Here is a 121,334-nt window from a genome sequence, read left to right on the forward strand (position 1 = left end):
TGAATTTTTGAACATGGGTGCGAGGTTTATACTTAAAACTGATTGGTGAGAATCTAATGACTCCAAACAGTTTTGAACCTAGATTCTATCATCTGTTATATCCCTCATCCTTCTTAATATTGTTTCATCTGAATCTCATCAGTATGCCTTCCCTGTCCATCTCTCCAAGTCGTCGATAAGAATATTGAGAGCATGCATTGTCAAAGAGGGTGACATCATCCCCAATGGGGCAAAAAACATCTACTCTTTGTGTGTATAAAGCATAGATATGGATATAGTATTTAATCAGGTATACAGTCTATCATCTGTGGTGTGAAAATTTCATAAGAGGGATGGGTATTTGGGGAAAAAAATCTAATAAGGCTCCTTAAGTGGACAATAATGAAACCATGGTTAAGAAACACCAGTCTAGAGGATAAGGCTCAGAGCAAAACATCGCATGCGTCCACTGGAGGTCTCCCCAGGGCTGCTGACACCCATCAGTATGATTAAGACATGGCAGCAGAGACCCTCCACCTCCCTCAGGGCCAGCTGGCCATTTTCAGATAGGCAAGAATTCATAAATGTTTTCATATATTCTAATATATTGTGTGACAATACTTTCAACAACTTACAAAGAGTTCACATAGATTAACAAATACTCAGCTCTAAATGGCCATTAAATCATTCATCAATTCATTCATTCAACATATATCTGTTGAGTGCCTACAATATGGTGGGCAATAGTCTAGGAGCTGGGCATACAACGAGGAACAAAATATACAAAAATCTCCACCTTGGGGCTGGCCCAGTGGTGCAGCCGTTAAGTTCACACATTCCTCTTCGGCAGCTTGGGGTTTGCCACTTTGGATCCTGGGTGTGGACCTACACACCAATTATCAAGCCATGCTGCAGCAGGAGTCCGACATATAAAGTAGAGGAAGATGGGCACAGATGTTAGCTCAGGGCCAGTCTTCCTCAGCAAAAAGAGGAGGATTGACAGTTGGTCTTAGCTCAGGGCTAATCTTCCTAAAAAAAAAAAAACTCCACCTCCACGGAGCTTACAATCTAGAAAGGGTTGGGGTAAGGAGAAGACAGAAAATAAACAAAGAGATAATTAAACCGTAGAGTATTGTCAGATGGAGATGAAGTGCCATGGAGAGAAAAAGCCTTGGAAAAGCTGTGGTCTGAGGGGATTATTAGGGTGGTGAAACTATTCTGTATGAAACTGTAATAATGGATACATGTCATACTGTATTTGTCAAAATCTGTAGACATGTATAACACAAAGAGTGAACTATGGGCTATAGGTAATAATGTATCAGTATTCGTTCATTAATTGTAACAATGTATCACACTAATGCAAGATGTTGATAATAGAGGAAAGTAGAAGGGTGGAGGTGGGGTGGGTACTGAATTCTATGTACTATCTGCTCAGTTATTCTGTAAATTTAACACTGTACTAAATAAATAAAGTCTACTAATTTTTTTTTAAAAGCTGTGGTCTGAACCCATGCAAAAATACAGGGAAAAGGAAGAAGGCATTTCCAGTATGCTTGGAATTGGAAAGTTTGGCAAGGAGAAAGAGTTGAAAGGAATGTGAATATGAGTGAGGTTGACTTCAGTCAGTTGAAATGAATCCATATGCCGATAGGAATCAGGTGAAATAGTGCAACCAGGAAGAAGCTGGAGGGGAATTGATTCCAAGAGCTGATGTGGAACAATGAGAGCCGAGGAGCTCAAAGAGGCCGCTCACGGCAGTTTTGAAAAGAGTTTTAATTATAAAATAGAAAAGCCACAGCTATACAAGGAAGAGAAGGAAAGGAAGCCAAGTTGTGATCAATTTTAAAAGAATTTCAGAGCCAGAAACAAGGAGCATGGTAACCAAGGCACACAGCAGAATTTAGGTATTAGGAGTTTAGAGGAAATTACGCACAATGTTTAATACCATTCTCCCAGACACAATTTCTAGCTTACAACTAATTAGAATTAGTTTTATGAGTTTTCCCAGCTACCTTGAACTATGAGAAAGAATAAGGAAGAAAAGGAACATTTTATTACACCTAGATTAATTTATCACAGGACTCCAAACAGCTGATAAATTTCTCATGTGGGGACTTTAAAGCCGCGAGCTTGCAGTACGCAGACTTGTAGGAAGGGAATCAGACCTCGTGGGTAAGCCGACAGTGAGAGTGACTTCATCAACCCATGAGCTGCACAGGGTATGCTGAGTCTCTCTATCATGGATGGGTCCAGAAAAGCACTAGGGACAGTCAGATATGCAAACAAGGTGTACAACCCCTGCCCCTGCCTTTAGGGGAATTATAGTCTGATCAGAAAGGCTAGACTTGCTCACTTGAAATAAAAAGCCATAAAGGTGAATAAAATAGTGTTTCATTGAACAGAATAGAGAATGAGTGTTACAGACTGAGTGTTTGTGTCCCCCCTAAATTCCTATGTTGAAGCCCTAATCCCCAATTTGATGGTATTTGCAAGTAGAGCCTTTGAGAGGTAATTAGGTGTAGATGAGATCACGAGGGTAAAGCCCCCAGGTTGGGATTAGTACCCTTATAAAAAGAGGAAAAGACTAGAGCTTCCTCTTTACACCAGGTGAGAACAAAAGAAGGGGCCTGCAAACCAGGAAGACGGCCCTCACCACATCGGCTGGCACCTCGATCTCGGACTTAAAGCCTTCAGAACTGTGAGGACTAAACGTCTGTTGTTTAAGCCACCCAGTCTATGAGATTTTTGTTATAGCAGCCCAAAGTGACTAATATAGTGAGTAAAAAAGGGAAGTCAGATTATGTGGGCTCAGCTAGGCTCTAGCTTTCTCTTCAACAAGAGGAAGTTTGTATACTGAGCTGGGAATGGAGACTTCTGTAGCAGCAATCAAGGGACGCAGGGAGGTCACTGAGGTAAGGACACTAACCGGATCAGCAGTTCTCAAATGAGAGAGGGGACTTCACATCGCACACCTGCAAACACAATCATTAGTCTGTATTCTCCTCTCTCTACCGTTAGCCAAGTCTTCCCTTCTGCCCAGGGGCAGTCAGCCTTCCGCTGCCCTTTAAGGCCAAGTTCAAGTTCCATCTCTGCTGAGAAGCCTCATATTGATCTCATCTTTCTTAGCATGCCATGGATACACATGACCTATACCATTTACTAAGTATCCTCATGTGAAACAAGGTTTGGTGAAAAACACTGAATTTGCAGTAACATCCGGGTTTCAGCAGAGAGTCATCCCTCACTAGCTATTTTATCTTGAGTGGATTATTTAGCATCTCCGAGCCTCAGTTTCCTGATTTTTAAAATTGGGGAAATGAGGGAATTCAAAGCGCTTATCCTTGAGGATGTGGAGCAATGGGAATTCCCATTCATTGTGGGTTGGGTGCAAATTGATCCAAGCCCTTTGGAAAACTGTTGGCTAATGTCCCAAAGTTAAATCTATGCCTGCTTTCTCAACTGGCAATCTTGCAGCAGATTGTTGTGTAAAAAAAAAAAAAAAAAAATTAAGATGATAAAGTGGACAATATTAAGAGACATTTTAAGCAAATGCCTAGTGGATTTGATAAGAAGTTTTCTTTCAATGGTCAAAAAAAAAAATCAGTGAAATTAGTTGCCTAAAAAGAGAATTAAATGTTCAAGAAAAAATTTTAATTATTTTTTAACTAAAAAAATTTTTTTTAATTTTTTAAATATACTTAAGATTGGCACTTATAAATTTGGCCAACTATAAAAGAGATTGGATTCTTGCACACAAAACAGAAATGCTTTTAGATGGACAAATGGTAAATAAAATTATTTTTAAGTAGTGACAATATTCTTAGAAAATTCTAAGGAAAAGACTTTAAAAGATATTTTACAAAAAGTGACTGTTCTTCAATAAAGTCACCAAATAATTCCCCATAAAATATAAGACTTTTATAACAAGGACAAAGACCAATCAATAAATGTGAAAAATTACAGGTTATTTTTCCTGATCTTTAAATGAGGTATGAGATATAATGGACACTGACCAATAAATACTTTGGGTACATTTTGTCTCAAGACTTCCAGTTTATGAAGAAATGTTGTAAATTCACAGCCTAAAAAAATCTAACATATGGCATAGATATTTTTTAATCTTTTACACCTGTCAAAGGAGAATTCCAACTAGACAAGAAAAATTAATTTTTATCACCACATTGTAGTTCCACTATGCTAGATCAAAAATTTGGATTTATAGGAATTTTCAAATAAGAAACTGATATTTGTCTTATTGCTTGTTCCATTATACAATACATATTGAAAATATTTGTGCTTACAGGAGTGACATCAGCATCATGGCAGAATGAGTTGTTCCCTTTATCTCTCCCCTCTAAGTTACAACTAAACAGATATTCATTAACCAACAGAGGATTCCCTACACAGCACAATAAGACATCTGAGAGATCCATGCAGCCATACATCTGAAGGTGGGGGGACTGGATTCCTGGGAAGCAGTGGAATTAGGTGAGTGGACCCCCCCCCCACCCCCACCGAGTGGCACCAATATAGGTTGCAGGTCCTCACACAGCAGCCAGTGCGACTGTAAAAGGAGGCAGGGGCAGCCTGGTCTGTGCACAAATACTTTCAGAGTTGTAGCCCAGCATGTGGGAGTGCCCACCATGCTGCTGTGGCCCTGCCTATGGCAACATTCCCCAGTGAGTGGCACAGCTCAGCCCCCATGAATGACTCCCCACCAAATGCAGCAGGTCAGCTGAACCACCCGTGATCGCAGAGCCAGCCCACATACATGAAAGAAAGCACCCCTCCCCTCGCCTAGCACACCAGTTTGACCAGTCCTTTGTGGAGCACAGCAGTACTGCACAAGAGCAACCCACTGGTGGAACACAGAGGCCCCACATGTGCATGCATACATGATCTGCCATGTGGCTGCAGCCAGCATGCAAATGCAGAGAAGCCCTTCCAACACAACTTCCAGCAGAGAGTGCAGGATCAAAAAACACAGCTCCTACCCCCTACCAAGTAGTGGCAAGTAGAATCTATGACCTGATACTACCACAAATTTTCTGGCAAAGGATCAACTCATCAAACACCATGAAGAACTACACTAACACTTCAGAGCAGAAGGAAAATGATGAGTCTCCAGACACCAATCCTGAAGTCACAGCAATTTACAATCTAAATGACAGAGAATTCAAAATACTTGTCATAAAGAAACTCAATGAATTATAAGAAAACTCAGAAAGTTCAATGAGCTCAGGAATAAAATAATGAGCAGAAAGAATACTTCACCAAGGAGATTGAAACTCTAAGGAAAAAACAAGCAGAAATTCTGGATATGAAGAACACAATTAATGAGATAAAAAATAATGTAGAATGCATAAAGAATAGAGCTGATGTTATGGAGGACACAATTAGTGATTTAGAGACTAGAAATGTAGAAATGCTTCAGATGGAGGAGGAGAGAGAACTAAGATTTTTTTTAATGAAGAAATTCTTCAAGAAATATTTGACTCAATTAGGAAAAGCAACATAAGGATTATAGGTATTCCAGAGAGAAGCGAGGGAGAAAGAAGCAGAGAGCTTGTTCAAAGAAATAATAGTTAACTTCCCAAACCTGGGGAAGAAACTGGCCTGACAAGTACATAAAGTCAATAGAACTCCTAATTACATCAATGCCAAAAGCCTTTCTCCAAGACATATAATAGTAAAACTGGCAAAAGTCAATAACAAAGAAAAAATATTAAGGGAAGCAAGGCAGAAGAAAATAACCTAAAAAGTAACCCCTATCAGGCTTTCAGTAGATTTCTCAGCAGATACTTTACAGGCTAGGAGAGAATGGAATGATATATTCAACAAACTGAAAGACAAAAACTTGCAGCCAAGAAGACTCTATCCAGTGAAACTATTCTTCAGCTACAATGGAGAAATAAAAGTTTCCCAGATAAACAAAAGCTGAGGGAGTTCATCACCACTTGGCCAGCCTTACAAGAAATGTTGAAAGGAGCTCTCCCATTTGAAACTAGAAAACAGAGGTTTACAAAACCTGGAGAAAGGAAATAAACAGACAGAAAGAATCAGAAAATTGCAGCTGTATATCAGAATAGGTTAGTAAACACTTAATTATAACATAAAAGCCAAAGGAAAGGAAAGCATCAAAAATAACTATGAACACTTCAGCTTAGTCACAAACTCACAACACAGAAAAAAATAATTTGTGACAACAATAACTCAGAATGGGAAGAGGAAAGGGACGGAACCTAATTAGGCTAATGGAGATAAGAGGCTATCAGAAAACAGACTATGCATCTATGAGATCGTTTATACTAACCACTAAACAAAAAATCAGAGCAGAGACTTAAATGATAAAGAGAAAACCATCAGAGAAAACCACCAAACTGAAATGGCAGTCAGAAATAGAAGAGAAAAAAAAAATAATGGAAATATAGAAAAACTGGAAAACAAGAGATAAAATGGCAGTATTAAGCCATCATATATCAATAATCATTCTAAATGCTAATGGACTGAATTGTCCAATCAAAAGACACAGACTGGGGGGCTGGCCCTGTGGCCGAGTGGTTAAGTTCGCGCACTCCGCAGCAGGCGGCCCAGTGTTTCGTTGGTTCGAATCCTGGGTGCGGACATGGCACTGCTCGTCAGACCACGCTGAGGCGGCGTCCCACATGCCACAACTAGAAGAACCCACAATGAAGAATACACAACTATGTACCGGGGGGCTTTGGGGAGAAAAAGAAAAAATAAAATCTTTAAAAAAAAAAAAAAAAAAGACACAGACTGGCAGGATGGATTAAAGAAGAAGACCCAACAATATGCTGCCTCCAGGAAACACATCTCAGCTCTAAAAGACAAACACAGACTCAGGGTGAAGGGATGGAAGATGATACTCCAAAAAATGGCAAGCAAAAGAAAGCAGGTGTTGTCATACTTATATCAGACAAAGCAGACTTCAAGATAAAAAAGACAAGAGACCAAGAGGGGCAGTATACAATGATAAAAGGGACATTCCAACAAGAGGACATAACACTTATGACTTTACATGCACCTAGCACAGGAGCACCAAAGTATATAAACCTACTACGAATAGACCTAAAGAGAGAAATTGACAGCAACACAATAATAGTCGGGGACTTCAACATCCCACATACACCAATGGATAGACAATTCAGACAGAAAGTCAAGAAGGAAACAGTGGCCTTAAATGAAATGCTAGACCAGATGGACTTAATAGATATATATATAAACATTCCATCCAAAAACAGCAGAATACACATTCTTCTCAAGTGCACATGAAACAGTCTCAAAGATAGACAATATCTTTGGAAACAAGGCAAGCCTCAATAAATTTGAGAAGATGGAAATCATATCAAGCATCTTTTCCAACCATAATGCTATGAAACTAGAAATCAACTATCAGAAGAAGGCTGGGAAAGTCACAAATATGTGGAGACTAAACAACATGCTACTGAACAACAATTGAATCGAAGAAATCAAAGGAGAAATCAAAAATACCTGGAGACAAATGAAAACACAATATGCCAATGCTTATGGGATGCAGCAAAAGTGGTACTAAGAGGGAAATTTATATCAGTACATGCCCACACCAATAAACAAGAAAAATCTCAAATAAGTAACCTTAAACTACACCTAACAAAACGAGAAAAAGAAGAACAAACAAAGCTCAAAGTCAGCAGAATGAGGGAAATAATAAAAATTAGAGCAGAAATAAATGAAATAGAGACTTAAAAAACAGTAGAAATGATCAATGAAACTAAGAGCTGTTTCTTTGAAAAAATAAACAATACTGACAAACCCTCAGCTAGACTAAGAAAAAAAGAGAGAAGCCTGAAATAAATAAAATTAGAAATGAAAGAGGAAACATTACAATGGATACCACAGAAATACAAATGATTACAAAGAATACTATGAAAAATAAATGCCAACAAATTGGACAACCTAGAAGAAATGGACAAATTGTTAGACTCATACAACCTCCCAAAACTGAATCAAGAAGAAACAAAGAATCTGAATAGACCAATCAGAAGTAAAGAGATTGAAACACTAATCAAAAACCTCCCAAAAAACAAAAGTCCAGGACCAGATGGCTTCTCTGAAGAATTCTACCAGACATACAAAGATTTAATATCTGTCCTTCTCAAACTATTCCAAAAAATCAAAGAAGACAGAATGCTTCCTAAGTCATGAGGTCAACATTACCCTGATACCAAAACCAGACAAAGAGAAAACAAAGAAGGAAAATTATAGGCCAATATCACTGATGAACACAGATGCAAAAAATCCTCAAACCAAATACAGCAACACATTAAAAGGATCATACACCATGATCAAGTGGGATTTATATCAGGGCCAGGGATGGTTCAACATCCACAAATCCATCAATGCGATACGCCACATTAATAAAATGAGGAATGAAAATCACATGATCATCTCAATAGATGCAGAGAAAGCATTTGACAAAATCCAACATCCGTTTATGATAAAAACTCTCAATAGAATTGGTATGGAAGGAAAGTAACTCACCATAATAAAAGACATATATGACAAATCCACAGCCAACATCATACTTAATGGTGAAAAACTAAAAGCCATCCCTCTGAGAACAGGAACAAGACAAGAGTGCTCACTCTCACAACTCCTATTCAACATAGTACTGGAGGTTTTGGCCAGAGCAATTAGGTAAGAAAAAGAAATAAAATGGATCCAAATTGGAAAGGAAGAAGTAAAACTCTCACTGTTTGAATCACCAAAACACTATTGTAGAATCCACCAGAAAACTATTAGAAATAATCAATAACTATAGCAAAGTTGCAGGGTACAAAATCGACTTGCAAAAATCAGCTGCATTTATATATGCTAATAATGAACTAGCAGAAAGAGAAGTCAAGAATATAATCCCATTTTCAATTGTAACAAAAAGAATAAAATATCTAGGAATAAACTTAACCAAGGTGGTAATAGACCTATACACTGAAAACTATAAGACATTACAGAAAGAAATTGAAGAAGACATAAAGAAATGGAATGATATTCTATGCACATGTCCTGGAAGAATAAACAACATTAAAATGTCCATCTTACCTAAAGCAATCTATCAATTCAGTGCAATCCCAATCAGAATCCCATTGACATTCTTCACAGAAATGGAATAAAATTTTTATGGAACAACAAAAGATTCTGAATAGCCAAAACAATCTTGAGAAAAAAGAACAAAGCTGGAGGCATCACAAGTCATGCCTTCAAAATATGCTACAAAGCTATAGTAATCAAAACAGCATGGTACTAGTGCAAAAACAGACACATAGATCAATGGAACAGAATTGAAAGCCCAGAAATAAAACCACACATCTACAGATAGCTAATCTTCAACAAAGGAGCCAAGAACATACAATGGAGAATGGAAAGTCTCTTCCACAAATGGTGTTGGGAAAACCTGGCAGCCACATGCAAAGAATGAAAGTAGACCACTATCTTATACCATACACAAAAATATGTGTTATCATAACAAATGTGTATCAAATCAATATGTGTAATCAAAATGGATTAAAGACTTGAAGGTAAGACCTGAAACCATAAAACATCTAGAAGAAAATATAAGCAGTAAACTCTTTGACATCGGTCTTAGTAGCATCTTTTCAAACACTGTGTCTACTCAGGCAAGGAAGACAAAAGAAAAAATAAACAAATGGGACTACATCAGACTACAAAGCTTTTGCAAGGCAAAGGAAACCAGGAACAAAATGAAAAGACAACACACTAACTGGGAGAAAATATTTGCAAATCATGTATCCGACAAGGGGTTAATCTCCAAATATATAAAGAACACATACATGTCAACAACAAAAAAACAAACTACCCAATCAAAAAATGGGCAGAGGACATAAACATTTTTCCAAAGAAGATACAAAAATGGCCAACAGACACATGAAAAGATGTTCAACATCATCAATCGTCGCGGAAAGACAAATCAAAATTACAATGAAATATCACCTCACACCCATCAGAATAGCTATAATTAACAAGACAAGAAATAATAAGTGTTGAAGAGGATGTGGAGAAAAGGGACCTCATGCACTGCTGGTGGGAATGCAAACTGGTGCAGCCACTATGGAAAACAGTATGGAGATTTCTCAAAAAATTAAAAATAGAAATACCATATGATCCAGCTGTCCCACTACTGGGTATTTATCCAAAGAACATGAAATGAGCAATACAAAGAGATCTATACACCCCGCTGTTCATTGCGGCACTGTTCACAATAACCAAGATATGGAAGCAATCTAAGTGCCCATCAACTGATGAATAGATGAAGATGTGGTGTATATATATATATATATATATATATATATATAGTGGAATACTACTCAGCCATAAAAAAGACAAAATTGTCCCATTTGCAACAACATGGATGGACCTTGAGGATATTATGTTAAGCAAAATAAGCCGGACAGAGAAAGACAAACACCATATGACTACACGCATATGTGGAGGATAAACAAACACATGGATAAAGAGAACAGATTAGTGGTTACCAGAGGGGAAGGAGCCAGGGCGGGGGGCGGGGGTGCGAAAGGGGTTAAGGGGCACATATATATGGTGACGGATAAAAATCAGACTATCAGTGGTGAGCACGATGCAGTCTATATAGAAACTGATATACAATAATGTACACCTGAAATTACACAACATTATAAACCAATATGACCTCAATAAAATAATTTTTAAAAAGAGAAAATATTTGTATTTAGTTTTCTGCAGCATATTCTATGAAAGGCATCATGGATATAGTTGTTTAAATTGTTCATTACTTACATTTAAACACTATGAATCATCTCCAGTTTCTGGAACAGTTGAAAGAAAAAGAAGATGATGAATGGAATTACCTTGTGTTCTTTGCCGATGCTCTTTGTTTGACTCATGGAAAGGTTTTACAAAAGCTTACTGCATTCTTAACTCCAATAGAAGGTTTTACGGAAACAAAGGGAATGCTTTGCAAATTATCAATTATCAAAGACAGAAAATGGCAGTGTGATTTATGTCTTGTTATCAAAATCATATAGTGTACAAATGAGCTAAATTTGAAACTCCAGGGTAAGAAAAACTATAGACAAGTATGAGAAGTTATGTTGAAACTAAAACTTTTATAATACAAATCAATGATAATGATTTTGCACCTTTTTCTAACATGAATCAATATGTAAATTATTTTCATTGTAATTGACAGGCGTTATGTAAATTGGCTGTAAAGACCCCCCAAAAAAGTAAGGAAAACTTCATTGTCATTGATAAATTTTAAGCAGCTTTTCAATTTATGCAATATGCTTCAGAATTGACCCAAGAGTTGAATTCACTTAACCTGGACAGATGTAGTTTTGAAATTGGTAAGCTTTCGCTCCAAAGTAAAATCAATTCTCCTAGAAAGCATGAACAAGTTTTGTCAAAAGGGATGCAAATATTAGAGAAAAATTATTTTTTGGTTAGTCAAAAACTTTTATGTATGGGATATATTTGGTATGTGAAACTACTTTTTCAACTGTAAAATTCATGAAATGTAATATAGATCAAGTACATCCAATGAAAATTTTGTGTTTGAAACAAGATGTGCTGTAAGTAAAACCAAACACTAAATTTCCAAGACTTAGTATGAGAAAAGTATATAAAATATCTCATTAATAACTGTTTATATTAATCACATGTTGAAATGATAATATTTTGGATATGTTAGGTTAAATAAAATATATTCTTAAAGTTAACTTCACCTATTTCTTTCTACTCTTTTAAAATGTGGATACAAGAACATTTTTTTTGGTGGGGAGGGGAGACCTTATAAAAGCCTAATTGTGAGAGAATCAATTTCTCAAAGTATTAAAATTTTCTAAAATAAAGGCTGAATTATACATACAAGAATTGGATAGTTTGGAGAAAGGTTGGTTTACCTTTACAATATTATATAACCAGAAGTTCTCTGAGCCTGGGTTATAGGAATAGACATAAGCACTGTTTGTTTTCTTTACAGTATGCTGTTCAGTTTGTTTTTGAGCCTCTAAATTTTTTAAAAACTCATGTTAACTCTGTGCTCCAGTACCTAGAAAAATTGGGAAGGCTGATAGTCTAGGTTCTGGGACACATGCCTAGAGGAACACACAGGCAATTCACTGCCATCATTCAGTTGATGGAATTATGCTTACTTCTTTTAAATGTGGGTACCGGGAATTTTAAAACTACGCTGTAGAGTGGTTTAAAAATTTAAAACTATAACGTAGCTCACATTATATTTCTATTGGATAGCTCTGATCTAGAATGTAATTGGCCTAATAATATGACAAAGGTGAAAGACCTTGTCTTATTCATTGCTGTATTCCCAGAGCTGAAAACCAGTCCTAGCATATCATAGGTGCTCAGAAAATCCTGACTAAATAAATGAATCTGGCCGTGCCTCAGTAATACCAGTAAGGGCTCAATAGCGGAAAATGGAAACCATTCCAACTATTTCAAGCAGAAAGGGATTTAATCTGGGGAATTCAGAATTTAGGACAATCACTGGAAGAGCTGAAGCAGCAGGCTCTATATCAGGCCCCCAAGAATGGTGCCAAAACAACACTGCAGAACCAGCCTGCCGGGGAGCTGCCACCACTGCCACCATCAGGAAGGCAGGACCAAGGCAGCCACTCCTAGAGCTGCTACTCCAGGAACACACCTCTTCAAGCATCTAGTGCTAGATTTAGCATCAAGTGTTAGATTTAGAGCTACACCACACCTGAGAGAGCTAATCTAGTGAAAAACAGATGGCCTGCGTCCAGCCTATAGACTCCTGAGAAACTGGTGCCTGGATGCTGGAACACACTGCAGAAAAACCAGCAATGCTATACTGTGCATAGCACCATGCAGATTCTGTCCAGTTCTCATGCAAGTGCATCTAATTTATGAAGCCTAAATGACATCCAAAGGTCGCTAAAAGAAGTCTCTCCCATCTTCCCACTCTCCTTACCGGGTAAATGCCTTCAAATTAAACATCTCGTCCTCCAGGAAGCCTTCCTGACTTCCCCAAGATTATGTTAAGTCGGCTCTCTGGGTACTTTACATGCATTCTTGGCTCACTTCATTAAATTTATTTATTCTAAATGTTTAATTGTCTTTCTCCCCTGATAGGCCATTAGCTCCATAGTTGAGGCTATGTCAGTTTATTCACCATCATATTCTCCCCACCTAGTATTAGATGCTAAATTCACGTGTTGAATGAATGAATGAATGAGCACATGCACAAAGCAATAGGGGCGGTATCTGAACCCATCTTTCCCCATGCCCTCTCATAACACATCCCTGTGCCCCCCACAGATGTCTAGCACCTGCCAGAGGAAGACTGTGGTTGGCACACACAACATAAGGATGAAAACTTGCCCTCTTAAGGATGGCTTGGGGCTATTTCTAAGAAACAGAGAGGGACTGTTGTCTGTGCAATGGCTTTCAAGAAAACCCCATAGGCTCTGGGATGCTGGGCCCTGAGCCTAGTCTGCAGACCGGCCAAGAGAAGACAGCGCCAAGGGGTTATGTTGGGCACCATACAAAACACATCCAGTGACACTCCTGTCATCAAGGAAGACGTGGACACTTAAGTGAGGGACCCAGAAGAAGATCAGGATTGTTGAGGTCACGCAAACAAGGACACTTTACACAGGAGCAATTTCACAACTTTCGAAACTCCTTCACGTGCATTGGCTCATTCATCATCACTCCCTCCCTCCTTTTTATAGATGAGGAAACTGAAGCATAGCAAGATTGTCAGCTTTTTCGAGGGCAAGTGTCAAATTTGATTGCAAACCCAAACAGCGTAGCCCTGTGGTTGCAATGCATGCTGTAGCATCAGACAGAGCCAAGTCCGAAGTCACCTTTTGCCACACACCCGCCAGTGCCCTTGGGCAGGTCACTCTCCGAGTCTCCGATTTCTCATATATACAGTAAAGATGATACCATCTAACCAGGGTTGTTGTGAAAATTAAATGAAACACTTACCCAGAAAACATAGGTCAGCACCTTGTGCAGGGTAAGAATTCAGTAGTTAGTACCTGTTTATTGTCATTATTATTATTACTATTCCAAGTTTAAGACCTTTTCTAATATCCCAGATTGCCTTCTAATTGTATAAATCTTATTGTGATATTAATAATTTACTTTAAAATGCTTTAGCAAAGCCAGTGTGAGATGACTGAGGGAGGGGTGTTAATGGGCCTTAACCAGGGCATTTAGTCGCCTTGATTGGGTGCGCACACTCCAGGCCTGGTGAGCTACCACTAAACCCAAAGGCCCCCCCACCCCAGAGGACACTATAGGCACTTCCTTTGTTCTTACGCCCAGTCATGACACTCAGGGGCTTTGCTAATCCATGTAGTGAATGTTAGAAATGAGTTTCTATTCGGGTTACTTAGTGGCATTAATCAGCATCACGATGTACCAAATGGGCTCCACTGATAAAATTAGTGGTATCCAAGATACAAAGTGAAATTCAAGATCAAATGTTTTGCAGACACTTCCTGCTCTGACTTGATCCTTCATCCTTAACCCTTAAGGATGGCACCAGAAGCTTAACCCCTAAAACAGCCTGTGTCCCACCACTGGCACAGAGTGTTGTGGTCTCCTCAAGTGAATTTTTTATGAAGATGTTTTGGGACCATCAAAAGGGACCAAGGACTGGCACTTCATACAGACCCACTGTAAGGCTATTCTGTAGGGCTCTTCTCAGCCCATAGGCTAATAAATATCTACCTGTGTAGCAACTTTTGATCTGATGCTTTGTTCCCTTTTAGGGAAGTTGTAGGGAATAGTTAACGCTCCTTGACCTCTAACTCGTGAGGGCTCCATGATTTTCCAAAAGAACCTAGTATCTGTGCATGACCAAATTGCCTTATGCCAATTTGCAACAAAGGTTCTACTGAGCATCTCACAGATGCTCACATTGTCACAAAGCCCAAATAAAAAAATACATGTCAAAGTCCCTAGTGAATTTTGAAGAGCTATAGAGATGATAATAACAACAGGAGTCCATGTGTCTGTCTGGTCAGTTTCCTTTGCCAGTTCCTCTCTAGCACCAGTCTTCAACCCTTTTTTCTCTTTTGATAATCTCATCTAGTCCCCTGGCCCTAAATATCCATTACGTGCTGAGGACTTACAAATCTTTGTCTCCAGGCTTGACCTCTTGACTGTGCTCCAGATTATGCATATCCAGCTGTCCACTAGACGTCTCCAACTGAAGAAGTCCAACAGGCATCCTAAACTCGCCATAGCCAAAACACAACTCTTGATCCCTTCTCTCTCAAGCCCCCCCCCCCCCCCCACTACCACCTTGAGTCTTACCCATCTCAGAAGGAGGTGCTGCTCAGGCCAAAGATCTAAGAGTCATCTTTGGTTCCTCTCTTTCTCTCACTGCCTCATCCCCTCTACCATCCTAATTAATCAATGTCCTTCTGTCCACCTCTGATGATACCACCCTAATCACCATCATCTCACATACTCGCTCCTGTAGGCTCCTAACTGACCTTGCTGACCCTCCCTTCCCCCGCCCTGGACAGAATGATCTTTTTAAAGTGTGATCAGACCGTGACTCCCTGTTTCAAGCCTCCAATGGCCTTCCATTGCTCCAAGAATAAAACCCAAACTCCTTCCCCACAACACCTGCTTCCGCCCTCCTCTCTGGCTCCATCTCCTACCACCTCCGCTCCTGTTCACTTTATTCCAAGTCACACTGGCTTGTTCCCAATCCTTTAACAGCAATGTGTCTCTTTCAGTCCCACCTTATGGCCTTTTAGCCAGTTACTCCCAGGCAGGAAGAACACTCCTCTTCTGGGTCTTCACCTGGTTGCCACCTTTGTATCAGCCCAATGTCAGCCAAGTCACCTCCTCAGAGAGGCTTTTCCTGGCCACCCAATCTGAAGAAGACCCCACGTCCTTACAAGCCACTATCATGCCATCACTCAGATTTAACATGTTCATGGCACTTCTCCCTGCTGTCTTGTTCATTTTGTCGATTGCTTGCATATTGTTTCTCTCTCCCACTAGAACAAAAGCCCTATGAGGTCAGGGGCTTTGTTTTGTTCACCAAGGTCTTCCAGCACCTCCAACAGTACCTGGTCCAGAGAAAGTTCTGGAAAAACATTTGCCCAATGAATCAATGAGTGACTTCTTTATTATCACCTCTACCTGACTTGTAGCATGCATAAACCGTGGCACATTCATCTAACAGAATACTATTCAGCAACAAAAAAGAATAAACTGCTGATAGACCACAACAACCCGATTGGATCTTGAAAACATTATGTTGAGCAAAAGAAGCCAGGCAGAAAAGAGAAGGTACTGTATGATTCTACTCGTACGAAACACCAAGGACAGGCAAAATTAACCTCTGATGTTAGAAATCAGAACAGTGGTTAGTTATCTCTGAGGATGGGGACTGACTAGGAGGGGCATGAGGACACTTTCCGTAGTGACTAAGCTACTCTGTCTTCATTAAAGTATAAGATACACAGGTTTATACATTTACCAAAACACACCAAATTGTGAGTGATTTCAGATTTGTGCATTTATTTCCCTGCATGGAAATTTTTCCTCAAATGAAAAACAAAATCTATTCTTGTCAATAGAATGGCCAACTTCTTAGTATCAATCAATTCAGAACAAATCATAAATGTGATTTAGCTCCAGTTCAGATACTATTTGAAAATCCTAGATTTCAATTGTTTTAGAATCTCTACTGAAGCTTCTTTGGGTTGCTTTGATAGGAGGAAAGAGTTTGGCGCTATTTATCACACTATGAAGATTACTAATAATATTCCACGTGGTTCTGCTCAGGGACCATCTCCTTTTAGTTTTGGTTTTATGCTTCGCTTATTTCTTTCTTTCTTTCTTTTTTTTTTTTTTTGAGGAAGATTAGCCCTGAGCTAACTGCTGCCAATCCTCCTCATTTTCCCTGAGGAAGACTGGCCCTGAGCTGACATCCATGCCCATCTTCCTCCACTTTTTTATATCTGGGACGCCTGCCTTTTATATGTGGGAAGCCTACAGCATGGCTTGCCAAGCAGTGCCATGTCCGCACCCGGGATCCAAACTGGCAAATTCCAGGCTGCCGAAGCAGAACGTGGGCACTTAATCACTGCGCCACCAGGCCAGCCCCTTGCTTGTTTCTTTGTTTGCAAAGTAGCCTTGGCCTTACATCACTGCTCCCAGGGAGTTTTCTCAGGCAGGTAACAAGTAACGCCAAAGATATGCTGATTGCCCCAGACTTCTAACCAACACTCCTAAAAATCTACAGGAAGTGATTATCTTGAAAGTGTCCATCAGTTTGGGCCAAAGAAATGAATCTTTGTGTCAGGCCTCATGGCCGAGTGTTAAAGTTCCATGTGCTCCTCTTCAGTGGCCATGGTTTGCAGGTTCAGATCCTAGGCATGGACCTACTCCACTCACCAACCACACTGTGGAGGTGTTCCATGTACAGAAAAATAGAGGAAGATTGTCACAGATGCTAGCTCAGGGCTAATCTTCCTCAAGCAAAAAAAAAAAAAAAAGAAGAGGAGGATTGGCAATGATGTTACCTCAGGGCAAAACTTCCTCAGCAAAAAACAAGAAATGAATCTTTGTTAGCCAACAGTAAACATATTTCATCCTTATTGGGGTCACCTTTATCCAAGCTCAGTTTAACACTTCCATTGGTTACCCCCTCACCACCACCCATGGGAGGTAAACACCTCCTGCCCAGCAGCCAGCTGTATAGACTGGCAAAGAGCAGCTCAGGGGAGCTGGTGGCTGGTGTGAATGAGGCAGCCACCAAACAGGGTTCTGGGACTGGTTCATGTTCTAGTCCTGGAAGATGTGCTGAGTGGAGGTGAAATAGATTTTCCAAAAAGGAATGCACTCTGAAGCTAAAGTCCACAGTCTAACATCCTCATTCTCAGCGGCAAACGGTACCTTCTACTGATTTCCCTGTGCCTGGCATTAAGCTCTGAGTTTCAGATCACCTCCTCATCTCACATTAAGTTAAAAAGAACCTGCTTCTGCCCTCTTACAGCTTCACCTAAAAGATGAACCATCTCAGTTACCTCAAGGCAGGCTGTTGGGGAGGATGGGTGACTGGAATGGCATGGTTTTTGTGGGTGACAGCCTTATGTGCCTCTCAACCCATTTCAGGGAAGCTTGTCTCCGGGCAAGCGGGCTGGGCGTGGAGAAGGAGTATCTGTCTCAGAAGTCTCATAGGGCCGCCCAGCACGGCAGGCTCCAGACTGGAAGTGTTCTTGCCCTGGTGGCTGAAGCTTGGCTGCTCCAAAGCCGGGACGGCTCTTTCTCAATGAGGCCAATCCCCGAGCCACTAGGCAAGGAAACGAGTGGGCGGTGACCTCAATTTATCTGGGAGAACAAAGAGAGAACAGGAAGGGATTCTATACTTGTCTCCCTCCAAGCCTACCAGGAGCTCGAGTTGGGAAACTCAACCTTTCAAGGGAGGGAGGGAGCAGGACGTGGAGTGGGGGAGAGGTACAGTTTTCTCTGAAAGAATTTCAAAGCTCTTCTGTGACTCTGATGAGGATTAGGGAAACTTTGGGTGTCTCCAGTATGTTCAGAGCATCTAGCTCTCGCCAGAATAGGGAATGTTGCAAAGGCAAAGGGAGATAAGTCAATAAACAGGAGGAACCAGCCATGCTGTAAGTGCTTCCTTTTCTCTATTACATAAACCGCCCCCTCAGGAGGACATGCCACAGTCATGCATCTGAGGGGCTTCGAGTCAGCCAGATCTGAGCCCAAATCCCACTGTGCCGCGTGCTGGCTGCATGAACTGGGGCACTTTCTTGACCTCTCTGGGCCTCAGTTTCCTCCTCTGTAAAATAGGAATAATACTAGCACTTATCTTCCAGGGTTTATTATAAGAAATAAATGCCTGCAGATTGCTTAGTACAGTACCTGGCGCAGAAAAAGGACTCCATAAAAGTTATGGTTTTACTAAGAAAATATTTTAGTAAGTAGCTCCCATAGCATGGTGATTAATTTAGTTAAGCAATTTACTTAATTAGAGGAAATGGCTCTTCCTGAATTACTAACCCTGGAACCCCCCTCCCTGGCTTTGCTGGAATGTAGCCATGCCTATGGTAATTTCTGAGACTATTGCTTATTCATAAAGGAACCTTCTCAGTAGGCAGTGTATTGAGAAGCCTAGAGTTGAGGTGTGAAGTAGGAAAAAAGGGTATGATTATCTTAAATTATTCAAAGGGCTGGTCTACAGATTAGGGGTTAAATTTAATCCACGGGCCCCCAAAACAGAGGAATTAAATCCAATAGGAGGATGTTGCAGGGAATAGACTTCTGCTCAGAGTAAAGAAGGACTTCTTGTCTCTCAGAGCTTCCCAAAGAAAAAGGGTCTGTCTCTGGAAGTAGTGAACTCCCCGTCGCTGGAGGTGACCAACCCTAAGCCACATGAGCCCCTGGCTTGAGCCCTTAAATCCCATGTCTGTGTAGCATTTTACAGGTTCACAGGCACATGTGAGCCAAGAAGGGAGTTTATTGTCCTTATTCCCTGTTTGCGGATGAAGAAACCGAGGTTCAGAGAGAATACATCCCTTGCCCAATGCCACACAGGTGGGAGGTGGCACCACCAGGGCTGGACCTCTGGTCTTTTAGCTCCAATCCCAGTGCTCAGGCCACTCAGGCAGCCTCAGTGATAGCAGGTGTCCACCAATTCTGGCTCATCGTTGGAGGCATTTGGGGAACTTTTGAAAAATACAGATTCCTAAGCGTCATCCCAGACCTATTGGACCCAAATCTTCAGAGATGGTTTTTATTTTTTAAATTTTCCCTAATTGAAATGATAATCACCAAAGTCAGGATAAGGTTACCTCTGGGTTGGGGGCAGAGGGAGATCCCACCGGGGAGGGGCATCCAGGGATTTCAGCGGCCCCAGGAGAGCGTGATTTCTTACCCCGGGGGAAATGTACAAAGCTGTGGTTATGCTAGCCTTGCACTGCTTTACCTGTCTGAACTAATTCGTCACAAACATTGTAAAGCTCCCTGTTGACACTGCAAGCAGCCAGGTTTGGAGTCCACTAGCTGGTCTCTAGGGTCTCTAATTCAACTCTAAAATTATCTGACCTAAAGCAGTTGGAATTTGGAGGCAATTTCTGCAGATCCACTGAGATCTCTTGTCAGTAACTAGACCCTGTTCCCACTGGGCTACAGGTCACAGTTGTTCATGCTGTGCCTACCAGCCCTTCCCCGGACAGAGTCAAATGTTTAATTCACACTCCCAATGTGTCAATCACTCAACCGGTCCTGAAGAAGCCAGCTTTCAGCATTTCCAGGGCCATCAGTTCCCTGGCTGCTGGAGCATCTGAGGGACCCTCCAAAGTCTCCAGTTGGCCTCATGTCAAGAAGAGCAGCTGCTGGCAGCAGGGGACTCGGGCGGTGTGAGTATGTCACAAACCTGTCTTTAGGAAGTTCTGCTTTAATTGGCTGTTATCACATTTGCTTAAGATGATGAGTGATTTCACAGCACAAACTGGCATGCAGCTGTCCCCACAGGCCACTGTCTCTCTGGCTTCAAGCTGGGTGGGAGTTGCTCAAGCCTAGGGTGGCATATGCAAAGCAAGGAGCAAAGCCCAGGACTGCCCCATCCTGAGAAATGATTGGGCAAGACTGGCCGGGAAGCCAAGGACTCACCGGCCTCGTGTGCGGCCTGACCTGATTACTGTTTACAAGCAGCAACGCCAGGAGGTTTGTGTAAAAATGAGCGTGCACATACTCCAGGTGCGGAGAAGTCCACCCACAGTCTTGCGAGCTCTCCAAGGTACCACAAGAATGAGAATACTTAGGGATACGGTATGTTCCCGACATTGCCAAAGCCAGCAGTCTCCACAGTGGGGATGAACGTACCCCAGGGTTCACAAGATAATCCACGAGTGTTAAGGGACACTTCTGTTTCTATTTCTGTTTTCTTTATATTTTAACATATAGCTATTTTATTGAACAGTGGTCATAACAGATAATGATATTGAGTTCTCAGTCCATGCCAGGCAATATTCTAAGAGCTGACACATATCGTTTCCCTTACCCTGTACAACTACCCTATGAGGCATGTAGTATTATTTCTACTTTACAGGCACGAACTAGTCAAGTGATCCCTCCAATGTCACATAGCTGACAAGTGGCAGAGCTGGGATTCGAAACCCACAGTCTGGCTACAGAGTTTACATTTATAATTATCACACTATTCTGTCTCTCATCTATAAAGATAATTTACAAATTTTAAGCAAACCTATATTGGGGTTGCAAGCTCAAGCTTTTTTTTGTTTTTTTTTTTTTAACTGAAGAAGATATTCAATCAAAAGAAAATACTACCTTTGGAGAATGTTGATTAGTTCAGATAAACAATTAAACTACTTCCCTGGGAGCTTCTGGGTAAGGAGGGATAATTGTCAGGCCCTTCAGAGTCTGAGGACCACTATGAGCTCAAGACCTACTAGAGCGGCCAGCCCAGTGGTGTAGTGGTTAAGTTTGCAGGCTCCCCTTCAGCAGCTTGGGGTTCACTGGTTCGAATCCTGGGCATGGACCTACACACTGCTTGTTGGGCCGTGCTGTGGCAGTGACCCACAGACAAAATGGAGGAATACTGCCACAGATTTTAGCTCAGCAACAATCTTCCTCAAGCAAAAAGAGGAAGATTGGCAGGGCTGGCCCGGTGGCACAGCAATTAAGTTCACATGTTTCTTTTCAGTGGCCCGGGGTTCACCACTTCAGATCCTAGGTGCAGACCTATCCACTGCTCGTCAAGCCATGCTGTGGCAGGCGTCCCACATATAAAGTAGAGTAAGATGGGCACAGATGTTAGCACAGGGCCAGTCTTCCTCAGCAGAAAGAGGAGGATTGGTGGCAGATGTTAGCTCAGAGCTAATCTTCCTCAAAAATAAAATAAAGAAAAAGAGGAAGATTGGCAACAGACATTAGCTCAGGGCCAATCTTCCTCATCAAAAAAACAAAATTTAAAAAAAAGACCTACTAGATCTGTGTCTTCCAAGACCAATCATTGTGTGCCACCTTCACAATTTTTGCCATGTTTCCCAGCACTTTTGTCTAATTCATATTTTTCTTTGTCAACTCATTTTTTAAACTTAAATAATGAATTTTTGAAACAAACACTGTATCACTGCTAGAAATGGAAAACTAGTGCCCCTTGCAGAGATACCACCATCTCATTATAAAGTATTATAAAAATTCTACCCCAAAGGTCTTCTTTTTATAAAAATAATAATAGCTAATATTTTACAGTGCCCGGTACTAACTCCAAGTGTCGGAAATAAATTGAGCTTACAATAGCCCTACTAGGCGGGTGTTAATATTATCCCCATTCTATAAATGATGGACAGGGATTTTCAGCAACTTGTGCAAATCGACACAACTATTGAGGCAAAGGTAGGATTTGAACACAGGCTGCCCAGCAGGAGTGATATTGCCTACAGAACTTGGCGCACCAAGTGAGAGGGCTGGGAGGGAGAGCCCTCCTGCCCTCAGCCTAGTAAGGGAATGTCTGTGGGACCTGAAGCAGAGCCTCCATAGACTGGCCTGACTCCCTATGGCCAAGGCAGGCAAGTCACTGCACTCTCCTCCAACAGCGAGTCAAAAGTGGGTCAAGACTCACCTCTAACACCAGGACCAGCAGGACCCTGCAATAAGAACGTTGACCTGGGTCGGTTGAGAAGGGCTCCTCCCAAGATGGTAGCCTATAGAAAGAGAGGACCCCAGTGGTAAGAGGCTGTGGCTGAGCCACTGGAGGTAGAAACTGAGGCTGAGTGGGGAACAGCAAACCTCAGAAGAAGCACTTCCTGCCACTGCAAGTTGCTGTTGGGCAGACCTAGCACAGGAGTCCTGGAGAACGCACAGGAGTGCCCACAAGAGACAACCAGTTTCAAAAATCTCCCAGGTCGGGGGGCCGGCCTGTGACCGAGTGGTTAAAGTTCTGCACGCTCTGTTCAGTGGCCCAGGGGTTTGCTGGTTCGGATCCAGTGCAGAACTGCTCCACTCATCAGCCATGCTGTGGGGGCTCCCACGTACAAAGCAGAGGGAGATTGGCACAGATGTTAGCTCGGGGGGGATCTTTCTCGCAAAAGTCTCCCTGGTCTGGAGAGCCCAGGGTCAGATTATTCCAGCACCAGCTAAGTAAGTACTCTCCACCCCTTAGCTCTCCTCCCACCCCCTGCTTCCACCCCTGAGAGGGGAGCCTTACAGAGAGAAGCTGGCCACCACCACCCACTCCCATTTCAGAGGTCTGGAGACAGGGAGAAATGTCCGCCTTCTTCTTCATTCAGAGGACAGGGGAAGGAAAATCCTACAAGACTTGTTTAAAGAGACTTTTATAATTATATCCAAAAAGTTCTGCCTGTTCCATTTCCAGGCATCCTTACTCAGCTACATCCTTTGGGGTGGGAGGGAAGGAGCTCCGAAATCCAGCCGCGTAACCAGGTTTAGGGAAGCTGCAACACTCCCCAGTGGACAGAAAGCGTGCCTTCCTCACACAGTCCTTCCATTGTATGGTATTTCCAACAGAGCGTGATTCAGGAGCCCAGGTGACAGATGGACCAAGTGGGGCCCTGGAGACAATCAGCGTATCAGATATGTATTACCAAAGCTGAATTTCTGTCTTAGTTTTGGATTAAGAATAAATATAAATAGAATGTCTAATATTTCCTTCCTGGTGCCCAATATAACATTGGTGAACCCTATTTTGAAAATTCAATGGTTAACTATTACGGGTTCTTAAGCAAGAGAGAAATATGATAAAATCTGTGCTTTTGAAAGTTGAACTTGACCTTGTTGTGGCCCATGACTCAGAGTAAGAAGGCCCAGGAAGGTGTGATGGGGAGAGAAAGGGATCATGGTAGAGATGGACAGGGTTCGCTAAATCCCTGATCCGGCTCTCTTAGGGGCCGAGGTGAGGCTTACTAACAAGCGATCAGCCTTTCCAGGACTTTCTAAATAATGACTGTCCTCTCACAGCAACACGGGACAGCCCCTATCTACCAGTCAGAAAAGGAGTGAGCCAAAGGAGGGAGGGGAAGAAAGAAGGAAATGATGGAGCAGGTCAAGCCAGTCAAGATGAGCCCCGGCCCAGCCCACCCACAGCACAAAGAAATAAGTTCCAGAGGGTTCACCCAAAGTCTGCTCTTCCTCTCTGTTATGAGGAAATGAGAAAGGGGAAGAGGGCAGGTGTGGCAGGACGAGAGTGAGGCGACCCAGCCCAGCTCTCCCTGGCTGAGCCCTGGGCTGATCACAAAAGCACCCCAGGAATCTCAAAAACCAAGGAAGAAGGTAGCATTTGCCCCACAAGAGCTCATGAGAAGCCATGTGACAGACTCATGATACATCATCAATCCTCACTTGAGGACCCCTTCCCACTGAAAAGACACTTACAGACCAGCTGTCCAGAGGTAAACAAATCAAAACCATTAAGAATAATTCAAGTGACTCTTGGAGATGAGGAATCATGACAGCTCCTGGGGAGAGAAACAGTGGCGGCGGGTGGGAGTCAGGCTAGGTCTGGGATTCGAGTCCCAGTTCACTTCCAAGCCATGAAGTTTGGGCAAAATGCTTAAATTCTCCTGTTCTCAGCTTCTTCACTTGTAAGATGGGGTCAGTCACCGCTACCTCAGAGACTTGATTTAAAGGTTAAATGAGATGCCAGAAGTCAAAGTGTGCAGCACAGGGTCGCACACATAATAGGTTCTCAAGGGCTTAACTACTATTATCCAGGGTCCATAACGTAATACAAATATCTTCTCCTCATCTGCCACTTGTCTTTACATTTTGTTTGTACCTCATACAAAAGTTTTAAATGTACTCAGATCCGTCAGTCTTTCCTTTATGGTTTTGGGATTATGTGTCTTGCTTTAAAACATGCTTCCCAAATCCATATTATGAAATTATTCTCCTGTATTTTCAAATATTTTTTATATCTCATGTGTGTGTGTGTATTTGTTTTGCTGCATGTTATAAAATACTGATCTAACTGTTTTTTCCAATAGATTGCCAGTTGTCCCAACATCATTAATGAAATAGTTCAGCCATTTCCCACTGACTTAAATTGCACTTTTATTTATATATGTCTCCATACATGCCTAGAGGTATCGGCTTCTCTATTCAGGTCCAGTTCATCTATTTGATCACGCCCGTAACCATACCACAATGTTATCATTACAATAACCTTGAAGAAGCTTTTGATATGCTAGGGCAAGTTCTCGACTCCCTCATTGTACTTCTTTTCCAATAATTTCCTAGGATTCTTCTGCATGTTCTCGTCTAGATAAATTTTTGAATGCACTTACTGAGTTCCATGACAAATTGCATTGCTTTTTTGTTGAGATGACAGCGAGCGATCTCACTGTCCTTTTCAGATGTGGCTGGATTCAGTTTGCTGGTATTTTGCTGAGGATTTTTGTGTCTATGTTCATGACAGACATTGATCTATAGTTTTCTTTTCTTGTGATGTCTTTGTCTGGTTTTGGTGTTGGCATAATACTGGCCTCAGAATGGGTTGAGAAGTATTTCCTCCTCTTCTATTTTTTTGGAAGAGCGTGTGAAAAGTTGGTATTAATTATTCTTTACAATTTGGTCAAATTCACTAGCGAAGTTATGTGGACCTGCGCTTTTGTTTTGTTTTGGTTTGGTTTGGTTTTTGTTTTCCGCTGAGGAAGATTCACCCTGAGCTAACATCCACTGCCAATCTTCCTCTTTTTTTTTTTCTATGTGAGCCACCACAACAGCATGGCCACTGACATAGGAGTGGTGTAGGTCTGCACCCGGGAACCAAACCCAGGCCACTGAAGTGGAGCATGCTGAACTTAATCGCTAGGCCAGGAGGGCTGGCCTTGGGAAGTTTTAAGATTATTGATTCAGTCTCTACTTATTACAGGTCCATTCAGATTGTCTATTCTTCAGTCAGTTTCAGCAGTGCATATCTTTCTAAGACTTTGTTCATTTTATCTAAATGATCTACTCTGTTGACATATGGTTGTCAATTATTTCATTTTGATTTTCAGTTGTAAGGATCAAGTTTTTCAAAAATTCTCAGTTTTCAAATTCCTTTTTAATGTTTTAAAATCCTTTTCTTTGAAAAGATCTGTATCCTTTAATTCATTTTATATTTGGAACTAATCCTGCCACCCTATTTTATATGCTGCAATTTTTATGTTTTCTTGTTGTTTCTTTTCTTTTTGTATTTCTACTTTTTCTTCAGTTAGATTAATTAAGTTTTTAATATTCTACTCCACCCCCCTTTCTGGTTAGGAAGTTATATATTCTATATCTACTCTCTAATTATTACCCCCAAATGTTTAACACATAGTTTTCCATAAATATCTAAAAATAATCTCCACATCTTCACTTTGAACAGGATGGTGGACTTGACAGTTTCATGTTCTCCCACTTCTGCCCACATTATAATCACTTCCCATTAGTTCTAGAATGTTAACGCTTTCATTTTTTACATTAGGCATTCCATTTAGATTTAACACTAACTTTACAAGTTTCTTGGTTTGCTACTGTTTCTCATAACCCTCTTCTTGTTTCTTGAATTTACTTTTTTTTTTAAAGATTTTGTTTTTTCCTTTTTCTCCCCAAAGCCCCCTGGTACATAGTTGTATATTCTTCGTTGTGGGTTCTTCTAGTTGTGGCATGTGGGACACTGCCTCAGCGTGGTTTGATGAGAAGTGCCATGTACGCGCCCAGGATTCGAACCAACGAAACACTGGGCTGCCTGCAGCAGAGCGTGCGAACTTAACCACTCGGCCACAGGGCCAGCCCCTTGAATTTACTTTTCACTTTACTGAAATATATCCCCAAATAGTCGTTCCAAAGAGAGTCTGTAGGTGTTAAATTTTCTATTCTTATATGTCTCAAAATATCTGCTTTGCCTTCCTAACTGAAAGCTGTTTTACCTAAGTATAGAATTCTAGGCTCAAAATATTTTTTCTCAGAATTTTGAAAATATTTCACTCTTGCCTTCCAGCCCTTAGGGTCACCATAAAGAAAGCTGATGCCAATCAGATTCTTGCTTACTTGTAGGAAGGTTGCATCTCACTCTCAACTTGAAGAATTTTCCTCTTACTCTTTGGAATTTTGAAATCCACCAGGCTATTAACCCATTTGTGCTTATATATTTCCCCTCATCACCAGCTCAGATACTGCTACATGCACATGAGTTTTTAAAAGATAACTGTAAGTTCTCTACCCTCCCCTCATATTACCCTACTTTCTTTCAGTTTTAAGATGTAAATTCCTCCCAAAGGAAGGTATTCTGTCTTTATGAAAGCAATGAGAAGATTAATCTATGTTCTGGCCATCTGCTCGCTACCCTTCACTAACAGGATACCAGGCACTAAGCAGATATGAACGAATGTTTAAAGAATTAATGAATGGGCTGTGTTGCTGCAGGCTGGATATCTTGAAGCATCCTCTTACTTCAAAGAGAAAAATAAACTTTAAATACTAGATAATTTTTTCAAGATATTTTAAAATACATGACTGAGATGGAAAGAAAGGAAAGGAGATACTCAGAAGCCAAGGATGAGATGGGAACCAGAGGGCACATAAGTCAGCAAGAGCTGGAACCAGAGGCATCTCCCGCTCCCCTGTGACCTTGAGCGAGAGTTTTAGCTGGTGTCATGAGGGAGAGAAGGGAGAGAGTAGGGGCTTGGCAAGGTGAGGGTCAGATAGGAGACCACTGCACAAAGCTCAGGTCCCCAACATCTGTGTTCTCAGTAAAAGGATGATCTATAAAAATACATCCTCTGCTAAGTAAGAGAGGTAATATACTTATCTGTCATCAGTGGATAGAGAAAGTCTCCTCTGACAATGAATATTCACAACCCAGACTTTACCTATGTTTTTACAGAACAGTTTGGACCACCTGTAGTTTAAGAGGAAAAGAAAAAAGTTACCTTGCAAACAAAAGTCAATTCTCTTAGGGAGAACCCAGGCTTCAAAGAATCCCAACAGACAAAGTTCCATCAAACGAAAAAATCACAATATACACACAAAAAAACAAGGTGCCAAGGATAGCGACAACACAGTTGAAGAGAAAGTGAGCTAGCAGATAAATCTGAGAACAGAACCTAGAGATAAAGACGGAAAAATCAGAGATTATAAGCTTGGGGGATGGGCTGAGAAGGTTTAAAACACATTAAATTGGAGTTCCACGAGGAAAGAATAGAGAGAACGAGGAGACACAATGTTTGAAGAGATGACATCTGAGGAGTTTCTGAGAAAAAAAAAAAAATTCTCAAGCAGATAAATGAAAAAAAGAGAACACAGTAACAAAATGAGAAAACACCAAAACAAAAAGAGTGTTTTAGAAACAGCCAGAGAGAAAAACGAGATTACCCTCTACATAGGCAGAAAATTAACAACATTTTCAAAATTCTTACAGACAATAACGGCAAACCTAGAATTACAGGTCACCTCTCAATGATGAGGGAAAATAAAGACATTTTCAGATTAAAAAACAAACTTCTTGCAGAGTCTGCCATGAGACCCTCACTAAAAGAACTTCTAGATTGAACATCAGATGCAAAAGGGAATGGTGAGCCAAAAATTAGTGAAAAAATGACTGGATTGGGTGAGGGAGGAGACAACTGATTGCCGTGAATTCCAATGTCCTCTCCAAGGTCCCTTCCTAGCCCTTCCTTCTCTCTTCCTAGTAATGCTTTACTTTTACTGGGGGCTTCACTAACCACGAGACCCTGTGCTAAGCCCTTGGTACAAATCATCGTACTAAGTTTTAAACAAATCTATGAGGGAAAGACTATTGTCCCCACTTTACAGACAAGGAAATGGGGCTGATTTTGCCTATGGTCAGAGTCTATCTGGCTGATCTATAACCAGTCCAGAGGGAAAATCAAGGCATGGAAGCTTGGGCTTAAGTTCTAACCTAGTTCAAATTCACTTGGAATCAAAGCCAATAAGATTTAATCCCAAAATACAAAGAAAATCCTTTATTTAAGAATTTTTATGAGAAGAGGAACTGAGACAGAATAGTAGAGGATCAGGAAAAGTAACATAAAATACCAGACCTGGGGCTGGCCCAGTGGCATACTGGTTAAGTTTGTACACTCTGCTTCAGTACAAACCAGGGTTCAAGGGTTCAGATCCCAGGCACAGACCTCTGCACTCCTCATCAAGCCATGCTGAGACAGCGTCCCACATACAAAACAGAGGAAGATTGGCAAAGATGTTAGCTCAGGGCCAATCTTCCTCACCAGAAAAAAAAAAAAAAACAGACCAGACAAGATTTCCATTTCTGAATATAATGGGGTAGACTGCACCAGACCAACCTTCCTATAAAGAACAACTAGAAAAGCCAAATAAAATATTAAAAAAAAATCTGCTTGAGGTTTGGAAAGATGTTGAGGCACTAGGACTTAATGGGCAAAAGTTCTGGAAAAAAGGAGCTGCAGAAAGATGAGTTGACATCCTGCAGCCCCTTTTTTCTTCAGAGAATTTACCAGTTCTAGTTACAGGGCAGGAGGTGAAGAACCCAGGTGACACCAGTCAGGGGACTTCTCTTAAGAAGCAAAGAAAGCAGCAAATCTTTTGGCAGTCTGTGGGGCTAGAGGGAGAAAATTAGAGGCTTAGGGGCCAGGACTCCAGTGAGGAAGCATGAGCAGAGAACGGAGCCCAACACTATCAGTTTTCCCAGAAGACATTTGCCACATTCTGAAACTAACTGGGCAGGAGGCTAAGAAGACAAATAAAGACTCAGAAACTAAAAGCAGGGTTTTGGCAGTCTCACAGTGGCAAGGATAAGAGTTTAAGACCTATTAAAAGTGAGAATCCCGGGGCTGGCCCCGTGGCTTAATGGTTAAGTTCAGCGCGCTCCACTTTGGCAGCCTGGATTCACAGGTTTGGATACCAGGCACAGACTTACACCACTCGTCAGCCATGCTGTGGTGGCAACCCATATGTATAAAGTGGAGGAAGACTGGCGCAGATGTTAGCTCCCAGCTAATCTTCCTCAGCAAAAGAAAAAAGAAAAGAGAGGATCCCTGCTTAATACCCTAGATTCACAGTTGGTATCCCTAGAGGGATCTCCCCTAAAAGTGGGGGAAATAGAACTAGACAGAGGCTTGCCACAACTGCAACCCAGCTTAAACTGGGTTAGGGCTGTCTGAAGATATCAGTCTGACTGTCGCACTGTCTTAAGAGGATCAGTCCCCATTCTCGCTGACTAGCTAGGAAAGAGCTCCTCCTGAAGGAAGACAACATCATTTACAGTCTCAGTATTTTTTTCGTATACAATGTCTATCATTCATTGAAAAATTACCAGCATGCTAAAAGACAAGTGCAAATAGGCAAAAACCAAGAGGAGAAAAAAGAAAGTAGAAAAAGACCTATGGATGACTCAGCTATTGGAGTTAATTTAAACAGCTAATGTTTTCATTTCAAATAGCCAAAACAATGGATAAACAGATGAAGAAAGATAATTCCACCAGATAATCAGAATCTATAAAAAATAATAAAATAAAAATGGTAGGACTGGAAAATACAATAAGTGAAAATTTGAAATTCAATAGATGGGTTTAAGAGCAGATTTAGACCCAGAAAGGATAGATTAGTGAACTGGAAGACAATATAAAATATCCAGAAAAAAGACAAAGAGAAAAAAGGATGAAAAATATAGAAAAGAGCATAGGAGACAAATGGGACACAGTGAAAGGGGATAATATAAGTATAATTGGAGACACAGAAAGAGACAATCCAGCAGAAGAAATACTTCAAAAGATAACAGATAAGAATTTTCTGAAACTGATGAAATATGTTATAACTCAGATTCAAGAAGCTCCCTGAATTCAATCATGATGAAAACAAAGAAAACAACTTGAGGCATATCATAGGAAAACTGCCTTCAAACTACTGAAAGTCAAAGATAAAGAGAGAAGCTTAAAAGTAGAGAGAATCTTCAATGGAACCACATTAAGACTGAGAGGCAAATTTCAAGAGAAGCAATAAAACTCAGAAGACAAGGTGCTGAAAGAAAATGACTGCCCACCTTGGATCATACACTCAATGAAATTATCCTCCAAAACTAAAAGTCAAAAGACAAGCAAAACTGAGAGAATCCTCAGCCAGGAGAACTGCACTAAAAGAATTTCTGAAGTGAGTTCTTCAGATAAAAGGAAAATTATTCCCAACAGAAATATAGAAATGCAGAAAGGAAGGGAAAACCTACAGAAAGGGTAAATAAAAATGCAGAGTGACTTATAAAACAATACTGAAAATGCATCTGCCTTTGAGCCAGCAATTCCATTTCCAGAAATTGCAATATGTATGCTGAACATGTGCTCCACTCCCACCCCAGACCCATTTTCTGCTCTTCTATGCCCACTTCTGTGCCAGGAGGGTGACCACTATGGTCACCTGGGTCCCTTGCCAACTGGCCTCTGTGGCTGGGTTTGGCTAATGGAAGGCCCAGGCAGGAGTTTTCAGGGCAGGAAGAGAGAGGGGTGGAGGTACTTTTTCCCTGCTTCCTCTATCCTTGGATGCTGTGTTTCTGGAAGTATACAGCTCCTGGTGGGTGGTCCTTCCTCAGTGCTCCTGCTCTCCAGAGGCTCCAATGGCACCATATTCCCCTTCAGGCCTGGGGGTAGTAACAGCTTCCTGCTATTGTCAGCTCCAGGGTGCCTCAACATCCATCCCTGGTTCCCTCAAGCCTCCCACACCTCTGTAAAGTGGTCCCTATCATAAGTCTCTTAGTTTGAACTTCTGAGTTTCAGTGCTGATTCCTTCCAGAACCCTGATTAAGGCAGATTCAAACTTCATTGATTTCATGGAAGCAATGTTTGTAATAACAAAGCACTGGAAACAGCCTAATATCCATCAGTTGGGAAGTTGGATACATAGATGATGTTGCCCACATAAGGGAAAACCATTTCACATTTTTAAAAAATAAAGTAGCTTAATAGGAACTCAGAGAATGTTCTCCAAGATTTGTTAAGTGAAAAAAAGCAAGGGAAGAATTTGTATCAAAAATTCTCATTTATATAAAGAAAGTACTTATGTATGTGTATAAATACGAATATCTCTGCAAGAATATACAAAAATGTGGCAGCATTGGTTGATTCTTTTTTGCCCTATTTGAGTTTTGTTTTACCAGGTGGATCTATTACTTTTTCAAAAATCCTTTTACCAGTAAACATCTTTTAAAGATGAAAATCCTTTACTAGAGTCAAAACTACCTTTTAATCGTTTGAGAAATCAGCTTCTTCTCCCCTTCTCACCTGGTTTCTCTCTCTTAAAAACACACCATCAGCCAAACCAAACCTCTCACTTAAGTGGTACTTCATAGGAACTTGAATAAATCAAAGGAAGAGAGACAAATAGAGGATGCAAACTTCATTGACCTTTGCCAGATTTCTCTGTAACTTTCCTCTTTATCAATGGAGATAAGACTTGGAGATGGATAAAGGTTCTGGAGAGGGTAGAAGGACAGGAACCAACTGTTTACATTCCTCTCCCCACCCAATCCTGCCCTTGAGTGAGTATCACTTAACCAGTCACTAGCTGATTCTGGTTTGGAAATTTCTGGTGACCTCTTATAGTGAATGAGTGAGGCTGCACACAAGACTAAGCTCCTCCAAAATAGTTAAGGGGTTACCAAGTAGTCACCTCACCAAACAGCATGAAGGCTAAAGCAGATGGTTTCAGTGTCATTTCTATCCATGAAAAAGAATCAGGGCTTCTACTGAGAAAAATGACATGTTTTCACCCAATGAAGGCTGTGGGTCTCATAACTGGCCATGTTCCCCTCTTTGCCTTGGCTGTCAGGAAGCTCAGACATGAATTTGCTTCCCACCTTGAAAATTTTAGTGCAGCCCTTGTGGCACTCACATCTGCATACTGATTCTCTGTGATTTATCATCTTATTCCCTTCTTTTTCCTCTAGATCTAATTTATTCCTCTTCTGTTTAAATCATTCTGTAGTGTATATATTTCTGGAGCCACCTCAAATGCTTCTTAGAATGAAGTAAGTTTAATCTATAAAAACCTGAGTGTATTGCCCAGTTGACTTACATAGTCTGTGGGTTGGACCTCAAACTTATTTTATTGATTTACTTTTAAATTAGTAAATATGTATTGAGGACCCACTGTATACCAGGCACTGTCCTGACAACAAAGATATAGCAAAGAATGAAACAAAAGCCCTGCCCTCACGGAACTTCCATTCTAGTAGGGGAAAGATATAATAAACACATAAAAAGTAAATGTATAACATGGCAGGTGGTACTAATGCTAAGGAGAAAAATATTGCAAGTTAAGGAAGGCAAGTGAGGTGGGAGATGGGAATAGAGTGGTCAAGCCAGGTCTCTCCAATAAGGGGACATTATTGATGAGGAGGACACTTCGATCTCCCTTCTCCTCTCCCTTCCACTTGCCACTGTCCTCATTTATTCTACCCAGATCTTCCCTGGGTGAACACAAGAAACTTCAATAACTGGTCTCCCCATGTCCTGTTCCTTTTAAAGTCTATTCCATCCTCCATACTGAAGCCAGAAGGCTCTGACTAGGTCAAATCACTGAGAAAGTTCACATTTTTCAGTTTGGCACTTAAGATCCTTCAAGGTCTAGCTCCATCCTGCCTCACTCCGGATACACAGTTCCCCATACAGGCCCTAGCCTTCCCCCCTCCATGTCCCTGCTCATGCCATTTTCTCTGTCATCCTTCAGGATCCAATTCAAGCATCACCTCCTCCGGGCAGCCTTCCAGACTGCCCCAAGCAGAGTTAATCAGCCTATCCTTTGAAGTCCTAGAACCTTGTTCAGATAACTATCACAGCACTACAGACATCCTCTAGCGGTCAGTTATGTAGAAACATAACACACATGTTATGTATCTGCTCCAGAAACTCTGTTATGAGTTTCTGGAAGGTCTTGCATGGAGCAGTCATCCAATAAGTTGTAACTAAACTAATTGTTAAAAATTAGTAACTTTGCAGCTCACATGTGTTATCTCTTTTCAACCTCGTATTAACCCTATGAAATAGCAAAGGCGCTTATTTTCCCTATTTGCTGGGTAAGGAAACTGAGGGTCAGGTAGGCTAAGGGATTCACGGCTAATAAATGCTACACTTGGTCTAGAAATCTGATTCCACTTCTTGGACCACACAGGCTGATTCAGTGTCAGCAAAAACGTTGCCAAGACGCAGGAGCTGCAAACCACAAAAGAATTCCAAACGTTGTTATTCCAAATAACAACGAAAAGTTCAAAGGTACTGGAATAGTTCAACTAGACTGGTCTTAGAAACGAGCCAACAAACAAGCAAAGAAGCCTGTGGTAACACACACACCAAAACCAGTGCTGTCCTTCAGGAGTTGTGCGAGGAGCCGGTACCCATGGGAAGTAAGCTCGGGTGAGAGACCCTTGGATTCTTGTGGTCACAGGGGCAAGGTCAAAGTCTTGTCACCTGGAGGAATGTGCCTGCCTCCCAGTAGGACAACCAACCGTCCTGGTCTGCCCAGCACTGCATATTTGCAGTGCTAAAACAGAAAAAGTCCTGGGCAAACAGGATAGGTTGGTCACTACGAAGCAGATTCTCTTCGTTTCTGGGAAGAAATTAACGTTCACCATGGAAAGCGTGCTTTCGAGTTCTTCTGTTAAATTTGCTTTCCAAGCCGGTTTATGATCCAGAAAAGAAAAATAGCCTTGTTATCTTAGTGACACCTTGGTTTTGAACAAAATGGCATTAGCTCAATGAAATCTGAATGCCTTTCATGTCTTTTCAAAATCTCATATCCCCTTTAAAGAGAGATTTTTCACACAATAAGGATATCTGAGAGAATGTGCCAAGAACTAGGGAGGCAATCCCCAAAAAGGTATTCCGAAGTGTTCGGAGCGTCACCAAGACATCAAAGTGGCTCTTTCAAATGGCTTATCCATTTGAATGCCTGTCTCTGGAATATTTTTTATTAAAATTTTAAAAAATTTGCTTCACTAACTTATAGCCAATCCTCACAAATATTTAGTAGATATGAGAAGACCTTCCAGTTACATTCAATTATTAAAGCAATAAGCAGAGATGGCAGACCGCCCCAGGCTCAGTTGCTTTGATGGTGTCCTCTGAATGCCAATATTTTAATATGCACACGTATCCATTTACAATTGAGAAGGATCAGAGCCCCGGTTGAGGCATCCTTAGAAAGGAAGAGCTGTGGCCAAATTCATTCATCGTGACTGGTTTATCCGACCACAGTCAAAACCCACAGTTTGTGTGTGTTTTTACAAGGGGAGTACTGGATCATACTTGTAGCCATGAGTCACAGGTAAAGGAAAATGTTGGAAGTATTTGCATTTCCATTGGCATGCTTCAGTTTCACAGATTTTGCATTTCAAATCAGGGACTCCTGGATTTGGGCAAGACTTTCATGTACCGAAACCTGTAATTAATGCCAGAGATCTTAAGTCAATGAAAGACTGTCCTTCATAAAGGAGCCTTCATGCCTTTGAATGCTAACTTACTTTCCATGATATTACATAAGCCTACGTTTGGTGTTTGTTTGTAAACTATATGTGGACTAATAGCAAGCCAAATAAATAAATAAAGGAAAGCTACTCTAGTGAGCCCCTAAATAGAGAAACCCTTGAGATTCACCTTCCAATTTTAAGAATAGCCATTTATTGAGTGCTTACTGTGCGCCAGGCACAATTCTAACAGTTTCGTGCTTATGGCTTCTTGCACTCTCCACGACAACCCAATAAAGTAGATTCTATTTTTTTATCCCCATTTTTACAGATGAGAAAAGCGAGAACAGAGAGATGAAGCAACATGCCCAAGGTGAATGAATTAGGGGCCAGGCAGGCTGCCTGCAGAGCCCACGTGCTCCAGCGCTGCACTCAAGGCTCTGGCTCTCAAGGTGTGGGTCTGCCCTCTCTTTCTCAGGGATTCCAGTCACTCCTTCAACTCCAGGTGTCACCAGCACCTCCTGCCCCGCTCTAATTACTCCCCGAGGTTTTCCCTGTGTCCATCTCCCTGACTGACATGTCAAGACACCTTCAATTCAACACAGCCCCAAATGAACACATCGCTTTCACCTCCAGACCTACTGTTCTTCTTTGTTCCATGTGTCTGGCGTTGTAGTTTATAATTCCCATCACCCACCTCGAAACCTGCAGTAACTGTGCTGTCTTCTCTCATTCCATGTGATGACAGATTGCACGGACTCTCCTTCTATTGCGACCGCATTCTTACCCATCCCTCCTTCTGCCTGTGGCCCTGTCCTCCTCCACAGCCCTTGTCCGCAGTCACAGCCATCACCTGCCAACATTTGCCCTGGTCCTCCTGTGTCCAACTCAGCTTACAATCCTTTGCCTGGTTGATCTTTCCAAAAAGGAATCTGATGGGTGAGAGTACGAAAAACTGTCTTGTGGTTTACAAAGTACCCCAGCGCATGGGACCTGCCGACTTTCCCAAATACAGCTTGTAAAAGATGCATTACTCCTGTTCCACAAAGAAGCCTGGTGTCCTAGCAGAGGCCACACAGACAATGAGATCCCAAACTCCTTCCACTGCAATCGTGCTGCCTTCTGCTCAGAAAAATCCCATGTTTTTCCATTACATACGTAATTAGGGAGAAAGTCACTTGGCATTTTTTGTCCTTGCACAGCTTGGTCCCAAGCAACGTTTCCAATGTCATTTCCCACTTAACCTCTGCTTATTGCCCCGAAAACATTCTAAGTAAAGAAAAAAGGGTGGAGAGAGAAGAGGAAGGTCAAAAAGACATTAGTGGGTAGGCTATTTCACCCCAACATAAGGACATTCTGAGTCAAAATTCAGTAATATTTTTCCTCCTAGAGAAGAAATAGATCTTAAAGGCTATTTTCTCTGGCTCTAAAAGCAGGCTAAGAAAATGAATACTTCAGCTGTTTCTCTCCTTCAGCCTTGTTTTTCCTAGAATGATTCCTTAATCAGTCTATTAAGACATCTGCAGAATTCTTATAAGAAAATGCACAAAAGCTCTCCTAAAGGGACCCCACAACGGAAGACTCCTTGCGTGAGTATGAGGTTTAACCAGCTACTTCCGAGCCCCAGAGCCACTGTACATTCCCTCCAAGGTCGGGGATGGGATTCAGCTTGTGTCAGGTGAACAAAGCTCTAAGCTCCTGGGGGTAGATTCCTAGTCAAGGTTGTGTTTCTTCTTCATTAGAGGGAGAAAATATTCATTAGCTTTTTAAATGGGTGTACATTCTGCTATTCCTAGAACATAAATTTCAAATGCTTAAGTGGGGGAATTATTGCACTCCACGCTCAGCCAAAGCAAGCTAGCTGCTGTTCCTAAATCGAACAGCTCCACCTTTGGGGGATCCCTACTTTCCTTTCTTAGTGCCGCAAAGCACCTGCTCAATAATCTTTTCTAGAGTTTTGCTGGGCATTTGGCAAAGTTTTCTCCATGCATGTTTTTTGTTATTGATAATAATAAAGCCACGGATCTCATCTCACTTAATTCCATAACAATCCAAGGAGGGCTACTAGATTCCCATTTTGTGGTTGAGGAAACTGAGACTCAAAGATGGGAGGCAGTTTGCCCAAAATTCCACAGCTGCTGAGTGCCGGAGCTGGGATGGTCTGACTCCAAGCCCTTTAAGGCCTAAGTACTCTTGTTGAAGGGATGCTTTTTTTTAAGCCCAAAAACTTTAACAAGAAGTGCCTCCTATTCACATGAATGAATATCTTGTCGTTCATCCCAGCACCCAAGATGGACATAGTTTGTTAAATGATAAACTAGGGTTCTCTATGATTGTGTCTAAAATACCTTAAATTCTGCTTTATTCAGAACCCATACTTGAGTCTTATATCATGCACCTTTAACAATGTTGAAGATGCTTGGGTTGATTTAAAATATCTGCCATAGACTGAGTTGTGCCCCCTAAAGTTCCTACGTTGAAACTCCAACCCCCAGTGTGACTGTATTTAGAGTGAGAAAGTAATTAAGGTTAAAGGAGGTCATGAGGGTGGAGCTGTGATCTGATGGAATTAGTGTCCCTGTGAGAAGAGACACCAGGGAGCTCACTCTTGCTCTCTCCCTCTCTCTCCCTCCATCAGGACAGGACGCAGGAGGAAGGTGGCCATCTGCAAGCCAGGAAGAGAGCCCTCACCAGGAACTGAATCAGCAGGCATCTTGACCTTGGACTTCCCAGCCTCCACAACTGTGAGAGAGAAGTTTCTATTGTCTAAGCCACCCAGTCTATGGTATTTTGTTATGACAGCCCAAGCAGACTAAGACAATATCCAAACACCATTTCTTAGTCATTCTTCTTAAAATGCTATGTCTCAAATCCTGAGATGTGAGCTCATCGTATTTACAGCAAAGACCATCTGAGACTCTCTTAGAAATGATGGACAGAAACTTCACCATTTTACATGACACAAACTCAGCATAAATCTAGTTAGCTGATCCCCTTGTTAACAGAATTTGAGCCCATTCAACTGTCTCTTTATGCTTGATCTGTGTTGAATGTATTTTCGTTCACTCCCAGCTCTCTTCTTCCTCTAAGATGGGTAAATAGTGCTGAGACGCATGATGGCTTCAGTTAAACTGTCCCTCTCGTTTACAGAATGGATTTCCATTGTATTTCAGCTTCATTACTTACTTAACCTAGAAATTCTAACTTTTAAAAGAATTATTATTGTTTGCAAACACAAACTTTATTTCACAAGAGTTCTATTTTATTATTTATTTTTGAATAGTGTAGTGGATTGAATAGTGTCCTCCAAAAATTCATGTCCACCCAGAACCTCACAATATGATGCTATTTGGAAATAGAGTCTTTGAAGCTGTAATTAGCTAAAGATCTCAAGATGCTATCAGCCTGGATTTAGGGTGAGCCCTAAATCCAGCGACTGATATCCTTGTAAGAGGAGGGGACAAAGAAGTATGGAGGAGACGACAATGTGAAGAAACATCAGAGACTGGAGTGATGCCGTCTACCACCCAGTGACCACCAGGAGCCGCCAGAAGCTGGAAGAGGCAAGGAAAGATTCTCCCCTAGCTCCTTCAGGAGTAGCACAGCCTTGCCAGCAGCTGGCCTCCAGAACTGTGAGAGAATACATTTCAGTTGTTTTAAAGCAGGAGTTTGTGGTAATTTGTTACAGCAGCCTTAGGAAATGAATACAAATAGGTAAGACATGCACATGGTTAAATTATGTATAAAGCTATAGAGTGAAAAGTGTCCATCCTACTTCCTGCCCCCTCCACTCCTAAGAAACCAATGTTAGTTTCTTGTGTGTCCTTCCAGAATTTCCCTCTCTCTATGTATAATATGTATATGTATATGTGTAATATATACACATGCAAATATATGCACACATATACATATGTATGTTCATATTTGCATATGTATATACGAATATATGCATACATATGCGATTGTGAACATACATTCTTGTTTCTCCCATTTCCTTAGCCAAAAAGTAGCATTTTCCAAAAGATACTCTTCTGTATGTTGTTTTTTCACTTACCAATACATTTTTAGAATTTTTTAATATCATTACATAATGTCCTCATTCTCTTTTTCAGCCAGAGAACATTCACTTGTATGAATGAACCATTATTTATTTAACCAGACTCTAAGTGACAATTTTGTTGTTCCCATCTCTTGAAGTTTAAACACTGTTACAATGAATGACTCTGTATGTACGTCATGCTACATGTTCACGGTATGTGCAGCACAGATTCCCGGAAGTAGAAGTGGTGAGTCAAACGGTGCAAGTATTGTATCTCCACACATGCCCCCTCAAGAACTGAACCCATTCACCTTCCCAACAGCAATGCACGGAAGAGTGTCTCCCCCCAGCCTTGTCAACAGAATGTGTTACCAAACTTGTGTGGTTTTGTCAATCTGAGAGAGGAAAATGGTAGCACAAAGTCATTCTCATTTATTTTTCTTATTATAAGTGGGGTTGAGCATCTCTCCATCGATTCAAGAACCATCTGTACTTCCTTTGCTCTAAACTACCTGTTCTTTTATATATTTGGTTAGTTTTTTGCCCTTTTTTTTCTAATGAACTTGTTCTTTTTATTCATTTTCTGGGGGATGTATATCCATTAGGGAGATTAGTCCTTTATCTATGCTAAAATTTCACCCAGTTCATTATCTGTCTTTGTTAATAATGTCAATAACTTTTTAAAATTAGAAATAAATAAATCCATATTTTCTTCTATATTTGTATGGCTTTATTTTATGCAATAAAATCTTTGACCTCTTTGGAATTTATCTTGGTATATGGTTCTCTGGTAAATACTCTTCACCTATTAGCAAATTTTGCTCCTCTTTTCTAGATTTTTCCTTATATAAGCTTTGTATAAATGCGGTGAAAGTTCCTTTAAAAAAAGTAGTAGTCATTTCATGGGTTGAATTTTCCTGGACCTTCCACCAGGGAAGGCCAAGAAGGGGTCAGGATAGCTCTCCAGGCTTCAAAAGATCTCTGTTGCCACAAAGACAGACTGCTTCCTGCGAAAATGGCTTCCCAGCGAATTTCTGTAACACTGCCTCCTCTGCTTCTCTGAATGTGACTGCGTCTAGGACAGCTTCTACTCCCCACCTGCATATTACAGTTCCCTCATGGGTGGTTGCAAACAAAGGCTATAGCTTTCATACTTTAGGATGAGCCTCTTACCCCTAGGAAGCATATTTTGACAGCACTTTCTAAGATGTGCCACCACTGGCCCATCCACTATTCTGGGGCTTCTCTTGTACTTCCTTCCAGGAAACTTCTTGCTTCAGATGTTTTGGGCAGCCCTTACAGATATTTTAGAGTTTGTGGATATTTTCTAGATCTTATTTTTTGTGGGGTTTTCTGGTGAGGAAGGTGAGACCCGAGCTAACGTCTATGCCAATCTTCCTCTATTTTGTATGTGGGACACAGCCACAGCATGGCTTGATGAGTGGTGTGTATGTCCACACCCGGGATCCAAACCTGCGAACACGAGGCCGCAGAGGCAGAGCACACGAACTTGACCATTAAGCCACTAGGCCAGCCCCCTCTTAGTTTTTCTGAAGATATAAATTATAAGAGGGATTAGAGATAAAGACAGGGGTTTTTATTGGTCTTCTTGCTTTTATGTAATTTCCAGGAGGAGAAAGGAAAAGATTTTGGCTTACATAACCAATGGTTGTAATGGAAGTCTTCCAAATTATTCTTCCTTTTCAGCCATCAAAGGAGCCTTTCTCCTTTTTCTTCTTTTTTAAAGATTTTATTTTTCCTTTTTCTCCCAAAGTGCCCTAGTACATAGTTGTGTATTTTTAGTTGTGGGTCCTTCCAGTTGTGGCGTGTGGGATGTGGCCTCAGCATGGCTTGATGAGTGGTGCCATGTCCACGCCCAAGATTCGAACCAGCAAAACCCCAGGCTGCTGAAGCAGAGCATGCGAACTTAACCACTGGGCCACGAGGACTTTCTCCTTTACAGCCCCACAATCTGGGCTGGGACGGCACTGCTGGAGCCCAAGACAAAAGCTCCTTGTATCAGACAAGGAGAGAGAATGGCCGAGTAGAAACATTTTGGGGTCCAGCTCCAGTGCTTGGGTTCAAATCTCTCCTCTATGTGGCCTTGAACAAGTCAATTCGCCTTTCTGAGTCTCAGATTTTTTCATATGTCAAATGGGGATGAAAATGTCCATATTATATAGTTGCATGTGGGAGTAAATCACATGATGGGTACAATATAGTGATTATTTAACGAATGCTAATGCCCTGGGACTCAATGGTGTTAGCATAATTGGTAGCCTCTGAGGATGTGAGCATCTAGGTCCCTTTCTAAAGAAAGGAAGGTGAAGACAGGTTGTAATAATAACAGTACTGTGCACCACAGGTCTACTACTCATCAGATACTATGTGAAGTATTTTACACACTTTGCCTTATCACAATAGACCATTTGATCATCCAAAGCCAAAATCAATAACAAAAGGAAATTGGTCCTGAGATGATCAAACACTGAAAAACCACATTGTACTAAGCTTCCTACACCCAGCATTACCACGGGATCTGCCTTCACACCTTGTGAAACTGCCTGAGGACAAAGCCACATGGACCATCCCTCACAGCATAAGTGCCACCCACTGCTGGGACTGCTTGGCTAAAGAATGAGGAAGGAAGACAGACAGTAAAAACAATGCCCAGCTCACAGCAACTCAGGCTGGTTTTATGGGAGGTTTCCAAGCTGAGGAAGGGAAGGTGCGGAAATGGAGGCCAGGCTACTGGAGGAGGAAGCCTACAGGAAAGGAGCCTGAGCCTCCTGGAGCTTCAGGTGAACCAAATCAGCACCCAACCCCAGCCCAGGGCCCATGGGTCGTTGTTGTGTGCCAAACAACGTCCCACCAAACATTTTTATGTTGAAGTGCTAACCCCCCATACCTCAGAATGTAGCAATATTTGGAGATATGGCCTTCAAAGAGGCAACTAAATTAAAGTGAAGTCATTAGGGTGAACCCAATCCAATATGACAGGTGGCCTTATAAGAAGAGGAGATTCGGACACAGACACTCACAGAGGGAAAATGATGTGAAGACACAGGGAGAAGACAACCATCTACAAGCCAAGGAGAGAGGTCTCGGAGCTATCCTTCCTTCACAGCCCACAGAAGGAATCAACCCTGCCAGCACCTTGATCTCAGACTTCCAACCACCAGAACTGTGACACAATATATTTCTGGGGTTTTTGGGGGGTTTTTTTTGCAGGGGAAGATAAGCCCCGAGCTAACATACATGCCAATCTTCCTCCACTTTATAAGTGGATTGCCACTACAGCATGGCTGATGAGTAGTGTAGGTCCACACTCAGGATCCAAACCCATGAACCTAGGCTGCCAAAGTGGAGCACACCAAACTTAATCACTACGCCATGGGGTTGGCCCCCTATTTCTGTGTTTTGAGCCAGCTAGTCTGCGGCACTTTGTTACAGCAGGTTTAGCCAATGAATACAGTCATCTCTTTGGAGGAGGCTCAAGAAGAAGGTGACCTCCAAGGAGGGTCACAGAGTCACAGGAGAGAAATTGGCTCAGACAACAGGGGCAAAGCATCTGAGACTGGGGTTTGCATTTATACAACCTCAGTGACCTGTGACAGCCAACCCGACCCACCCCCATCACCAACAAAGTGACACCATCCCTGGCCAGCCCAACCCAGAGCCATCCATTCCGCTGTGACCACTCAAGACGCTTGCCTGAGCTGAATTTCCACCTCTCTCACCTGGTCCCGGCCACCAGGAACCCCATGGGGACCACTACCTCCTAACTGGCCCTTCTGCTTTCACTCTCATCCACCAGCCCCACCCTGCATCCTGCCTACTCTCCATGCAGCAGCTGGAATGAGCAGCCAAAAACCCTCCAGTGGCTCCCATCTTACTTAGAACAAATCTCAAATTCTTCCAATAGTTAAAAGGTGTAATGAGATCTGAGCCTCACCCCTGCTGCTCTTGCCCTCTCTCCCAGCCGTCCTGGCACGCCATCTTCCCTGCTGCTCCTTGAACATATCAAGAAAATTCTCATTTCACGGCTTTTGCACTTGTTCTTCTCCCTGCCCAGGAATGAGCTTCCCCCAGATATCTACATGGCTCCACCATTTCACTCCATCATTCTTCCTCCTTGTCTGATACAAGAAGCTCATTTCTTGGGTACCTGGAGATGCTCACATCCTCAGAGGCTATCAATTACCCTAATACCATTGAGTCCCAGGGCACTAGCATTTGTTGAATAATCGCTGCTATAGAAATGACCTGATTTCCCCCCATATGTAACTGTATGAGGGGGCATCCACATGGCTCCCTCCCGATTCAGGTCACTGCTCCAATGTCACCTGCTTGGAGGAGACTTCCCTAACCATCCTAGCAGCACACGCTTTGCTTTTTACTTCTCTCCTCCTCCATTTTCTTCAGGGCACTTCTCACCATCTGCAAGGTTTTTTGTTTCTGTCTATTTTCTGTCTCTTCTTCTAGAAAACCAGCTCCTTGTGGGCAAGGGTCTGAATGCCCAGGTCAGTGCTCAGCCCATAGTTGATATCCTGCAGTGAGTGGGTTTCCCAGGGGCATGTGGACTTACTCACTGACCTATAATATGCAATGACCTTTAGCCAAAGTGTTCCCATGTGTGAACATTTACTAACCTAAAGTTATGCTACACTATGGCTTATTATAAAACTTGAGGCACAAAATTTAATGGGTTGTTAAATGGCTAATTAATTAATTGGCATTTTTCTGGTTAAGTTGTTTTTTAATAGTAAAAGTATCACATGTAAATAGATATAGGATGAATGAATGAACTTGTAAATAAATGAGGCTGGGGGTGAGAGAGATCGCCAGCCTGGTACCCACCAGCTCCCCAGACCTGCTTTAACAGAGGACATGCCTTGCTGTAGCCAGGTTTTGCAGCCTGGCCGTGAAGACGCCCCAGCCATCACAGTGCACCAGCCCTTGGCCTCTGAACACCAGTGACAGCTTACTGAGCGAGACTCATGCGCTGCACTGCGGTAAGAGCTTGACACATGTGTTGCATTTAACCCATCCCACAACCCAAGGGGTATTGTTGCCCCTGTATTTTTCGATGAAGAAGCTGACGCTCAGAGAAGTGGAGTCCAGCACCCAAGAACATAAAGCTCATAACAGGCTCGGATCCCAGCCCCTGACTCCAAACTCATGCCCTGCATCAGGGCACTCTCCTGCCTTCGACCAGCCTGTCTTAACTCCAGGCATTTCTCGTCTGTTCTGCTCCTCAGACACTTTGAGTTCCCAGGTATCTTCCAGTGATTGTGGGTGGTCTTCTCTCTCTGCAGGTGGACCCAGCTCCTCAAGTGCATGCCCTCGCCTTCCCTCTGTGTGGAATGGGCAGCCAGCACGGCTGTCTTCAGGAGGCCTCAGCAAATCTCCACGCGCTCACTGATTGACAGTCCAGCTGTTGTCAGGGTGCTGGTCCTTCACAAGCCACAACCTAACTCATCAACAAACTGCCCCATTTGACAGCAAAACTCAAAAATCACCTGATTCCAGTAGAACATCAGCTCCTGGCAGCAGGGACTTTGTCTGCCCTGTGCCCTCCTGCAGCCCGACCCCCCTGAAAAGCATCTATGGACATCTTAGTGCTGACGACGTGCAGCCCAGTGGTCAGTCTACAGGAATCTCCAGCCTGTCAGTGGTTCTTCCCTTATTGCATCCACTGCTAACGGCTGCCTGACCCATTCAGTGGTGAGGTTCTTGAGGTGAAGACTAAGCTTATTCACCTTCGTATCCCCAAAGCCTAGCATTCGTTCCTTCAATTCATTGATTCATTCAACAAATACTTATGATATCCCTGCTTACATGCCAGGCACCATTCCAGGCATGGGATACAGCAAGAAAACAAAAGAGGCAAAAATCCCTGCCTTCCAGGTTTACGAGAGGTGTTCTGTGTGCCAGGAACCATACGCGGCCGGGGACACAGCAAGGAACGAGGGAAAGAGCTCTCAGGAGCATTGTATTCCAGAAGGAAAAAGACAATAAGCAGGCAAACAAATAAGTAAGTGAAATAATTACCGACTATAAGAGATGCAGGCCCAGCGCAGAACAGAGGCTCAGCTGGTGTCTGCAAGGGAGACGACTGCTAAGAGAACAGACTCCAGAAAGAAAAAGGCCAAGGCTTAAAACTTATTCACTGGTCTCATTGCCTCTCCAAGGCCAAGTTTCCTTGTCTGTTGTGCTTACTGCACAGGGCGGCTATGATGATGACTTCAGACAAGTATGGGGAAGGAGGCAGAGAGAGAGGGAAAGCCCCTAAGGAAACAGGCCAGCCAGTCTCGAGCCAAGGTGGAGGGGAAGCCAGGTTAGAGGCTCACGAGGAGGCCAAGCTGACAGTAGTTACTTGTAACCTACATTCACGTCGCCTCCTGGGCCTGACACCAGTCAAAGGCAACATGTCTACAATGCCTCACCCACCCCACTCCACCCCAGGCTTCATAAAGCACTTGGGACTGGTTTTGCAGGAATTTTTCCTCCAACATTCAGATGTCAATTAAATCAATGTTTGGCTGAAGAAGTTTGGCCAAGCCCTTCCTGCCCCAGATTCAGCTACGCCCGGGCCACCCCAATGTCTCCCTGGATCAGCTGAGCTCACCCAGAGCCCACTCCAACAACATGGAATGCAGAACAACTCAAGCAGCAGAAAAGACCTTGCCTGGACGGGGTGGGGGGGGCGGTCAGTCTTCAGACAAAATCAAATTTGTATTTGGTCATTTATCCATTCAACAAATATTTATCCCAAACCTCTTTGTACAGTGTGTTGTTGACCTAAGGTACAAAACTGACAACAGGCCACGGTGTTTTTGCACACACTATTTCCTTTTCCTGGAATGTCCTTACTGCTCCCACTGCCATCACCTTTTCCCCACCTGCCTGCCCTCACACTCTCTTCATCTGGCTAATTTCATCCCTCAGGGCTAAGTTCAGGTACATCTCTTGGCCACCTCCCCTGGTCCAGGGGGAGTCCAGATTAGCTCTGTCCTGCACTTGTGGGGTAACCAACTGCTTCCTGGCTTTCCTCTCTTCTCAGACTGTGACCTTCTTGAGGGCAGGCATTGGCCTTTCTCTCTATATACAGAGTGCCACCCCAATGTCTCGAAATGTAGTGGAAGCTTGATAAATGTGATGAATGAGTCTTTTCCACCCAATTTCTCCATTACAAACTTTAAAAAGTGCTAAATCTGAAAACTTGCCCCACAATGTAGAGAAAAGAACCTCTGCTATGGATCAGTCTAGAAAATATTCAGCCAAATTGCTTGTAAAGGCCATGAGTGGCAGAAACTGAGTAAACAGTAGCTCTTATGGTGTCATTGCTGTTATCGCTTTGATGATGTTAGCAATAATGGTGATAAAAAGATAATTTAAACTTGGTTGGAGGAGTGGCTGGGGGTCAAAAGACCAGACTTTCAACCATGATTTCAAACCAGCACTGTGGCCTTGGACAAGTCCTGTTGACTCCAGCTGTATCATCATCTGTAAATAGGGAGCCGAGCTCTAGTTAGCTTCTGAAGTCCTTTCCAAGTCCTTCTGAGTTTGTGTCAAGTGACACAGTCTAAGGCTGAAGCTCTCATCAAACCTCCCTTCCAGAGCCGAGCACCAAAATAACTCTGTTTTGAGCCAGGTCAGTAGCAGGCCGCAAGTCTCAGGCTCTGCAAAGCTCTCCGTGACGACACCCTGTTCCTCTTTCAGCGTATGTTGGACAAACACTTGTTTTCCTCCCAAGCATTTCTCAAGGCACACGGCTAGGGATGATCTCACTGTGGCTCCGAGAGCAAGCCAGAAAAAGTCACCATCACCAATGTTTGACTAGTCATTGCATGTCCTTTGAAGATCCCCAAAGTAGATCTTGATGAAAAGTTCTGTGGAGTGACCCAGCCAGCCAGCATGATGTGTGCAGCCCAATAAAGGCTGTCACGTGCCGAAAAGCAGTGACCGCAGCCTTTGGGGTTACCTCAGCCAACTCTGGCTCCTCCCTGTGATTAGCTCGCTCTGTGGCCCAGGTTTTCTGGGGGCGTTCAGAACAGCACTCCTAGGCCTGGTTTCACCCCACTCTGTCCACTCCTTCCATCCAGAAAGTCGGGGCATGGGTGAAGGGTCTGACATTTGGGGAGAAAGTCCTTTGGTGGATACCAGTGAAGGCATCATGGTTTTATTGGGGGACCTCTTGACCCATATTGCCCTCTGGGCCTGCCAGGCCAGACCCTCTGAGGAGCTCGAAAGCCCCAGAGCTGCCCTGTGCCTGAAGAGGAAATTGGAGAAGAAACAGAATTTCTTTGAAGGCCCGGAACCCACAAGGTAGGCCTGGAGGTTAAGCTGACTTCCCCGCTCCCCTTGAACTTGCAGCTAAACTTCTCTAGAAAATCTAGACTAACTCTCCACATACCTCTCTGCAGGGCCATGTTGTCACCCCTACCAGGAAGCCCTGCCTGACTTGATTGCATAAACCCGGTTGGTCTTGTTGTCTATCCTCGGGACCCCCATACCACCCTGTGCTTATCACTGCACTCACGTCTCAGCGTCGTAATTGCACGTTTCCATGTCCCTTCCTCATATCAGTTCCCTAAACTAGTCTATGAGCTCTAGAGGGTAAGAACTCAATTTTGATCTTGCATCATAAATAAAGATAGATTAAGAAATAAGAGTCAAGCCGGAGAAATGCCCCTGGCTGGGCAAGGCAGGCAGAGTTGAAAAGCCATGCCCAACTGAAAATAGAGGTGTAAGGTGAAAATCTATTTAACGAATGGTGAGACCAACCCTCTCTATGCCCCTGTGCCCCCATACGTGCTCAGATTCCAGAACATTGGCAGCCAGGCTTACACGCCCCAGGGCTGAAGTCTGGATAGAGGAATTGAGCTAAGAAATCAGCTCAGGAGAAAAGACCCACAGATACTGCATTTGGAGGTTTTGCAACGAAAAAACCTGGCCACTGCCCACTTGTTCTGTAGTGATTTCCACTGGTCATCCATCAGCTTGTTGGTGCCTTGTTCTGAGAGTTGGACAGGAAGCTGAGGAACACCAGACATACAAGGAAGGCCTCGCACAAGAAAACCAGAGACAAAACAAACACCAAGAAGACACTCACAGGGAGCAGAGACAACGCAAGGAGTTGAAGAAAACTTTGGAAAGCCCATCAGAAAAACCTCAGAGATAAAAGAGAATGGATTGTACTCGTTGAAGCAGAACAGGATACTTCAAAAACAGAAGAAGAGTCTTGGAAATAAAAATTATAGTAACCGAAGTGAAAAAAAAATTCAAGGCTGGCCTGGTGCATAGTGGTTAAGTTCACGTGCTCTGTTTTGGCTGCCCAGCATTCACAGGTTTGGATCCTGAGCACGGACCTATACACTGCTCATCAAGCCATGCTGTGGCAGCATCCCACAGACAAAATAGCGTCAGATCAGCACAGACTGGCACTCAGCAAAAAAAAGAGGAAGATTGGCAACAGATGTTAGCTCAGGGCCAATCTTCCTCAGGAAAAACAAAATCAGGAGAAGAAGAGAGTACAGAGAAAATGGAGAGGAGAAAATTATTAAAGAAATAACAGAAGAAGATTGTTTCCAAATTAAAGAACAATATTTCCCATATTTAAAGGGAGTATCTAACACAGTGAATAAAAATCACCACATGAAGGCCCATGATTGTGAAATTTCACAACTAAAGGGATAAAAAGAAAATCTTAAAAGTATGCAAACTGAGGCTCAGCATGGCATGACCTTCTCAACAATGAACTGGAAGCTTGAAGATAATGGGGCAAAGCCTTGAAATTTCTGATGGGAAATTACTTTTCACCTGGATCCTACATCCATTCAAACAATAAAGTGTGAGGATGGACTAAAGACACTTTCAGACCTGCAAGATGCTGATCCAGCCCTTGGCCTCCCCCCTTCTCATCGATCCCACAACGGCTGAACCCTACACATGGCTGTATCCCGGTCTCTGTCACAGCTGGCTTCCAGCTTGCTTTCTTCCATTTATTCCCAACAGGGGCCAGAGCACCTCCAAAAGGGTACAAAGTGGTTCTTGGCGAGTGAAAATATCTTATTTCACAGTGTATCTGTGGTATGAAAATTGTATGGGGGAGAGGCAATTATGGAAAAAATGTCTGAAAGGCCCCCTGAGGGAGCAAGAGTGAAAAAAAGATTGAGAAACACTGATTTAGTCAATGAAAGACACTGGCGAGAGATGGGAGAAAGAATCCACTGGGGAAGGAAGCCCTTGTCCCCTCTGCCTCTCTCCTCTCTCCTGAGCATCATCCCCAGCAGAGGCTGCTCCTCTGCCTTGAATCCAGCTTATGCTGGTGCTACCCAGCCCGGTACCCGCGGCTCCAGTTACGCTGTCTCCCCTTTGTCTCTTCAGGCTGGGAGTGGCAGCAGCATCGTGTTGGTGCTAAGCCTTGGGTTGCCTCACCAGCTTGTTTGGCTTCTTAGCTCTTCCATCACTTCTATAACCATCCCCTCAATTAAATTCCCTCTGTTAATAATGAGAGGGAAATGTGGCAGCCTTATTTGGCTTCATGAGCTAGGTACTTTCTATTACTGTGAAAAACAGTTTTTTAAATTCAATTAAAATATTTAAAACTTCCCTGGGGGCTGTCCCCGTGGCCGAGTGGTCAGGTTCGTGTGCTCCACTTCAGCGGCCTGGGGTTTCACGGGTTCAGATCCTGGGCATGGACCTAGTACGGCTCATCAAGCCATGCTGAGGTGATGTGCCCCATAGCAGAACCAGAAGGACCTACAACTGGAATACACAACTATGTCCTGGGAGCCTTTGGGGAGAAAGAGAAGAAAAAAGAAAGAAGATTGGCCACAGGTGTTAGCCTAGGTGTCAATCTTCAAAAAAAAAAAATTTTTTTTAATATTTAAAACTTCCAGAAGGAATAGCGGTTCATATTTTAAGTTAAAATAATAATTGCTGGCCCAAAACAAAAGGAGTGGGAGGCAGGGTGGAATGAAGACAGCGAATAAGCAGTGTTTTCAGTTCTTGAGGACAGAGACCATGAGTTACTTCCCGGGTGTCCTAGAGCCCAGCACAGTGTCCACAGAGCACCCAGTGGGCCCTAATTAACGCTTCATGGATGAGATGATATGGTGCAGTCAGGCTCGAGGTGTAGAGTCTGGAAACCCAGACTAGTGGCTGCTTGGTACCAACATACCCATCGTGGGACCCCTTCAGACCACAGGCCAGATCAAATGAGCGAGAGCCTTTCCATTCAATCAGCCCAGTGAAACCAGCAGAGAACTAGCCACTGATGATTGAGTAGCTAGGAACTAAAGGGTTTTTTTCCTTTGTGATAAGAGCTTTTAGCTGTTTAACCCACCCATCGTTAACTGTGCTGCTTAGGCAATATGTTCTCTGGCTCCCACTAGGCTACTATCAATAACATCTCCCTGGAGCCTGGGTCCCCATGGTAATGGGTGTGTGAGCTGTTTTTCAGGAATTAGAACCCCTTGTTCTCATCAGGCCAGTTGAGATCACCAACTGGACCTGCACAGATGTCTGATAAGCAATCTTTTGACTTCAAGAGGCTAAAAACTCCACCCTCAGATCATGCTCATGCCGCCATTTTGTGAACATGGGTCCTATGAAGAGGCATGGAGTCTGACTACGCTTGCGCAGATCATCAATTACCTCCCCTCCCCTCACCTCCAATCACCTCTCTCCATATTTCCGACCACCTTGCCCCCCATCCCATAAATATCCCTGAGCCCTTATTTTCAGGGGAGCAGATTTGAGGCTCATGCTCTTGCTTCCTCACATGGCTGCCTTGTGAGTAAACCCTCTCTCTGCTGCAATCTCCTCATCTCAGTGTTTGGCTTTCTGGGCGGCGGGCAAAAACAAGCCAGGCGCTGAAACACCAGTGTCACCACAGACCAAGGAGGTGTTCCCCACTCATGATTCATTCTCCCCTTTCTTTCTACCCAAGCCCTGCCGGAAGGATGAGCCAAAGTCGTTAAAGGAATTTGAGGTGTTTGTATTGTTGTTTAAGACGATGAAAAGAAGTTCCCCCTCTCCTTTTCACCTGCAAGGAAACCACAAGGGCCCCCAGAGCAAGTTAAGCTTGCCCTTCATTGATGAACCCATGCCCTTCTCTCAGGATTTTTTTTAAAAAGAGGAAGAACAGGTCCTTTCAAAATCTGTTCCTATACCTACAGTGAGTGACAAGACTCAGTCTGGCTCCATTCTCTCTCTTAGCCTCTGTTACTTCAGCTAAGAAACGTGAGCAGCAAGTGAAAAGCAAGTTGCAAAGCAGTGGGGGGATCTGTTTGTTCCACTGAGTTGCCTCAACCCATCCCAATGGTCCCCATTTCTGCTTAAGAAAAACAAGAAGAAAAGAAACAGGAATGGGGAGGGAGGGTAAGAGGCAGACTCAGAGGGATGGGCTCAGAAACAGAGGAGGTGATTGTGGATCTTCCATCTCTTCTTTTTTTATTTGTATTCATTTATGTACTTATTCGTGTTTTCTAATTTGGTACAAAATAGAAAAAAAAAAACCTGGAGTTTTATGTGTTGTATTTTATGTCAGAAACTGAAGGAGGGAGGAAAATAGCAAGGAAGACGCAGGGGGGGGCTACACCAAAACCTTCACACTGGTGAGCCTGAGGGCAACCATCCTTTTTCTCATTTATGTTTTCTGCTCTTTCTACAAGGACCATTTTTCGCTTTTGTAATAACAACAAAAGTTCCTATACACAGAACAGAAAAACAACAATAACAATGCTGTCTTGTTTTTGAAATATGAAAAAGACTAAACTACACCAAAATAGAAACAGTGATTATTTCTGAGAGATAAGATTGGGGGCATTTTTTTTCTTTTTGCTCATCTCTGATTTCCAAATGTCAACAACGAAAAGATACTACTTGCATAAGAAGGAAAATGAAGGCAGCTGTGTGACACTGGCACCCCTCCCCTCCCGCCGTGCCCGCACACAGGGAGCACCCCGCAAGGGCCCCCAAACTTCAGCAGGAGTGAAGAGCCAAGAGCTGTCTGAGAGATTGCTTTAGTTTCTCTTTCTTTCACTGTCCAGGGGAGGAAGGAACAAAAAAATGACTTCTAAAGAGGACTTCACTTTTGATCTTGGCTGGGTTCTAAATCGCATTGGGAAAAGTTTCTTCCATGGGTTTTTTTTTTTTTTTTTCATTCAAACCAACACATTTCTTTTCTCAATAGACTGCAGGATCATTAAGGGAAGGAACTATCTCCTAGTCATTGTTATGTCCCTCATAGTGTCTATGGAATCCCCTGTAACAGATTAACTGGTGCTTCATCATTCATTCAACAAACCTTTACTGGGGGATCCACTGAGCACCACCAACTCAGTGGGGCACTGAGAAGCAAAGCCCAGGTCATGGACCCTGCCCTAAAGGACCCCTCACCCCTATCCACGTGGAGGACAAATATGTCCACAGTAACTACAACCCAGAATGACAACTATTAGGCCATGCAGGCTCTGCAGGGTCACAAAGGAATCCTGCATTTGTTGACTTGAATTGTTTCAAGTTGCAGGGCACTGGGTGTGCGGAATGCTACATTTACGAGGTCATGAGACTCTGGATCATGGCTATCTGTTCCGCTGACTTGCCTCAACACAAGCCCAGCTTCCAGAGCCTGTGGCCAGCCCTCCTCTGTCCAGAGCTCACTTGTGTGCATTCCCCTTGGCCATTGTGCTGACCATTGTTGAGGACTCTGATGAGATGGATCCGAAAATCCAAGCTCACCTCCTCCCCTCACCCTATAGGAAGCCAGGCTCTGTCCATCGATGAGGACTGCTGGGAGGACAGGAGAGAATTGGCGATCTAAAAGAAATGACAAAATCTCTGACAGCACACTTGTTGATCTAGGGGAGCTCCATCAAGATCCTCAGTGAAGCTCCTCAGATTCAACGTATGACTCCTGCCACATGCCATGGGGAAACACTGGGCTCAGTCAACAAAGGCTCAGATACCAGGGTCCTGATTACTGAAGTGCCTCCATCGTAGGCCATCCAATCATTCATCCTTTCAACACATATTGATTTGTTACCTACTATGAGCCAAACACAGACCTGGCTGTAGGGACACACTGATGAAAAGCTATAGACTAGTGGGCAGAAAGAAATACAAGCAAACAATTACATAATAGGAAAATCCCTAGGAAGCAGGCATGTGGGACATAGCGGTGTGGAGACCTCAGACTCTGTGGGGCTGGCACAGAGTCTAGCACACAGTGGGAATGCAATAAACATCTGTGAAAGAAAGACTGATGAGTGAGACTTGAATGATGAAAAGGAGGCAGGGGAAGGAGAAGGCAGCTCAGGCAGAGGAAATCGTGTGTGCGAGGAATGGAAATGGGAGGCAGGGTGGCAAGTCAGGAGAATCACAGGGGCTGGAGATAAGTTTGGGGCAAAGACGCATATGGAGGTGAGGCCTAGCAGGAGTCAGGACCATAGCGAGAGGCACCTGGTAAGCCACGAAAAAGAGATGACACTGTGCCCTATAGGTGCTGAAGTCACTGAAGAATTTTGAGCAAGGGAGTGACACATCTACAGTAAGAGAATTTCAGGAAGAAGTCAACAGACTGATCAAAGAAAGGGAAGAAGGGGCTGGCCCGGTGGCATAGTCGTTAAGACCATGCTCCGCTTTGGCAGCCCAAGGTTCACAGGTTCAGATCCCAGGCATGGACCTAGCACCGCTCGTCAAGCCACGCTGTGGTGACATCCTATGTAAAACAGGAAGATTGGCAACAGATGTTAGCTCAGGGACAATCTTCTTCACAAAAAAAAAAAAAAAAAAGGAAAGAGCTTAAAAATTCCTGAATGTTGGATTTGGGAACTTGGAGGTGATTTGGGTCATTCTGGCGTCTGTGGGGGAGGAAGGAGTATTTGGAGAGGGAAAAGGCAAAGAGGACATTTATTGTAACAGGTGAGGTGAAAGGGGTAGGGATCTGAAGCAGTGCTGGGCGATGGTGATGGAGAAGGGGCGGACAGATGGCAGAGAGATTTTAGGGCTGGAATTGACAAGATTTGGTGGTTAATTCCATGGAGTGGGTAAAGGACAGTCAGAACTGAGGAATGACCCCTGGGTTTGGCCATGCAGAGGGCACTGGGATTCTTCACAAGAGCGGTTTCTAGGTCGTGGTGGGAACAAAGGATAGTTTGGAGTGAGTGCGAGAGAGAGAGAGAGAGAGAGAGAGAGAGAGAGAGAGAGAGAGAGAGAGAGAGAGAACACGGGAGGACAGGAAGTGGAGACAGCTGCTGCCAGGAGCTTCGCAGGGAGGGCGCAGAGACAGGGCAATAGCTGGAGGCTGCTGTGGGTCAAAGGCGGGTCTTTTATTTAAAGACGGGGATGTTATAGCACATTGGTAGGCTGATGGAATTACCCAGGAGGGGAACTAGGGCTGCGGGAGAAGGGAGACCCCTGCAGGGTAAGGAGGGCAGGACTGGCCCAAGAAAGCGTGAGAGATCATCCACTGCAATGGGCTGGTAGGAGCATCTTTTCTGTTGGCGTCTATTTTCTCAATGAAATGGAAAGCTAGTTGGGAGCTGAGTGAGGATGGGAAGGAGGTGTTGGAGGTTTAAGGCGGGAGAAGCAGGTGTGTTACAGCTCTGGGAGAACAGGGGAGGGCGCTGCGCGTGGGTAGACTGCATCTGGATTGGGACAGCATATGGTGATCCAGGCGTCCACAGCCCCCATGAGTGCATGTTGAGGTGACCAAATGACCAAGACAAGGAGAGGGCAAGCGGGTGAGCAGTGGGGAGAGGGGAAGAGCCCGAATGAGACTGAAAACCCCAGTGGGAAGCATAGAGAGTACCACTCACTCTGAACTGGGTGTGGGTGCAGAGAACTAAGCCCCCTCGTCTTCAGAGGGCTGCAGCGGAAATGGGGTCCTCCGGCTAGAGCCTGGTTCCCATTTGGGTGAGGAGGTGGAGAATGTCAACAACCAGGGAGTCCAGGGGTTCCCGTGGAAAATGTTAGGAGCGAACTCAGCAACTATGAAAAAGCCATTGGAAAGTTCCTTTCCAATTGATAAAAGTGGATGCTCTCCTTTGCAGCTCTGCAAGCAACGACAATATATATTTGTTGAATGAATGACATGAGTGAATGAATGATGCAGTTACCAAAGGGGTGTGTCCTGGGTCATCCTGGGTCATTCAGTACCCTTTTCCCCCTCAAACTGACTGTGACTAATTGACCCATGAAGTTCCGATGGCTCCCTTCCCCAGGAACACCAAGACGTGGTCCATTCACAGTTCCTGGAAGACACAACTGAGTCTGCTGTTGACGGGCCGTTGATCCCCTCTGACACATGTACATACACAGAGCCCCAAAAGTCCCCAAAAAGGAACAACTCATCCAGGCACAGAAACCTGGGGCTTTCAACTGAGGAAAGGCACACGCATCGGTGACTCACCATGACTTCAACTGCTTACAGCATTCCATCAGGCAGCAAGACGGAATTCACTCTCCCATCTGTTTCTGGGTTTTAAATGCCCAACTTTTACCCTCTGTCTCAACTTTATAGGGGGAATTTTCAGTGTCTAGATCTCATTTGCATCCACTCCCATATTCCAAATTACTGAGACCCCGGGGCACCCGCACCCTCATACCTCGGCCAAGCATGCCACAAGTATGACACATCTTTTCCCCGGCCAAGCCCTGGTGAAGAAGATGTACACACACATCCCGAGAGAAACAAGAATTCCTCCCCAGGCTGCAGGTTCGGTGCCCGATTCCTGGTTTTATGAGCAAAACCCAGGTGTCCTCTTTGCTGCCTGGGCAGTTGACGAAAGCCAGGAATAGTTAGCCGTGGTTTACAATCTTTTGAGAGGCTCTGGAAAGAACTGCTGTCAGCTGACTGTTTGCACCCAACACTTAGATAAGGTACCGCTGTCACCAGACCAGGAGGGGAATCAGGTGACATAAGCTGGTGGAGTCAGGGTTCAGAGAGGAGTCAGGAAGAACAAGAATGGGACAGTCTGTCCTCCACGCGGCAGGAACACCCAGGCTCTGGAATCCGTGGACTTGAGTTCGAATCCTGACTCTGCCACCAGCGTGATTTTGAGCCATGACCTAACCCACTGAGCATCAGTGTCCTGGCCTCCAAAACGGGCATCAGCAGACCTCACTGACTCCCTGCTCAGGGGCAGCTGTAGGGCTTCCATTGCTGAGGCAAACCAAGTTTCAGACACCAAGGAGGGTGCTTGAGAAATGCCCGTCTCCATTCCCTTCCCCAGTGAGGTTTGTATGTATGACGATTCTAAACATTGCTGATGGGGTTCCAGGCTCTGGCAAGCTGCAAATAGGTTTCATATAAACCAAGGCTTGGTTGAGTTTGTATGCTCCACTTCAGTGGCCTGGGTTTGCAGGTTCCAATCCCAGGCGTGGACCTACACCACTCATCAGCCATGCTGTGGCAGTAACCCACATGTAAAGGAGAGGACGATTGGCACAGATGTTAGCATAGCGACAATCTTCCTCAAGCAAAAAGAGGAAGATTGGCAACAGATGTTAGCTCAGGGCCAATCTTCCTCATCAAAAATAAATAAATAAATATAAATATAAACCAAGGCACCCCCTTGGAACACAGGAAACAGGAAAGGAGACGATGAGAGGAACAGACCCACCAGGGTCCTCTAGCGGGCCAAGGAGGCCCTTCAAGGTCTGCCTGGGCCTCCTCTCAGGACTCAAAACTCCTCTTCCCTCCCACACACTGACTCACTGGCTTCTGCTAAATGTCAGTGCTCCTTCAGGCCTCTGGGCCTCTGTACATGTTGTTCCCTCTGCCTAGAAAGCCCTTCCTCCTCTTCTTCACCTGGACAATCCCAACCCATTCTTCAGAACTAAGCTCAGAGCGCTGTTCCTCCTCCAGGAAGCCTTCCTGGCCCCCGCCCAGGCTGGGCTGGGGGATCCCTTCTGCATTTACTGCTGCCCTGACTCTCGGCGCACAGACAGGACTGTAAACACCTTCTTGCTTGTCCATCTCCCCACCAGACCAGGAGCCCTGGAGCCAGGGACTAGATTTCATGGGTAGAGTAACATTCCCAGCATCTGGCACATAGAAGGCACCCAATACACGTTTGATTCATTCACTCAACAAGTATTTATTGAGTACCTACTGTGTGCCTGACAGGTGGACGTCATGATTAACAAAAAATCCAATTCCCTGCCATCACGAAGCCAGGAGACAGACGATAAAAAATTACTCAAACAAGCATGTTGGAGTCAAGTCATAGTAAGTGCCAGGAAGAAAAACTAAAGCAGAGTATCAGGGGTGGGGTGGGGGAGGGGCGACTACTATTTCATGCAGGGTGGGGAGGGGAGTGGGGGGGGGAGCGGGGCACTTGAGCAGAGCCCTGAAGGAGGTGAGGATGGGCCAGGTGGATACATGCAGGAAGCAGACTGCCCGGTTCAAATTCCAGCTCTGTCGATTGTTATCAGTGTCATTTTAGGAAAGTCTTCTAACCCCTTTATGCCTCAGTTTTCTCATCTGTAAAATGGGAACAATGAGAGTACCTAAGTCATTGAATTGTTGAGAATCTTTTTCTTTTTTTTTTTTAGATTGGGACCTGAGCTAACATCTGTTGCCAATCTTCTTTTTTTCTTCTTCTTCTTCTCCCCAAAGTCCCCCAGTACATAGCTGTATATTCTAGTCATAGGTCCTTTTAGTTGTGCTGTGTGGGACGCTGCCTCAGCATGGCTTGACGAGAGGTGCTCGATCCATGCCCAGGATCCAAACCGGTGAAACCCTGGGCTGCAGAAGTGGAGCATGTGAACTTAACCACTCAGCCATAGGGCCGGCCCCAAGAATGTTTTAAATTGTGGTAAAATACATATAAATTAAATTTATCATCTTGATTATTTTTAAGTGCACTGTTCAATGGCATTAAGTACATTCACATTGCTGTGCAACCCTCACCACCATCCATCCCCAGAACTATTTTCATCTTGCAAAAGTGGTGTACCCATTAAGTAATGACTCCCCATTCCCCTCCGCACAGCCCCTGGCAGCCAGCATCCTACTTTGTGTCTCCGTGAATCTGACCACTCTAGGTACGTCAAATAAACGGAGTCATACAGTATTTGTCCTTTCGTGACTGGCTTATTTCACTAAGCCTAATGTCTCAAGATTCATCCATTTTGTCTCATGTGTCAGAATTTCTTTCCTTTTTAAGCTGAATAACATTTTATTGTATGTTTTGTTTATCTATCCATCCATTGATGGACATTTGGATTGCTTCCACATTTTAACTATTGTGAACAACATTGCTATGAACATGAGCGTACAAATATCTCTTTGAGTCCCTGTTTTCAATTCTTTTGGGTATATACACAGAAGTGGAATTGTTGGATCATATGGTAATTCTATTTTTAATTTTTGGAGGAATTGCCATACTGTTTTCCACAGCAGCTGCACCATTTTACGTTCCCACCAGCAATGGACAAAGATTCCAAGATCTTCACATCCTCACCAAGACTTATTTTCTGTTTTTTTGATAGTGGCCATCCTAATGGGTGTGCAGTGGCATCTCCCTGTGGTTTTGGTTTGCATTTCCCTAACGATTAGTGATGTTGAGCATCATTTCACGTGTTTATTGGCCATTTGCATGTCTTCTTTGGAGAAATGTCTATCCAAATCCTTTGCCCATTTTTAAATCAGATTTTTTTGTTGTTGTTGATTCATAGGAATTCTTTATATATTGTTGTGATTAAACCCATAGCAAGTATGTAATTTACAAATATTTTCTTCCATTCCATGGATTGCCTTTTCACTCTGTTGATTGTGTCTTTTGACACATAGAAGTTTTTAACTTTGATATTATCCAACTTATCTATTTTTTTTATTTTGTTTCTTGTGCCTTTGGTGTCATTTGGCAATGATTATTGCCACATCCAGTGTCATAAATCTTTTCTCCTCCGTGTCCTTCTAAGAGTTTGGTAGTTTTTGCTCTCAGGTTTGGGTCTTTGAGCCATACGTGCAGTTATTTTTGCACATAACTTTTTGTACTACATTATTTTCTCCTTGAGAGCAGGGATCAGGTCTGCACCCCCCACAATATCTAGGACAGTGCCTGATGCATAGGAAGCGCTAACCATCATTGCTGATGAAGGCGATGATGACCAGGCAGCAGGCTTCCTGTTTCCAACCTCCCCAGAGAGGACAGGACAGACTAATGAAACCATCCACTGTCAAAGCAGCCCCACCCCCCCAAATCCTTTTAACCAGCATTGCCTCTTTCAATTCAAAGCTGAACCAGAAAGGAGGTCAAAAGCAGCTCCAGACCACTGGGGTGGGCCCCAAGCTGCGCTGTCTTCTCAGACATCTTCAGAAACACTCCTGACCGGAGTTTACTGTGAGGAATGTATTCTGGGGTGCAAACGGCCCAAACAGTCCCCAGGATGCCAATCTCGCTGCTGCTGTTGCTGACCAGCACCCAAACCCACATGAGCGTCACACAGTTCGGAGCATTGTTTCTCAAACTGCGGTACCCTCAGGATCAAAATCACTTCAGACAATTGTGTAGAATGACCCCGATTCACTGACTCAATATCTGGGGCCCAGGAAGCCCAATTTTTAACAGCCACCTCGTGGTCCTCATATGTACAGAAGAGTTTGAGAAAGGATGGACCAGATATGTTTCCTGAAGGTGCCCATCTTCCTCCCCAAAATGCCCTGCGGCCCTGAGAACACCTCTGACTTCCAGGCCGGGAGAAGGGAAAGGGCAAAAAACAGCGAGGGGAGAACGCCATAAAGGAGAAAACAGGCCCGAACAGACATTTCGGGGGCCAGGGAGGGCGCAAAGGGCAAAGGCAATGGGTGAAACGGAAACTCTCTCACAGGGTGGACGAGGGGACCTCAGGGCAGGAGGGAGGTGAGGATTAGGAAAAGAGGGAGAGAAAAACGGTTCAGAGAGAGGATGTGGAAAGAAAGATGGAGCCAAGGACTTGTCCCAAGGAGGCACAGCTGCTGGGAACTACTGAGAGAAGCCCAGGGAGAGTGGTGGAGTGGAGCAAGAGGACCTGCCTTCAACTCCAGCTCTAGGGCTTACCTGCTGTGCAACACTGAGAATCTCACTATGCCTCTCTGAGCTTGTGTTTCCCCATCTGTAGAAGGAGATGATAATAGTGCTTCCTACTTTGCAGAGCACCAAGTAAAGTGAAGGACATGAAATACTAAAGGGCTTTGGCACCTATAACTCCAGGCATGATAAGGGACATGGTGGAGGTGTAACGATCAGCACCCGAACACGAGGCCTGGGGAAACCAGAGGCCCAGGGGCCCCCCAGCATACGGGTAGGGGCCCAGACTGCAGCCGGAGGACCTTGGCTTGCATCACAGCTTTACTTACTGGCTGCACATTCTCAGGCAAATTAGTTAACCTCTCTGTGCCTTTGTTTCTCCTGTAAAACGTGGCTAATAATAGTTCCTACTTCACAGACTTGCTCTGAGAATTAAATGGATTACTGTTGATAAAGTACTTAGGGCTCGATACACGTGAATGTTTGTTAAAATATATTGTAGGGCAGAGGGTTTATTTGTCAAGGAAGGCATAGTGTGGGTGTGCTGGGTCGGGGAGGGTAGGAGCTCCCAGGAGGAGAAACAAGCGAACATTTTATTTTCTTTTTTAAAAATTATTTTATTGAGGTCATATTGGATTATAACATTGTGTCATTTCAGGTGTACATTATTATATATCAGTTTCTGTATAGACTGTATCGTGTTCACCACCAATATTCTGGTTTTTATCCATCATCATACATATGTGCCCCTTTACCCCTTTCACCCTCCCCGGACTCCCTTTCCCTCTGGTAACCACTGAACTGTTCTCTTTGTCCGTGTGTTTCTTTATCTTCCACATATGAGTGAAACCAGGCAGTGGTCGTCTTTCTCTATCTGGGTTATTTCGCTTAACATAATACCCTCCAGGCCCACCCATGTTGTCGCAAATGGGATGACTCTGTCTTGTTTTATGGCTGAGTAGTATTCCATTGTATGTATATATATATATATATATATCACATCTTCTTTATCCAATCATCAGTCAATGGGCACTTGGGTTGCTTCCACATCTTGGCTATTGTGCATAGTGCTGCAATGAACATAGAGGTGCATAAGTCTCTTTGTATTGTCAATTTCATCATCTTTGGATAAATACCCAGTAGTGCAATAGCAAGATCATAGGGTATTTCGATTTTTAATTTTCTGAGGAATCTCCATACTGTTTTCCACGGTGGCTGCACCAGTTTGCATTCCCACCAGCAGTGTATGAGGGCTCCCTTTCCACTACATTCTCTCCAACATTTGTCACTTCTTGTCTTGTTAATTACAGCCATTCTGACAGGGGTGAGGTGATATCTCATTGTGGTTTTGATTTACATTTCCCTGATGATTAGCGATGTTGAACATCTGTTCATGTGCCTGTTGGCCATCTCTCTATCTTCTTTAGAAAACTGTTCTTATCCTCTGCCCATTTTTTGATCACGTTGTTTGTTTCTTTGTTGTTGAGTTGTACGAGTTCTTTACATATTTTTGAAATTAACCCCCTGTCGGGTATATGATTTGCATATAAGGCAACGTGTCTTTGCCGCTCTTCCTTACATTTCTCCACCTCTTCATCCCCTTCTCAGTACCTGCTCCAGTTTAACGCTGTTACCACTGCTGCCCACTAGAGGAAGCCACTTCCCCCTCCCCACCTCTCTCCTCCCTCCCTCTTTCTCTGAAAAGGCTGCTTTGGAAAATGCTCACCTTTCTTAGCAAACCCACATGGCTTTGATCTTTCTAAAACAGTGTTTGCCAAGAAACCAAATCATCTATTTGATTACACGAGTTCAAACCAAAGTTTACAAAGCTCAGGCGCTCACCTTGCCCCGATGCCACCTTGAGCCAAACTGGCTACCCAACCAAGGCGGTGCAGACAGGTTAGGCCCCATAGGTATTCATGTCCTCCCAGGGTCCTGGGCCCTTCTCTCCACTGCCCTCTCTGGGGACCTTGGCCTGATCCCTACTCTGGGAGGAGAAGATTGATTCTGGGTATTGGGGAGCGGGGGACACTCTCCTGACCTCCTCACCATCTCCCTTCCTCCCCCACATTCTCTCCCTCTAGGGCAGAGGTGGGCAGCGCACTGGAGAGGCCATAGGCTCCATTAAGGGGCCAAGTGGTTATTTCCTTCCAGGAGAGCAAAGAGGCTAAGAGGCCACCCAGCATACAGTGAGGGGTCCCACCTCTGCAGTTAGGGGCCCCTGGCTTGCTGCTCTGAGATGACCTTCCTCCTCTGGAATCTTCCTGCTGCAACACCCAGGGTGAGCTAGCGATGCAGAGAAGAGCAGGGAGCCCAGTGACGCAGAGGAGCTCTTCCTGTGGCAGCTAGAGGCCTCCCAGGAATGATCCCCCCTCAAGCCCAGCAGGCAACTTTCCCTTCTGGTGACCTTAACTAACCCTGTTGGGCATGGGGCCATGTGGGACTGAAATCCTTACGTGCTCTGGGCTCTGGGGACAGTGTTGTTCACCTGCAATCCCTGGTGCCCAGCACTGGGTCTGTGCGGCTCAGGAGCTGTTTGGGAGAAGAGAAGGAGGAACAGAGGCAGGGGAAGGAGGAGAGGTGAGGAAGGAGGGAAGAGAGACGGAGGGAGAGAGGAGGACTGGAGAGCAATTTAGAGGGAGGAGCCAGACATGGAGAAGCAGAACTGATGGTGTCAAGGACCTGATCTTCGAGTGAAAAATTGTCGCTCAGGTGGTTACAGCAGGAGGATGTCAGAGGAGGGAAATCATCTCAGAGCACAGACCCCAGGTGACAGCATCGCCCCTCAACATGGGCCCCTCACAGTGAGAACTATAGATCCTGCCTGCAAGGAGAGGTGGGGGCCAAGATTGACGGCAAATAACAACAACAACGGACATCTGCGGCAACTAAGTCAGAATAACAGCACTCATAGAGCAACTACTGTGTACCCAATAATGTTTATACAAGTTACAGACGTTCTTTCAATTTAATCCTCATGGCAACTCTCCAAAGCAGGGGCAGCTCTTATCCTCCCTGAACACACTAAGAGTTTAGGTGACTCGCCAGACATGCCACAGAACTTTCTGGGGTTGACTGAAGATAGACCAGGACTTGAGCCTAGATCTGCCTGAATCCAGGATCCACTGGATCTTCACCACTATTGGTGCAGACTTTAGCAGGGCTGCTGCATACTGTTGTATAGGATGTGGACTGCACAAGGGCACCCCACCTCCCACCCCCAGGAAGGGCTCTGCCTGCCAGCCTCAGTGCAGGGCTGTGAGCACCCAAAGAGAGGAACATCTTCCTAATTCATCCAGAGGGGCTCGGTGGGTCACTGGCCTCTCTGCTGTTGACCCATACTTTCAACTCTTATTCTCACAACCACCTTTTCAGGAAGGTGCAGTAGCCACTTGGAATTCAGATTTAACACTGATGGGCTTGGTTATCTGTAGGAACCCCCAAAGCAGGGCTAGAGTGTGAAATCATTGGTCATTTTGCTGGGGCTCAATCTAAATCCTTGTGGGAAGGTCTCCTGGCCAGTACGTGAACCCTGGAGCTCACAGGCCTAAAACGTCACTTTGTGGTACCTCATTATTTCCCCTTTTATGGGGAAAACTAAACGGAGGATAGTATTCATAAATATTGGAATTATTAAAAAAACATCAAAAAGCATATCATTCAGAGAAGGAGAGAGACGGCACACTCCAAGGGTGTAGTTGACGAGCTTAATAGAGGGAATAGAGTTACGATTTGCAAGAAGTCGGGTGATTAGGGGACCCGACACTGCTGTTGAAGGCCCCGAGACTAGCAACAGTGGGGAGCTGTTTCCACCAGAGGCCTGGAGGGGCGAGAGCACAGAACAGCATTGGTGGACCTGGGGGAGCTGGAGCCAAAGAAGAAGAAGGTCGCCTCCGCCAGGAGCGGGGTGATGGGATAAATGCCTTGACCTCTTTCTCCTCTCATCCACTGTCTCCCGTCTGTGCCTCTCTCTCAGGTCAAACCCAACAGGAATGTGTTGGGGCCCAGGGCAGGCCGCCCCAAAATGTCCCACAATAGCATACTGATTATTTTGAATTAAAGTTATCTGAGAAGCAAAAAAGGCCTTCTGACCCTCCTGTCTCTGTTCCCCTGAGAGCAGGAAATACATCTCCCCTGTGAAGGGTGCTCTCCTTGCATCCTTAGCACCAGAGCCGGGGATCCAGGGCCGAGAAGCTGCGGAAACAAACCCTGTACATTTACTGCCTCAAGCCTCAACTCTGCTTAAATTCCTCACTAACTACACATCCGGGACCTCAGTTTCTTTGTCCTGTCATTCCTCACAAATTTATTGTTTCTCTGTGTAAAAGATACATATACTGCCTGCTTCCTTCACTCTTGGAGCGTCATTTCTCTATGACCTCCAATACGTACGTACTAAATTGGGTTTTTCTCCTGTTAATCTGGTCTCGTGTCAACCTTATTATTAGTCCAGCCACAAGAACATGAGAAGGGAAGAAGAGGGGACTTTCCCTCGCTCGGACAAAGGCAGAGGGCAGGGAGCCTGAGTGACACAATCCACAGAGCTCAGCCTGCCAGGCACAGGGTTCAGAGGGGAGAGGAGAAAGAGTATGGGGGAGATGGGGATGGTCCAGCCTTGCCTCTGCTTCCCTTCGAGCGCCGAAGGACTCTTTCCTCAGCTTCTGGCTCAGTTCTTCCACAGTTGCTGGCAGATTGTCCTCAGCTGCCTGGAACCCTCACCTCATGGGGCTGAAACATTTTGGCCACACTAAAGAGTTGGTGAGGATGTAGGAACTCTTGCACGCTGCTCATGAGAGTTCCCATTGGGATTGACCCATCAGAGACCCCTCTGGTTATACTAAATGAGGCTGGAAATTTGCAGACTTCTCAAGTTAGCAATTCCACTCCTCGATATACACTCTATAGAAACTCCAGCAGGAACACAAGGACACAGGTATAAAAATGTTAACTGAAGTATTGTTTGTAATAGCAGAAACTTGAAACAACCTAAATGCCCATCAACAGAAAAATGGATAAATAACTTGCGGTGTATTAACATGATGGAATGTTCTGCCGACTTGAAATGATGGAACGACAACATGGGCAAATCTTCAAAGCATAATACTGAACAACGAAAAAAGGTAGGTTGCAGAAGGCTATGTGTAGTGACACAACAGTTTATAATGTGTGCATATATGTGCATCATATATTATTATATCAAAACTTTATATTGTATATGGTGTGTAAACTTTAACAACACATACAATAATAGATTTATTTATGGAGCCAATATTTGCATTAATAATATAAAAACATGCCTGGGAATAATAACCCAATTCAAAGGGAGGGAGGAAAGGAAAGGAATATGGGGAGGGGTACAAAAGGACTCCAATGGTGTCTTTAACACTTTGTTTCTTTTGTAAAAACCTGAATGGCAAAATGGTGAATTTTATAAACCTGGGTGGCCGGTGATGGCTGCTCGCTATATGACTTGCTATGCTCTTCTGCTTGCTGGAATCATGCGTAAATTTTCAAGGTCTCTTAGATTTCATGAATTTCATTCCGGGACTCTGGGGCTCAACATCTCACACCACCCCTTTAATTAACTCACTTGGCCCGCATGTCCCTAAATACTTTGAACCTCCTAGAACCCTGCCTTCCCGGCTCTGAGAGACCCTCGTGGTCTTCGCCCGCTGCCTGGAATCCCGGAGAACCCTCCTCGTAAACCCGGTGTTTGCTTCAGGCTGTTTGAAGAGCCACCGGCCTGCCCCTAAGGACACTTAACAACTCCTGCCTCCTGCTTAATCGCTGGAGAGGCTTCAAGCACTGCAGAAGAACTAAGGACAACATTCCCTTCCTCAGCCCGTGACTCTCCCCACTCCCACGTCCCGGGAAGCCTGAGGACAAACCTACAGAGTCAAAGGCTTTTTCCAGTAACTGTCACCCCCACAGGGCCTGGCTGCCCTTCAGAGCCCTCAGCATGTCTCCCCCCCACGAGGTTTCTGGGGGTTGTTGCCTACGTTTCCAAAACCAAACACCCACTCCAGGGTGGCAAGAATGTCACAGTGCGGGCAGAGAGGGCTCTGGAAATGCCCCTCCTAGTCATTTCCCGAAACCCACACTAAAAAGGCGTTTAAGGAAACACCTAACCAGTTTGGCCTTGGGTCCGCACAAGAAAAACCGAACTTGTCTTTCCTTTCCCTTGGCCCCCACTCCCACACACGCAGCCCTCCTCAGCCTCCTCCAACCCCCGCTAAGAATAAAACGAGGACTCAGCAGCTGCATGTGGCCTTCAGGGAAGACAAGACAGAGGCCTGAGAGTGCGGGAAGGCGGGCGATCTGTCCTGGTCCTGCTGTCCTTCCCCTCTGGGCTCCACGAGGGCACCTTTGCCAAGGATGCTGCCCCCCTGCTGCACTCCACACTGAGCACCCACCGGGCTGCTGGCCAGGCAGCCGAGAATCAGCAAAGAAACCCCGCCCTGGTGCTGACATTCCAGTGGGGGAGACAGGCGATTTACAAGGAGATAAATAGTCACAGAGTATCCTTGCAGGTGGAGACACGCGCTGGGCAGAAAAGCAGAGTGGGAGAAGGCGTGACTGGGGCCGGGGGAGACCAATGCCTCACTGATAGGATCAGGAGGCCTCTCTGGGGAGGTGACTCCTGAGCACAGTGGACATTGAACATGGGGTGGGAGCCAGGCCTGGAGACATCCGGGGGAGAATGAGTCCAAGAAGAGGGGCCTGCAAGCAAGTGATGGGAAATGCAGGTGGTGAGATAGCCAGGGGCAGACTTGTCACAGTGCTGGGAGAGCACTGTCATGGCCACCACCTTACAGACTAAGAAACAGAGGGCCCAGGAGGTTAAGAGGCTTGCCAAGACCAGCAGCCAGGATTTGCTAGCTGAAGCCAGGCTGTCTGACTCAGAGAGATTACTTCCCGCTATCTCCCTATCATAGGACACACATAGATGCATGACCTTTATCCAAACCCTGGGGCAGCTGTGGGTGGAAATTCAGAAGCTTCCAATTTAAGAATGCTCACACAGTGCAGTATGGTATGGTCCGTGACACCCCCGGGGGATCTGGGACAGCACACAACAATTAAATATATTAACATAGCAGGACACAATTAGACATATTCATATTTCTGCAGCAAAACATACTAATCTTCACACTCAGAGGACCAAAAGAAGAATTGTTAACAGCCTCAGTTCAGGTGAAGTTTGCCACCAAATTCAGGTTAGTTACCAAAATAACAACAAACAACTTCTGGTTTTCGGAGCCTTTAGGATTTCCACTAAAGCTTGGGGGGCGCAGCGTTGCAACTTCTGGAAATGTCAGCTCTGTGAAGACAGGCTGCAGAGAGGCCAGCTGGGAGCACCGTCGCCCGCATTCGCATCTTCGCGAGGCCCAGACCAGGAATCGGCACAAACTTCCTCCTGGGCAAAGGAGCTCCCGGCAGCTCAGGAGCGGCCAGCACCGCGCGGGACAAGGTGATGCAGGAGTCCAGACCGCCTGGCCGGGTTCGAAAGGGCGCCCCGAGAGCCCAGCTTTACTAAATAGGCAGCAAAATGAAAGGTTCCATTCAGCTCTTCCTACTGGGCCCTTCCCCGCTGGGTTGGGTTTGAAAACGCGGCCAGAGGCAGAGAAGTGAAAGACGGGAGACAGAAAAGCATCTCTCCTGACCAGTCCTGGTCCTCCTGCCCCAGTCCCTACAGAGACATGCAAACCAATGCTGAGCCCCCTCCCTGGGCTCCTCCTCTCACTCTGCCTTGGCCCCTCTCTCCTCTGCTCAGCCCCTGGGAAGGGTCAGAACCCGAGGGAGGCTGAGGGGGCGGGGCAGAGCTGCCAGGCGCAGAAACATCATTTCTTCCTTCTGTCCCTCAGCCTGGCAAGAGGCAGTGGCGTCATCCCCACCCAAGGTCAGGTGCAAACCCGTGGTCCGGCGGCCTCCACTTCTGCCCCAAGCAGCTTAAAGATTCACTGAGAATCAAAATGCAGCAGAGGTAAGAAGGAAATGATACAAGCCCAGATTTTCCTTGGGAAATTGGGAAAGTAGCCAGTCATTCATTCATTCACTCCATTATTCTACAGAGGTTTGTTGAGCACCTACTATGTGCCAGGGGATTGGGATACATCTGTGAAGAAAACAACAAACGCCCTTGTCCTCACTGGAGAGGGAGTCAGACTTGGATTCAAAATATCACAATGTGCAAAGGTGATGGGTGCCTGGGGGGCGAACAGCGCAGGGCGAGGGAGACCAGGGTGCCTGGGGAAGGAACTGAGTTTTAAATAAGGTGTCAAATTGAGCAGAGTCAAGAAGGAGGAGCCATCCAGAGAGTCTGCGGGAGAGTGTTCCAGGCAGAGGGCACAGCGAGGGCAAAGACCTGGGGGAGCGATGTGCCTGGCAACTTCTAGTTCAGCACAGAGGCTGATGAGACCAGAGCTGAGTGATCAAAGGGGAGGAAGAGGAGAAAGTGTAGCGGCGGAATGCGCAGGCAGAATCACTCGGGGGCTGGTCACACAGGGCTTTGTCTTTCATTCTGAGCGAGAAAGGGAGAGTTGGAGAGTTTTGAGAAGAGCCCATCAGGGTGTTGGTTAGAAGAATCACTCTGGTATCTGCAGGGCTTGGAGATCATCAGACTTGGGGAACCAAGTTGAGCTCTAAGCTTCTGAGTAAAGAGGTCCACTATGATCCCAGGATTGTAAGACAATATGTATGGTTTGCAGAGGAGCTGGGAGGGAGCCTGGAGAGCCCATGAGGAGGCTGCTGGAGTTCTGGTCTGCAGTAGCCAGATGGTGGCACTGTGGACAGGGCGTAGGGCAGGAAACCCAGGCAGTATTTCAAAAGTATAATCCAGATAGGAGACAGTGGATCAGTCTAAGGAAAGCAGCAAAGATGAGCCATAAACTTTCTGACCTGGGAAACTGGACTGTGGTGTATATTAATACAACGCCCCAAATTAATAAACTGACATGAACACTCTTTAGATGACCCACCCTCCAACCTCGTGCTGTGTCAAGTCCGCCTCTTACACAAACCACCGTGCTGGGGAGCTCAGGCTAAGTTTGTTCTGGCTGCGTTTGAATTCTGGCTGTCTACAGATGAAAACGTATGGGGTTGTTATTTGTTGTGGGGGGTTTTCTTTAAAACCTTTTTTTTTTTAAGATTTTATTTTTTTTCCTTTTTCTCCCCAAAGCCCCCCAGTACATAGCTGCATATTCTTAGTTGCGGGTCCTTCTGGTTGTGCCATGTGGGATGTCGCCTCAGCGTGGCTTGATGAGCAGTGCCATGACTGCGCCGAGGATTCGAACTGACGAAACACTGGGCCGTCTGCAGCGGAGCGTGCGGACATAACCACTCAGCCACGGGGCCAGCCCCCCTTTAAAACCTTTTTTTAAAAGGGGCACCACTCATTGAGACACACTGGGGTGGCATCCCACATGCCACAACTAGAAGGACCCACAACTGAGAATATACAACTATGTGCCAGGGGGCTTTGGGGAGAAAAAGAAAAAAAATAAAATCTTTAAAAAAAAAATCTTTCAATTGCATAAAATTTGCTATTTTAGCCATTTTCAAGCATACCATTCAGTGGCATTAATTGCATCCACAAAGCTGTGCATGTAGTGCTTTTTTTTTAAATTTCAATAAGCCTCGGTTTTCTCATCTGTTACGTGGGAATAATAACAAAAGCTGCCTTGAGGGCGACTGCAAGGATTAAACGGGATAATCCAAGTGAAACAGCTCAGTGCCCAGCATATAACTGACACTCAGCCAATGTTAGCTGTTTCCTACCTTATTGCCTCTCTCCTCCTCTGTGTCATCCCCAGTCACACTGGCCCTCATGGCACCCTCGTCACCTCTTGCTGGTTGGAGACTCCTCTCCTCCCCCCACAGAGCCACCAGACCCATCTTCCCAAGGGCAACATCAGATCCAGTCCAGCCTCTTGCTCAAAACTCCTCAGGACTCGCCACCATCGTAATGGTCAGTGTCTCTCTAACTTGCCCCAGAGTCACCTGAAGGGTGTTTTAAACCACAGATTGCTGGGCACCCCGCCCTCCCCCCGGAATCTCTTGACTCAGCAGTGCTGGGAGGAGCCTGAGAATTTGCATTTTTCACAAGTTCTCAGGTGATGCTCCGGGGACCCCACTTTGAGAACCACTGAGCTGAGGGATAAGGTACACAGCATCTGACCCCCTCTCTCCACTCCCCCACTGCCACCCCTGCCCCATCCGGAGCCCCCTCGCACATCGGCCTCGTTCTGTGCTCTCTCCCCCACGGTTCATTCGTAACACAGCAGCAGGAGGGGTTCTTTGAAGACGGAAATCAGCCCATGTTCTTCCTCTGCCTAACGTCCTCATGGTGTCCGCGCTCATTTCAGATAAAACCCACAGGCCCTGCCATCTCCCCCAGGGGCCTATGATCCGGCCCCCTACCGCCTCTGCCTGCCCTCCTCGCCTCTCCCCTGCACACACCTGCAGATGCTCTTCTCTGTCCCAGATATTCCCCTGGCCCCTCTCTCACCTCCTTCAGATCTCTTCTGGAATGCCCTGCCTAACCTAAAATAGCAACTTCTTTCCTCTCCCTTCCTCCTCTTCAGCTCCTTAACCTGCTTCACATTTCTTTATAAGTTGGTGCCATTCCCTGAAATTATCTTGCTCATTTACTTGTTTCCTGGATTATTGTCCATCCCTCCCCCATCATTAGAAGGTAAGACCATAAGGGCAAGGATTGACTGTTGATCAATATATACTGTCAGTGCCCACAATGATGAGAGCACATAGGAGGTGCTCAATAAATGTTTGTTGAATGAATAAATGACATCCTAACTCCTTAGCATGGCACATAGTCTCTCCGTGATCTGACCTCTGACCACTTTTCAGGCCAGATTTCTTGTCCATCTCTCTGAGAACACTCCAACCATACTCAACACTTGTGGGTGACCCAATTGTTGACACCTCCAAGCCATCACACAGGCTATTCTGTTTGTCTGGAATGCCCTTCCCTACTCGTCTGTGTAGGGACGACTTACTCATATTTCCAGATTCAGCTCGAGCACAGCCTCCCCATAAAGCCTTCCCAGGCTCCCAGAGGCCGCCTGCCCTCTTGCTCTTTGTCTGGTACCTCCCCTGCCCCGGCCCCACACCTCGTATCTCATTTAGATACTTGTCTATCTGTGTCCTCCTCAAGCCACTCAAGGGCAAGCCAGGGTCTCCTTCATCTTGTATCTGGGGGGGCTGGCACAGGGCCTGGTACCCATATACCCAGGGAGTGTTGGTCAAATTGGGGAATTAGTGGAAACCAACCAAATCTCCTGAGTTTAGATTTTCTTAATACTACTCTTAAAATTACAAAATACACGCTAATTATTTCTCAGGAAAATACCCAAGTATATACAAGGAAAGGTATAAAGTTCCTAATTTTCCAGGACTCTCTGGAGCTGCTCCTGACCCCCAAGCACTTCCGCCCAGGCGGCAGGCCAGAAAGTACAGGGAGTGGCGCCAGCCCAGCATCTCACCAGCTTCCCAGCAGGGTCCCATGGGGGGGCCGAGCAGAGGCGGGAACGGGCACCACCAGGAGAGGAGGGGGGCTGACTTGGCTGACCCCGGGGTCAACCTCTCCCCTCTACAAGAAACTTGGGATGACTTCCGCCTTCTCCTCCTCCTCCAGTCGAGAGAAAATGTGTGCCTGGTGCTTTCTTACTGCTTCAGAGCTGCCCAGGTTGGCATTTCCCAGAGAAGCTGGTAACATTAGTATCAGTGAAATGGATTTGTTGAACGTTCAATCTTTTTTTTTTTTTCCTCTTTCCTGTTTTTGGCCTTATCAGAAACTCCAAAAATAAACAGATTCTTTCTCAAGCCGGACCCTCACCATAGTCTTGGTGTTCTCCTTCTGCAGAAATCAAATGTGACAGCAGAAGCTCCCTCAGAGCCTGGCCCACACAGCTCGCCTCCAAGTGAGTCTGTCCTTCTGGTTGGCGTGGGTGGACCAGCCAACTTACAGTTCAAAAGTTGGCATCTCGTATAACTTTACTACAGAGAAAAGATGCGCTGGTTGGCAGACATGAGTCTCTGGATTGCTTGAAAATTGTATTCCTCATTGGAAAGTGTGATTTTTAAAGAGAATTTTTTCACTCCTAAAAGAGGGCAAAGAGATTACAAGACTGTGGACAGTTGGACAAAGACCAGGATGAAGGTGATGCTGGTGGTGATGTTGAAGAAGAAGATAAGCGAGGTAAAATCGGGTCTAGCACTTCTTTCAGACCTACAAGTATGAAATAAAGCTGCAGGCAGCATGAGGGGTTTAGGTAAACATCGTAGAGACCAATCTGATAACCACCAAATGTATGCCTCCCTCCAGTGGTTGGATGAATTTCTACACTGGCCGCTTCACCAACTCAGATCCGCAGCCTCCTGCTTTTGCTGCAAGCCAGCCAGGAGTTGAAATTTGGCCATGGATTTCCAGAGTCTACTGTATGTCGCTCTTACTTCTTCCCCACATTGTTCCTGGCCTCGGGCCCCCAAGACCTACACCTTGCTAAAGTGCCCTCTCATAGGTTTGCATGACCAAATATATCAAGTCCAAACTTTAATATAAATAATAATTTACATTTGTCCAGTTACCTAAGGTTCACGGTTTGCTTTTGCATCAATTATCTGATCAGTGGATATACCCATTTTATGGGTGAGGAGGTTGAGTGGCAGAAAGATAAAGTGATTTACTCAAAACCACACAGCTAGTTAGATGCAGCACTGGAAGCTTTTCCATCTACACTGCAGCAGACCTTGAAAGGGGGGAATTATCTGGTTAATTTGAAATACAGAGAAGAAGAAGAGAGGTGTTGAATTTCATCCTTTTTTATAAACACTGCAAGGTGGGAAAGAAACTTAAATGAGACTCAGTATAAGTGGAGAGGATTATGCTGCCTCTAACCTGACATGACTTGGGCCCTGAGGGGCTGATTCATATAGGTTCAATAGTGCTATGGTCAACGGCTTATAGGGTATTGTAGAGTCAAGCTCTGCTACAAATGGCAGCTGGAGCTAGGAATTCCAATGGCCTAGGACAAACACCAGCCTCTCCATGAGTCAGGCTGGGACACATTCCCTAATAAGCTATCACATTCCTTATGTATTCCAGCTCACTTGAAAGGAAGAGAGAGCCTCCTGGCAGGCACCATGCCATTCAAAGAAATTCTGCAGCTATAGACATCTCAGAAAACAAGGTGTTGGAGCCAGCCTGGTGGGGTATTGGTTAAGTTTGCATGCTCTGCTTCAGTGGCCTTGGGTTCAGGGGTTCAGATCCTGGGCATAGACCTACACACTGTTCATCAAGCCATGCTGTGGCAGCATCTCACATACAAAATAGGGGAAGATTGGCACAGATGTGAGCTCAGTGACAATCTTCCTCAGGCAAAAAGAGGGAGACTGGCAACAGATGTTAGCTCAGAGCCAATCTTCCTCACCAAAACAAAAGTGCTAATTGAGCATAACAAGATATTGTTTCCCACTGACCCTGGAGTCAATCCTTGCAGATACCAAAAGTTTTCAAAAAAATGGTGGCCCCCAAAGCTCTCCTTGCTCTACCTTGGTCCATCTCTGTCCTTCCTCCCCAGGCAAAACCTTAGAAGAGATTCTTCACAAAAGGAGATTTATAAATAGCCAATAAAATATGAAAATTTGTGCAATTTCATAAGTCATATGAAAATGAAAGTGAAATCACAATGTGATACCACTACACACCAAACAGAATGGCTAAAATGACAGGGACACACAATACCAAGTCTTGGCAAAGAGATGGTGCTACTGGAACACTCATACACTGCTGGTGGGAGTGTGAAGTGGTACAACCATTTTGAAAAACTGTTGGCATGCACCTTATGACCCACTCCTAGGTATACGCCAACAGAAATGCTGACTTATGTTAACCAAAATATATGTACAAGAATGTCATAGCAATTTTACTCCTAATAGCCCCAAACTGAAAGCAACTCCATGCCCATCAACAGAATAGATAAATAAATTGTGGTATAATCATTCAATGGACTATGAGAAGGCAGTGTTAATAACATTGTTGTGACACCACAATACAGATGAATCTCACAAAGATAACATTGAGAGAAAGAGACTAAACACACAGCCCCAAACCTGAAGGACATAAGGTGAGCTGGAGCTGTCTTGTTTGGGCTTGTGGGAGCCGCTTTTTAAATTTTCAGGAATTTTTCAGGCTGGTTGCTAAACACAACCACTATTTAAAATTATATAAACATACAATTAAGTAAATTGTATTAAAAGCAAATATAATGAATACTCAAAATTTATTCCTAATTTACAAAATTTTACTACACGTAAAATTTACATTTTTACAACATGTTACTATTATCCATGTTTTCGAAGTTATTTACGCCTACTGTATCTGTGAGGTCCAACGTCTTTGTTGTCTGACTTTTGTCTTAACTCCTTAACATAAATGAAAATTTAAATAACATTCGTATCAGAAGTACATTCATTCATTAAGGACATGAGCACCTCCTTTGCTGAACTGGGTAATAAACAGCTATTTATTCATAGTCTGATTTTGCCAAATCATTCTTGAATTGCAACTAAAGTTTGGTTACACTATAAGAGTTCCACAATAACAAAAATGAAAGCATTCTATGAGAATCAATTGTCCATACAGAATATACAGCAAAGAGTATTGTATATTTTGTTATTACTTGTAAAGTGTGGACATGACTTCCTGGACAAAAGTCCCTTAAGAGCCCAGCAAGGGAATGAAAACAGTCTCATGTGAAGACATATCATCGTGAAATCCCAGAATACTGGGGGAAAAGGGATGATCCTAAATGCATCCAGAGGATAAAACAGGAACAAAACCAAGAGCCAGGTCCCCACAGACGAAGGACAGGTCATGGCAACACAGGGAGCTAGAAGAGAAAGGAGCAACACCTTCGAAATTCTGAGGGAGAGGATTTCTAACCTCGAAATGTGCACCGGACCATACTATCAATAGATGTTAAAACAGAACAAAGACATTCTCAGAGATAAGACGTCTCAGAAAGTTTACTCCCATGTACCCTTTCTCAGTAAGCTTCTGGAAAATATGCTCCCCGCAAACAGGAGTTTTGACTTAGAAAGAGAAAGATACGGGATCCAGAAAACAGAGGTGAAGTGAACTCTGGGGTGATGATGAAGGGGATGCAGGGTTCCAGCTGTGACAGCTCCAGGGCCAGCTGGAGCAGGTCAAAAGTTCCATCTCGTTTTGTATAACACATTTCCTAGGGTCCTCTCCCTACTGATTATAAGAAACCTGGGACTTGTGTTTGAATGATGCTTGGGTCAAAAACTCTTGGGTTTCGTTCAATCAAAAGAAGTGCATCTTGGGGCCAGCCCCGTGGCCGAGTGGTTAAGTTCATGCGCTCTGCTTCGGTGGCCCAGGGTTTCGCCAGTTCGGATCCTGGGCACGGACATGGCACTGCTCATTGAACCACGCTAAGGCAGCGTCCCACATGCCACAACTAGAAGGACCCATAACTAAGAATATACAGCTGTGTACCGGGGGACTTTGGGGAGAAAAAGGAAAAAACGAAATCTTTAAAAAAAAAAGTGCATCTCAAGGCTGTTTTCTGGTCTGTAATTCAAGTGTTTCTCGGGCTCCCCGGAGACTTTTGTGAAAAGTGCAAAGTACTGAAGGCAGGACAGGTGGGATCAAGGTCACCAAGAAACCAGGGCAATGGGGCACATGGCCCGGGAAGGCTTTTAGTGAGCACTTATTGTGTTTCTCCAGCCACTCAGAACCAAAGTGACCACTGGGTGTTTGCAAAAGCGTCATGATGGCACTGTCCTGTGAGTCACTTCTGCAGGTACCAGCCAGATGCAACAGTCTTCAAACTGAGCATGGCACAGGGCAGAGCAGGGGGTAACCCAGGAGTGGAGTGGGGCGGCGGTGCCCGAGGCTGTTGGTTATTAATCACCATTGACTGTGTCCAGCACCCTCCCCACCACTCTGCGGTAGAGGCATGGCTGGAGAGCAGAAGGACTTCTTCCAAAACAACCTTCATGCAAATGAGCTCTTCCCCCTTGCCAACAGCCACCTTGGGAGGCCACACTCGTACGCCAGCCCATATTACTGTTTTACCAAAGGTTTAGAAAAGACCTCCTTGGCAGTGGCCAACAGCCCCTGTGTCATATTCTCAGTACCCTCAGTGGAGACAAATGATCACCCTTTGCGTTTGGAGGGCCGTCAAAGCCAGAGCTGATGTCTGAGGTGATACTTAAAGGGGGAAATTTTCTTTGACCAGAAAGAAAAATTTAACCAAAGCAGTGAGGTGATGGTGATGAAGTTCTGGAGTTAAACCCAGCAGCGCGGGGGGGTAACCATGGCTAGGTTTATGGAGTGTGGATCTGGGCCAGCAGCGCTAACCCCTCACGTGCGCGTTATCTTCTCTAGCGCTGGCCTGGACCCCATGCGGGGCAGGCTCACTATCCCGTAGCACAGATGAGGAAGATGAGGCTGCCCGACGTTCAGCAGCCTGGTGAAGGTCTCACAGCTACTAAGCGGCAGTGTGGCCTGGGAGCTGGCTCCGTCTGCCCCAGAGCTTTTTGTTGGGACTCGGGGAGGGGGATGAGGGACTGCTCCGAGGAGGCAGCCATGTGCAGGGAGGGGAGACGGCAGGTCGGAGGGACTGGTCCCCACAAGGGAAGGGAGGGAGCGAGTGCTGTAGGGACGCACCATGTGGGCTGGGTGTGCTCCAGGGAATCTGCGATGGAGCAGAAAGGACAGCTCAAAAGGGCCCCAGCCCCTCGGGGCGAGGTGGACAAGCCACAATGAGCAAATCACTGTGCAAACGTTCCATTTTCTTGCTTACGAGCATTTTGGGGCGCCTTGACAAGCCTACAAGTGGGGGCGGGAGGAGCCACTTTGAGGATGTTGGTTTGCCACCTCGGGAGTTCCCCGGGTGAAATTTGAAACTGGTCCCCAGACACAAAGGGCAAGAAGAGACTGAGGAAGGAGGCAGACCAGTCTAGATTGGGAGGGGCAGTTTAAGAAGCAGGGGAGCTGGCTTACGGGGCTTGTCTTGAGCGGCTGTAAGACAGGAAGATCTCCACATCTGCCTGCCAGAATCTGAAAAGTGTATGTAGAGGCCTTAACTCGGTCCAGTCTCGTGTGCCATCCAGGTGGCCTCAACACCACCTTACTCTCTCAAGGCTGCGTCCTTGATACAGCTCCCACTGTGGGAATGGTGGGTGGAACGTACGTTCCAAGGACAGGGGAGGGGGTGAGGAGCCCGGGTCCAACTTGAGGGTCAACCAGTGGCCACGTCCTCCAACACATGAGCAGCAAAAAACGCATTGAAATTTGATTTTATACTTAGAAGGCAATTCATTGGTTTTGTATAACACAATGCTGATTAGGTCCTTGAAAATTTTGCTCTTGACAGATTAAATATCACCTTCCTCTCTGCAAGCTTTTAGCACAGTCATTTGCTTAGCAAATATTTTTTTCAAAAATAGACCAAAACTTCTCTATTTAAAACTAACAGGATCTGAATTAGTGAAATTTAACACAAGGTAGAAGTTTCTTTTGGCCTGTGCTCACTGATTACCCACACTGCCCAGAAGACCTTGGCCATACCAAGACAGAAAAAACACAACAGAGGGGGTGCCAGCTTGAGAAGGAAACAGGCTCATCAACTAGGGTTCCCAGAGGAGGCCCTTGGTGACAGCACGGTATCCCCTTCTAAGTAAAAGTCTGAAAACTACAGCCAGGTCAGGCTCCACTCAGAACCACATGAAGGCTTCCTTGGTCATGAGTCCAAAGAGGAACCCAGGAATGGCTATGTCATCTGCATGGCCCAGTGTGAAACGAAAATATGAGGCCTCTTGTCCAGAATTTCAAGACAGCAACAGCAGAGTATAAGACTGAATACACATAGGGTCAAAAGCCAAACCAGATATAAAAACAGAACTCCGACCCACAGCCTGCAGCAACGTGCCCAGGAAACCAGCTCCTTATCCACAATAACCAAGCCAGGAAGCCAGGCTTTTACACAAGTCATTCTCGTAGGAAGTCAGACTGTCATCTCTAGTGACAATCCAGGACGCCATCAATAATCCTTGTAACAGTCAGCCCCAAATGGCCAGGACATGATCAATAACTGACAGCTTCCCTAGTTTTTGTCCCTGCTTCCAACTCAGGACCAACCAGAGACAGCCCAATATGCACCCCTAACCAATCACAGAGGATGCCCCTCTTCTAGTTGGGAAGCCTCCAGCTTCCCGAGCCAACGGCCTCCAGTCAGGACACATCTGAAGTCTTCCCTTTTCTGCGCTATGAAGCTTTCCCAGCCCCCCTGCCTGCCTTTGAATCTCTGCCAAATCGCGGCGACCGCCTCCCTTGCTGTAGCCAGCTCAGAATACACACCCTTTGCTTATTCTCACTTGGTTGGTTTTCATTTATTTCCACAGAGCACTGCACCGAGCCTGGGCCCTTCAGAGCACAAGGCCCTGTGTGTATCCACATAAACAAGCGAACTGCTGCCCTCTGCAGGAGCTTCCAACCAGCCAGCCAAGAAGACTCAGGAACTCTCCTGAAGAACGACTCCTGAGGGGCACCCTCCCACACGGTCTTCCTCCCTGGGATGTCTTTCTGGGACTGCTGGGCCTGGCAGAGAAGCGCCTGGCCACCCAGCATCAGCCAGAAAGCCCATGCCGTGCCTGGGCTTCGTGGCTTGAGGCATTCCCATAGAGCACCCTCAGAAACCTCCGTGGCCGCAGCTGTGGGGAACAGCTGCCTCCTACCTTGGGCGGCTCAGCTCTGCAGACCTGGCCCTGAGGGCTGGGAGCCTTGGCGTGGGCCAGCTGGGGGCTAAAGTTAGACTTCTCAGGCACCAGGGGGCGCTATGGCTTCCCAAACAGGATTCAGGGTGCCCGGTCTCCATCGATTTCAGGGGCAGGGCTTCTTAAAAGGCACAGATCTTCAGTGATGACTTACATCCAGGCACCCCCAGGTTCACACACCAGAAGAGGAATAGATGCTATCCATAAGTAAAGGGAGCAGGTGATTGATGTCAGAGATGTGCAGTGTATGACTAAGAACTTGGTCCCCATTCCTCACTAGCTGTGTGAACTTGGGCAGGTTACCTAACCTCTCTGGGCCTCTCCATCCTCCTCTGGACAAAGGCAATAATGCTTCCTTTCTTATGGGTGATGGGGTGGAGGCAGCTGAACAAATTAATACCTGTAGTGCATTTAGTCCAGGTCCTTGCCAGTGGTTAGCAATCAGTAAACACAAAGGTTATGGTGAGAACAGAGATGACAGCAGCCTGGGGCTGGTGCGGTGGGGCCTGGAGGAGTGAAGGGAAGCTTGGAAAAAGCATTTGAATTGGTCTCTGGGACCGATGGAGGGAAGGCAAGGAACAGCTAACCTTCAGTCTTCTAAATTAGGTGGACGCATTTCTCACACGTCCCCCCAGAGCAGCGCCACCCCCTCCCTCCTGTTGTGCTTCAACCCGTGAAACATCCTGTCTGTTTTCTTTTCCAGTGATTCTGTGTGTAGTGTCATCCTCTCAACTCCCTTCTGGCAGCAAACGGTCATCCACCCCGCCAGCTTCCGGAAATGGGCTGGACCAGGTGGTATGTATCACATGCCCATTGCCCAGCCCAGAGCAAGACTAGTTGTAAATTCGCGTTACAGTTAATTACACGTAAACAGGCCATTGCACTAACTAATTTCGGAACTAAGGGGAGTGAAAAGTCCTAGGTTGCAAATTTGAGAGAGCCAAGGCTCATGTTTTAACTAAATTGCTGAGCCAATTTACAAATTTGTTCCTTCAACTTCCATTTCTCCAATGGAAACTAGGTTATTCCATTTCCTGCTCCCTCCTAAGACTTTCTCACCTCATCAAGTCCCTTGTCCATGTTGGAGGAGCAAATAGGATAATTGGCATGTGATGCTCGGAGCTATTTTGTGTAATAACTCAACACCTAACTTATTTTCTTGACACTGCATTATCATAGTTCCTAGCCCACTAATAATGGGCCAAATGTGTTTTCCTGGTCTGTATTTCATGGAGTCATGGTCTCTCTGTGTTCACAACAGAGTATTCTGTTTTGAAGTTTGCCTCCTGCAAATTGCAAATGTGCCCTCTGCTCGGCCCATGCCGAGAATGGTTTCTCTGAGGATCCTCTCTCTACCTCTCCCCAAGCTCACCCACGTTCCACTGTCCGTGAGAGCCTTTACCCGCTGAAATCTGTGACCCACAAAATGCAAAGTAATCTTGATGAATTGGGAAATGGGACAGAGAACATTCACAGCCCAAATCCAGCGGGCAGCTTCCCCTCTATCTTTTCTGGGGAAGGAACGTGGCTCTGTCTCTCTGGGACCCGAACACACACACGAGAACCTCCTCAGGTGGCGAAGAAAGAGGCACGTGCGTCACTGGCTGTGGGCAGTGCTGTCTTGGAGGAAACCACACTAGTCTTGGGGGTCAGAACTTGGGGTTCAGGACCCAGCTCTACCACATACCACGCCTATGCCTGCAGGAAAAAAAAACATCGCTCCTTCTCTCAACCTGTTTCCTTACGGAGCCGAGGGTAATCATGAATGAAAGAGCTCTGGGAAGAATGAAGCTTATCACGACTGTGAGCCGTCACCATTGTCAGTCCGTGCCACCCGGACATTAGGGTGGTCACACCACTGAAGGGACACTGCGCTCAGGGAGCACGGCCACAGGCAAGGCAGCTGGGGGCGGGGAGGGAGGGCAGTGTCTTGGAACAACACAGACCCCAGAAAGACAGCACGTGCAGTGGCTAAAAGCAAGGGTCCTGCACCAGACTGCCTGGCTTCACATCCCTCTCCCACCCCCACCACCGTGTAATTCCCATGGACAAGTTAGAAAACTTGCCTGTGCCTCAGTTTCTTCATCTGTGAAATGGGGATGATGCTAATACTACTACTTACCTTGGAGGATTGTACTGGGACATGCTTGGAATGGTGCCTGGCTCTTACTAGTACTCAATCGTCATTAGCACTTACTGTGATCTGGGATCAGACCATCCATTTTGCATCCTACTAGCTACTTGACAGTAGGCTCTACTTGCTAGTAGGTCCTACCACCTACTAGCTGTGTGATTAGGACACAGAGAACTTCTCTGAACATTTTCTCTTTTCTGCAAAATAAGGATAGCAATTCCTTCGTTGCAGAGCTGTTCAGAAAATTATGAGATAATGTACATCAAGCACCTTGCAGTCTCTCCCACATTATTCCGCTTCCACGACAGACTTCTGTACAGAACCTTGGAGAGCCAAACATCAACAGGAGAAGGGGGTGGGCAGCAGCAGCTGCAGGAAGAGACCCTTTGATCACAACCAGCTGCACGTCTGGCCTGGGCCCAGAATGTCTGTGGCCCCAGCACTTGGGATTTTCTGGTGCAACTTGGCAGATCCAGAGGTTCCCAGGTCCAGCTGGGTCTAGCTTCCTGGGTCTAAGTAGCCAGCTGAAGCCCAGTGCCATCTCCTAGAGGCCTGGGGACTGTCTGGTTCCCAAACAGCCAGAGCCCTGGACTGGCCAGTGCCCCCTGAGGAACGCTTCGGATGACCCAGGAGAGGCTCAGCACTGGGCACAGCCTGAGCCCGAGCTGGGGAGGCCTCAACTGCACTGTGGCGCAGGGAAAGACTAACGGGTCAGTGTGTGCTCCTCTGGGGCCCTGACTTCAGCAGGCACCATGGGCCGCCTCCTCACCCTGCCACACACAACTGTTTCCACAATCAGCAGCGTACTAAAGGCAAGGTTAGGCAGGACAGCAACCAGAAATACCCGCTTTCCACAGCCAGCGGGGAGAGCAGCTGAGGCCAGCTTCGAAACCAAATCAGAACCGACCTCCACCTCTATTACAACCTTTAATCTTACCTCCCAGAAGTAAGAAGCACTAACCTACGGCTGACCCATGAATTAAAACCACCACCCATGCTCGCGATTGGCTTAGTAGTTCTGTTCTGCACTGTGTCCTTTACAAGCAAGAGTAACCGTTTCGAGCTCCTCTCCAGCAGTCGGTGTGGGGCTAAGGAGCCTGGCCCACACAGCCCGCCTGGGTTTGAACCCCAGCCTCATGACTGACTTAGTGAACTTAAGTATATCACTGATCCTCCTATGGGCCTTTCAAAGCCCGGGGGCCTTGGAAGCACATGCAGCCTTCCTGTCTCCTCTGTTCCCCTCACTGCTGTCATCTCATCAGGTGGCCACTCCTCCTCAATCACTGGGGACCCCAGCACCCAACTCACTGTTACTTTCTCCCCCATTACTGCTGTCATCTTTTTTGGCAACTTACACGGACGAGCCATCCAAAACCCCTGGCCACTCAGTCCTGACCTACTTAGCTCCAGTGGTTTTCTCCTTCCCCTACAGCAGCCACCACCACCACAGTTATACTTGTCATCAACTCACCACCTCCGTACTATCCACTGCTAACGGCCCTCTGGCCGTCGCCTCTGTCTTTCCACCCCTCCGCTTCTGAACCCCATGATTCTCCACCTTCTGATCCACTGACCCTGCCACTCTTTCACTAACTTCCCACCCCCCTGGCCTGTTGTAACGGTTTGAGAAAACCCCCACCCAGATGAAACCCAATGCTCCCCGAATCCACCCCCACAGCTGAGCAGTGGGAGAAAAGGATTCCATTAATTGGACTCACATTCGATGTATACCACACATCTCCTGTGGGAACCTCAATGCTAACACTTCCTCAGCAAATTCACTTTCTCATTCTGAGTGACCGTGTCAACACCTCTCTTCACTCTTGCTGACACCTTCACGCCTGTTTCACGAGGAAAATTGTACATTTCCCCACCCGCCAGCATGTCCACCCACGCCTGTTAGGATGAAACAAACACCACGCTCCAAGCTAAGGCTGCCCTCCCTGCGGTCACCGGGCTCGGCCCTTCCTGCTTCTGGAGGACTTCACTCACACACGTTCCATCTTTCTCTAGAATGGTCAGCTTCTCCTCCTCCAGTGCATCACAGATAAATAAACAGATACAGATAAATAAATAGGCCTCGATAGCATCAATCTTTGTTTAAAAAGTCCCCTCATAGCATCCATGTCCCCCAGGCACCATTCTTGCAGTGAAACTCTTCAAACGTTGCCTCCATTTGTGGTCTCCACTTCCTCACCTCACGTCTGTTCCTCAGTCGCTCCCACAGGGCTCCCGCCACCAGCACTCCTCTGGAACACTTCCTGTCACCACTGAACTTTTTTCAAACTAAAAATCATCTTTTTAATACATCATTTCTATCTTAAATTCGCAAAAACAAAGGCCTTAAAAATTATGTGGAGGCTGAAAACTAGGAGTCCTGATTTGGAAATCGAGGTCTAAGGCCGTCAATATTTGGGTGGAGGTGAGCTCACAGAAGATTTCTAAGGGTTATTTTCAGTAGGCACAGGTGGACCAACAAATGACAGTTTTTCTATGAAGAAATGTAATCAGTGTCAAATAGCCAGTTTGCAAATTTTGGAATACAACCCATTTGTGAACAGATTTAATACACTGCAAAAATTTCAGTGTAAATTTCAGGATAATTTACCATTTATATTTCAAACCACCTTACTGTATGCTAAGAGATTTGGTAATCCAATCGCTGTATATTATTAAGCACCCACCACGTGGCAGGTACTGGGTATTAGGGAGTTAAGCAAAACGGACAAGATCTCTGACATCACAGTGCTTATAATCTAATTTAGACAGTAAAATAACAGGCACCAAATTAATGTCTAACTACAAATTGCGACAACTGATACAAAGGGAAGGGTCAGTGAGAGAGACTCCAACATCACAGCAGGCTCCTCTGAGGAAGAGACATTTAGCTAAGAAATCAAGGGTAAGTGAGAATTAACCTCGTGAAGGTTGGGAAAGGACACTCCTGGCAAAGGGCATGTCCCAAAGCTCTGGAAGAGGAAAGAACTCGGTTCCTCAGGAATTGGCAGGAAAGGCAACATGAGTAGGGAAAGCCCTGGGACAACGCTGAGGAGGAGCCAGGGCAGAGCCCACAGCGCCTTAGAGAACACGCTAGGAGACTGAAGTTTACTCAAAATGCAGTCGCCATTGACTTCCCGTTTTCCAGAGAGAACAGCCAATTCTCCGTCCCTCCTTCTCCACTTCTCGGCAGCACTGGACACGGCCGACTGCTCCCTCGCCTGGGCTTCCTGAAACCACTCACCCAGGCGCCTCTGGTGGCTCCCCTCTCGCTCGAAGAGAAGGGCTCTGCACCTTGCAGGGCCCACAAGGGTCTCAGCCCTTCGCTATCCACACTCCGCCACTAGATCTTGACTTTGCATCCCAAGAAAGCAAACCATACCATATATTTTTTTAATCCTTCACACCTTTTCCTGCAACAATTGGGCAGGACAAAATCAGTGGTGGAAAGGAAAAAGGGAAGTCACTTGTTATCAGTGTTAGAAAGTTCTGCAGTGTCATATCAAATGTTGACAATTGATCGCACAGCTTACAGCAGCTGGCTACTCATCTAGTTGGGCTCCTAAACACCAGTTCTACTGTCTGAACAGTGGAAAAAATATAACTTAGAATAATAACAATGTCCACTCCACAAGAGGAATCAGAAATACAGGTGAATAAAAACCATCCCCAAAGTTTCCAGTCTGGTTGGGGCCATGTGGGAACACTGCAGTTGGATGGCAGGAGGCATGGACTACAAACCTGTCTCCTCGTTTTAAGGTTTAAAATATCTATCAAGTTGGCACAAGTGTCATTCCATCATGCTGTGGGACAGATTTATCATCCGTACAGTGGTAACCACACAGTACACTTCGTGTCCTGGGGCACTGGGAGTTCAGTTGGACTACAAATACCCGAGGAAAGGTGACATTTATAAGCTGTAATGGCCCATTACCAACCCGCATGGCCCATACCGACCCAACTCAGCATCTACCCCTCAGCTGAACGTGACCTTCGGAATGCTGAAATGTGGCCTTGAGGGACTCATTTCTACATGGCGCAGTGCACAAGGAGAGTTGAGGTACAATTATGCCCACCATCACTTAGACAGATTTACAGAAGACTGTGCATCTTGCATGTGAAATTAACCACTAGTTAGGGTCATTTTTAAAGAAAAGAATACATCAATTTTCAATGCATCTAAGAGAGCAGCTTTTAAACTTACAACTACAAATGATAAATACCTAATTACTAAACATTAGCTTCCACAGAAAATAATGGTTCTCACCCTCAGTGGGCATAAGACCATCAGGTCAGCTGGTTAAAAATGCAGGTCTGGGCCCCTTACCTTCACATTCTGACTGAGGGGGCTTGAGTGGCACCCACAAATTTGCATTTTTAATCACTGCCCCAGGCAATTTTGATGTGGTGGTGTGAGCTTCATGGGAAATCCTCTTCTAGTTTGCTCAGAAAGTAGAAAACACTGACTACCTACCATATTAACAATTCATTTCTTCAAACTAACCCTTTAACAATTGTGACTTTCTGAACTGAATATTCCTCATAAGAGTTCAAATACTATTTTCTGCTCTAACTCCAATACACTCCTTGCTCTCACATTATAAGGTTTTCGTCAGTGTAATCTTAAGAACCACCTCCCTCTGCTCACTGAGAACTAAAACCGGTATGCTGGACAGTCAAACGTAGACTCTAATAAATGCAAAGAGTCTACAGATAATGGTCACAACTTCGAGAGGTGCCAAAGAAACTGATTTGCCCCTGTTGAAATCATGCAACCCATGATTTCAGTTATAGCATCCTCTAGAAATAAGTATTTAGCACATGTCTGCTTGTTAGACTTCCTCAAGAATAAGAAAATATTTGGATTAACTTGGATATGTGGACTCCCCTAGTTACGGCGTCATAAACTCAAGGCTACATAGCACAATGGTTTTCTTCACATTTATATTCAAATGCTCTAAATAAAGACGACAAAATGTTTTAGCATTTTGCTGAGTGTAAAATTTTATTTTAGAAAAAAATCAAGAAAAAAACAAACTAGAAAGGCGGAGAATTAGGGAGACTATTGTCACAGTCCTATTAAGTCTGGAAAAAACCCCTGACTATTCAAATTTCTAAAAAACCAACAAATTTATCCCAGAAAAGAGCAGCACAGAATATTGTAATAAGCCGTAATCTTTAGCAGGTGTCTCACAACACTCTACAAACACCCAGTCAGGAACTGGGGCGCGCCACTGCCCAGGGTCCTACATCCCCACGCTCTCCTTGTTGTTCACTAAAGCCAAAACCCTAATTCAGCAACTACTGCTAAATATGCTAGAAATAAAGTGATAATGTATAATGATCAAATTGGTTCTAAATATTAAAAGCAAAGTTTCTAATGGTATGGAAATATATCTAAAAATACAAAGATAAACAGAAAATTATTTGCTCTATACTTATTAAAACTTAAAAAGAGATTCAGATATCAGTTTAAACTTTTTCACTTTGACGTAAGACAAAACCAGTTCCTAAATATTTGATATATCATATATATTATAAGCATTAATGAAACAACCATCCTCCTATAAACCGGGACTGACTCCCAGCACATCAAGAGAAGCACTCCTGATCCCTGGTTCAAGATCAGGGCAGAGGCTGGAGTCTCAGGCTCGATGTATCCCATGCTGGAACAGCAGAAAGCAAACAAGCACATATCAAGAAATCTTTATAAATTCAATGAAGTCACATGGGACAGATTACTGTCTAAAAGAACTGGCTGAATATTGTGAAACTGTAATTCATTCTAAGAACAAGCTGTAATTATTTGTCCCCCAAATCCATCAAGTTTATTTAAATATCATGCAGGAAATTTGTGCCATGCATTTACTCTCAAATGCCCTACATACCTACAATCTATAATTTCTCCGAAATGTCACCTGGCAGTTCAACTTTCTTGCTCAGAAAAGCTAACTCAAGACATACTGCACTTTGCCATGAACACTGACCAACCATCGATAAACGTTTATGTAAATTATATATTAATCGTGTTTAAGGCCTGTTATGTGCAAGGCTGCAGGCTAGCACGGTCAGTGTTCTGAAGATCACAGTTCTAAACACCAAGCTCATACACGCAACAGTGTCTTCTCTTCAGTTTTCCCTTCAAAACACACAAACATCAGACCAACTGAGGCACCTGGCATATCTAAAGAGTTGTACCTAAAATCAAGTGTAACAGCTCCCTATTAAAGAAACAGGCCGACGACACAGCGACCCTGCAGTTACCCACTCACCAGATTATAGTTTATCTTCCTGCCTCAAGATATTTAAAGCTTTAAAAAGTGATTCTTTCATTTATCAGTGAACTGATGTTAGAATTCATATATAAAATGGAAATTCTTTGAAAGTCACAGGCGAATACCATTCTACTCTAGGAAGGAGCATTAGGAATCAAGAGTAGCTCATTTGCACTAACATTATGTTTAGTTGATCCGTATTTCTCATGTCCCCAAGGAGTCAACCACACAGCCAGCCAGCCACCATATGTCCATGACCAATTCTCAACAGAGGAAAAAGACACTTCTAAACACTGCTGATTCAAAGAATTCAGAGCTCAAAAACAGTAACAAGATGAGAAAAGATAATCATGTACGTGTCAAGCAGCGTTTTTGCTATTTAGATCATAAAGAAGTATCCGTCTTTTGGTTTAAGTAGCATTACAGTAAATCAGTAAAGTTTATTTTGAAAACATAATTTTGAAAACATTCTGGAGACGTAAAACGAACTAGAAGGGGAAGATAGAAAAATAGGAATAAGTGTTGCCTATGTTTTTAAAATACTAACTGCATCAAAACTTCCAGTGACGATGACTATTTAAATGCAATTTCTTCTTGATACAGGAATGATTCCTGATACCTACATTTTGACAAAAAAGACTGAAATCTTCTTCACATTCAATTTATGTTTTCTTTAAACACTAGTTCTGCACACAGTATTAAAAAGAAATATCAGTAAAAAGAAAGTCTATCATTGTGACTATACCACTAGGAGATGAAGCAGAATAAGAAAAATAAAATTTACTGTTTATTTCTTTGTTATACAAAGAAAATCAGAAGTGGTCCAAGACACTCTTATGTCCTTTCTGACATAATGAGAACATACAAAACAACAGCAAGCTAGCTTAAGAGTCCAGCTCAGGGTCAAGTTTTTCCACTTTAATGACTATCTCCGGAGCTAACACAGCACCGGCTGGCTGGTTCTCTGCCTCTGATTCGGACAGCGCCTCTTCCTTTATCCTCACAGGCTTAGTACCAGCCTCCTCCTCTTCATCGGAAGACTCATCGAGCTCCCACTCATCATCTATGTCCATTTCAAACACTCTCACATGACGGAGATTTGAGCTTAACTACAGAAGAAAAGGCCAAATAAAGAATTTTAAAGTAAATGGTTTACACACTATATATAAAGAATTAGAAATCAGAACAAAGAATGGTTTTATAGGAAAGGTATTTTCCCATCAATTTACAACAAAATCACTAAGCTTAGCCTGCATTTTATGTAAAAGGATTGCCACATACAACAGTGACAATTTCACGATGATTAAAATCTAGAATTGTTATTACTTACTTAGTAAGCTCTCAGGACAAGAGAACTAAACAGCTGAGGACACTACATGCTCATAATCAATAAAAAACAAAAACCACATAATGTTTGCACTAAAAGGACCTTATAGATCCGAAGTCACTTCTCCTTGTTACTCTTAGTCAGTAGACAATCTGTAGATACCTACCACACAGGACACTTTCCGAAAACCATTCCCAGCAACATACTGTGCTTTCATACTTTCCAGTAATCTCCAATGCTTCTCAAAATGCATGGTACGTGTGGGAATAGCACTGCACTGCTCATCCAGCCTAGAGAGGGGAAAAACCAACCCTGGAATGAAAAAGGGATCCTCTCCCTGGTTTACTAAGGGTGGTATCAGAGTCAATCACGGGTTCAATTTCTACCAATACTCCCATTTCCAGTAGAATTCTACCAGCCACTGTATAAAAAAGCTGTGATACTATATTCTCTGAAAATAACTGTAATTCCAAACAGGCAGAATATCATCTTAGTAAGGTTCTTGATTCCCTTTCAAGGAAAGCAAATGGACACACGTTTAAATTAGAGAAGGGATCTGCTTATTTAAATCTCAGTCAACTAAAGCCATCTCTTGGAACTGGACGTGTTCCCTCCACATAGCTTCTGAGGTCCTAATTCCAGAAGGAATACAGTAGGGGCAATCTAAAATAATTAATTCTATTACAAACTGGGGTTAATGCTACCCTTGAAAACAGAACTAACAGAAGCCCCCTTCTCCACTCCAAATAATTCCCCACCTTGTTCCAGCAAATACTTCTTGATTTACTAGTAAAGCAAAGGGACAGAAGAGCTGTTGAAGCCAGTATTTTTTAAATAAAAAATAGGAGTATTTCTGGTCAGCTGACTTTACGATTATCCCTATTAACCATTTATCTAGGATACCTAAAGAACTAAAATGTATGATACACATTAAAAAACATTTAACTGTTCTATCAGAAAGATGATCTTACTAATGAGTTAGTTACCTTGCAGAGTAAGTCCCAGTGAACTGATATTCTGTAGAATCTTCACTGTTATATACTAAAGACAATGGCAACTGGACCAAGAGTCGATCTCTTCCTTCACGTCCTACAGTGTCTTTAAGAACTACTGTTACAGTTTCATCATCATAAAACTGTGCATCTAAACAACTGTAGGTGCTAGAATTGAAATAAGCTGTGTTATTTCAGAGATGATCCTAACTACTGAGAAAATATTGCATGCATAACATTATACTGGTATCAAGCAAAAAAACTGATGATAAAAAAATCAAGTGACATTCTATACAATAATGTTTAAAATATATTTTGCACTAAAATCACAGCTACCTGTTGGACTGATTATTCAAAAATGTAACTAGGCCCTAAAAACAGGTAATCATGAAAAAAGAAAAATCTGTGAGGTTGGTTCACAGTTCCAGAACATTCCTGACAACAATGGTCAGGCCTTGAGCCAAAGGAAATTCCATGAATGACATCTTATATATATATGTTGAGTAAACAGAGTTAACTGGACTGAAAAGTAAGATTTACATATGAAGACACAATAACTTCAAAGACATCATCATAAAAAACTTTTACATAAGGAAAAGAGAGTAAGAAAAAGATCAGCCTGTGATTAGTGTCAGCTCTTCCCTCTGCAAAGCCTCAGGGATGACTTAGGTATGACTGACCTTTTGTATACAAAGAAAATCCCAGAGCAGTCAGTACGATGCAACCTCCTATTTTTGTTGGTCATAGCAAGAACTTTAACCATCTGCCCTGTGGAACCACATTACTCTCTTAACAGACCGGAAGCTCAGAAGTGTTAATTACAGGAAAGTACGCTACATAAATTCCTGCTGCAGGGCAATCAGGTTCCAGTCAACTCTAAGTCAAATCATTCTCTAAGTATAAAATGTGTAACCCCCTATATTGCAAGTGAGGAGGTCCTAGGTGTATCATCACTGTAACTGAGCTCACCATATTCCCGTAATTTGCATTTATTAACATATACACATATCATATATATATACACATCTCATCTAAACAAGAGTCAAGATTTACCTTCTTCTCACTTTTTCGGTTGTGGCATATGTGAAGCTCCCAAATTTAATAGCCATTAGTCCATTACTTACAGATCTTGAAGAAAGAAGGGGAAAAAAGAGACTGTGGAACAACCTGGATAGCCAATAATCTAAATGCTTGAAAGAACACGATTGTCAGGGTTAGTGCATTTATCTAAACAACAAATCCCAGACCAAAATACCATTACGCTCACTCCACAGTACTGACAGCTAATTTAAATACCTAGATAGATAAACCTAACATCAAAATGACAAGTTGGTTTAAAAATCTTATAATCACCAAAGTAGCTAGATACCTTAGAAAATTAAGGACATTGGGAACAACTAAATTATTTCTCTTTGGCTACATCGGTATCAAAAAATTTCCTTCAAATTCAGGTTTAAAATCTTTTAAGGGGCCAGCCTGGTGGTACAGTGGGTGGGTTCACACGCTATGCCTCGGCGGCCCAGGGTTCACTGGTTCCAATCCTGGGCGCAGATCTACACACCACTCATCAAGCCAACCTGTGGTGGCATCCCGTATACAAAACAGAGGACGACTGGCATGGATATTAGCTCAGGGACAATCTTCCTTACCAAAAATAAATAAATAAAACCATTTAAGATACTAATGGCCTTTTGAATATGAATTATCCTTCAGAACTTTGGGATCTAAAAGAATTCTCTATAGGTGAGGCCTCTTGTTTAATGAAAGTCATACTTAACCTGAGGTAAAAATCCTTTCTATAAGGAACCCAAAATACAGCTTTGAACTTCTAAAGGTTTATGAAACACAATCCTGAGTGCTCTGATCTTATATTTTTCCTAACCCTAAAAAAAATCCTACATGTAACAGTTAGATACCAATACAAAATTAAATAATCTAGAAGTAGAAGGGATCATATAGCTTCCTGATCTGGCATTTTCATCTTAATGACATGAAAGCTAAGACCAAGAACAGTTAAACGACAAGCCTAAAGTCATAAGGTAGCTTAACTAAAACCTGAAATGTAGGGAAGAAAAGCTGCATGTTTTATTATTAAAAATAATAAAATCTTATCTCTTATTCAAACTTCAGATTAATACTTACTGGGAAATATCAGTATGTCTCCTTAAGATGCACATTTTATAAAGTGAATCTTCTAAAATAGTAAAAAGAAGATAGTGTAGATTTAAAGTTTTATTATTCCACCTAAAGAAAAAAAATGAATGTCAAAACATGATACTTAGCTACAGATGCATAGAATACAACTGTATTGTTCACAGGAGACAGGAGAGAAACACACACTTACAGAAAAGGAAATTTGAACAATCTACGTGTAGATTCCTCACTAAAAGAAAAGAAAAAAAGGTAAGAAAAATTTAAATTGGCTGCTGAATTATACTACCCAAAAGGTAAACAGAATTACCTTCTAGCATCTCTATACAATGGAATACAGATCGCTTGATTCATCGATTTTCCAATTACATCCTAAATAAAGTAAGATTTAAAAATATTATTCGAGCATTTACATACACACAGATAAATACTCTACAGAAAGTGACTGACAGACGGACACTGTTCAAGTCAAGTAAAAAATAATCTCTATCACCAAACCTTTCACACAAGAAACTTTAATGTCAGTCATAATAGTAAGGAAAAGAGAAAATTCGGATCTGAAAAAGACCTTGGAGACAAGCACATGGCAGGTTAAGAACCACGTCCCCTGTCTCACGCCTTCACTCATAAACAAGAGACACATGAGCTCTGTGACTAAGACCATTTATATTAAGTTTGCTCTGGAGACAAATAAAATACTAAAGATGCCAACACTTCCAATAATCTTGTATTCAATTATAATTTACTGCATGCAAGAAACTAGGGTGAATCATATGAAACTGCCATTTTTGTTAGTCAAAAACAGTTGACTATCAGCGTGTTCACAGGCTTCGTATGGTTCATCACTAAGATCACTTACATAAGTGAGCCACATATTGTATATATCTTGCTTCTACACAAAGACATGAATTTCTTTTAAACTTACTGCTGGCTTTTGCAAACACTGATCAATAATGTTCTCCATCCGCCTTTTCACAAAGTGCAATGATTTTCGAGGATAATAAGGAAACAGCAAAGGACTTTCTGGTTTCAAACAAAAACGGAAACAAAACCAAAAAAAGCTGTAACAAACCGGATGATTAGGAGAAAATAATCTACTGTTAGAGCCAGCTGCACAGCTCATTTGATGATGGAATTCTCCCTGGTCACTTCATTACGTCTTCACACAACCTCACTAGAAATGATAGTGGCCTTCTGCCTTTTAACTTCCCCACTGCCAGCCCACTAAAAACAACCACACTTACTACAAACGGAGTCCCTGCAGCTTATTAGTCTATATTCTATCTTTCCCACCAAAACCCAACAGTATGCTTCTGTTGGCTATAAGAAGAAAGGGATGATTAGGGAACCAAAAGACATATAATGAAACAAAGTTCATTCTTCTCTACTCTTTCCCATAATGAGTGACAACAAAAATCCAGTATTTGTTTTTGGAAGAGTATGATACTAAAAACAAAAACAGGAGACAAGAAACTAGTGTTATGAAAATAAGCGCTTTACTTTTGAAAAGGCTACTTTATCAGTAGAAAGTAACATATAATCTAGCATTTATTGACACCACATACGTTAGGTTCTCTTTTTAAAAAATTGACACCGGAACTAACAACTGTTGCCAATCTTCCTTTTTTTTCCTTCTTCTTCTTCTCCCCAAAGCACCCCCCCAGTACATAGTTGTATATTCTAGTTGTGTCTCTGGTTGTGCTACGTGGGATGCTGCCTCAGCGTGACCTGATGAATGGCGTCATGTCCACTCCCAGGATCCGAACCAGCGAAACCCTGGGCCGCCGAAGCAGAGCATGCGAACTTAACCACTCAGCCATGGGGTCGGCCCCAGGTTCTTTTTCTATCTGTTACTTCTATTGCTTACAACAGGTGTACAAAGTAAGGTTCATCCTCTCCATGTTACATATGAAAAAAAAATGAGGCTTAGGAAATTTAGGCAATTGCCCAGTGTGAAAACGACCGAGGACCTAGACCTGTGAATCAAACTCAAGTCTGATTCCCAAGCCCACCCTCTTCCACTGTGCTCTGAAGGCCTCCCTCACTTACAGCATCTCACATCCCAGCCATGCTGAATAAAAGGAATTTTAGTCATGTTAACATTTTAAGTTCCCAACAGATGACAGATGCTGTGCTATCACAGAAAGATACTTGATCTTTGTCCCCTGTTCCTGGCACAGAGCTCTTAAACCCTTGGAATTTCCTGACTGATGAGGGTGACAGGAGCATCTTTGCTTTTAATGCGGTGACTCTTGGCAGGCTCCAGGATGGAGGCTGGTTGCCACAAAAACCAAGCCTTTGATTAGAAGCTTCAAACTGTCAGCCCCATCCCTCAACCTCCAGGGAAGGGAGAGAAAGTGGAGTTGAGTTCAATCACCAATGGTCAATGATTTAATCAACTGTGCAGAAATAATGAACACTCCATTAAAAAAAATCCCTAAATGAGAGGGTTCAGAGGGCCTCCGGTCAGTGAACACACCAAGGTGCTGGGAGGGGGTGTGCTGGAGAGAGCCTGGAAGCTCTGCACCCCTCCCACTATCCGGCCCCGTACATCTCCTCCACTTGGCTCTTCCTAAGGTGTATTCTTTACAATAAATCAGTAAACCTAAGGCAAGTGTTTCTCTGAGTTTGTGAGCCATTTTAGCAAATTATCAAATCTGAAGGGGGAGAATTGTGGGAACCCACACCTTTGTAGCCAAGGGGCACAGAAATGTGGGTAACCTGGGGACCTGACACTTGTAACTGAGCAGTGACGTGGGGGCAGTCCTGTGGGACTAGGCCCCGAAACCTGTGCAGTCTGGTGCTAACTCTAGGTAGTTGGCATCAGAATCGAACTGTAGGACACCCACTTGGTGTCAGAATTGGTCTCAGGAGAAAAACCCTTCTCATTTTGGTATCAGAAGTGTTCTGAGTAAAAACAGCTCAGATGCCAGCATACTGGCTGCCTGTGCGCTATGTGCCAGGACCATTCTAAGCGCTTTATCTACAGTAGTTTATTTAACCTTCACAACAGCTTTCTGAGGGAGGCACTGCTATCATCGTCATTTTACAGATGAGAAAACTGAGGCACAGAAGTTAGACCATTTGCCCTCAGCCACCCCACCAGGAAGTTGCAGAGCAAGATTCCAACCAAGGCAGGGCAGCTACCCGCGCACCGGCTCTGACCTATTATTCAACACTGACTCTGTCAGGCACCCTAAGCGAGCACATGTATCAAGTAGTTAGCACGTGATTTTTGCAAAGTGCTAGAAAGAAGTTTCATTCAAGTTTTCTTAATAATTCCATAATGACAGTTAGTATTACTTTCTACTAGACTAAGAAACTGGGAGATTAATGGGCTTGTCCAAACTCACATACTAGCAAAACTTCAAGCATTTAAGAGATGGAGTTAATCTTAAGTGTATGTTGGTTCAACGTGAGGCTTATAGCTAAGATTCGGCCTTTCCGTTCAGCCACAGAAGATGTGGGGGAAAAGAAAGGTAGGATCTACTTTTAGCCCAACAAAGTTCCCACAACTGGTATTCGCACAGTACAGTGACAGGGTCCAGGTGCCACCACTGCTGGCACACTGCCATCAGCACATCCCAGGCATCCTTCCTTACTCCTTGGGCATCCTGCTTAAATACAGCAAATGAGTTCAGTCAGCTGTACCTTCACTCTCCCTCAATTCAATAGCTAACTTACACCAATGCATCTCTCTAGTGATCATAAGACTCTCAAGCAATACAAGATACGTCCTGCTCTGACAAAGAAATTGGGCTTCTAAGGTTAAAACAAAAGAGCAATAAGCAAAGTTCTGGGCCTCAGAGAATTCTCTCCCTTCCCCACTCACTCATTCAGATAAGCAGCAACCAAATAAAGTGGCAGAGATTACGACTGAGTCCAACTAAAAACTCAGGCTCTGAAGTTAGCAGAAGCCAAGCTCTATCACTTGCTCGCATGCATGATCTTAGAGCTTCTCTAACCTTCAGTTTCCTTGTTAGTAAAATAAGGATAACAAGCACCCATTCCAAAGGTTCTTGTGTAGATTGAAGGAGGTGATACGTGTACGTCGCTATTGCCTTAAGGATCTAGGAAAGAGCTACACTGTGGTCAGATTACTCTTTGAGAAAGCAAAGAAATTCTTTCTTTAAAAATATTGTCTTTGGGCCGGCCCCGTGGCTGAGTGGTTAAGTTCGTGCACTCTGCTTCAGCAGCCCAGGGTTTCGCTGGTCCGAATGCTGGGCGCACACCTACCACTGCTCATCAAGCCATGCTGAGGCAGCATCCCACATGCCGCCTTGAAGAACCCACAACTAAAATATACAATTATGTACTGTGTGGCTTATGGGGAGGAGAAGGAAAAAATTTAAAAGAAAATAAACATATACATAGTCCTCTAAAATGGTAAAGTTCTGACATATTTAATGATTGCTATTTTGTGTTGCATCCCTAATAATGCTGGATAAATAAAATTTTACTATATCAACATCTAGGATCCTAGAGAATGAAAGGCATAACAAGTAAACAAAAAAACTACAACCTCAGGAGAATACTATGACGCATTATTATACTTTTAGGAATTAACAGACTAAGATGGGCAAACAGACTTCTCTGACCAGTAGGCTCTACACTTTTCTTCCCAATATCCTATTTTTTATAGGGTGGAAAACAGACAATATAATACTTAAGAATAAGCAATCTTACTATATCACAGTTAATCTAAGAATGTTTTTGATCACGATAGCATCATAACACTATTTGTTATTCTGCTGTTTCTCTAATCAAAACAGCCACAAAAGATAAATCTAAAGGAATATTAGGTAAGTATTCAGCAATTGTTCAGCAAAACTGTTAGCTGGTGTACTGGTCTCAGATAAAAAACACATGGCCCAAATCTACTCGGCTCATGAAATACCTTTAAGGTGGCTGCTGTTTTGAAGGAAGTCATACCACTGGTTTCCCTCTGTGTTAGGGGGTGACACAAGATCATCATCTTCATCTTTTAAGTACTAGAAATACAGAATTAAAAATTTAAACTTAGTAAACCAAAGAATTAGGCTCCAAAAATTGTTTATATTTAAGATTATTCTATTTAATAAGTTATTTTATTTTACTGCCAAGTCCTCTGAAAGTGCACTGCTATTATTCTAAGCGAGGCGACCAAAAATTGCTAAATGCCAAGCAACTAAACAAACTGCAAACTACTAAAAGATTAGAATGCTGTAGATGCAGAGACCATAAACTGAGTTTAAATTTCACGTTGCATTTTCATGAAGCATATTTTAAACTTATCTATGTAAGTTTATAAATTAATTTGAGAAGTATAAACTGTCAACCTACTCTACGGCCGTAGTTCTCAAAGTGAGGTTCACAGACCTCTCAGAGCCCCCAAGATGCTTTCAGGGATCCAGGAGGTCAATACTATTTTTATAATAATACCAAGAGGTTATTTGCCCTTGTCACTGTAATGCCAGCTGTACGGATGACCAAAAGCACATGCAGGAAACACTGCTGGCACCGTCACCAAGAGTCAAAGGTGTGGCCCCAAACCACACTAGGAACCACTGTCTTCCTTTTGGCCACCTACTCAGTTTCACCAATCTCTAATGTTAATAAAATTTAAAATTATTAATTTTATCAAATTTCAACCCTTGAATACAAGTCTTTTTTAATATTCTGTATGATGGAATTCAGAAGTATATAAAAAGCACTTTTGCTGCATACCAAAGCATGATGGCTACCATGAGGAAAAGCATTTATGAAACTGTAGTTGTAAGTTAAGCCAGGCACTACCTTGTTGTTAACACAATTTCATTTTTAATGCAAAGAATGACTGGCAGACAAACTACGATTATTCATTCTTTGGTATTTGGCAGATATTTTCTTGAAAAATGAAGTGAGCCTGTCATTTTAAGCAAAACAAATGACAGTCTTTGTTGCCAATGATAAAACTTAAACATTCAAACAAGAATTAAAATTTTGGAAAACCTGTACCTGCCACTGTGTGCTTGACAGCTTCACAGTACTTAAAGGCTGTCTGATGAGATTGGTGATACTACTGAAATCTGACTTTTGGATACTGTAAGATACTAACACTTGTCAGAATTTGGGGTAAAACCAAAGAATATCCACAATTATCTAAAAAGCTATTCAAATACTTTTCCCTTTCTAACTACACAGCTGTGTGAGGTCAGACTTTCCTTATACACATTGACTAAAACAACATCACAACAGATTGAATGCAGAATCAGATATGAGAATCTGGCCATCTTCTATTAGGCCAGACATTAAAAAGATCTGCAAAAATATAAAACAATGCTACTCCTCACTAAATTTCGTTTTGTGAAATAGTTATTTTTCATTAAAAATAAATATTTTTTTATTCTGTTTAATTTCTAATACTTAATAATATCTACCAGTGATAGATGCAACAGAAAAGCTCTTTGGGGCCCTCAATAATTTTACAAATGTAAAAAATGTTCTGAGACCAAAAAGTTTAAAAACTGCTACTCTTTGGTTATTTTACTAAAAGGGCAGGGCTACTATGAAACTTGACATTATATTACTTTCCATAAACTTTGGATAATAAAGATTAACACTATTTATTAAAGTTTTAAAATCAGCTTTTAAAAATAAAAGTAAGTCAATAACTAAGTTCAACCCAAAGCTCATACCTGACCAACTTTTTCAACGTTAAAGTATTTTCCTTTTCGATTATAAAGGTCTGGAGCCTAGAAAAAATACAGTTTAATACTTAAGTCAACTTACAAAAGAAAAAGAAAAAGATGTTATATTTAAAACAAAAACTTTACTTTTTAGGAGAGCTGATCGTGGCAGTTACTCTTTTTTTTCTATGGACTGTAAGACACACATACAAATAAAAGTCCAATTTATAGGCTTTCTGTTTAATACCTAAGTACTGCCATTAATTAATAGTTCAAAAAGCATAACTGCTAAGGACTTTAATTAAATTGGATTAAATTTGATTACTTCTTAACATTTACTCAGGTTTATTGCAATTATTTTTTTAAAAAGCCAGCATTATAAAAATACAAATTTCCTACCTCATTGAAATGTTCAGTAAGAAATTCAGCAACAAATGTGATATCTTTTTGAGTCATCTATCAAAACCAAAAAGGAGCAAAAAAACCAAATCAAGATAAAAGAAAGCTTCCCAATAAAAGAAATACTATGTAATAATATATGCGACTTTTTTTTTTACTATCTACTAAAAGCCATGGGACAAACAGGCAAAGTTCCTTCAAAGAAATTATCAACAGAAATCCAGATTACGCAATTCTGAAAATATGAAATCCTAAGGCTCTGAGAAGCACAAACTTAAACGTTTTAAACCCATTTTCCAATTACTGAATTCGACAGCTACAGACCTTCTTATGGCCTAGGGTTGTTTGTTGCTTATTTTATGCCGAGTGCTAAGACTAAGTTTGCAGAGCCCCTCCTTTGGGAGTGGAGGACTGTAGCCCAGATAAATCACCTCAACCTGAGTTAAGGGCTGCTGGCTTCAGTGTTGGCCTCTGCTACTTGCAATGGCCCTACCTTCACCGGACCCCAGTTTGTCAGCCCTGAAAAACTTACACATTGAGGTCCCACCCAACAATTAACATATTTTATCTCCCAAAACAAAGCTAAGAGTGCTGTCAGAGAAACAGCTCACATGAACTTCCCTGGCACCCAAGCCAATCATCCATAGCACAAAGGATGTATCTTGTGTAAGAGGTGCGATCCCTTACTCACCTAGTCCACCCAGGCTAATTTTAATGCTCTCTATTTTTCCAGGCTCAAAATTACCTAATCTATCCGAACCTGACAGTTTGGGCTAGGGGAGGATGCGTGAGCTGTAGGAATCGAGTGGGAATTTTGCCCTCTTCTGTAAGATCTTCCTGGAAGGAGATTCCATTGCTACTTGTCACAATCCTTAGTCAGAAAGAAACTGGCGCTTACCAGACATCAACACAGGTACTAATATCTAAGTACTACATATTCAAGGAAAATAAAAATGCATTTAAGATTTAAGGAAGTTAAAGTAAGGAATACAAACACCCTGTGTTATATAGATTATTAAGTCTTATATAAACATGAAAATCACAAATTTAGCTAGCTATAATAAAGGTATTCTGTGAGATGAAAAAGTATATAAAACATGCACATTTCTTTAAAAAGAAAAAAAAGGGCAGCTTACTAAAATCTGTCCTGTGTCTACAGCCTGACATCCCATTAACCAGTAACTGTATATGAGTACCAAGATGACCAGCAAAGCTGAGCTCAACCAGGGCAATATTAACACATCAGGAAAAGATGCTACTATGTACTACCTTATTCAGCTCGGGAAGCACATGGTCTTCTGTCATTCTCAACATTGCTGGAAATATAAATTTAAAAACTACCTTTAAAAAAAAACTTACAAACATAATTTTAATCATAGATGCATTTCAAAAACTAAATGTGTTTCACTGGACTAAATCCTCAATTTTCAACAGCTTCTTTTCACCAAGGAAAACTTATTTTCCTTCTAAAAACTAAAGGGTGAAGAATTTAAATTTGATTTCTATTTCCAGGTTCAAAATGGTCGGTCTAACCATCCTAAACTATTATTTCTCATTTTCTCCTTCAACTCAGTCCACTGCCACTCCAGACAGACAAACCTAAGTGCTGCCCTGTGCTGAGACTACATGTGCAAGAATTCTCCCTTCTAACCCAGTGATGTTTCTTCTCTTAAAATCTGCAAGCAATCCTTTCCTCCAAAAGCCTTAGAATATCAAACAAATGTGTTTCTTTCCCTTGGGCTTTTCTGCTGCATGAAGACATTTGTTCTAAGATTTATGTATGTATACACATACTTACACATATATAGTCATGCACTGCAAAATGACATTTCCGTCAATGACAGACCACAGAGACAACAGTGGTCCCATAAGATTAGCCTAGGTGTGTAGTAGGCTATATCATCTAGGTTTGTGTAATCACACTCTACAATGTTCACACAACAACAAAATCGCCTAATTACGCATTTCTCAGAACGTATCCCCACCGTTAAGCGATGTGTGACTGCATACATTTATAGTTTCTTTATAATCTAATATCTGTGGTTGACTCTTTCTGTCCTTTCATAGGGTTGTCTTCATCAGTACTGTGTTTTTTGTATTATGTCCATCTAAGTCAAGAAGTATGCTGCATGTGCTTTTGCATAGTGTTTGAACATACTTCTTGGTCAGGAAAAAGCATGGTGAATGTGCTTTTGCAAATACAGATGATTTTAGAAATTTTTAATTAATGCAAACTTCTAAATTATCTGAAAAACCAATCATAACCTAGTTCCATCATTCATTCATTTATCCATCAAAAAATTACTTCTTGAGCGCACTACAGGTACTAGGGATACAGCAGGATAAGAGGTCCCTGCCTTCCCGGAGATTACATTTTACAAAAGGGCAAACTAAGGTTACTCAGCTAACTAGTGGCAGAGCCAGGACTACATCTAGGGCTCCAGTTCTCCAACGCAGGGTGCTTCCTACAACGTCCTGCTCTGGTGATGAGGACTGAACAGTACTTCATTTTTCTTCTGATCTGGCTTCCTATTACAGTTAGGACATTAAATAAAAATATAAACTGCCTAAACTACTTCAATAACTTATTATAAGTGAGACCAAACTTCTGTAAAAGAAAATTATTTCTAAGGTCTCATTCAGTTCTAATATTATAATTTATTCTAATTAACAACTCTGATATTAAACAGGCTGGCCTAATAAACACTCTGGCTCCCCATTCTGGCTAGTATTGATATGGTTTCAAGAAAAATCTAACAATTTTAAATGTCAACATCTGCAGATCAGATTCACTTTTTCAATCAAAAGCAATTACATTAGATCGACAAATACGAAGTCTGTTTTTAAGAAATCAAGTTAGGATTTGGGCATTTGTTTAACGGATGTTAGCACATTACAGGCAATTTACCTTCTATTTTACTGTTTAGAATTTCAATATAGGATAAATTCCATTTACAACTAAATTTTGCATACGTTGGAGAGAAATGTACACTGTATTATTTCAAAGATATTAAGAGAGATGACAAAAATAGCAGTATAAACGGACCTAAACAAAATATGCATACACTGAAGAGTGAGCATTAAAACATTTAATATCAAGTTAATAAATATTGGTTAATTAATTACCTAAAATGCAAAGATACTGTGGAGATACAAAGGAAGGCCACAAGTGGTCTAAATTCTGTTTAGCTAGGGCATCACTGTCCAATAGAAATGATAATGGAGATTTTCTACTTCTCTGCTGTCCCACATGGTAGCCACTATCTACGTATGGCTATGGAGCATTTCAACTGTGGCTAACATGACTAAGGAACTAAATATATAACTTCAACTGCTTTAAACTGCCACATGTGGCTAGTGTCTACCATAATGGACAGCAGAGATGCAGACACAGAAGACCAAAGTATAAAATAGGAGATATGCTACTCAAGGACAGAGGCTGTGTCTTATTTTTCTCTTTATTTTTTTTAATCTCACATCTAACAGTGCCTAACACACAGCAGGGATTTAAAAATGTTATTGCAATCTAAAGAGACAAGGTAAGAAAGGGTTAATTACCAGTGAGTGATAGAGACAACCCATGCTGCAAATTACATCTGTGGGCAGGTGGGGATGGGTGGGTATTAGAAGAAATAAGATTGGCCACGTGTTGAAAACTGCTGAAACCGGGTGAAAGGTAGAAGGGGGTTCATCATTTACACTATTCTCTCTACTCTTACAGGTATTTGAAATTTTACTAGAGTAAGTGAAATATTCTAAATTGATACTCCCACAATTTTTTAAAAAGTGTTAAAAATAACAAGAATGCTTCATTCAATTTAACTTACCCACATAGAGCCACCGAAAAAATGCTTTGAAATTTTTCATACTACTATCTATAACTCTAAAAAGATAAAAATAAAAGAAATCACAAATGAAATTATTACACGGGGTTCATATATCATTGTTCAATTGTCATGGCATATAATAATACTTATTGTTCTATTTTACCCTTTTCTGGAAGACATTTAAACCTTTAAAACAGCAGATTTTACAAATCAAACACATACCTAAAAATAAAATTTCAGAAGAGCAAATCCTGATTCTTTTCAAAAATAAAGCAAATAACTCAGATTCTAACCGGTTCCAATAGCCTTGCCACAAACTGTGTAACGGTCTTTCCTAGCATTCAGTAAAGTATGAAATCTTTCTCCAACTTTGCAAAGAAATCAGAAAAATACAGTTTTCAGCATTATTCTCAGTTTTTTTTTTGTTTTGTTTTTGTTTTTAAGATTTTTATTTTTTTCCTTTTTTCTCCCCAAAGCCCCCCGGTACATAGTTGTGCATTCTTCGTTGTGGGTTCTTCTAGTTGTGGCATGTGGGACGCTGCCTCAGCGTGGTCTGATGAGCAGTGCCATGTCCGCGCCCAGGATTCGAACCAACGAAACACTGGGCCGCCTGCAGCGGAGCACGCGAACTTAACCACTCGGCCACGGAGCCAGCCCCCATTATTCTCAGTTTTTAAAAAAAATACTGGTTAGGGGCCGGCCCCGTGTTTAACTCCGCTGCGGCGGCCCGGGGTTTCCCTGGTTCGGATGCTGGGCAAGGACACGGCACCACTTGTTAAGCCATGTTGAGGAGGCATCCCACATAGCACAACCAGAGGCACTCACAACTACGACATACAACTATGTACTGGGGGCTTTGGGGAGAAGGAAAAAAAACAAATGATTGGCAACAGTTGTTAGCTCAGGTGCCAATCTTTAAAAAAAAAGAATACTGGTCAGTAAGAAGGAAAAAAATCAACCCTAACAGAAAATCAATAATATAAATTTGTACTATGTCACTACCGCTGATCTCAATGGACATTATCTTTGGTAATCGATTTTTTTTTCAGGAAGATTGTCCCTGAGCTAATATCTGTGCCCATCTTCCTCTAATTTATGCAGGATGCCACCACAGGGTAGCTTGATGAGCAATGCCAGGTCGGTGCCCGGTACCCAAACCTACAAACCCAGGGCCGCTGAAGTGGAGCGTGCAAACGTAACCACTACACCACCACACCACCAGGCCGGCCCCAGTAGTTGACTTTTGATCCTTACAATAACTGAGATCTCAAAAATTGAACTTCCTTGAGCTTTACACAAATGTATAAGTGGAAGTCATCTTCATTTTGATGAAACTGTTTCTGAATACAGAAATGGGTATCATTCTTAAAAAAGTCTCTTTAAGCTCACATCTATAAGATAATTACTCTAAGCAAATAATACCTGCACTTCTCATTCCTAAATCTCAAAGGCCAGAATACAATGGAGTGATCCTTTCAAAGCTCTATGAGAAAACGATTTCCTTTTCAGAATCCTATACTCCCTCAAAACCATCAATTAAAAGTGAAGGTTGGAGAAAAGATACAAAAGGATGCAGAAAGTTTATCTTTACATATCTGCTTTCTCAGGAAGTTACCGGAGGGTATTTTCCATCAGAAAGAGTAAATGAACCAAAAACAGAGGAGACGCTGGAAGTCTGAATCTAATTCATGAAAGCTATGAAGAAAATGCCTGTGTGGCAGCTGGCGGGAGAGCTGAAACCCAACATCCAGACTGAGGCAGAGGGATGGAAGACTAACGAAGCAGGCATCAGGAACAGAGGGAACCCAAGGATATGCTACTACCCTCAAGACAGGGAAAGAACCTAAGGATGTGCTAAAAACGACAGACAATGCAAGAAAAAAGAAAGCAGATAAAGTCTAGGAAACCAAAACAAACTCAAACAAAGAATAATTTCTAAAACTTGGTAAATGAAAGAAATGCAGTATAATCATACAATTTAGAAAATATGCAGGTGATTTATAGAAGAACTGAAAACAGAAACAGTTACAAGAGTTAAAAGGATTCCCTCTGGAGAGAGGACTTAAGAGTGAGGATAGATGGGACAGGAAAATATGCTTTATCAAATTGCTCTGCTACCGGCTTGTTTTAATCAAGTAAAGGTATAATTTTCATAAAAACAAAAACTCATTTTAAGAAAATCATGACAATTTGCTAGGTTCTTATTTATAAGTAAAAGCCACATAAAATGGAGGAAGATTGGCACAGATGTTAGTTCAGCAACAATCGTCCTCACTAAATAAATAAATACATGAATAAAGTTTAAAAAGTAAAATAATCTCAGGTTAATGATTCCAGGCATCCCCAGTACTTACTGAAGAAGTTCATTTGCCTTGAGTATGAAAGAACCCACAGCCGTAATGGCATCTAAAGGGAAATAATTAAATATCATTTGTTAAATAAGTAAAGTGTGTTTAAGGTATTCTATTAAGAAATTAAATTACTACCTTCAATTCCTGCAGCATCTAGTCCAAGAGGTTCATATTTTTGCTTCCATGAAGCCATTCCTTTCAGTTCACTCAAATGGTATAATAAAGACTCTGAGCCACTAGCAAAACCGAGCAGAAATAAATTAGTATGGCGGCCATCATCAAGGTGGCAGGCAGCTACTACTCTGCCTGAACATTTCTAAATTTTCAGAAATAAAAACTGAAAGTAATTTTTTCTTTGTATGACAAATAATTACTTCTCAAAATTATCTCTAAAAACTGTAGATCATTTGGTTGTCACAACTACTGAGATGAGTACATGACCACAAGATTAAATTCTGTAAGATCAAATTACGTTCCACAGTTAGTCTTGGCCCTTTTAAGACAGTCATATGATCATCCTGTTCACCCAACAGCTATATATTCAATATTCAACATTCAAGAAATATTTATTAAGCTCCAACTTTAGGTCAGGCCCTGTGCTAGATACTGGGCACACATGGTGAACTAAACGCAAGGGTCCTCGTGGCACCGAAGCTAATGCGGGGATAGTCATAACCACACAATGAGACAGCGTATCATTTCAACCATCACAAATGCCTTGAAGGAAATGCAGAGTGCAGCTATAACAGAAGAATCTCATCTAATCTAATGGGGATTAGGGAAGGCGTCTCTGAACAAGTGATATCTGAGCTGAGAGCTGAAGAGTCTAAGTGAAGAGCAGGGTGGGAGTGTTCCAGAAGGCAAAAGGGATGTACAAACGCCCTGGGTAGGAGAAAAACTGTCACATTTGGGAAGGCCACCAGGGTGGGTGAAGCAGAAAGGCAGGTGTGCTAAAGGCTATGCAAAGGTCTTGGTGCTAAGAGCAATGGGAAGGCACTGCAAGTTCTCAAGCAAGAGCAACATGATCAGATGGCCTGTGGAGAAGACATCCGGGGGGCACAGTGCGGACTGGAGGAGACCAGGCCAGAGGGTATGGCAGCAATCCGAGGGAGCGGTGATGCAGCTTGCTTCAGGGACTCAGCATACAGGGACTTATCAAAATTTAAGTCACACACTGAGCATCCACCTGCAAACTGCTTCACCGAGGCAGCTGTGGCTAGAAACAGCATGAGATGAAGATTGGGACAAAGTCTTGGTTCTGACACTTAGTAACTCTGGGCCAGCCACATGACCATTCTGAACTTCAGTTTCTTCTTGTGTAAAATGAGGATAATCATAACCAACATCTTGCTGAGGTGGTAAATGCAAAAATACATAATGTGCTTTGTAAACGATAGAATATAAAAATATACTTAATTTCACTGCTCAAAAAAGGGTATATGCCCTATTTAAAATATACCTCATGGTTTTCTGGTTGAGAAAAAAGCCCAGACAGGGCCTAGCCTGGAGAAAAGATGTTGGGAAATTTGTTCAGAAGGCAGAATTATATCATTACTGACTCTAAACCATGGGCACTCCAAGATTTCCCTCAGATGCCAAAGCAACAATTTCAGCTAGAAAAGGCTCAAAAAGAGAATGCCAGATGATGAAGAGAAGGTTGCAGAAAACAGACCGATGCCAAGTACGTGTAGATGCAATACCAAAAAATTCTGCATCACCTTCTTACCTCTGTAAGTGACTTATAACCAGTTTTTGTATACTGGAATACGATGACTCTATAGACTGGCCAAGTTTTTTTAAGCCCTAAATAAGAGAAGACAATACATTTAGCATACAAATAAGATACTATACACAATTCTAAAAAAAAATTAAGAATGTGTTCACAGCCATTTAAATACAAAGATACTTTAACTGCACCTTCACTGTTAACTGGTTCATTAAGAGGGTCTGAAGCTCAGCACTACAATGAAAAAGAAGTATTTTTAGTCTTTTGTATTCAAATCTGAATGCATCACTTAAAACTTTTAAATGTCAAAGTATAAACAAGATTTTTAAAGAAAAATAAACAAAAAGAAATAGCCCAACAAAAATTAAGACTTTGTTGTACTCACAAAGGAACAGACAGAAAAGGAAACAAAGTCCAGAAACAGACTGAAGTATAGATCAGAATGTACTATATGCTAAAATGGCATTTCCTATCAGTAAGGAGAAAGTGTAATACTCGATAAGTTACACTCAATTATCTAAACATTTAGGAAAAAAGAAGTTAGTTTTCCACAGCATATAATCAAATAAAGCACATCTGGAACATGTAAATAGAATAAAACAAACCATAAAAAAAACTCTAGAAGAAAATACAGATCAATCTTTAAATACTCTTAAGATGGGAAAGGTCATTTTAAGAGTAATGCTAAGGAAAATACTATAAAAAAGACTGATTTGGCTATGTACAATTTTTAAAATTTTTATACATTTAAAAAATACATACACTATATATACTATACTCACACAAAATAATCACATTTACATAAAAAAGTACGTGCAAAGAAAAGCCTGGAAAGATATATACTATTTTTTTTTGTTCTTGTGCACCAGAATTTTCCTTTTTTTTTTTACAATAGGAATTACTTCTGAAATAAAAAAACTACTTTAAAAAAATAATGAAAAGCAAGAGTACTTAAGAGGAGTTTACCACCTTGCTTTGCCCCACAACAGCAAGTGCATGAACTCATCTTGCACTGATGTAGTTGTGTTCTTTTCCTAGACAAAATGATAAAATCATGATACGTATTTTTTAAATCACAAGCATATTTATTCAAAATTACAGGAGCACAACTCCTTTTCTTTTCCTTACCCTTCCTTCACATCCATATGTAAACTGATTATCTGAATATCAGTTACTGGAAAACAGCCAGTCAGCTCTTCTAACACCTGCCCGTACTCCCCAAGCCCCACCTGTTCCACTTCACAGCCCTGTCTCCACCTAAGCTGCACCAGTGGGAAGAGACTCCTTTCCCTCTGAGCAAGCGGTTTGAGGTTAGACCAACACATTTGAAAGAAATCATGATCTTAGCCTTTTATGAATCAGATCGATTGTTCTCAAATACCTCATAATATAAATAAGGATATGCCTTCTTTAACTCCTTCCATGGGAAACGCCAGTTACATTACCTGCACAAACTTGGTGAGACGAGAATCCATCTGCATTAGTATTTCTTCCCATGCTTCACACATACATGTCAGTGATAAATTTATATACTATTAACAAGAAGAAAATATTAAAATAGTAAAAAAGATTTAAATCAATATGCTAACTAAATAATATGTACTTCTTACTGTCAATTGTCTCAAAAGAAATCCAGAATTCACTTTTAACTCAGTTAAGCCTAAGAGAGAGAAGACCATAGCTAACACCTGATAATCCCTTAACTATCAAACATTCTTAAGTTTTTATCTGGCAAAACAGATATCCTCTAGCTTTTTACTTGTAAGATATGTTTTATGTATACTAAGTGTTAAAATGCTGGTTTGGTCAGCTATTTGATTTTCAAACAGGATCCTTAAATAAGACACTGATTTCCAGAAATCTTTGACATCAAATAAATCAGTGACTGAAAATAAAGGCCATGATTCTTTGCAGCTCCTCTATCCAGACAGAGAGTTGATTTCTCCAGTCCTTGAATCTGGGCAGGCCTCATGTCTTGCTATGACCAACACAACGCAGCAGAAGTGACACTGTCAGTCCAAGGCCTCAAAAGGCTTTTTTGCACACTTCCACTCAACACCCCTGCCGCTGCCACCACTTCCTGAACAAGCCTGGGCTAGCCTGCTGGGAGATGAGGAACGTAAAGCCTAGAGAAAGCCATGAGAGCTAAGGGACATTTAGATCAGCTGCTGACCACCAACGTACGGCCAAGCCCAGCCAATATTAGCTGAACCTGGCCCAGATCAACAGAACCTTACAGCTGAACCCAGCCTGAAGTGTAGACTAAAACACAGCCCCTACTGAATCATGAGCTAATTTGGGGCGAGTTTATTATGCACAAAAGCTAACTGATACGATGACTGTTTTCCATAATACTTTACTTGCAATAAAACTTTTAAAATTCCAAAATGTTATCTTGTTTGTGGGAATATTTTTAAAAATTTAAACCACTTTTTTCTTTCAAAGAAATAGAGATGGGTGGGAGTAGATTTTCAATTAAATTTCTTTTTCTTGCTTTAATGGATACATAAGATTATCAGACTAGACACCTCTACCACAGATAGATAGTTTTATAAAATAAAATTTTCATTTTTTTTATTTACAGAGCATTAGAAATCTATAGTAAATATTCACATTAAACAAGCTACAAATAAATACCTGTAAAAGAGCCGAAATGTGAGTAAACTTTCTGGCCATTCGAGTTACTTCAGGTAGGAAAGAGTACAATAGATTGGTTTCAAGCTGTAAAAACAAAATAATAAAGTTAGTCATAATCAGATGCACTTACTTCTTTTAAAGATAAATCAGTCCCTCCCACTCAAAAAAAAACCCTGTAATCGAGAAGAGTCAAGCTCTAGCTACATATCAGCAAGACTATCAGAGTTCCGCTCCCTTTGAGTGTTAACAGCCTGGAGATGAACAGAACATAACCTCAGCATTTTCTAATCTGCTGTGTTTAACTGCTCACAGATCACTCTCTCTAGGTTGGCAAATCCCCTCTACATAGCTGGAATAAACATAAGAATCTATTTCCTAACACTATTATGAGGAATTTAAAAAATGATCACAAACATGTAAAAATTTTTAAAGGAATTACAGGCTATTGATAAATACAAATTAAATATCTATTACAATCGTATGTGAATTACATCTCAACAAAGCTGCTGTTAAAAAATACCTATTATACACTTCAAAGAAATAATGAGTCATTTTATTACAGCACCAAATGCAATCCTGGAAATCACATTTTCACAGAACCTTAAGATGAAAAGCAAAGATGAACAAGCGTTCCAGAGAATCAGGAAGTCAAGAGTTCTCTGATGCTCTGAATGCAACAATGAACACTGGAAAGCACTATACACATTGCATCTTGCATCTTTTTTGTTCTACTTTTGTTTGAGAGTTCACGCATACTTAGGCTAAGTGGCTGGGTTATTTGAGATGAAAATTTGGGGAAGATTTTCTTGAAGGCAAGGCTACAATCTAAATATAGGAGGCCAAAGAGTTTCCACAATCTACTATACAAACAACACAATAAAAAAGGTTTTTCCCAACATTAAGTGACCATCTTACACAAGAAGCAATGCACTGGTTAAGAGAACCGACTCTGGAGCCAGACTGCCCAGCATCACTTTCCAATTCTGTGACACTGAGCAAGTTCCACAGTTTCTCTGTGTGCCCATTTACTGATCTATAAAATGGGGATGATAACTGTACTGACCTATTAGGTTGCTGTGAGGATTCAAATGAATTAATTACATGGAATCGCTCAGTATTTGGCACATATTAAAGGAGTAATAAATATTAGCTTTTATTCTCAATTAATGTGGTCATTAATAGACTATCTACTGTTTTTATGAAAAACTATACTGGGCCATGGGAACAATAACAAGGTATTGACTACACTAAGATTCTGTATATAAGAATTAAAAGCTCCAAGTCAATTTTTTGGCTTTGTTTTGTTTCCAGGACCACTAGAATCCAGTGATATATATAATAAAAAGCTATAAAACCTTTAAAAAATATATTTACTCTCTACTGCTATAGGCTTCAGTACTCACCTGAAAGTATGAAACTTCTGAAGCACCAGTGGCAGAAACCTCTGTGACCACTGATAATGATTTCAAATCACTTGATAAACACAATGCAAGACAAGTACCAACAATCTGTAAAACAGGCAAATCCCCCCAGTCTGTTTAGTATTATTGCTAGGTGGCATATGCCTAGGATAATACACGAAGCAGAAATCAGAGCTCTGAGAAGTAGAAACACACACACCTAGCTACATACACCACGTAGCAGATGAAGGTAGGCATCCACCTCGTCACAAGGACAGAAAAACACACACACACACACCCCTCACCCCCATCATGGGTCCCAAACCAAGCACTGGAGAACCAACATATTCCACACAGTCTACGGTATTTTTTACCCGTTTAGGGAATGGTAAGAAGAAGATGAAAAAGCTATGAAGAAGACTGACTGAACAAGCACCGTAGACTCAGTACTGAGCATAAGACTGCGTCTGATAACTTTAATCACATTTCACTGACAAACCAGAGCTCCCATCTACCACAGGCTAGACAAACATTAAATCATAATCAAGTGTATCATCGCAATCTTTTGGTGAAGGAGAAAAAAACTTTAATTCCACTAATCTTCATGGATTATTTTATCTTACTAACAAAATTATCCTCAACACTTAAGAACAAATAATTCCAATAACTGAACCTGAGGAAAAAAACCAGTGTTTTATTCTTTTTCCATAAATCAGTTAGCTGCTATATTCTAAGGGAAATGATACAAAAAATTTTCAAGAAAAGACTTACCCCTGTGACTCGAGCAATTTTGAACATTCCATAAGCATAAAGCTCAATAAATCCAGAGCCTCCTCCAAGGACGAGAATATTAAGCCTAATTAAAAGTAATTCAACAACTTGAGGACAACAGAGAAGAGGAGTTCTCAAACCAAGAGAGAAGCTGCTCTGCTCTCACATCATCTGCGTGCTACGGCTTCCCCGTGAGGAGCTGAAACACCAAACAAACTCCCCAAAGCGCAACAGCCAATCACATTGGGCTTACTTTTTTTTTCCCCAAAGGAACAACATAAATTTTCTCTAGCCTAAAATAAAAGCAGTTCACAGTAAAATAAAACTATACTATTTTAACAATGACTGTATTTATATACTCTCAATAACAAAACAATTCTTTTCACAGCTAATACCAAGCGCCATCAGTTTTATCATGGCTCAGATACTAAATGTATTAAACGGGTTTAAAGAACTTGAATACTTAAATTTAAATTTCTGAAATTAGTACTTCTATCCTCCTTTACTTATTAAAGTAAACAAAGGTACATTATAATATTATTAAAACTTGACAAAATCAAAGACCACAAAATAAAAACATGTTAATACCAGATATTAATTTGTCAGCAAGGAAATAATATGACAAATAAAGGAACTGACCTTAAAACTCTGCAAATTGCCTCAAATATTAATTTTAAGAAATTAGACTTGTTATTTAAGATATCTGCAAGATTTACCTGACGTCTCCCAAAAGCTTAATAATTTCATCAGAATTTTCTTCACTGAAATGTAAAAATAAATCGAGTTATCTTTCAACTCTTTTAAATAACAAAAGATTGTCTTACTTGAAAACAAAAAAAGCATAACTTACCTAAATATTTTTGAGGTGTTGCTATAACTAGAAAAACGGAGATTAGGGTAAAAAAATACTCTTAATAGAAACACATTTTTTAAAATGCACAAGAAAATTGTCACAGTGTTAAAAATAAAGGAAAGAGAAATCCACAAGATAAATCCCAGTGAAATTAAATTCTGGTACTTACTTTTTTGGCAATGTAGGTAATTTAGGTAAGAGAAGATTTGATTCATCCTCGGCATTATAAAAGGATGTTAGAACACTAAAAAGAAAAAAAACAAGCATTATAAAAACACCAACTTTACTTCTCTTTCCAGTAAAAAAAAATGCTAATTTTTTCTGCCGAGTTTTATATATTATGCATTACCAAGTAAACAAATGCCACACATATTTTACCAGTGTAAAACAGTCACTGTAACAATCACAAATGAGAAACAGAAAAGTAGTAAATTCTTCCTTTATAAAGGGCTTTATTTCTGCAAAAAAATCAGCCTACCCACTTTACTTTTAGAGGAACAAATATTAAGAAATAATTTCCTCAGCATATGAATTATTTAGATACTGAGAATTTATGATTTCTTAACTCTCATCTAAAAACCAACACTAAACATATGAGTATCAAGAGTACTTGTAAAGAACACTGCAATTATTATATCATTTAATTATGGGTTCTATGACTTACACACATATGGAGATTTGACAACCCGGCAAGTATACAAGACTACATCATGCGTGTCGAAAAAGTCTTATTTATCCCTTTTTCTTTCTTAATTCTACCTCCAAATAAGGTTGGAAATAAATGAATGAGCAAGTGAAAAGGTAGTGACTCAACAAGCATTTTTTCCCACTTTAACACATAGCAGCTGTCCTGAGAGACTCTGGAATCTCCACCTAACGTGTCTAAACTCTCAGGAGAAAGAGTGTCAGGAATACACTTAGCAGGTAACTGGACTGGCACGGAAATCACACGGTACACTCTGCTTGCCGACCTATAAATTCACGTGATTGTCTGCAATCTGTGATTACTCCATGAAGGGTTAATCACTGTTTAGTCTACAGTGAATTCCAAACCCCAGGCTAAATCCTTGCTATCCAGTTCTTTCCAGGCCCCCCTACGGAAAGCTGTCAAATAATATTCAGCATTTACAAACTCATTTGCTATTAACTTAAAATTTCATTAGAAAGAAAAAGCTAATGGCGAGAAAATTATCACATTTCCTCAAAAAAGAAACAATTTTTTTTTCAGTATTAGCTAAACCCATGGATCCCTTAGGCCATCTTTACTACAAACCTGGTCTATTACTTGACTATGTAGACAAAGGTAAAATTATTTTCATGTAACAAGAAACCCACTGAGACCGTGGACACAGAAAGAATCCGGTCAGCATCAAAACAGAATACTCAATTTAGCATTTTTCATCCTCTAAGAATACTTACTAAGACACAAAAAAACAAAGCTCCAGATGAAATATATAGCAAAAAGGAAAACAGAACTTCAATTTCCTAATCAGTAATTTTAATTAATTATTTGAAAGTATAAGTCATTAACATAAACTACTAAAAGTAACTAAAGAGAAAAGAAAAATCTTTGCCATTCAGGCATTATTATTTCAATAAGAAAACACATTTTTTCAGAGCGAAAAAAAACTATAACAAAGCATTAAAAAATTTCACCTTGATAAACTTAAAACAAAAAGGTAAATGCAATGCTCACATACTCAACATTCAGATACTCCTAAGTTTCCATTATGAAAAATGATAATTTCACGAACGTCCCATTGTGACTACAGGAGTTCTTCTTTATTACTCTACCTGCTTTCCACAGTCACTTCCATCCAATGCATACAAGAAACTGGAGCCTCCACAGAAAAGGAGTGCAAGCTTTCAGGTTTTTCCACATCACACAAAACAATTTTTTTGGTATCAGCAAGAGCAAAGGCCAAAACTAAAAGAAGGTAAGAAGAAATAATCAGAATAAATTAGAGAAACATCTGAAAGGAGTAAATGGGTATTTCACGCCTTGCTCAGTTTTTTTATTTTAAATACACTGAAATCATAGGAACTATTTGAACTAAAAATCCTTCAAGTAATGTTTTAAAAACTAAAAAGATTCCTTGCACATAGTTACGCTATCATCTACACTTATTTTGAAGCGCTCAGACTCTCACAAGTGACCTACTCTCTCGTGTACAGTACTTAACACCCTACATTTCACAGCCTCTAGACTGGAACCCCACTGCCAAGCAGAAAACAGAACAGGTCTCAACAGACAGACATCAATATCGTATCACCAAGAGATACTGGTCCCGTAAACATGCCTAAAAGGTAAGAAGTGATTCCATCTGCCTTGTTCTGGAAAGGTTTTTTTCCCCCTTGTTTGTTTCCAACCCTTAGTGAGAAACAAGGCCATCAAACACTGATGAATCGTCTTCTTTGACTGTGGCTGAATTATCGCGTACCGTTTCTCTACATAAGTTATTAACATCTCCTAACATATCAAATTTAAGAATTTCTAAATAGAGGTCTCTGAGTTTCACTGTACACCAAGACATGCAACTTTGCTAGCTGTGAGGCAGCCCTGGCCCCCTCCTCTCCACAACAACTTAAAGCAATCTGGAAATAATTACCTAATGAAACCTTATTTTACTGTCCAAAAACAGGAGACGTATTTTTTAATGATAAAAGTATCATCTACTTAAATACATTTTAACACACACTGACTTTCCTGACTTCTTTGTGACATCCTGCTGTTTGGGGATGAATAGTTCAAGATCTCAAAATGTTTACTTACAAAAGTCCTCTAATTTTACACATACTCTTGTCAAAAAATAAAAGATAAAACAGGAGCAGAACAAAATGAGTACAGACAGGAATAGCTATCTGTAAGTGATAAACTTTCAGGGCATTTTTACATACTTAGTCATATTTATCTAGGAAAAAATTAAGCAATGAGGAGTACAAACCATTTTACAAAAACAATTCCGCTTTTTTTCTTAAAACACCAATGATACAGATGAACTTGAAGCTGTACGATTTACAGTATTTTAATGTACTGACCATATGTGTACAACAGCTCAAATAACAACTGTCATCGTAAACAACACATGGAAGAGGAGAGTTCAGACACCAGACCCCTAACAAGTTACAAGGTAACAAGCTACAACATAAAGGGCACCAGCAGGAGAAAGATCATAAAGAAATGGAAGGAACAGGGCCAGAGCTGACAGTCCTTCCGGTGAGGCAAACATACATGCAAAGAGAATATTTATGAACTACACATTTAATGCTAAATTACATTTTCGTGAGAAAAAGGCCATGACGGCATTGAACTGACTGGGGAGTGGCAGGTGAAGCCTGGGACTAATGGTGCAGGACAAGACAGCTGAAAGAACAAAACCAAAGTATTTTGCATTTCCCTTAGATTTCATTTTAGAGTTGTCTTTGCCAAGAAGTCAGATTTCATTTTAGAGATATCTATACCTAGAAACAAGATGCTAGAATTAATATGAGTTCTACGAAAACACTTCAAAGCATTCTAAAAAGCAAAGCTCCCCAAACTGGTACTTAGAATTCCAGTATATAACAGGAGTAATAAATTCTGGAAATAAGCTTTCCTTACAGAATATTTTTGTGAAAAACAAAACAGTATTTTTTATAATACTATCATTACGTTTGCCATCTGGTCTCCAAGCCAGACACGTCACTTCCTTTCCTGTATTTTCATTCGGTGGAAAACTCCAAACTCGATGAAAACTTGCAAGTCGATGAAGTAAAACCTAAGACAAAACAGATATAATGGCAGAAAATAAAAATCCATTCCCGAAAATAAAATAAACCTGTATCTCCACTACAGATTTTTAAACTATCATCTCTTGAGTATAATACTTAGCTATCAGAAGAAATTAGAAGAATTCATTCTGTGTCTGCATGAACTTAAGATATTTTCAAAGAAATGGTGAAACAAGAAGGTCTAATTTAACCCTGTACCCTACACATTTTCCTATCTTTTATGTCAACAGGAAACTTACCTATTGAGAAGTCTGTCCAAGAAGATGACAAAAAGAAAGAACACAGCACTAGAAAGGTAGCTGTAATATAGTCAAATAACACTAAACTTGGAATCAGACAACTTGGCATCTAGCTTCAGCTGTGTCACTTACTGGCCGTGGATCTTGGACAAGTCACTTAGCTGATCTAAATCCCCATTTCTACACAGGTAAATTCCCACCTTGCAAAGTTAAGATGAAGCCCTTTGTCCTTCAAAACTAAGACTGCTCCTACTCCGTCCTCTATTATCACCACTGAAAATAAGGGAGAAAAGGACTCAAAATTGCACGTGCTCCTGAAGATCCCGCCACACCCTAGTTCCCCACACTCACAGCTTTACCACCACTCTCTGCCCGCACAGCGTCCTTCACTCCTGGTTACATCAATCACCATAGGGAAGCCGGGATGCCCAAGGAATCGCTCATCCCTGAGACTCAGTGCTCTTTCCTGAGCCCACCTCTGCCACTCCTTACGCCTGAAGCCCTTCCTCTGTGCTCCAGAATTCAGTCAGGTATCGTCAGGATCCCCTACACCTTCATTCTCTTCTCTGAACTGTGCTTCTCACCAAGGACACTGCTTCCCTGCGGCAGTCTCAGGCGGTGGCTGTTGTGCAGCCCACATCCCCTGTACTAGCGCTGGGCTGAGATGAAGTAGGTTTCCTCCTCGATGCTCCATGCCATTGCTGGATGATTTTTCTTCTCTAAAATCCTCTAAATTTGAATCACATGCAACCAGACCATACCACCCACTATTCCTTCTAACTGGAGTCATCTACAGACCCCTAGGCCATTCCCCTCATTCCTTGAAGATTTGAACTCCTGGCTCACTCATTGTTTCCCATACTATTCATCATCATTCTTTGTGATTTCAACAACTACAAAATCCTGGCTTTTTAGTTCTAAAATAGCTCTCCTCCAATGATCACATCTTCTACCTGACTTCAGTCACTCCCAGGGTCACGCCCTTGACCTTGCGATTTTCATCAACTACAACGCTACCATAACCCGTTTCAAACCTCCTGCTTTCCATCCACCACCTCGATCTTTCCAGCTCATCCCTACTAATACTCAACTCCAATTCTTCAACCTCACCAAGCCTTACAACCTATTGATTCTACCATCTATTCGTTGTTTTTCACCCCACCCATGCCCTCATTTGCCTCCTTAATAAGGTTAGACTCCAGGGTTCATCATTGCAATAACTCCTGTTCCATATAACTTAACTCTCTTGTATCTCTCTTGCTTTATCATACTTCCAAAACAACCCTGCTTAAACCCAACCATGCCTGCACCCACAGAGCTGAACAGAATAGCAAAGACACATACAGTCACGCTCACTGGTTTCCCTCAAACTACAACACACTAAACTTGGGTGGCTCTTAACACTAACCAGCAATCTTACTAGGTTTCCCCAGTCCACCTGCCTCGTCAGCTTTCTCATACCTCTCCTTTCTCCTCAAACTTCCAATATTTTCTTCTCCATCCTCACTCCTACGTAGTGCTCCTTCTTCACTGAGAAAATGGAACTAACAAGTGCCCACTATCACATCTAACGGATCACAGTGATGCCCCTATTCTCTCCCTTCCCTCCTGTTGCTGTGGCTGTACTATCTGCACCCCTCTCTAGAGCCATGACAGACTCCAAAGCACCCTGGCAGAGGAGGGAGATTAGATGATCTGATGGAGGGCCTGAGAAAGTGGACATCAATAACCTGGGGACGGGGTCATGGCAGGGAACACGGCGATGCAGCTTTGCAAGCGGCTAAGTTTCTCTGGTTGCCCAGTTTTCCTAATCACCTCGTTTCCAAGTTTGGCTGCACCCAACACAAGTCTCACCTGGCCAGTTAACAATCAGGCAACCCACCAAAAGGCCAAAGGAGGAAAGATGCACAGGTGAAGGTTTCCTTACAAAACTGCTGTCAGGAACAAATAACTCTAAGCAGAAAGTTGGGCACAACCGGGTTATACTTGATGAAGTGTGATACAGCCTGAACTAGAAATGCTGACAACACTCATGCACATCCCATCAGCAATTCAGGAAAGCTTCACTCCCTGTTTAATTTAAAGGGATTTTTAATGGGATGTGGCTATCCAACACACAGTATAAAATATGGACAACAGAATAAAGATTCTTAAACATACCCTCTGTGGCAGCTACATGCGTGCACATTTGCAGCTAAAGTTTGACAATAACTCATCTTTCTCCTGCCACTAAACTGTAGGCAAACTTGGGACAGTGTCTGTGGACCTACTACTATGTCTAGCTCATGAGTGACACACCGTGGGCTTTTAAAAAGCCCATTTAACAAATAAGTGACTAAAAAGACTTGGGGATGCAGGATTGTATGATCACGTTAAGCTATGTGAAAACTGTTGTTTTCGCCATACAATAAGGCAAATGGGCATATAAGTTATTTTTCCCGTATGTGGTCCCCTATACTTTCACTTATAGTTTATAGATGGCCTGGAAGGGAGGGGCGGGGTAGACAGCTGGCCCGGCAAGTCCACAGAAGGGGAAACTGAGGCCAGGGCAGTCTGTGACGCGCTGGCTGCCCTCAGGCTCCACGCCGGCTCACTCACCTCGCCCGCAGTGTTGGCCAAGGCAATGAGATCCCTCTTGGGTGACCAGACCAGGAAAATGATCTCCTGCGGCAGCTGCTTCTCTCCCACCACCCGGAAGGACGGGAAACAGGTCGGAAAGCGCAACATGGGGGCGGCCCTGCAACGACACCCCAGTCGGAGGCCGGCAGGGGCCACCGGCCCGCCCTCGCCCCCAGCCCTCTCCGGAGAGCCCCCACGGCAGCGGTACCTGCGGGACGCCCCGCGACAGCCGACGCAGCCAGGGAAGCCTCGCTCCCTCCCTCTGCCGGCCGCGCACCTACGGTCTGCGCAGCCTCACCGCCGCCGCCGCCGCCGCGCGCTCCGGGCACTTCCGGCGCCCGCACTTCCTCGCGAGAGGAAGGAGGCTGCGCGAAGGGGCGCGCGGGCTGGATCTGGATGTGGGGTCTGGGATGCGGAGTCTTGCGGGTTGGACCCGGATGCGGGGGCTGGCACGCGGGCTGGAGGAGGGTGGGCGAGGGCAGGTCCACGTCTCTAAGACCGCTCGCCAGTCTGCAGGAAAGGCGTGTATACAGGTGTGTGTGCGTGCCCACAGTGCTTTTCCGTTTTCCCGGAAATTCTCTGATATGGGTGAATGGACAGTCATAGGTCTAGGGGTGAGGCCTCAGAGACGAAGGGGAGACTGAAAAGAATGCCAACTGGAGGTCCTGATCAGCGGGAGCCCCGTTTGACAGCCTCTAAACCGGTGGTTCTCAGTCCTGGTTGCTCAGTAGAATCACCTGGAGAGAATTGTTTAAACCTCCTGCCTGGACAGCACCCCAGACCAAGTAAAAGAGAATTAATACGGAATGGGACCCAGTATTTATTAAAACTGTAGGGGATTCCAATTTGCAGCCAAGGTGGGAGGGCCCTGCGCTAAAACCTCTGACACAGGCAAATATATCGATTATTTATCCCATTTAAGCCTCACAACTTATTGGTAGTAGTAGCCCCACCATAACAAATGAGGACTGTGGGCTCACCCAACATCTATCCCATACCTCTTTGAGCACCTAGTGTGTGAAAGAATCTGGGACTACACATATGCACGGAGCATGGGTTCTGCCCTAAAAGGCTCACTGGTCAGCCTGGCGGACATGTAAATCAGAACCCGTCTGATGCTTCTTTAAACAGGACACATTTAAATGTGTCAATATGCTCGAAGGTTCCCACAAGTTATGACCTGGGTTAAGAGAATGTGCCAGTATCATCCTGTGATGCTTGAACTTAAAATCTATGGTAGAAAGCCATCTGCCTTACACTTCTACTTGTTCAAAGGCGAAAGAGGCGGCGTGATCTTCCACTTTCAACAGTCCCTATCTTCTTCTGGACTTCTGGACCTTCTACCATCTGGACCTCGCCCCTGGGAAGTAGCTGACAGAGGTAGACTCATTCATCCAGCAACAAATATTCCAGGCACTATTTTGTGCCAGGCACTGTTCTTAACTCTAGACTTTCATGCTTACCCTGCTCTCTCTCAGAGATGGGGTTTTTCCCGTGCCTTTGCTGCAGACAATGTAGCATGTCCTCCAAATTCTTCCGAAGGCAGCATTTCTGAAGTGAGAATGGACTTGCCTTTGTTATTCATGAAATGCATTTTCAGGTGTTTTTGTTCTGGGCTGGCAATAATGGATAATCTGGATGGTGGGAGTCCAACATGTATACACCTAACATTCATCTGGAAATTGAATGCCCATTTTCCTGAAACTTATCCTGAATATGAACCCTCATACAACACATGAAAAGGACTGTTAATAGAGGTATACACACACAGTGCTACAGGACATGCACATTATGAAGCCTTCACAGAAACGTATGAATTTCCCAGAAGGTATTACAGCACAGGAAACAGCATAGGTTCCAG

The 121,334-nt window shown here is 43.0% G+C and overlaps 2 protein-coding genes and 1 long non-coding RNA gene across 4 annotated transcripts; 2 read left to right on the forward strand and 1 right to left on the reverse strand.

Annotated features, from left to right (window-relative positions):
- The first annotated feature begins 34,309 nt into the window (after positions 1-34,309).
- LOC139044993 (uncharacterized) lies at positions 34,310-40,198 on the forward strand. Its single transcript, XR_011502483.1, has 4 exons — positions 34,310-34,418; positions 35,799-35,919; positions 36,943-37,056; positions 38,106-40,198. It is a non-coding gene; the product is annotated as an uncharacterized lncRNA (long non-coding RNA).
- A 20,944-nt stretch (positions 40,199-61,142) lies between these two features.
- ANAPC4 (anaphase promoting complex subunit 4) lies at positions 61,143-120,788 on the reverse strand. 2 transcript variants are annotated; one of them, XM_070506113.1, is made up of 29 exons: positions 119,682-120,788; positions 119,453-119,591; positions 116,497-116,602; positions 114,639-114,771; positions 113,014-113,088; positions 112,842-112,868; positions 112,708-112,752; positions 111,992-112,076; positions 111,224-111,328; positions 109,821-109,904; positions 108,629-108,715; positions 108,153-108,217; positions 107,375-107,417; positions 107,184-107,260; positions 105,593-105,693; positions 105,461-105,512; positions 103,107-103,162; positions 100,549-100,595; positions 99,280-99,336; positions 98,890-98,946; positions 97,131-97,224; positions 93,159-93,256; positions 92,544-92,605; positions 92,427-92,465; positions 92,225-92,326; positions 91,136-91,210; positions 90,077-90,250; positions 89,257-89,380; positions 61,143-61,605 (listed from the first exon to the last, which is right to left on the reverse strand). In XM_070506113.1, the coding sequence occupies exons 2-29, from the start codon at positions 119,579-119,581 to the stop codon at positions 61,591-61,593; spliced, it is 2,214 nt and encodes a 737-aa protein (XP_070362214.1). In that variant the 5' UTR covers positions 119,582-119,591; positions 119,682-120,788; the 3' UTR covers positions 61,143-61,590. The 2 variants fall into 2 exon arrangements, with proteins under 2 accessions (XP_070362214.1, XP_014711378.1); XM_014855892.3 differs by lacking the exon at positions 61,143-61,605 and adding an exon at positions 88,538-88,872.
- On the forward strand, positions 65,614-73,139 carry LOC123284738 (uncharacterized). Its single transcript, XM_070506453.1, has 8 exons — positions 65,614-65,655; positions 66,811-67,053; positions 67,869-68,006; positions 68,401-68,519; positions 70,348-70,502; positions 72,417-72,474; positions 72,662-72,752; positions 72,879-73,139. Exons 1-8 carry the CDS (start codon positions 65,614-65,616, stop codon positions 72,960-72,962), a joined length of 930 nt encoding a protein of 309 aa, XP_070362554.1. The 3' UTR covers positions 72,963-73,139.
- Positions 120,789-121,334: the final 546 nt, after the last annotated feature.

Source organism: Equus asinus, chromosome 3 (assembly GCF_041296235.1).
Source record: "Equus asinus isolate D_3611 breed Donkey chromosome 3, EquAss-T2T_v2, whole genome shotgun sequence".
Lineage (NCBI taxonomy): Eukaryota > Metazoa > Chordata > Mammalia > Perissodactyla > Equidae > Equus > Equus asinus.

What these genes read in the sequence shown, in the direction of transcription:
- LOC123284738 (XM_070506453.1), top strand. Translation starts at nt 65,614, where the DNA reads ATGGGCAAATCTTCAAAGCATAATACTGAACAACGAAAAAAG. An exon ending in AGGAGATAAATAGTCACAGA is followed by an intron (nt 67,054 to 67,868) that starts GTATCCTTGCAG and finishes CTGTGAAGACAG; the next exon opens with GCTGCAGAGAGGCCAGCTGG. An exon ending in GACTCGCCACCATCGTAATG is followed by an intron (nt 70,503 to 72,416) that starts GTCAGTGTCTCT and finishes CTCCTTCTGCAG; the next exon opens with AAATCAAATGTGACAGCAGA.
- ANAPC4 (XM_014855892.3), bottom strand. Translation starts at nt 119,581, where the DNA reads ATGTTGCGCTTTCCGACCTGTTTCCCGTCCTTCCGGGTGGTGGGAGAG. An exon ending in CAGAAGTTTCATACTTTCAG is followed by an intron (nt 109,905 to 111,223) that starts GTGAGTACTGAA and finishes TTGTTTTTACAG; the next exon opens with CTTGAAACCAATCTATTGTA. An exon ending in ACCGAAAAAGTGAGAAGAAG is followed by an intron (nt 90,251 to 91,135) that starts GTAAATCTTGAC and finishes TTTCAATTCTAG; the next exon opens with CACCTACAGTTGTTTAGATG.